Source organism: Cupressus sempervirens, chromosome 7, assembly GCF_028749045.1.
Source record: "Cupressus sempervirens isolate cs-2001-9-10 chromosome 7, ASM2874904v1, whole genome shotgun sequence".
Taxonomy (NCBI): Eukaryota; Viridiplantae; Streptophyta; class Pinopsida; order Cupressales; family Cupressaceae; genus Cupressus; species Cupressus sempervirens.
Window position 1 is genome coordinate 474,668,540 of NC_143124.1, and position 144,179 is coordinate 474,812,718.

Genomic DNA, 144,179 nt, shown 5'->3' on the forward strand with positions numbered 1-144,179 from the left:
ACTTAATCCTTTTAGGTGTTTGGCTTTCCTTCATTCCTTATTCATATATTTCTTACTCAAACTTTTTCTAAAGCTTGAATTCCTTATCCTAAACCCTATCCTTCTATTATGCACTTTCATGGCCTCAAAATGATGATCCCAGAGTGACGTAGGTCTTTCCTTGTAGATTTTGACTATGTGGAACACAATTCTGTGGTCCTCGATCATAATCTTTTCTATCACATCCTAACCATACATTGACTTGTCTATGTGTCATTCCCATGTGATGAGTCAAAATTGAGTTTTTGACTTTTTCCTATTTTCTATAATATTTTTGTTATATCTTGTCTCTATGAAATCTCTTGTTCACTCTCTATGCAACCTAATTTTTGGGTCTGATATTTCTTCCTACTCTGTGTTAAATCCATTCTCTATCCAAGAGCCATCAACAATATCTTCCTATCTAAATCGACAAAATTATATTCTTATATCATTTATACTACCTCTCACATTCCTCCAAATGTCTTCCAAATGGTTATGGGCTTCTTGAAGTTTTATGATTCAAAATTTTGTTTTATAAGTAGGAGATAATTTCCATAGCAAGTCAAATTGTGATATTGCTATCAGGATTTAACTATATGATTTTGAGTCAAACTCATTGACCCATGTTTCATGAGTAGTGAGAATTGCCTACTTCCAATGAGTGCTAAGTGTTCCATTTATTCTCATGAGAGATGGATTCATGTTGAATCACTACTCATGAAACATGGGTCAATGAGTTTGACTTGAAATCACATAGTTAAATCCTGAGAGCAATATCACAATGTTATTTTATATCATTATTTCAAGTAGATTCTATGACTTTATGTGATACCTATGCAATGAAAATTCTATAGGTTTGCAATTCATTCTCTCTGCCCCCCTTTACCCCCTTCAAGTGTTGAAGTTTTTCTCTAACATATGCATGAAGTTGAAAAGTTGCATGAATTTCTATTTACTCACTTGAATAAGGTTTAATAAAACAATTTGATTAGTATATATTTATTTATATAATGCATAGTATTTATATTATTGTCTTTAGATAGGCAATATAAATATACTATTATGTGTTTGTGTGTGTGTATGTGTACAGACATGCACGCATGTACACACACACATATTAATAGATTTGGTATATTTGTTTGTATTTGAATTATGATGTATTAATTTATTCGTAATTTTATATTTACTATTATTATATTTTTAATAACTTTTAATATTTTATTATTACTAAAATCTTATCTAAAAATGGGGATATGCCAAATTTTCATATTATTCAATGAAATAGAGTACTAGAAAGTTACCATTTAAGATTGTTATAGACATGAATCCTAAGTCACTAATAGAATTGAGGGATATTAATCATTAGATCAATATGAAGAGGAACTTATCGAGCTAATGAAGTCATTACATGAGGAGGATGAACACCATTTAGAAAGGGAGAAGGTGTTGCAAGCTAGAGTTGTCGTTGCACCAAAGGATCAATCTCTTAATGCCCGATACAACCACTAGACACAAGAGGTGGTTAAGCCATGTCACAAATCCTAAAGGAGAAGGCTAACAGTTAGTCCAATAATTCCCCCCTCAATGTTACTTGAGGGGATTTGAACCTGTGATCAAGCTCTGATACCACTTGTTACAAGCTAGAGTTGTTGTTGCACCAAAAGATCGACCTGTTAATGCCCAATACAACCAATAGACTTATAGAACATAGGAGACACTTAAGCCATGTCATGAATCCCGAAGGGGAAGGCTGGCAATTAGTCCAACAAAAGGGAGATAGGAAAGCGAGACATAAGGATTATCAATTAAGAGATAAAGTTATGATTTATTTGAAGAAGAGATTTCCTATTGGTACTTGTAGTAATCATCAATGAGGGAGTCTGGACCTTGTGGGATCTTGAGAAAACTTGATTAAGGGAATGCTTATGCAATGGAGTTATTGGAGGATATGGATATATCAACTATCTTTAATTTTGTAAAATTTTATGAGTATCATCAATCTGATTTGAGTTTAGAATGGTTCAACTGTGGAGAAAATTTATCCTAAGAATAAGTTGGATGAAATATAGAGGATTTTTTGGATAGAAGAGTTTGTAGGAGTACAAGAGGTAAACAAGATAAGGAGTATTTGGTAAAGTTAAAACATAGAACAATTGAAGAGTCTTCAAGGACTTCTTAAGGTGTGGTGAATCATCTTGATTCTTCTCTAGTATCAAAGTGAAAGACTTTCCTTTTAAATAACCTTTGGTTTCTTATGTAGGAGCATCTTGGGTGTTCCATAATCTTACATCAACCAAAAAAAAAAATCTATGGTTTCTTGTTTTATTTTAGCAATTCTAGAGTCAATCCATTAGTGTTCTTGGATCACATGTGTAATTATATCTTGGATCAAAATATTTATCATGACTTATTTGAAGATTTCTATGTAATTTGGGTCTTGCCCTATATTTGTAATATATTTTCCTATTCTTGGAGAATGTAGTCCTTTCTTGCCCAACCTACAAGTTGCTAAGTCTTTATAAAGAATTATAAAGGATCTATCTAAGAAGTTAGTAAGCTAGAAGTACTTTGAATTTAGAAGTTGTATAGCTTATAGTAGGCCTTTGACTGAAAGTTTCCTAATGTAATCAGGTCTATATCATGGTGTGTATGGTTGTAGTTTGCAAACTGATTGCAATTGATTTCCAAATAGTCAAATGTTGATCTTTCTTAGGTCTCTCAATTTCCTTGTTTCTTTCATTATGTAACTCTAGCTACACATTTGGAGGAATCTCCTTGAGGTCTCTTTGACTCTTATTGCATCAATCAACCCCACTTAATTAGTATTAGAAAATGTGCAAACTATCAGGGGGTTATGTGAAAAGTTTGAGTATGTAGCATGTGAGAGGAACTAAGTAAATGTATATTATTTATTCATTGAATATGTGGGATAGAAAGTGTAAGGTAGGATACAGGGGGTTAATAACTAAATCAATTAATTACCTTATAACCCAAAAGAAATAGAAGAAATAGGTAATATTATTAAATAATAACATATTATACAATTAAATAATAACATATTATAAGAAGGGGGTTTTTTTCCCTACATGCAGTCGATGGAAGGGTTTGACGAGAATTGTGCCTTCCAATTTGTTAATGGGTGGAATGACCGCAAGGTCACCATTAATGGAATCACCTTCCAAGTGATAGAGGAAGTGATTTCCATGGCGACTGGCCTTTCAATGAAAGGAAAAAAATGGAGAAAGGTCACTAAAATTGCAAACGAGGCCAACATGAATAATTTCTTTGTGAAAGGTGAGGAGCTGGTCTGATATAGAGGAGGGTTTAAAAGGGACAAAATGCCATCCCCATGGGACGATGTGTGCTTGGTTCTCATGAGGTATCTAATGCTAGAGGGAAAGTTTGGTATCTATTACTACTACCATTTCCCTTTGTTAAATAATTTTAGACATAGGGATTTCATTTCTATCCCGTTTTATCTTTTGCGTTCTCTTGAGGATATGGTAGTGGATATTAGGGAAAAGAGAAAGAAAGGGCAAAACTATACTATAATACATCAAGGCCTAATTTTCTGCCTCTACCAATTTTACCTTACCCTGTGTCCCCTGAGGGTGGTGGTAGTTGACAACTAGCACCGCTACTAGAAATCACCCCTAAGCACTAGTATTGGTACTAAAATTCACACCCCCCGCCCCTCACCTTGCCAAAAAAATAAGAAAAAGAAAAAAATTGATACAGTTGTAGAACAAAAGGTTAATAAAAAGCTAAAAGTTGAAAAACCCTTTGAGGTGGATGAAGAGGATTCAGAGGAGGAGGCTAGTGGTAAGGCAAGGAGGAGATTTGGTAGACTTGCCCAATCCCAGGCAAGGCATAAGCAAAAATCCAACAGATACATGGTGGAGGAGGTTGAGGAGGAAAGCTTAGAAAATAAGAAAGAAGAAGGAAAGGAGGGGATGGAAAGAAGTATGAATTCAAAAGATAATTCTATTGATAATGTGCAGACTAAGGTTTCTACTAGTAATGCTGATACCACAGAGATCACACATGTGTCTACAAGCTTCTCCCTCTAGCCCATAACCTTCTATGTAGAAAGCAGTAAAATGGATACCTCCCCCATAACTATCTCATCCCCAATCAAGGATAATTCTAAGGTTTTTACTAATCAAAAGGTTTTGCATGAAGAAATCCAAGTCCAAAAAACCAAGGAGGAAGCAAAGGAGGTGGAAATCAAAACCAAGGAAGAGACAGATGAGAAGGTGGAGCAGTATGCCAACTTGGAGAAGAGGGTTAAAGTTTTAGAGGAAAGGTTCTTTACCTTCTCTAAATTTAATCTCAAAGTCACCCATGCCACGGCCACCACCCTCCAGCTCCTAGCACAAGAAAATGAGGATACCAGAATGGATATGGAGGACCATAAGCTGCTCTTCAAATTCTATACTGATGACTGGTCTCGGATTCTGCTGGCTGCAAAGGGGAAGGAGAAAAAAGAAAATTGAATTTTTTAGTTTAATGGGATCCTCGGATCCAAGACTTTTATGTTTATCTGTTGTTACTAGTTTTGCTGGTATCTAGCTATATTTAAGACTTGGGGTTGGTTTGTTATGCCAACAGTTATCTTGTTGAACTTCCATAGTATTAGATCTTCTAGACTTTTTAGTTTAGTTGTTCATAGTATTATGATGTTTAATTACTAGTTGAAAGAACTTGTTTGAGACTTTAGTTAGTTTTTTGTTTGTTGTTGGACATTGCTAGTAATGTGCTAGTTAACAACTTTTTGCTTGTAAGGGTCGACCCCTAGTTTTGGTTTCTTTTTTATTTCAAAAACAAATTATACAATTAACATAAATGAAGGGTCATAATAAAAGGGAGATAAACTAACCAAATGAGGCCACAGATGGAGGACCTCATCCCTAATGGGATTTGAACCTTGATGGCGAGAACAAAAACAAAAAAAACTTAACTATTACAACATGCCACTTTTGAGAAGATGAAATAATCATGAAACATATGATATACTAGCCTTTTTTTACTCCCCAATGACAAAAACATTATTGTTAAAATTTTAAAGATTCATAACTTCAAATTTACGCTACAATGTAGAGTTTTACTATAAATTATAAAAAGAAATTCCATCCTTATAATTTGAAGCACTTAGATACTATTTAGAATTATTTTTTAACATTCTTTGATCATTAACCACCTACTTACAATCCAATTACCTTGATTCAAACATTTCTCCTCATGTACATAAGTATAAATCCTTTGACAATAGTTATCATTGAAAAATTATAGTAATAAATCATATTATAAGGATCAACAATCAAATTAGAAATAACCTATCAAAAGGAATAATCCACATTATTATACTATAAATATATTAAAATAGTTTATATGATTTGCATTTTAAAAGTATTTTTCTTTAATTCTTCTAAAACTTATCAAAGGTTAACTAGGCCCAAAGATCTTCCATATTTACTCTTGTTTATAGTCAATTCTAAATATATTATTTAACACTCCATCTTTTTTAAAATACAACTAGAAATAAAGGTTAAAAATATATATTAAATAGTTTTGTCAAAAGACAAAAGTATACATAGACAAGTTATCTAAAAGATGTATTTGTAAAATAGACAAATTAATAGTAAAGCATCAATAATTACTCTTCATTCATTTAAATTTGAAAATAATATATAATTTTATTTTTTACTTAATCACCTATAGAAAAACAACATAATAATTCCATCATTTTTAAAAATATACATGGATGTAAGCATCGTGTTATTCTCCCTCTCATTCACCACCTAAACTCTTCTTTTGGATGTGCTTATTCTCATTATTATTATTTCATATTGTAATAGATTATAAAATAATCATAGCTTTCCTTTATTTTCCCTTTAATAATCATATGAAAAAAACTGCATCAAATATATTGAATATAACATTTATATGTAATAGTTTTCATCTTTAATTGTTTTAATAAAAATTCCCCAAAACGTTAGAATCATGGATGTTCATGTAGAAATAAATATATTCCATCTGAACAATGAGCAATCATTGCTGAATTGTATTAAGATTCATAACAACAGCAAACTATTTGCAAAGTGGAGCATGCCAAAGGACTATAAAACATAAATTGAAATCTTGCACATAACTCGTGAAAGCTCCAATTGTTTTCCTCAAGTGCTATTGGGATGTCTTAACCTGAAATAAAGCATGAAAATTGTTTCAAATGCCTAACATAGTATAACTGAATATTAACCAGTTTTATAACTATTGATATATGCATACCTCAAATGTAGAGAAGTATCATGTTCAAGATAATGCAAAAAGTTTCTGTTTTGCAAAGGTTGATTTGCAAGAATACACGCACTCTCATGAGACTGTGCTTTATGATTTGGTTGTTCAATCCCAGGAAAATAATAGTTAGGATTCCATTGATGGACGAAATCCTGATTAGCTATTGAATTCCTCTGTTATGAAATAAAGGAAAGTTAGTGTATTTATTTAAATATTTAAACAATTGATTTCTAATTATATAAAAAATAATGCTATGTCAAAACGTTTAGGTTAATAAATCATAAGGTACAACATGCCTCTTGTAGAAGTTTGTTGTTTTCTTCTTGTAGTTGCAATATCTGTTCATGGTAAAAAAATACATAAATTTTTGTTATAAAGAAATAAAAAATTAATTGAGAAAAAATAAAGAATATATAAAATTTCATTAGCATACAATTTATAAAATTATTTTGGAATTGCAATTTGACAATTTTCATTATCATTTTAACAAAAATAAAATTTATAAATATATATGTATGTATGTATGTATGTATCTGTTTGCATTATGATGTTCATATTTTGGAACCTAATTCATGTAGTTATACCTATATTCAAAATTGTTTTATATTAATAAGCAACAAGTCAAGGGTGTTTCCTTTACAGTATAGGCTTAGAGGCCAAACAACTCCTTAAGGTAGTACATGATCAACAAACATACACCAAAATGCTATAAGATAGCTATATATTTCATTCAAGATTATTTTTTATTAATAAGTAGCAAGTCACAGGTATTGTCCTTTACAATCTAGGCTTGGAGGTCAAATAACTACCTAAGGTAGTATAAGATTAAAAAACATACACCAAAACATTATAAAACAATTGATAGAAGAATGGAAAGTAAAAGAAAGAAAGATAAAAGACCAAAGGAATAGAAACACCAAATCCACAGGGAAACATGAACGTGAAACAAACCTTAGTTGGAACCTTGAGAGGTGTGATGGCTAATCATATCCCAATCCTATCTAAGGAAGTTTAACAACATTGAATCTATTGTGACTCCAAATATTTCTGCAAAAGAACTAATGTAGCAACATTGGTTCTCATTACCCACTGACAATAATAGATTACTAAGGCCATGCTCCTTGACTATTCACCTCCTTGAGCCATTAAACTACTAACTTTTACATTTTATGCTCCCAAATTCTCCTCTAAACCTTTGATCTTATAGTTAAGATTTGTAAATCCATTAAAAAAATGGATCCATTAGACACCCCTCTACCTCCTCATCTATTTGGTTATTCAACAAGATCTCAAATATGTGGGTATCAAAGTATGAATCCTCACCCTTGTCAGAGTGTTACAAGAGCTCAAAAAAAATTGGTTCTAACAACTTGACTAGAATGGGATCCCAAGAAACCCCTTTACCATTTGACTTTTCATTGTCAATCTATTTCACATCCTTAACCCTATCAAATATATCCTATCAACTCTAATTGGGGTCTCATTTAGGACCTCTCTTATCCTCATGTTTTAGGTTAATGGAAAATGAAACCCCATCATTTTCTTCATAATTTTATTAACCATTCTTCACATGTTGGATATTGAAAAAGAATGCTAATATGCCAAGTAATAATTTGACTCTTAAAAAAGGGATGCACACCCCTCCCCAAATGTCAAGAGAATTTTAAAACTAGGCGTAAAAGGAGTACATGCCCCTGAAGTTCGCAATAATCTTCATATCAGCAATAAAGAAATAAATATATTCACAATATATTGGAATGTAAATTTTCAAACTACCAATCTAAGGAGGAGTGGGAGTGGGGTATGAACCCATACAATATGGAAAGATTCCTCTCAATTAGGCTATTGAGGAACTATCTATATCAATAGCTAACTAAGTGAGAATCCTACTTCATAAAACATATAACCATCAAGGGGATATTCTTGAATCCCCATAACCATTTAATACTAATGCAGGAGCATCCTAGCCATTGCATTATCCCATTGATTTTGTTGGTTGCTATCGAGTTATAGACATTGTCGAGTGCCAGTAATTATGCAGTCATTATCAAGTTGAAGTGATGTAGCACACCGATCTGAACTCACAAAGAACTTAATAAACTCATGACAAAACTCAATATAGATTCGAACTCTGAATTTTTCATTACCAAAAAAACCCCTTCTACGTGGATCTCTAACTCCATTAAATATCAACTGAATCCAAAATTTTAAAAAAAAAATTAAAAATAAAAAGAAAATTTCCAAATTTGGCAAATTTTGACAACTGGAAAAATATGCCATTTTTGGTAACTTCTAAAAAAGCTCCGAAAGTGATTTTAAAATTTCCTATATCTACCCTTTAAACCATAAAGGCGAACTGCCAACTAACCTCCAAAATTTAGAAATAAATTTTGAAGTTATTACAAAGAAGAAAAAACAAAAAAGAACACCTAACATATTTTAAAACTGATATTCAAAGGTCAAGATGAAATTTATGGCTCTTGAAAATAAATTAAAATGAACCACAATAGAACTAGTTGAGATGGAATCCACCTCCTCTATAGATTTTGAAAAATACCTAGAAAAATCTAAGAAAACTCAGATTTGAGTCAAAAGTTACGACTCTCTAAACTCCCTGCATCATGAACTTTTCTGACATCGTGTTAACCCTCGAGTTAGCATGTTATCCCATTTCACTTTGCAATGTGTGTCAAGTTCTGCAATGTGTGCCAAGTTCTGTTGTATGTGCCGAGTTATCCAGTATTTGTTGACTGTTCCTTCATGTGCCGAGTCAACTTATTGATGCCAAGCATTAGCATTTTTGTTCATTCTTTTGCCAATTTTCTGTCTGGTTCTAGTTTGGGCTAACCTTGCGCATATTTAATTTTGTGATGGGTATTAAATATTTGTTAAGATATGACTTCTGGCTTGGTTATGCATTTAATTTAAGGGTTTATTTAGTTGGTAAATTATAACAGGCCAACTTGTGGCCATGTAAGTATTTAAGAGGATCTTGGGAAGAGTCTTAGTCAACATTGTTCAAGCATGGAGATGTAGATGATAATTTTGAGATTCATGAAGAAGTCATTTTAGTTGAGGAGTCTTAGGGTGGAGTATCTTGGAGGTAGAAGTTCACATTTGAGTCTAGAGATCTATTATTCTTTAGTTGTATTCTTCTTTGTAATGGTTGTAACACAAAAAGCCATATAGTCAAGCATGTTGGATGTAAACTTCTTGATTCGAATATATGAAATATTGTCTCTCTAGATTTGAATCTCACTCCCCTTGTTCATTTTATGCTATGTTTAATTTGCTAGTTTCTGGATCACCTTATTTTGGGGTACATCCAAATTTTTGCTACATTAGCTGGTATTAGAGCCTAGTTGTTTATGAGTGTGCAAGCAGATTGCCGAAGTGTGAGGCAATTTATACTAGGACCTTGGTTGGGAAAATTTTATCAAAGAAGGGTTTAATTTCAGAAGTCCTAGCTAGTTGGTGAATTTGGTGTAGGGTGGAGATCTGTGGATTTGGCAACACTTGCAGAGGACTCATTGTTCAATCATTGTTTATGAAAAGATGATTCGAGGAAGGAGAGATGTTGATCCATAATTATTCAACATGTTGAGGAAACTTGTAGCTGGTGTAGAAGATATTGAGTTAGCACAAGACTGTGTGTTGAGTTCTACAGTGTGTGTCAAGTTCTACAGTGTGTGTTGAGTTCTTCTATGTGTGTTGCGTTATCCAATATTTGTCGAGTGTTCCTTCATGTGCCGATTGAACCTATTGATGCTAAGCATCATCATTTTTGTTCCTTCTTTTGCTAAGTTTTCTGTATTTGGTTCTAGTTTGGGCTAACCTTGTGCATATTTAATTTTGTGATGGGTATTTAATATTTGTTGAGAGTTGACTTGTGGCTTGGTTATGCATTTAATGTAAGGGTTTAATTAGTTGGTAATTTGCAATAGGCTTACGTGTGTTTGTGCAAGTATTTAAGAGGATCTTGGGTAGATTCCTAGTCATCATTGTTGAAGCATGGAGATGTAGATGATAATTTTGGGAGTCATGAAGGAGTCTTAAGGTGGAGTATCTTGGAGGTAGAAATTCGCATTTGAGTGTAGAAATTTTTTCTTCTTTAGATGTATTTTTCTTTGTAATACTTGTAACCTAGAAGGTCATACAACTGGACATGTTGGATGTACACTTCTTGAGTCAAATATATGAAATATTGTCTTTCTAGATCTGAATCTCGCTCTTCTTGTTCATTTTCTGTTGTGTATTAATTTGCTAGTTTCTGGATCACCTCATTTTGGGGTACATCTAGATTTTTGTTGCATCAAGTACCTTCCACCTCTAGGCTAAGAGAAGCAAAAGCATCATCAACCCTATTCCCCTCATTAAAAATATGTTTAGTCACAAATAATTTTAGACCAATGAGAAGTTTACTAATGTATTCAACAATGTGACCACACAAAAACTAGTGGGACTAAATTTCCCCTTAACAACATTGATCAATAGAATTGAGTATTCCTCAAAAGTGAATACCATGATTCCAATAGAGAGAGAAAAAAATCCATACCCCACATTGAATCCATATCTTATACTTTATTTATGGCTCCATCAACATTACCAATATAGGCAACACCCAACTTACCAAAACTAGATTTATTTATGCCTCTCAAAGAAGCACTATCCCCTGAGCTACATCATCAAAATTTAATATGAGCCAAAAATTATCTAGAGCCTTCCAAATCACATTCCCCCTCATCAAAAGCTTCAAGTTATTAAATTTAGAATACATATCTGGAAGTTCCCAATCTTCGGAAATCATATCCTCATACATAGAAGGTTAGGTATGTGGGCATTTGGCAACACTAACTAGAATGTTCTCTTTAACCCTACTAAAAAAGGAACTAAGGATCTCTACAATATGCCTATGTTCTTCCAAAAAAAAAAGCTTGGTCCTTTTATTCCATATACTTGGAGAAAGATGTGGAGAAATTAACCTCCACAATTGATAAATTAATGGATAATGAATATGATCTTTCTATTTTAATGACAAATTTTCTATGTCACTATGGAATATCCAAGACAAATTCATATTTCTAATGATTATTCGTCATACATGTTTAGCAAAAGCACAATGAATCAAGATTAAGGGTTAATTTTCTAAAGTATAATGCTTGTTATGTACACTTTCTAGAAAATGACCAAAATGTATATTTTATGTCAAAAAAGGATATGATAATGTTAGGAACCAAAGGATATCTTTCAAATTTAGATTTCATGAATTTTAGTTTTTGGTGAATTATGAATTTATCTTAAATATTTTATATAAAAATGATTTTTTTAATGTATTTTTGGAATATATAAAAATGATTTTTTTAATGTATTTTTGGAATATATAAAAATATTAAATTGTGAAAAATAATGATGGATTATATTGTAGGAATAAGGTTATATCTTTAATAAAGTGAAGATTTATTCATTAATATCATATTTTTAAAATGTCATTTAGAAATAAAATAATGATTTTTTTAATGTGAAAAGTTTGTTACAAACATGGTTGTCATTGTAACATAAGATCAACATATGAATGCTCACTACAAACTAAGAGAGCTATGGAATCCATAGGAGGTGATTAAGCCACGTCACAAACCCAATCACTATATTAAACACAAAAATCATAGGAGCACACCTTGCAATGATTCCTCTAGTACAAGAAAGGAATTTAAACCTATGACTAGGCTTCGATACCACTTGTTACAAGTGTGGTTGTTGTTATACAAAAAACAAATTTGACCTATCAATTCCTTAAAAAAACACTAGACTTATAGAATCCATTTTAGGAAGATAAAACAAGTCACAAACTTAAATGTTGTGCTAAACAAGAAGACAAAACATAAACAACGTACAAAAAAAATGTGAAGCTACTATATTATATTGTTTGGTTTTATTACACATTTAATAGAAACTGTTTCAAGATTAGGAATTAGGTATTAAAGATGGTTGAAGAAGTAGCTCCCATCATTCCCTCAACATAAAGTGGCTTGTTGCCTTGATCATTGGTTGGAATTTTTTAAGCTAAGTAGAAATTAATGAATGTGAGTAAGTAAATAACTATGATAATTAATGTTTCCCATTAACCATGTTTTCTTGTATATTTTTACATGTGTGGTTGAGTACAAGAATTTCTATGAGATGATACTGAGTTCCTTGTTCTATCATCCCTTTGTAAGAAAATGACTAAACTCCCCAACTATCCTTTTAGCATCTAATCCTAGTATATCTCAAGTAGAAAGAGAAAGATGTATGATGTCTTTATATGTTGGTATCAAACTCATTATATTTGATATTGCATATTCTTCATAATTCTTTTGATTTTATTGCATAATTACACTGAAGACATACCTATACTGAAGTTTTCAAACTTCAAATTTGCATTGTCAATGTACATTTCCCTGCTAGTGTACAAGATGATGGAGATAACATTGACCATCTAGTCCTTTTACTTCAGCAGAAAGTGTCCACTTCATGTTGGGAAAAAATTAGGGTTCACACTATCAAGAAATGTGGTTAGGTATGTTTTGTATCTGGTTCATATGGAGAAAGAGTAAGAGGCACGTCACCGCCTTGCTACGCATCTCTATCAGGAGCATATCACACCAAAATTGAGAACATGCATAAGACACATGGCTCCTGGTTTAGCTATATATACTCATATTGCTAAATTTATAGTTTCTATAGATTTTATTGACTTTCTTTGCAAAGTCTCTCCTAAAATTATTCTAGTTATTTTCATTGTAAGACTTACTAATTGAATTTACATAATATGCAATTCATAGTTTCTACCTATTTGTTAAATTAGTTTGAGGCTTAAAGACAATTTTCATAGTTTAGTTGGAAATGGCCATATCTTTCATATTGTGGTTGAATCATATGCGAACTAAAAGTTTAGAAAGAAATGAAATGGAGCACAAGATTGGTTATGTCAAATGCACACATTATTCTCTTTGACATTGCAATTTTTTTATATGGGTTATTCAATGTTGGCGGTTCATAATAAGAACCTATTGTTTCACCAGTAAATTAAGATTTTTCCCCATTTTCTTTAGTATCAGTGTTTAGTTCTTGTTAGGTTACATTTATGGATTTCAAGAAGTTAATGTTTTCACTCAGAAATAAGCCCCAAAATGGTTCAATTCAATTGGTTGATGTGTATTTTATGCTTCAACTTGTGAGAATAATTGGGAGTTAACCATTCACCCATAAACAATTTGTAGATTTTTTTATAAACTTATCATCAATGACATGTATGTTGTGGTTCAGTTTAAAAAATTCTGGTTGATGATTTATTTTCTACAGTCAATGTAGGATCAAACACCGTAGCCTCAAGCAACAACATCTTGAATACAAAGAAAGTTGATGTTGAGACATAAGTTCTCTCTCTTATTTTTCTTCTCATATCGGAATGGAGTTTTTTATTGTTTCTTATTGCTTGATAGAAGTGAAATCATATAATATCTAATTATCTTTCGAATCCACTATTTTACTACTGAACTTTCAATTGAAGTAGCACTATTATATTACTTTTTTTTTTTTACTTCGTAAATGAAGTTTAATGTAAATTAAATTTAGATCCAACATAGGACTTATTCCCAAATGATTTTAGGAATCTATATCCTTTTTGAATGATTGGAAATATTATATGATGTTTTAAATAGAATAGATGGTACTATGATGGTAATGCAATTTTTTTTTCTTCCAAATTATATGTCCATATTATTATGTTATAGTTCTACAATTAAATTATAATATGTAGTATATTAGACTTGAATGAGATTGACATGTATAGTAAGTAAATAAATAAATCTTTTACTTTTTGTTAATTAAAGTTTTAAAGATAGTGGACAAAATTTGACCCAAAAAATAGCTTCGTTTTTCTTTTGCGAAACACTTTTGATGTACATGTTTGTTGCCTATATTTTTTTAGTATAACATGGGGATGTCCCTGGGATCCCCACCAGTGCCTTCCCAAATTATCTTTCTGCCCAAATGTGTGGATGCCTAGGCATCCCGGGGGCATATAATTTTGATATAAAAAGCATTCTTATAGAATTTGAGAAAAACCACCAGCAACATGTCACTCGGTTTCACTCTTTCAAAGTGAACTCTGTTAGGAGCCAACCCTATTAAAGGTTTACAATAGACACTGTTAAATGTGACCTAGTTAGATGATTAATCACCCTATTAGGAGTGGCCTTATAAGAGGACTTTGATCATTCCATTTAGAATATCACCTAGTTAAAGGATTTACACAGATTGTTAATTCTTCCAATGACTTTTAGGTTTTCCTCTGTTAAAAGGATTTCAATACAAACTATTTACAATGATAAGAAAGAAAATAGTAGGTGTTGATCTATGTGATTACAGCTCACATTTGTTGGTTCAGATCTCTATTTAGTCATTGTGTTGGTTCACTTATAAGCCTTTTATTGTCATTTCTGATCTTGATCTTCTTGGACACCCCTCAAGTAATCAATCTACTCTTATCATCAATACTTAATCCTTCTACTCAAAATCACTTATCAATAACATCATCACATCTGCAAGCTTTCTCCTTTAGCTTTGCATTCACACTCTTGTATGCTTCTGATCAACCTTGTTGTGTATATGAACTTTCTCATACACATTGGTTGGGCTTGGCTAGGCTTGATTGGACACAACACCAAAAGTTTGGTTTATTATCCCTTTAAATAGGCAATTTGTGCTTTACCATTTTCTACATTCACCATAGATCTTAGGGTTTATGATCAACTTCAACTCAATTTAATGTATCTTTACAACTTCTTAATCATCCTCTAGAAACTTATCTAGAATCCTTCTATTAGGTCTTTACTTAATCAACATCTTGAATTTAATGATTCATCTCATTAATCTAATCTTAAACACATTTTACGTCTTCCAAGAAATCAACTAAGTCGGCTTGATCTTATGATTCCTTTGAATTTGATCTTTTATTGTCACTCGAAAATCATTGAATTCTGACACTCGGTCAATATTGAAATACTCGATCAATTTTTAAGCTTTCTGGCTCGACATCAACTAGCTTTCTCGGTCGATGCTAATGCTTGATCGATACTTGATTTTATTAGAACTAACTATGGCTCAGTTGACATTAGCATTACTCAGAACTCGTTAGTAATTTACTCTTTTACTTGGCTTGGTTTAGCTTTCTTAACATAAATAATTACTTTTCTTTATCAAAGTCTATCTAATCAAATATCCATTGTAACTTCTTTTTCATAACTTCAACTTTACTCTAGGTGGTATAGTTATGAGTAACTCTCAAATCCTCTTCATCAATAAAATAGATATGATATTAAGATTAGGTAGCAATATGTCCCATCCATAGATCTTACATCAATGACAAAAAAAAATTGTTCCAATTGTAAGTTTCCAACAATTCACACTTATTAAAATGAATCTTATATCTGTATTTTCTCCATATATTATGTCCATAAGTTGAATTCGTATACCTTTATTTGACCTAAATATCTCATCGGCATATACCCGTTGCACCCTAATGTGTGATTACTAGTTATCTATATTTTGTCCATGTGAGTATATCCTAGAATACTTAGGTGAAACTATAGGCTTTAAATGTTCAATAATGTAGAGAGTAGTATTGGAGATAAAAGGAATAGAGAATGGATGAAAAATTGGCCCTCTATACTCTCTAATTATATTATACAACTTGTGTGGTCCTTTTAAATCAAATTATATATTCAAATAAATTTAATTCCTCCTAATGTGATTATAATATTGATTATTGGACCTATCTTATAAAGGGTATGTAACTAAAATATATTAGAAATAAATATTATAAATAGTTACATGATTTGTGTTAATCTCATTTTGGTTTTAACAAGTGGGTTTCTATACACTTGAGTCATTTACTTAGTTCATGCCGAACAAGTAACATATGTTGAGCACAACATGTGAGTTAGATCATGCCAAGTAAATAGTGAGTGATGAGTCACTCATATGCCGAGTCACTCAAGTGTTAAGAAAATAGTATGTGCCAAGTGATTTAGGAGCTAAGCAAGCAAAGCATACTGAGTCCTTCAAATGCCGAGTGACAACATTGAAGTCATAGTTAGTGCTGAGCACCAAGGCCTTCAGATGTTGAGTAACAAAATTTTTTCATAGTTGTTTTTATTGGCACAAACTACTATGTAAACCATTTTTGGGCCAACTTAAGGATTGAATTGCAATATTTTGTTGATAAAGATGAATCTTAAGTGAGAATCCTTATGTGTTACATGCATCTAATTAGGTAAAGGGAAGGTTTAAGTAGCAATATGGATGAATCACCATTGTTGATTCATACCTAACCTTAAGTCACCTAGGTCTTCTTAAGGAGGAAAAACTCTAAACTACTTATGAGGGAATGAATGAATGATCAAGGAGTGAGAAGGAGAGTTTGTATGCACAAACAGGGCATTAATGGTGACCAAGGTATTATCATCTGAATTGCATTGCAAAATTAGTTAAAAGGAGAACAAAGGAAGGAAATAGTGAACAACATAGAGACCTCTGATTAAGAAAGATCAAGTACACATCAGTATAGAGGTGATCTGACAACAAGCAATAGATTGCTAATCGCAGGATCATTGCTGAGACATTCTAATAGGTGAATCGGTTAAATCTCTTAACAAAGTAGTCCTAACAGGCTATATTGAAATCCTCTAGCAAGATGCTTACTTAATTTTGAGTTGAAGTTCTTTAGCCAAGCACACTTCGAACAAGGTGTTGAAATTCTTTAACAGGGTGAGACCTAATAGTCTTTGTAAGCCTTTAATAGGGAAAACCTTTCATTGGATAGATCATGTTTCATGATCAAACATTGTAACCTTCATTGGATACACTTTATTACTATAGTAGTAAAGATTTGTGGTTGTCATCCCCACCCCAATTTTACCTTCTCATTAGAGGGTTTTTGGGTAATCATATCTTGTGCCATATATGTGTGAATGCTTACTTATTTACATACTTTAGATGGATATGCTTTACATGGTATTTTAGTTTACTTGTTAAATTTTGAGATGGATGTATAGTGAATATTTTTATATGTTAAATTTTAAAGTACCAATTTACACAACCCTCCCCCCCCCCTGCTTAGATTTTACCTTTCCTATTGTAATTCCAACAATTGGTATCAGAGCCTTGTTCTCCAAAAGTGAAGCCTAATAGCTTTGAGGAAAGATATTGGAAATGGAAGTCTACAAGTTGGGAAAAGTTATTGAGAATTAGGAGATTGAAATACAACTTATTCTAGATTAGTTGAATGAAGCAAGAGAAGATCTAAAGAAATCATTGAGAAGAAGGAAGGAAATTGCTATTGAGGAGAATGACACACAATACCAAGAGATGGACACTACTAAGTTATTTGCAAATGTAAACTCCAATGAATTTGATGCAGTAGTTGCAAATATAATGGAAAAGAACAAAACCTTAGTTGAAGAGATCGGAAATGTTAAAATAGAGAAAGAATCACAAGCCATATTACTATGCAAGGTGGCCAAATAGACAAAGAAATCTATCGAAGAAAAAGTCATGAAAGAAGATTACATAAGAGTTTTCACAAGCAGACTAGAAGAGAAATCATCAAAAGTAAACAAGATTTCTCACATGCAATTGGAAACAATGAATCAAGTCATGATTGCTAATCATGAAATAAATAGTAAAGACATTGAGATAACAACACTAAAGTTGCAAATTGAACAATTGAGCAATGATCTGAAAATGGAAAATGAGTTTGCTAAAAGTTTTAATAAACCTAGTGAAGCCATCAAGTACTTTGAACAATTGATGAGATCTCCTAGATCTAACAATGATACATCTAGACTGGGATACACCAATATTGAAGAAGGAGAATCATCCAAAAGTATTGAAGAAAAAAGTAAAAAAGGTAAGAACTCCAAACCTACTTGTCATAATTGTGGTAAGATAGGACATACTACTAATGTGTGTAGGAGAAAGACTATAAATCATAATATTAAGCAAAGGAGCATGGGCCACTTCCATAACTGCAACAAACAAGGTCACCAAGTACATGAATTTAGAACCAAGACCATGCACACTCAAAGATTTGAAGGATACTGTTATAACTGTCAGAGGTATGTACATAGAGCTTTTGAGTGCAAATCCAAACCCAAGTGGTCATCAAACAAGTAAAAAAAGGTAAAGAACAATGGAAACTCTTATAATGGAGATTATAATACAAGGTATAGTCATCACTAGTGTCAAGAGTATGGACATGTTCCTAAGAAATGTATTAGAACACACTTCAGAAGTGATTACAAAAGGTGGTTAAGTCAAACCACATGTTTTAGCTATTTGAAAACTGGTCACATCAGCAAATATTGTCCAACAAGTCAAAGGAACCAAGTTGTGAGTTCAACAAAGGAAAAGACAAGGAAGATATTGAAAATGTCAGAGATGAGATGAACAAGACATGGAAGAGAAAGGAGGATTGCAGCACATCAAGTGTAGAGGGGATCACTTCAGCCAATGGGTTAGGTGATCACACCTCATCAAACTAAGCAATCAAGAGGTATGTGGGACTAATATTTAAAAAATACACCATACATCAGTTCCAATGATTTCGTTTAAAGATGCAAAATTTTATTATAAATCAAGGATAAATCTTTAAGTTTTGTCAGTTTTTCATGTTACTATTGGGCATGAAAAAGTTTATTATGGTTGCCGAGTAAAATATTAGTGTATGTTGAGCTAACAAAATTGGTTAGTTGAGGTCAAGCTCATAGTGGTTTCTGAGCATATGGAAATATATGTGGATATTGAGTGATCCAGAAATCAATTGATGTCGAGCTTACAGTTGTGTAAGTACTTAGCATTAATTATAGTGTTTTAAGGGTTATTTGATTGATTTATACTTGTTTAACATCATTTGAATTTGAGAAAGAACACGAAGAGCTAAAGGTGATCTGGAGAATTTCATCTGAGCATTTGCCAGAGATTTGAATGGTTGTTTGACACCATTTCAATAGGATTTATAAGTTATTTACCATGTGCCAAGCTATGCAGTTTCAAATTTTGTAAACCCTAGATATATGTAATGGTGTCTAGTTCTTCTAAAGTGAAAGGTGTAGAGTGAAAAGAGGTTTTGAATGTTTAGTTAATTAGCAATGAGATCAAACAACCTATTTTCAAGGCTATCCTAGATATAGCTTATAAGCAGGATCCCTCTGGTGCATTGTCTATGCTACCACCACAAGTCTTGATGGTTCAAGATGTCACGAATTGTTACAATTGCAAGATTGGAAGCATAGGAGACATGGAAATAAGAGAAGAATATGGGAGACTATGTGAAAATGGAGTGTTGAAGGAAGAATACAAGATTTTCAAGAAAAAGGGCTAACTCATGCCCTAGATTTTTCCAACATCTTCAAAATTGAATGGATTAAGATTGTCTTAGGAAGAATTCATGATAACTCTGTATAGTTAGAGAATGGGGTAGTTAAAATCACAAAGAAGATTGTTCATAGGGTAATAGGACATCCAACCCTAGATTGGCCAAAGACTACAAGAAGTGAGTCAAAGCAAGTTATTGAAATGGACATAGGGGTTGTATGGAATAAAAGGGGAATGACCATTGACACTATCACAAGTCCCCTAATAGCTTTTACAATGAGGGTAATAGCACACAAGTTTTATCAATCTAGTAGATTAAACAATGTACCTTGCATTGTAGTGGATATGGGCCACAAAATTGTGAAGAAGGATCATACCTATGATCTTGCCATGTTGCAGCTGCAACAATTGGTTAGAAATTTGGGAGCCATAAGGAAAATCAAGAGTGCTTACTGTAAATTTGGAGATATTCTAGCATGTATTTTCTTCTATGTGTAGAATACATCTCCTACATTTGGTAAGGTTGTATGGAAGATGAATAGATCAATTGTAGTTCAATAGGAGAATTTATTGAACAATTAGGTGATAACTTTTTGAAGATTTTAAATAATCTATGAAGAAGAGATTAAGGATAAGAGTCTCGCTAGAAGAGAAAGATTATGATGATGTTTCCTTCCTAGTTGACACTGATCACACATATGTTCAAGCAAAATTTCCTAGGGTGAGATTGCTAAGGCCATTAGGTTATGAGATCAATATTGATGAGGCCTCTGCAAAAATTACCACATTACTTGTAGAAGAAGTGGACAAAGAAGCCAAAGCATTTGGCAATTATGAATTGGCTAAATCAAAGATCACTATGGATTTGAAGATTGCTTCTATGATTAGGAAGAAGAAAAAATTGGTAAAGAAACTAAAAGAAACATTTGGTGAAGGAGTCAAGGAAGAAGAAGAAGATACATAGGCTCAAGCACCATTGGTATTGACACAAGGTTAGGTGGAAGATCAAAAAGAGGAGGAAGTAGAAACTACAAAAGGTGTCGAGGAAGAAAAAGCCGAGGAAGCACCTATTACTACTAACAAAAAGAAAAGAAAGGAAAAGACTCAAGAAATGACAAAATGAAAGAAGGTTGCAAAACCTAATCAGCCCAAAACAATAACACCTACCACAAGGGCTAGTACAAGAGTCACTGTACAAAAGGCTAAAGAGGTAGCCAAGCCTAAAGAGCATGAAGGTGGAGCATTGAAGAGACCAAGAAGAAATTATGTTTCTCAAGCTAAATTTGATGAGGAGAAGACTGAATTAGATGACAACATCCAACTCGAAGTGGTGAGTCACAGTCCCTCCTCAGACCTAGATAATTTATGTGAGAACATTAGAAACAATGCTGATTTTTCAGGTTTCTCTCACATTGAGCTTGATAATCTTGGAAAGATTGAGAAGAATCAAGTAGAGGAGGTAGTATATGCCATGATGGCTACATTCAAGAAGGCTCCTCTAGAAACTACCAACTTCATACCTAAAAGTTTATATGATAGAGTTTAGAAAAAATGGCATTATTGTTTGAACACTGAAAGAAAAATTAGGGAGACATCCCTTGCTCAAGTTATGCTAGAACATAGTAAGGATGAAATTTCTAAAGCCATAAAAAAATATGTTGTAAGATTTGTACCTAAGTATAGGGTATTTAGCATATTATAGAACAATATAGAGGATGTTGTAAAGAAGACCAAACAAATGTGGAAATTAACATAAGGATTGACAACAATAAAAGAAGATGATCAGACACCTATTGATGTAGGAGAAGATGAAGAAGACAATAATGAACAAGGCATAGTTGAGGGAGGCATTGATATGAAAGTTGATAATTAGGCACCAGCTAAGGAATAGAAGCTAACAAAATAGAGTGTACAAGATACAAAAATGTTGAATGCCATCCCTCCACCAATGACAAGTATAAACATTGAAACTATCAAAGTAAAGGATGTTTCTGATACAAGTGATCAAAACACCAGTCCCCTAATAGAGGAAGATTTGAAAAATATACTTGTCCAATCTACTTTACATGCCAAATTATGTGACAACCTTGTATTGGTAAGTGTTAATAAAATATAGAAGATAGAATGTATATTGCAGGGGAGGAAGTGAAAACACAAGAAACACCTACAATCACTCCTCAAGTCATAAGTGTGCAACCTTCACAACCCATGGTTGTATATCAAAGGAATGAGATAATAGGTTGCATTGTTAGTACACTCATGGAAGACACTCTAGTCTCATATGATATACAAGAACCTAAAAAAGATAAGATTGAGATAGTTGGAGAAGATAAGGTGGAAACACCAATAAATGATAGGACACAAAGCCAAATAGGTTAGGTAGATACACCTGCACCTCTAGCACAAGATCAAGGTGCAATTAAAATCAACGAGGAAGAAAAGAACAAGTCTAAAGACACAAGTTTGACACCCAAGCTGAAGGGGCTAGTAGCAATCCAAGCACTGGTGACATTACCAGAATTTGGTACTCCTTCCAATCAAACTCTTCACAAGTTGAGCATAGATGCTACTCCATTACAATTCTCAATGTTGATTCCTAGCTACTTATGGAGATGTTAGCCTAGATGAAGATATTGTATTGCCCAAATTTGATTATGCAACAATAACAATTGAGCAGATGGGTATACTACAAGAGGCCCTAACAATGAAGAAAGATCAAGAACTGCTCATAAAGGAGTGTAGGCAGAAGCAAGCTTTGATTGATATCAAAGAAATTTTCTTGTATGTATTCAGTCTACCTACTCTAGATGAAACAAAGTCTATCATTGAAAAATTGACCAATATAGTGGAAAGAGTAAGTGACACATAGCTAGTTACTAATGTCAAACTATTAGAATGGTCTAAAAAGAAGTTTCAAAATCAGGTGAATGAGAAAATATCTATTGATATTGCACTAACATAGGATGTGTTGGCAACTAAGATAGACGGTGTAAAGAAGGTACTAGAGAACATTCTCTCTTTGTACACCAAATTGTGTAATTCTACACTCTTCACACAAGAGATAAGGAATCACATCCTGATTTTGGAAAGCCAAATGCAATCATCTAGTGCAAAATTTCTCATGTCTCCAGCTCAAAGTGAGAAACATTTTAGGACCCTTTTGCAATCCCAAAGTCAGTTAGCAACATTACAAGAAGATGAAGCTGATATAAGGGCTAAATTGATCAACATCTAGTCGACATTGACTCCTCACATGGAGATTTCACACAAGGAACTAGGCTATGCAGAAACACTTATGAAGAAAGACCCCAATCTTTCTACATTAGATGGCTTAATACACCTTGTTGTTGAGCTAGCCATCCAAATTAAGTCTTTGGAGGTAGCTTATGATAATTGGGATGCAACTCTTAAAATTATACTTGAAATCCATAAAAAAAATTTTGGACAAATACAATATAGGTGTATAACCCATTGACACCAGTGTCAAAAAGGGGGAGTGAGAGAAATAGGAGTAAGAGTAAGAGGGAGAAAAAGCAAGAAGAACAAAGAGAGAAAGAGTATTAGTTGATGCAAATCTACTCAGCAAGAGAAAGATTTTGATACAAAGTACAATATAGAACATCAAACAACTCAGGGGGAGTTATAAGATTTTGAGGTATAAGTCATGTTGCAAAATTTTGATATTTTGAAAATTTGTATAGAAGCCAAATAGACATATATGTTATTCTTGTAAAAATAAGATTATTAATGTATGACCAAGTGTTTTTGACACTCATGTCAAAGGGGGAGATTTTTAATCTCAGATTGGTTTTGACAAGTGAGTGTTTATACACTTAAGTTATTTACTTAGTTCATGTCAAACAAGTAACATATGTCAAGCACAACATGTAAGTTAGAGCATGTCGAGTATATGGTGAGTGAAAAGTCACTCATATGCTAAGTCACTCAATTGTCAAGCAGACAGTATGTGCTGAGTGATTCAGGAGCCAAAAAAAAGTGCATGCCAAGTAATTTAGATGCTGAGTGACAGCATTGAATTCATAGTTAGTATCGAGCACCAGGGACTTCAAATGTTGAGTAACACAATTTTTTCATAATTGTTTGTACTAGCACAAACTACTATGTAAACCATTTTTGGGCCGAATTAAGTATTGAAATGTGATATTTTACTGACAAGGATGAATCTGAAGTGGGAATCCCTATGTATTACATGCATCCAATCAGATAAAGGGAAGGTTTTAGTTGAAATATTGATGACTCATAATCATTGATTCATACCTAACCCTAAGTCACCTAGGCCTTCTTAACGAGGAAAAACCCTAAACTTCTAATGAGGGAATGAGTGAATGATCAAGGAGTGAGAAGGATATTTTGCATGTGCAAACATGACATTCATGGTGAGCAAGGTATTATGATCTGAATTACATTACAGAATCAATTAAAGGGGAACAAAGGAAGGAAACAGTGAACAATAAAGAGACATCTAATCAAGAAGGATCAAGTACACATCAGTATAGAGGTGATCTAACATCAAGCAATAGAGTGTTAATCGCAGGATTATTACTGAGATATTCTAATAGGTGAATTAGTTAAATCTCTTAATAGAGTAGTCCTAACAGGCTATATTGAAATCCTCTAACAAGGTGCTTACTTAATTGTGAGTTGAAGTCCTTTAACCAGGCACACTCCTAATAGGGTTTTGAAATCCTTTAACAAGGTGAGACCTAACAGTCTTTGTAAGCCTTATAGGGTAGATCATGTTTCATGATCAAATATTGTAACTTTCATTGGATACACTTTATTATTGCAGTAGTGAAGATTTGTGGGTGTCATCCACACCCCAGTTTTACCTTCTCATTGGAGGGTTTTTGGGTTATCATATCTTGTGTCATATATGTGTGAATGCTTGCTTGTTTACATACTTTAGATGTATATGCTTTACATGGTATTTCAGTTGACTAGTTAAATTGTGAGATGGATGTATGGTGAATATTTTTATGGGTTAAAGTTTAAAGTATTGATTAACACCCTCCCTCTCATATTTTACCTTTCCTATTGTAATTTCAACAAATTTGGTCTTTCTATTAGGAACTATGGTAGTATACTTTAATTCTTATTATTTCAAGCATAAATTAAACTTAATATATTTCTTTTGGTTTAAAGAGGTCATATTTTTTATAGTATATGAGTCATTCTTGAACCTTGTCATAACATTAAGAACTCTAGAGAATTTCTACATGTTCAAAATTTCATAGATAGGGACATTGGTTAGTTATTTTTGATAAGTTTATGAAATGGGCGAGGTTTATTTTTGAACCTTGATTATAAATTATATCTTTTGGAATACAAAATTTATTTGAGATTGTTGGGAATTAGATGTTGGAATTTTTTTCTATTGTTATTATTTTCTTGTGGTAAAAGTAAAGGCTTTCTCTAAATCCCTACCCTTCCCTCCCCACCCAAAAAAAACCTTAAGGACTTGTTTACCACATTTCTCTGCTAACAATGCTAGAGAATAAACTCATTTCATGACACTCAATGTTGAAAATAATATTGTTAACACTAAATGTTGTGTGCGGAATATTATTCCTAAAAACTCTAATCCTACTAAGATGCCTTACACTCTAGAAGTTGGTTATGATACTATAGACACTTAAAATTATCCTTTAACTCTCAAATTTAATTAATAAATATTAAAAAAACTATAGTTAATGTTAATTAATTAAATAGTAATAAAACTATTTTTAATTTTAATTAATTAATTGTATTCATTATTTTCTTCTCCTTATTTAATTAAATAGGTTAATTACCTTTAGTATTTAAATTTAATAAAAATACCTACCATAAAATGTTAAATTTAATTTAATCCATGATTCTCTATTATGCTCTTTTAAATAAAGATCTAATTCACTTATTCCTCAAATATCCTACTTGCTAATAATCCTAATTTAAACTAATTGAATTTGACTTAAATCCTAATCTAAACATAGATCCTACCCTACACCTAGATCTTTTATCCTAATAGACCTACCCACTAATTAGGATAATTTTACAATTCCAAATTTATTGGCAGTAATTATTTTCTTACACATGTGTGGTAGCTTTTACAAGGAATGATCTTTCCAATAATTTCTTTATTTACCCCCAAACACGGAGCTCATACACCCATTATGACACCTCTTACACTTTGTAAAAGTATTTTATTGACATTTTCCCTCTTACATCTCTTACAGTTTCTTACAAAAGTACCCTTGAAGCACTATTCACCCAACACATCCCAAGTTTCTCACACATGTATGAGTAACTTTGATTTTTATATGGCTTGTCCAAGCCAATGTGTCTCCTTTATAGATGCCACATAGGAGACCCCTTACCCAGTCCCTCTTCTTCCATCCAAAAATCTATAAATAGGAGGCTTCACTCCTTAGATTTTATCCATATTTTATTTATAGAATAATAATGATAGTTTTACATTCAAATATTTTAGAGCATTTTAGAAATATCATTGTTTGATTTCTTATCTTTGAATCTTCATAGAATATTAGCTTAATATTTAATCCATGTTTATTTTATATTTGGATTCTCATGCTAGCTACATACTCTCATTATCTAGCATCATTCTTTGCAACTAGTTCCTCATACTAGTTTGAAGTTTTCTTGATCCCCATTAGTTTTGCATTTAGGCTTCACAATTCATATTTCAAAGCTTGCATCATTTGTGGATCCTATTATTGTGTTTAGGATAGCACACCCACATTTCCCAAAAGACAAAATCAAACAATCCTTGGTTGTGCTTATTTTGGCTCTATCAGAGTTTGTGCTTAGTCTTTTGTGTTTGTTTAGTTTTGATATGCATGTCTTAATTTCTTCATTGCTAACCCTATAACATTTCACATGTTTGAGCTTGAAATAATAGGTTATATTTTCACACATACATTTCAATATGTCCAATGAGATCCACATCCCTAATTTTTTATGATAATTTATTGTATTTTGCAAGCCCAATCATGCACCGACATCTCTAATTTATGAAGAGTTGTATATGATCTTCAGCTATCATCTACACAAGTTTTGATTTGTATAAACTAGTATTTAAAACATATATCTATCATATACTCTATGCTAAAAGATTGGAATTTTTGCTCTTTGACTCTCGCCTATGCATATTTTCATCTATATAGATAGCTATCTATGCATATCATCATCTACAAAAATCATCGCTTCTTTCCTGCTATGAGAAAATTTTAGTTTTTGTAGGTTCCTTGTGTTACTAATCTTTGGTCTCTTTTGCATCATTTCAGTTCATAACATGCCAATTTCAGAATCATGACCATGCATAATGTGTAGCATTTAAGCATAAGTTATGTACTCTTTCATTGTTATACTTAAATTATACTTCATCTTTACCTCTTTAGAAATAACACTTCATATATATTTCATACATGTTATCCTATTTATCTCTATTTGTCCCTTCATATATAATATTTGTCTCTATTAGCTAATTACTAACCTTATTGTTGGTGTCTAATGTTTTTTTTTTTTTTTTTTGAGTTCAAGTACCTATACACATACGTTAGAATATCTATTTAATATGAATATGAATAAGAAGGAATTTCTTATTATATTATAAAATCTTCATTGGATTAGTTGTGTTTCTTTGTTAAATTGTTACAAACTTCACTCGTTTTGTTTCAAGTACTAAACTAAATTTTTAGAATCCATAATATGCTATATGATGACATTCTAAACAGTTCTCTTTATCTAATATACCAATATCTTAATAAGTTATCAATCTTAAATTTATACTGTATTCAAGTAATAGTTATACGAGTATGCAATATGTCAAATGATCTATCTATTTTTTTCTAACAAATATAATTTAACAAATTTTATGTAATTAAAGTTATTTTATATATAAATAATTTATTTGATATATGCACATAATTTTAACATTTTTATTAAATAATATACATCTAAATAACTATTCATCTTTTATTAATAAATGTGTACATAATTAACATGTTATTTAGATTATAAAAATTCAAAAACTAAATAAGTGAAAATACTTACCTTTGTGTGTGTCTTCTCCATTTCTCTTGTCTTTATTTCATTCTAGAAAAAATAAACATCAATCCACAATCAATTGAGATTTTATTGGAAAAAAAATTAGTCAATAAAATCTTATATAGAAAAAATTGACTAAATCCAACATTTAGTACTTACATTTCTTGCCATCTCCTCATATAGTTTTTCCTAAAATAATAAAATATTAATGTATTAATATACATTCAATTTCAAGTGGAAAAATTTAAGTGTTCATTTTTTGTACTAATGAGTTATTGTGTTTACCCTTCTTGAACGAACTCGTAATCGTCCTATTTCAAGCTTATCTTCCAATTGTTTTAGACTTTCTAGACTTTCTCCATCAAGGTCATTACCATTCATCTTCCTAAAAGTAATATAAATAAATTATAAGTGTATTTCATCGATCATTTAAAATGACGTTAGTCCATATAAGCATATAAATAATTTCTTACCTGAATAATTGACTCAAATGGGAGTATTCTTGCTTTAGCTCTTCATATGTATTATAGTCAATCTGAAATATTTAAAATATTTTTCAAAAATATTAGTCGAATTTGAATTGAATAAAAAAAATAACAATAGAAAAAGTATCTTCTTAAATGTTTTAAATTTAAAAATAATAATAATTTAAATATTCTAAATTAAAAATATTATTATTATTATTATTTAATATTAATAATTGAAATACTTCATTTATGAGTATTTTTATTTAATATGCATTATTTCATGAAAAAATAAATTGGATTCAAAGATTAATGTTTGTACATATAATTTTCTAAAATATTTATTTTCAATTTTGTATAATTAATATCATTAATGTGAAAATGAAAATTGTTGAACATGATATACACATTAATTGCTAAATTAAATAAGTGAAATTTTATTTTAGTAATTAAAGAAATTTAAAAATATTTAACAAAGAACAAATGTTTATAAAAGCTATCTGTTTAGGAGGTACACACACACACACACACACACACACATATATATATATATGTACGTATATATGTACATATACATATACATATATAGATACATATATACATATATATGTATATGTATGTATATGTACATACATATACATACATACATGTATATATACACACATATATATTTGTATGTATGTATGAATGTATGTATATGTGTGTGTGTGTGCACGCGCGCGTGCGTGTGTATTGTTAATGCTAGACGACATTGAGGTGGGCATGGGGTGAATCAATCAAACTACAAACTCAAATCCTTTAAAGTTGTTATATTCTACAATATCAAACATGAAAAAAAAGTAGTGCTTAGAATTAAAGTAATTCAATAATTCATATAGGAAACATAATAATACCAATATTTTCCACATGGAAACCCTTGGGCAGGGGAAAAAAAACTACAATGGGAATTAGTACACATAAATATGACTATTGTAGTAATAATTCTTCACTATTACAAACAAATGCATCCATCTAGTTAAGAGAATCTTAGCTCAATTAAGTGATGATTACAAAGACCTATTAGGATCTAGTGATTTAAGGTATTTCAAACTCCTTCTAAGAGAAACCTTGTTAGAGGATTTGTACTTTAGATCTATTAGAATCCTTCTCACCATATTAGGAGTGACCTAGTTGAGGGATTTATCTTGCCCATTTCTTAGACTCAACAAGTGAAGAGTGATCTATTAATTACACTCAATGCATGGCATATCCAATGTACTCCTGACTAATTATCTCCTTTCAAATGCTTCTAACCTTTTGTACTATCACAACAATAAAAATTATTATATTAATATTACCGCACATCAATATTTCATCTCCTTTTATACTTGTTATAAGGTGGTTGAAAAAACCCTAAATGTATTATGATTCGGTCATCTTTAAATGCAATTCATTTTTTATGAGTGAGTGTCATTACATAGAAATCAGTTCCATGGTATCATCCCATCATAATTCACTAGGTAACTAATCCATATTTTAACTTTATCATTATTGGATAACCAATTAATCACAACTAACATTGTCAATTGCTTTGTTCTTCACACTGTAACCCATTGATTGCCTCAAATCTTGACCTATACTTGTCTCTCATAGATGAAACTATGAAAATGGTTAAATTTTCCTCTAAGAATTCATCCTTATCAACCACACACACTGAAAAATAAAATAGACTACCACCCACCCAAAGTACTTCAAGTGGCTTTCTATTCACTAATACACTACATATGTAATACTTCTACCAATTTGATCACTTCTTTTGTTGGTACAGTTGGTCTATCACTTTTAGATCATTTTGTCACTAGAAATGACAACATTAAATGACAACTTAACCATTCTACTATCTCTAACCTTTTCTCAAATCATCATCATGCTAGCAATACCTCCCTTCAGTATTGATGGAAACACTTAGAGAAAATCAAGACTAAATATTTAAAACTAATAAAATGGTGTTACTTCACAATTGAAATCCATCTTCCCTTCAGTTGTGCCACTCCCTTATATATACATGACTTATTCATACCATTTTTGGTACAATTTTTTCTCTAACATACTACTCCCCATTTGAAAAAAGTGTACAAAATAAAACAATTTGCAAAAGTGTTTATTTGCATAGGCTTATAGCCTTTTGACTACATTTTCAAAATTTATCTTCAAAACCTACAAGTTAGTCTTTGATGTCCTCTTGAGATTTTCAAGGATCACTATTTGGCCATGTATATGAGAGACTAGCTCCTCCAAGGCATACATGATGCTCACATCTGATAGGGTTAATATTACCTCTACATCCTTAACTCTATTTTGTAAAATGTATAGTTTAGGAATTATCTCTCTCTATGACACCATTAATTTACTAATCTTTTGTCTTTTTCATTACTATAATGTTTGGTCTTGTGATTTACAATATTAACCGATGCTCGAAAACTTGTAGAAGAGTGGTTGGACCAAACTTTTCAATTCACAACCTTAGCTCCTATTGAGCTTGACACGTAATTTTATCAATATTTTTTTTTAAAAATTGAATATTGAGAAATTGAGGTAAGTATATTGAGCTTGACACGTATTTTTATCAATATTTTTTTAAAAAAATTGAATATTGAGAAATTGAGGTAAGTATCTCAAAAACTTTTTTTAATGTATTCTTTATTGTATTAACTCAAACAATCAATGATCATATATCAAGTGTAATACATTGTGTCAATTTTTCAAAAATAATCATTTCATAATCCCTCTGCGTGCACTCTTCTTAGTTTCATCCCAAAGGATTGCCATTTTCTCTCCTGTTGCTAGAACCAAGTGACCTAATTGTCTTATTTGTGTATCCTTTTCATTATATGTTTCCTCACACACTAACTTTGATTGTATATCCCTTATAGAAAAGAATATATGGTCCTCCTTCCTCTTCTAGTCTCTTTTGGCTTTAGACTTAATAGTCATAGCCACATTCATCACTTTTATGGGGCTCATTGTGATTAGATTTGTTGGCCCTTGTAGAGGTGATATATCATTTTCATCATCATCAAAACCTTTCTTTAAAAAATAAAAAATAAAATTCTATGACTTCTTACTCTTTCCTTTTGTGTAAGGCTTCTTTCTAACCTTCTTGCTTCTCCTTATCACCTTTAATATGTATATTCTTTTATTCATGTGTTCATCCTCCTTCTTGTAATTTATCGTTAAATCTTTTATTAGTTCCTGCGATTGAACAATCCTCAACACTAAAGGCATCCTTCATATTATCATGAACTAATAAATCATCCATCAACTTAATCTATTTCATTCATTTTCAATACCTTGATAGGTTCCTCAATATAATTAGAAACATCTATGTCTTTGTTGGTAAATAGATTTTTCACTATGAAGTTACTTCTGAAAATGACCCTATTTTCCTTGTGAATAGTGACAAGTGTGTCAAAATTTGGAGGGATCACATCTAATCACTATTGGATTACAATCTTCCTCTGCATTTGAGGGGTGTAGCTCCCTTGTAAGATATGGGTATTTGGGATTTTCAATAAAATTTATTGAAAATTGAAGATTAAAGAGAAAACTACTGACAATGAATGCACCAAATAACTTCACAACTTTCTTGAATTAACATAAATTGATAATAAAGATAACCAAGAACTATGCTTGAAGATAATCATTATTACCATGTTGATTCATGATTCATAAACATTTGCACAATACCGTGAAAACATTCAATACAAGAAGAATCAATAGATTTATGCCCTGACAATCCAAATTTTAGAAAAAGAACCCAAACACATTTCCCATTTTATTTTCTTACACCAAGAACATAAGAGAGATTTCTAATTTCAAAGATAAAGCATGTGCATAATTTCCAAAAAAAATCTTCTCATCAAAATTTACCATAAGTGTTCCCTCATTCCAAAGTCCCAAAGAATCCCCTATTACAATGAGATCCATAATTTTATAATCTATTCTAGCATAACCAACTTTTGGATTTGTAACCACTCAAAAAGTTAGAGTTTGAACTACCCTAAATATAGTTTGTATCCAACTCAAACTTTTACAATTCTAACTCTCACTCTCTAACTTTCTAGCCTTAACTCTTAAACTCTAACTTTCTAACCTTAACTCTCAAACTCTAACTTTCTACCCTTAACTCTTAAATTCTAACTTTCTAACCGTAACTCTCAAACTCTAACATTCTAATTGTAACTCTCAAACTCTAATTTTCTAACTATAACTCTGAAACTCTAACTTCCTAACTATAACTTTCTAACCTTAACTCTCAAAAAGTTAAGGTTGATAGAAAGAGAGTAAATTTAAGTACGTAGAGAGATAAAAAAATTAGTATGTAGAGAGAGATGGTTTGAGTAAGTGGTGAGAGAAAAAATTTAGTACATAGAGAGAGAAGGTTTTAGTATGGGGAGAAAGAAGTTTTTAGTATGGGGAGACAAGGTCTTTGCATTTTAAATTTACTCTCATTCCTGAACTAAGTTTTTTTTAACTTCTTGGGTAAATTATTAGGGTAACAGTTGGCTCTAACAAGGGACAAGGACTATGTAGGGTACAAAATGAACCCATACTTAAACAAGAGAAATGCTTTATCACAAGGTCCATAGAGTCACCTAAAAAAGGAGATAATTACATGAAAAGGGACTTAGCATGCCAAAATTGGGAACACAAGCCAAACCAAAGGGAGGGAAAGGCACAACAAAAACTCCTAAATAATACATGTACATGGTAGGAAAACCCTACCTCTAATAGCTTTAGCTCTAGATGAATCATGCAAATCCATTCATAGGATGAGGAAAATAAATGCCATGGTGACTTAATAGGTGGCAACTCCTAAGCTCTGGCAAACTCAAATGTAGGATTACTTCTTGAATTACAAATTTTGGATTCCTAATAAGATCCATTGCTTTGGACAAGGGAATATATCCAAATAACCATGCCTCATTAAAAATCTCTGACTTTGGGATCCAACCTTCTTCCCATTGCATGTCATCAATGATTTCATCTTGAGAGAATTGTAGAATTAGATTCTCAAGTTTCTGAATGCATCTTTGATCTTCTCTTCTACTTGGCAAGTCCTCTCCTTGAATTTATAGTGATTGGTCATCATGAAGTCCTGAACTCATTTCTAACATAAGGCACTCTCCCTTTTCCATGGGCACGATTATGGTTGAATCTTTTGTAAAATTATTCCATTCTATATGCACATCTGTGTTAGATTAGATCTTCCTATGATCCATTTCTTCTTCCTCATCTTCCAAAAGATCATCTTGAATCTTTAATCCTTTTGAGTTACATTGATACCATCTTCAAAATTGTAGGCCATAACTTCAAGTTTCATTCCTTTAATATTAAAATTCTCTATCTAAAGGGCCTTCTGATGGTTAAGGCTAGGAGGCAACAAACTTCATATGGATTGCCTTCATACAATCTATAACATGAAACAACTTGTGGAGCTATAGCCATTGAACCTTTTCTTTGAATACCTACTTGAGAAGCATCGATAGAAATGTTTTCATCTAGAAACAAAGGATTAAAGTAAATATTTTTTCTCGATGGAGGAAATTACCATCCAAAGCTTCTGAGCACAAACTTGGGATAAAAGCATCATAAGAGTTTCCTTCATCAAATTCCTCCATCAGATCCCCTATTAACTCGTTACTTCTTTTATCATGGTTATTCTGCTCATAGAAGCTCTTTGACATAGGATTTCCTATTTGATGAGAAGTCTCAAAAAGAGGATTTCTTTGACCTTTGAATGATCTATAGGATTTTAATTGTACTTCCATTGGATCAAATGAACTTATCATCATATCCATATAGCTTTCATTTTGAATATGTTCAATGATATCTATGTCTTTTTGAATCATTGATTCTTCTCCAAGACGTCTTTCATGAAAAGTGAAAGGTTTATATTCTCGTTGCATGCATGATAAAGAATGAAGGATAGATGATTCATCTTCTTCTCCTTGAAGCTGGTTTTTAGATTTTTCATCAACTGATCTTTTAATCACAAGTTCATCAATGTCATCAAATGTAAAGGTCTCCATTTCAATAGGGAAAGTAGATATTTGTAGAGGTTCATTGGTGTTTTATCTCTATCAATGGTAGTGGTTTCAGATTGTACCATAACATTTGAAGTATTAATGATGTCAATAGTTTCATCACCTTGAATGATCATGGTGTTGGTGTTTGAAACTATTGAGCAAAAAAATGCTCAATATCACAGTGAAATTACTCACACAATCTAAGGATTAGCCAATTCCTAGTACCAATTACATGAATAAACCACTTTGACCCAACTTCAACAAAACCAAAATGGTTTTCTACTCTTTAGGCTCTGCTAAACCAAGGTGGGTATACCTAGGGATGATTCTAATGCAAACTATGGTATGAAATTATATTAGTTTCATTTTGATTCTCATCTTTTACCCTCATACACATACACAGTTTATCAATTTTCTCTAAAAGCTTCTCAAATCTATATGCATCCCCTAGAAGAAGATCTAGTTATAAATCTCCTATTAGTTTACAAGTATTACTAGAATTAATAGCTATCTAAGACTTAGAAAACTATAGGCAAATGAGTGGTAACCAACATTTGTAACTTTAAACAAAATGGAATGAAATAATTTTGATTTTTTTAAAATTATTTGATATGTAGCAATAGAATTCACCCTTGCTCACTTCTAACTTATGTGACCAATGCCTTATCCATTGGGCAAAAAATTAACTATTGGCAGGAGATCTAATTCAAATAACTTGTAAATGAATTAATCAATTGTAATCACCCATTTCCCTTCTTATGAAGTATCCTTTCTATAAACTCATAAACCCTACCGATTCATTGAAGCATTTCTATAATTCCTCGAATTAAAAGAAATAGTGATATCAGCATACAACCCATCTAGATTGCATTTAGCCAAGTTAAACCTTATTTAAAATGACTTCAGAGTAGAAAAACCCATAAAATCGAGACAAAAATTGATGACACAAATATAGTGTAAATACCCCTTTGTATTATCCTTTTAGATGACTAATACAATGACCAATAGAAATCAATCGAAAGCCTAGAACAGACATTTTTTTCTATCACTTCAATATGTTATCAGAGAGTACAATTGGAAGCAAACTCAAAACAACTACATACTATTGGAACGACTGAATGTACTTTTCTTGAGAGAAAACAAAAATTATATAAGTTTCAGACCATCTCATTGCCTTGAAAAATCATTTATATAAACATGAGTTGCAACAAGAAAAGGGCAAATGTGATTGATAGGTGTCCTTTTACAAAGAGATACTTTCATACACCTATCACAAAAAGACAAAACTGCGAAATAAGAGAAAGACATATACATCAAACATTCCTTTGTGCGTCCCTTTCTGTTATTCCACTTGAATAGACAAAAGTGTTACCATCTAATTCTTTGATTACTCTAATTCCTCGAAGTAAGTGACCATGAGGCTTGAAAGTGATGTGTCCTCTTTAGTTACCTTCAAGTTTACTTTAACTTGGGGATTTTCTCTGTCTTCATCATCAATTGTTAAAGTAATAGTTACACTTACATCATCTTCTGCCTCATAATCTTCTAACATCTTCTCTATAGACATGAATTTATCTTTCCACTCATTATAGGTAGCATTATTAGGCCAATCAAAATTTAGAACCTCCCTTTGTACAGTTATTAAAGAATTTGAAACTGCCTCTATATCAACAAGGTTTTTCCTGATATCTTTATAAAATAATTGTACTTTTACCAACTCCTCATTTGTCCTTGCCCATAACAAATGACCAGTTTCATTAATAATTTTATTCATCCTTTCAAAAAGAATTTCATCTAATTCTCTTTTTCACTCCTCTTTTTCTTTCACTTGATCAACACTTTTTAGAGCACAGGGAAATAAATCAAACTTTTCTGCAATATACTTGGAAAAACAAATAATTAATCTTTTTTGAAAATAATTTTTCTTATCATCAAATCCTTGCAACTTATTCAACAAATCAAAGATTTTTTTCTATTTGATGACAGGGCAGCTGGATAACAGATATACACATAATAGTGATATCTTCATTTCTTTCTCTCCACTTCTGCACAAGGGGTCTGAATACAACTTCATCTCTTTTCAATTCATCCCTGATGATTGCAATCCCTGATAATAAATCAAAAAATGATGGCCATTCTATCATGTCCACTAAATACATAACACCCTGCCTCAATTTTTCCTGATACCAATCATTTAGTTCTACATGTAGTGCATATAATTTGTTCTTTTCTTCCTCAAATTCCTCTGTAGTGTAGAACTATGGCCTTTCTGGGGTGTTTGGTATCTCAACAATTGGAGTTGATTTAAAAGGTTCAACATGTGGCCTTGGGGGATATGTAATTCTAGATCTACTAGATTCTTGTACTTTTCTCTTCCCAAGTTGCTTTTCCATTTGAGATACTTTGTTTTCCAATGACTGTATCTGCATACCCCTCTCCTCACATGCTTTCAAAACTTCTTCAAACCTAGCATTGAGTTGGGAAAATCTTTCTTCTTCCTGACTAGATATAACACTATCAAATTTCAACATTTCTGAAGTCATTCCAATTATCTGTTTACTACCAACCTCACCAACCCTGAATATTGTCAATACACTAGTATGCTCTGCAGTAAAAATTTCTTACATCCTAGTCTTATCTCTTTTCTCAATAGAAAAAATTACAAGAGCTTGGTGGTCATCACTAAACTTGACTCCTCTATGAGCCTGTAGTACCTCTTCCTCGGTCTTAAATTGGACATCCTTTTTTTTTTCTTACCGAATCAAAAACAATGGCATTCACTATATCCCATTCTAGAAAAACAAGGACTCCTAATTGTCTAATTATCCACCTTCTAGCCTCAGGGGTAAATTGAGAAAAATCATTCAAAAATTTAGATTTTACCTCTTCCTTAATAGAAAAATCTGATTTATCACATTGTTCTACCTTTAGCTTTTCACATGTCTTTTCAAAATTGCCTATGTTTAACCTCCACAAAAATTGTGCAAAGGCTCTAGACTTCACAAAATTTTCATCATTAATAAACCTCTTAGAGGCTTGAGAAACTATAGGATCTATTTCCTTACATTGGTAATCAGCAATAGTGGGATCCAAGTAAGGTGCAGGGGGTTCTTGTGGTTCCCCAATCTCCAAATCTATGGAAGTAACAATTACATCCCTTTCTCCACCAATTTGTCTAAGTTGTTTCCTTAAAGATGCTTCATCATAGATCCAGATTGGGGATTGGCTTGGGGAGTATTGTTCTACTTGAGAAGAAGAAGACCCCTACTCCAATTTTTGCCTTTTTGGAGCACTAACTGCTGATGGGCTTTCTGGTCTTGGCCTCTAATGAAGAGGAGTCTGTTGCACACCTTGAATCATCACATAACCTACCCTTTTTTGCAAGGTATACTAGCCAGGAGCCACCACATTTCTACTGCTAATCCTTCTTTGTACCTCTGCTGCCTTGTCTGGATATGCTTCAACATATCTGGCTTTCTTCTCATTCATGGTTTGGATTATTATAGCAAAATTATTCATTAATGCTTGCATTTTGGCTCCCCAATATTTCTTATCTTTCAATAGGTCATAACTGGAGTCAAAAGCATTAATGAATTCTAAAGTCTTACTGAATACTATCCATTTTTCTTTTCTCAATTCCTACTCTTGTAAAGAAAAAACATTCCTAATAACATCCTCAGGATAGTATACCTAGTGTACCATACGAGTAGCCTTTGTCCTTTCTCTTAAGAGATCATAGAAACCTTCAAGATCAATAAATCTAGCATGAGACTCTACCATGTTGTATCTATCCAAGAATAAGTTAAGATGTTTCCATCCCTTCTTCACAAAAACAAAATCATGCACTACAGTAACAATTGGAAAGAATGTACCCTTCTTTGGCATATCTCTTTCATCAATAGTGCCTATCTACCATAACAATTCTGCTATCCCTATTTTTAAAGGCACGTGGAAAGGTAGAACATGAGGCTTTCCCAAGAAGCCATATACTCTTATTACTTTTGAAACATTGTAAGCAATTATATCCCCCCAGTTATGACTAACAAGTAGCTCTTTTGCATGGTCCTTGGGTCTGACCAATTCTACTAGTCCTTGTGGAATCCTAGGGTTGTCTACTCTCAAGAGTAACCTAAGCTTTGATGCAAAATATCTATCAAACCTAACAAAACTAGCATCTCTAGCTTCAGATGTCATATCCACACTCCACAGCTAAACTAGATTCCTCTCTCCATCCTTGGTTGTTTCCAATTCCATACCCTTGGAGAAGAAGGTAAATCCCTTATGTAAACAAACATACATAAGCAATGAATACCAGCAGAATGGTTTCCTTACTTTCCTTTGTGCTATCTGCACTAATCCATTTTGAATTTATTGTGCAAGGAGAGTAGCAAAATCAAGGATAGTTCTCATCCCAAATTGAAGAGTCTGAGCCATGATGAGAACAATGGAACCTAGGAAATGCTCTGCTTCATCCATTCCAAAAATCTTGCAAAGAGAAAAATGTAATGCTTGAGCCCCTTGGTTAAAATGTCTTCTCATTAGTGGCTCAGGTGTGCTAGTAGTAATTACAGATAGTGTACCAACCTTGGTAGCATGCTCTTGCAATGGCCTTGTTCTCAAGTATATTCTTCGGGCATCATACCTTGCTTGCAAATCATCCATGTCAATTTTTTTGTGCATAGCATGGTTAGGGTTTAAATTGAAAACCTCTCTAATTTATTCAAGGAAAACTCTAAAAAGATTTACCCCAACATGGTTCTTGACCCATCTAGTGATAGGCTCATACTTATTAGCTAGGTCATTTAGCAAATCACTATCAAAGAAAACTGTGGGGACTGTCAACTTTCCAATGTCAAAATCCCAAAAATTGCTCATGGGGGTGTCCAATTTTTGCTTTGAGAACCATTTTCTAAAAAGCTCTAGGCCTCCCATGGATACTTGGGCATCTCATACCCAATTAGCCTTGTCATAGAAACCCTTTGCTACAACTACCCTAGGGTGTTTAGGGATCAACTCCCTCCCCTTTGTTATTTCATGTACAAATAAAGGAAATTGTTCCAGAAAGTCATCATGCACAAAGCGCTCTAGATAATTAGTCTATCCAGTAAATTCTTTATGTGGAGGCATTTTGAGATTTTAAAATTTCTATCTCACCAAAATATTACTACTTAGAACCTTTGAAAGTACTTACCTGCAAAATTCTGCTTTGCTCTATGAAATTTTGTGCTGCAATTCACCAGATTTCTCTGTGAAATTTTGTGCCCTAGCTCTAGAAATTTTATGTATTCTGATAGCCTTTTGCAATTTGGTGGTTCAATAAATAGCAAGATCATGAATTATATTTGAGCATTGAAATCAGAGAAATGAGCTCTGAACCAAATTAACTTCGACTAGTCATTTTTTCTCAAGTTGCATTAAAATTTCAAATCTCATTCATTGATTTCACTGGATCAGACAGCTTTAATTCAAAATAGTAACAAACTTTATGTCCTTAGGAGCAAGGCCATGTGTTGCATTACTGCTTAACCACATTGCTTAAATTTTTTGCATCTTAAAATAGTGAATAAGCGCCAATTGTTGATCTTCGAAAGATCAATAGTGACACTGATTTACAATTGACTAATGCCCAGTCAGCCATTTTAACCAATAGGAAGTCTCCATGTGAGTCTGTGCCTTTTGAAAACCTCCACGCAAGTGGGTCCCATATCACCTTCTGAGTGAATGAGTACTTGGCATCATTATTTCCATGTGTCAAGCTGGCGCATTCTCGCTTTCCTTATTTGACGAACATCTTTAAATTGCAGGCTTGCGCCAGTCGTCAATCTTTGAAAGATCAATGGTGGCAATGCTAGAATTTTGTAGACCTCATAAGATGGAAAAAGTGACATTACCATGGACACGTGTCTGCATGGCACATTCTCATTTTGTTTAAACTTCACTCAAGTATTTAATGCAGGAAAACATTGTTTGTTGATCAAGACAGGATCAAAAATGTGAAAAAATTTTGCACTTTATGATCACATCATCCACTTGGACCAATGAAATGACTCTGCTCAACCCTCATGCTCTGATCCACCTGACTAATGCATTAATTTTTGAGGTTTTTGTGCCCATAGCATAAGTACTTCCAGCTAAGCTCAAGTGGCAGACCACATGGCGTGACTCGACATGCTTCCATAATTTGGCCCCACTATGACACGCATCGCAAAGGTGCATACCCGCATTCCTTATTTGACTAGCAGCTTCATAATGTAGGATTGCACTAACCCTCGATCTTTGAAAGATCTATGGCTGATAAGGCTTCACTTCGATTTGGCAGACAAACTTCTTCAGTGGCACATCTGGCAGTACATGTTAGCGATCATTTTACAGTGTGGCACACTACAGCATATAGTTAGAGATTCTTGACCCCACCTTTCCATATGTCAAAAAACTACTTGCTTGAATTATTTATCTCTCGTGTAGCTTCAAAATGCGAGCATGCATTGGCCTTTGATCTTTGATAGATCAATGGTTATAGAATCAAGCATTTTAAATACCACGTTGGCTGAAGTGACGAATAAAATATTTCCATCCATTCCAACTCATCTGACACTTGCCACATAAGACATCTCAACATTATCCTTGGGAACAACAGGCCCATGTTGTCAGACTGTGCCACTTGTCCCACTTTCGCTTCCCCACATTATTTAATTCACAAGCATCTCCTTCTTGTAGAAAAGCACTAGCCCTTGATTTAAATGAAATCAATGGTTGATGCTTCTTGGTGAAAAAGGCATATCTCTGTTAGTAACTCAACCAATTTCATTGCAGGAAATCTAGAACGTGCATGAAAAGTATGATGAACCTGCAAAAAATTTTGACAGCTTATGACTCCTTTTATGGTTCACTGAAACTTTAAAAAGGAAAGGGCTACATGTCACCAAGTTGCATGCCTGCATTATTTAAAAACCTTGTATCTTAACATTACAGGAATGTGGTTCCCGTTGATTTGAACAAGATCAATGGTCATAGGAAATATGTGTTATACAGGGTATTCCTCAATAAAATATAGAGCCAAACACAAATAGAGCATGGTCAACAAGACTTAAAACAAGGCTTTTAATAAAGACATGCTCACGTAAGCCTAACCTTAGGATAGGGTGATATGCCTTCAAATTATTATTTTTGAAAAATATTTTCAAAGGTTTTCAAAACTAGGGTAAAATAAGATAAAGCATTAAGGTTTCTTACACACTTAGGATTTTTTGAAAAATTTGCAATGACACACCTTGAGAAAATGATAGAATTAAAATAACATAGATACCAAGACATGACCTAGGGCAACCTAAAATTTTCAAAATATAAGGAATAAAACCCTATTTTGCAAGACTTTAAGATTCAAATGATTTTTCACTAAATTTTTCCAAAATTTTTGCATTGTGAAAAATCAGACCAACACATGGAAGGATGAATAGGAAGATCTTCTCCACATAGGAAGTTACCATCTAAAGCATTGAGGCACCAAGTAGGAATAAAAGAAGTATGAAATTCACATTGATTCACATCTCCCTCATCTTCAATCATATGTTGTGTAGTTTCTTGAGATTTTGATTTTTCTTTTTCTTTCTCATTAGGATCAAGATGATTGAATACTTGCTCCTAGGTTTTGAAAATTTTATAGTGATCCCTTGATACATTAGCAGACCCTTATCCTCCTATAGACTCCATTTCTCAACCATCTCCTTGATTAGACATAGAATTCTCATCTTTTTTCATGCATGAAGATTTAGATGAGTCCTTTATAACATTTGGATCAGGAGATGTCCTGTTACCAACAAGATAATTCTTGCATGAGTCTTCTTTATCAAGTTCTTGTAGTGTTTGAAGTAAAGAAGTATTAGTTTGTGGTGACTGATTGGGGAAGTATTGTACATAATTCATAAATTCTTATGGGTTCGGGGCATCGCCCCCAATTTTGTTTTGCTATTTTTTGCCAACTAACTATTATTTATTTGCCAATTTATGTCCAACATGTTGTAAGTAATTTTAACCCTAAAGAAGAAAAAATACTTGTATAAAAGGGATTAGGGTTAGGGATTTTCATAAGATGTGATGCAAAAATTGCTTCTTGCGGTGGTATTGAGCTATAAGGGATTACAAATTATAATCGGGTTGTAATCATTGAATCATAATAATATTAGACTTGTTGTTTGGTGGACGTACCTTAGGGATTAGGTGAACCATGTCAAATCTTGGTGTCTTGTGTTCTCTTCTATGTGATCTATTATTTTTTGATAATGTTTATATTTGCATGTAATTGTTATTTCTGTCTATGGTTTAATCCTAACAAGTGCTATCAGAGCGAGGTTGTTTTTCACTATCCTTTGTAGGAAAGTCTCACGGTTGAGTGGGAGTATCATAGTTGAGTGGAAGCGATGATCGATGAGGGTAAACCGAGGGTTCACAAGTTAAATTAGTAGAAATTTGAGTTATGGAAAATGCAAATGGAGGACTATCTCTATCAAAAGGATTTATGAAAGCCATTAGAAGGAAAAACTAAGAACTAGAGAACTATGACAAATGAGGACTGGGAGATTTTAGAAAGAAAGTAACTTGGAAGCATTTGATTATGCTTGGCACCATCAGTGACATTTAACATTACAAAAGTTAAGACAATGAAAGAGTTGATGGAAACCCTAGTGAAATTGTATGAAAAGCCCTATGATTAAAATAAGGTATTTCTCATGAAGCATTTACTTAATATGAAAATAGTAGAAGATGGATCTATTGTGGATCATTTAAATGACTTTAATATTGTTACTAGTCAATTATCTTCTATGGGTATTAATTTTGATGAAGAAATTAGGGCTTTCTTTATTTTGTGTTCTTTGTCTAAAAGCTAGAATGACTTGGCAATGGCTATGAGTAATTTTGTTTCTGGATCTAATACCCTAAAACATGATGATGTGATTGGTGTTATTTTGAGTGAGGAAACTCGTAGGAAAACTTGAAATGGATCTCTACAATAGGAAGTTCTTTAAACACACAAAGTAGAGGCAGAATGATTGAAAGAGGAAATAATTCTGGAAATCATGAGAAATCAAGAGGAAAGTCAAAGGGGAAATGGTCTCAATTGAGAGGACCAAATGACTATTGGTACTGTGGGAAACTAGGGTATAAGAAGAAATATTGTTGAACTTGATAAAAAAATGAAGGAGATAAACCAGAAAGAAACAAGGAGGAAAATGTGGTAAGTACCAAATCCAAAGTGGATTCTTTGCTTTTGTCTATAAAAAGTGTTGATAATTCATGGGTTTTAGATTCTGGTGCATCATTTCATGCTACACCTCATAAAAGTTATTTCATTGATTATGTCTAAGGGGATTTTGGACTTGTTTATTTGGGGGATAATGAATCATGTCAGATTGTTAGAAAAGGAAAAGTTAAGATTAAGTTGTAGAATGAGAATCATTGGCTACTACATGAGGTAAGACATGTTCCAAGGCTGAGTAGGAATTTAATTTCAGTAAGGAAACTTAATGATGAGGGTTGTGTAGTTACTTTTAATGATAAAAATTGGAAGGTTTCAAAAGGCTCCCTTGTAGTAGCAAAACTTGTGAATGTAGGCACCTTATATCTTTGTATAGTTCATATTGTTCCTTCTACTTTGAGTATAGTTTGTATTGTTCCTTCTACTTTGATTGTTTCAGAGAAAAATTAATGTTCAGGAATAGTTGTTGTAGTTGAGCAAGAAGAACAAATAACTATTGTAGATTCTGATACAACATTGTGGCACAATAGACTTGGGCACATGAGTGAGAAAGGTATTAAAGTACTTCGTTCAAAGAAATTTTTGCCAGGTCTGAAATGTGTTAATATAGATTTATGTGAAAGTTGTGTGTATGGAAAACAAAAGAGAGTGAGTTTTGTGAAGACTGGGAAGGAACATAAAAGTGAGAAAGTAGAGCTCGTGCATGCAGATGCATGGGGACCAGCTCAAGTATCTTCCCTTGATGGCTCTTATTATGAAAAGTATGGGTTTATTTCCTTAGAAAGAAATCTGATGTATTTCAAAATTTTATGAAATAGAAATGCTTGGTTGAAAATGAGACTGGTAGGAAATTAAAATGTCTTAGATCAGATATTGGTGGTGATTATTGCAGTCATGAATTTGAGGATTATTGCTCCACTAATGGTATTCATAGACAAAAAAACTATTCCAAGGACTCCATAGGAAAATGGAGTGGTTGAACACATGAATAGGACTATAATGGAGCATGCAAGGAGCATGAGGTTGCATCTAGGGTTTCCCTTACACATGTGGGTGGAGGTTGTTAATAATACTATATATTTGATTAATAGAGGTCCCTCTAATCCTTTGGGCTATGGTATTCCAGAGGAAGCATGGACTAGTAAGGAGGTGAGTTATTCTTTTCTGAAAACCTTTGGTTATGAAGCAATTTTTCATATAGATTTTGAAAATAGAACCAAGCTGGAAGCTAAGTCAAAGAAATGTGTATTTTTTGGATATGGCATTGATGAATTTGGTTATAGGCCTTGGTGATTTTGAAAATTGTAAAACTATAAGAAGTAGGGATGTCATATTCAATGATAAAGTGTTCTGCAAAGATCTATTGTAGCAACATGAGAAGAAAGAAGATGATTATGTAGTGTTTGATGATACTCCAAAAGATGATGTTCTAGCAATTTCTCATGATGTGAAACAACCACACAAAAAAATACCACACACACCAGTGAATGTTAGACAGTCAACAAGGCTAAGTAGACCTCTAGAAATATTTTCTCCTTCTTTTTACTCTATTTTAGTAATAGATGTTGGTGAACCTAAATGTTATGATGAAGCTATGAAGGTGGATACTAAGATTCGGTGGGAGTTTGCAATGAATGACGAAATGGACTCTTTGCTAAAAAATAAAACTTGGGATTTATGCAAGTTGTTTGCAGGTAAAAGGGTTTTATAGAATAAATGGGTTTATAGGTTGAAAGAAGAGGATGGAGGTAAGAAAATATTTAAAGCTAGGTTAGTTGTAAAAGAATTTGCATAGAAAAAAGGAATTGATTTTGATGAGATATCTTCTCCTATTGTTAAAATGATTTCTATTTGTATTGTTTTATGTATTGTAGCTATTGAAGATTTGCATTTGGAGCAACTTGATGTTAAAACAACCTTTCTAAATGGTGATTTAGATGAAGAGACATGTATGGTATAGCCATAGGGATTTGATGTCAAAGGTAAGGATAACTTAGTGTATAGATTGAAGAAAAGTTTATATGTCTTGAAGTAAGCACCTTGGCAATGGTATCTAAAATTTGACAGTTTTATGAATGAGTATGGATAAAGTAGGTGTCATTCAGATCATTGTGTTTACTTTAAGAGGTTGGATGATGACAGCAACATTATTTCATGTTTATATCTTGATGATATGCTTGTAGCTGGGTCTAACATAGATCACATTAAGGGGTTGAAATGCTAGTTAGCACATGAATTTGCTATGAAGGATTTGGGGGCAGAAAATCAAATCCTTGGTATGAAGATCTATAGAGATAGAAAGAATAGGAAATTGACATTATCTCAAGCTAATTATATTGCAAAGGTGTTGCAATGTTTCTCTATGGAGAATGCTAAAGCTGTCTGCACACCTTTACCTAGTCATTTGAAGTTCACTAAGGAGATGATGTCCCAAGACACAAGAAGAGGAGGATAATATGTCCAAGGTACCTTATGTTTCAGCTGTAGAAAGCTTGATGTATGCTATGGTATGTACCAAGCCAGATATTGCATATGCATTGGGAGTCATTAGCAGGTATATGAGTCATCCAGGAATTGAGCATTGAAATGCAGTAAAATGGATTCTCAAATATTTGAGAAGTACATCCAGTAAGCGTTTACACTTTGGGAGCTCTACTACTAATTTATAGGGATATACTAGGTCAAACTGGGCAAGGGATATTGATACCAGGTAGAGCACTACAAGTTATGTATTTACTATTGGTGGGGCAGTCATGAGCTGGGTCTCTCATTTGCAAAAGGTTAATTTTTTATCCACTATAGAGGTATAATATGTTGTTGCTACACAGGCAACCAAGGAGATGATATGGATTTAGTTCTTCTTGGAAGAAATGGGACACCCTCAGAGGGATAATTATTTGTTTACAAATAGCTAGAGTGTCATTCATCTTGCAAAGAATTTAGCTCTGCATTCAAAGACAAAACAGATACATTCGTGGTACCATTTCATTCAGACGGTTTTGGATGATGGATAGTTATAGCTAAACAAGATACATACATATAACAATCCAGTGGATATGTTTACAAAGGCAGTGACAAGGGAGAAGCAAAACTCCTCCTTAGCTTTGGTTGGTCTTCTAGACTAAACAAGAATAAAAGAACAATAGAGTCTAGGGTGGCTTGATCCAGTGGGAGCCCCATGTGGTAGAGATATTGTTGCAAGATCATTCTCCAACTGGGAGATTGTTGTCTAGTGTGGAGTTTGATCAGTCCCCAAGTGGGAGATTGTTGGTTTGTGGTGAGTAATTAGGGAAGTACTATACATACTTCATAAATTCTTTGGGGTTAGGGAAGTTTGCTATTATTCACCAATTGGCTATTATTCACCAATTTATGGCCAACAAGTTGTAACTAGTTTTAACCCTAAAGAAGCAAAAAGACTTGTATAAAAGGGCTTAGGGTTAGGGATTTTCATAAGATGTGATGCAAAAATTTCTTCTTGTGGTAGTATTGAGCTATAAGGGTTACAAATTGTAATCAGATTATAATCATTGGATTATAATAATATTGGACTTCTTGTTTGGTGGGCACAGCCCAAGGATTGGGTGAACCGCGTTAAATCTTGGTGTTTTATGTTATCTTTTGCATGATCTTTTATTTTTTGATATTGATAATATTTGCATGTAATTGTTCCTTCTGTCTGTGGTTTAATCCTAACAAGAAGGATGTCATTTTCTAGAATCCAGGTATTCATTGCCATAGAAACTTTTTTAAAATTCAACTTGATTGTGATCAATTAAAGGATGATTTTGATGAGAAATAGGTGCAAGTGTTAGGACACTTTTTTGACCACCATTATCCAATCTCAATTGACATAAATTATTTTTCTAATCAAATTCTTCCTTATAATGGCATGTGGAACTTATTTCAGAAAATGATTTTGATTTGTGAGAGAAAAAATGATTATCTTTACCATCTTCTTCATCAATCTTTTGCAAAGTCTAAAGCAAAGATGGATGAATCTTTTCTAGATCTAGTTTCTGCCCACCATAGAAACCCTTCAAGAAGATAACTTTCTTAGGATTAATGAAAATATGATTTTGTTGAGACATAGGTGCATTAGAGACATTTTTGCTATTCTTCATCACTGATTTAGATGAAATACATCTTTCGAAAAGACCTTCTTTAGCTTTATATGTTGAACCTTTTTCAAATAAAGACTTGTGATCATGAGAAAGAAAACCATAATCTTTTCCATCATCTTCTTCAATCTTTAGAAAAAATTGTAGCAAGCAGGTAAGAACCATTCTAGGATCCAACAACCTACTGCCATAGAAATTCTTCAAGAATTCAACTTGTAGAGGCTCATCAGGAATTTATTTCTTGGGATATGAAAATTACTCATCATCACTGTCACTTTCAACTTTTCCCTTGTACCAAACCATGATTCTAAATTGCCACTTTCAAATAGAGTTGTTGATAATCAATCTTTAAAATAGAGTCACCAACCTTCATTCTAGGGAAGGTACCTTTTATCAACCATGTTACTAATTATTGTTTACTTGATCTTGGATGTTAGCAAGATTTTTCCCATCTCTTCTTGGAATAGCAACTATTCTTTCAACAACCAAAATATTTTGACCAATAGGAGCTCTTGTGAAATGTGAGTGATCAATAAATGCAAAGTCGATATGATCTTGTGAAATGTGAGTAACAAGCGAATGCGATACTTTGCTATATGATGCAAAGATATGATGCAAATTAATATGTGTGCAATCACTCTTGTGTGAAATATCATCAATTAGAAGATTTGTGAAGTACTGTAAACAACTCAGTATTGTATGTATACTTATTTCTTGAAGAACTTATTGTAAAGTTGCATGTTAGGGTAGTGGGCTCTTCTTGCACACATTTCTATATAATCCACCAATGCCTAACAAGGTTGAAGCAACTCCTAACAAGGACTTGAGATAGTATACATGCTTCATAGAATCCTAATAGGGTCAATATCCTTAACCGGATTCTTTATATAGTGAATCATCTAGTGGGCTTCATCCCCACCAAGGTTTCCCTAGTTAACAAAATATGGTGTTATGATCTCTCTTTGTGTATGGTTGTTTACATTGCTCAGCATTATTGGTTTATTTTCTTATGCACATGATATAGTAATTAATAATATTCAGTTGTGGGTAAAAGTATTGAAAATAGTGATTCAACCCCCCCCCCCCCCCCTCAGTATTATCTATTTCTAACAATTGGTATCAGAGCTACATTATTCAAAAGAGGCTTAACAACTTGAATGAGATCCCTATGGATATGGGAAAAGTGAGGAAAAATCTTGAAGAAGCACTTGAACAGATTTATCTTCTTATCAATGAAAGAGATGGCCTCAAAGATAGATACAAGGATGCTAAAGCCTACATTGGTGAATTAAAGGACAAGATAGATGACCTAAAGTAGAAAGGATCTACTAATCATACTAGTGATGATGATATTGAAGATCTAAAGAAAGAAAATGAGATCCTAAAACATGAGTTAAAGATAGTTGAACTTAAGCTGAGTCTTTAAAAAAATGGAGGAAAGGTTGACTCTGAAATAAAAGCTAAAAATGTTGATTTGAAATCCCAGTTAAGCAAGGTAACATCAGAACTAGAATCTATTAAGTTAGAACATGCAAAATTAGAGAAATACAACACCATTTTGAAAGGTGAGTTGGTACAAACCAAGAAGCAACTTGAGAAATTATATACCAACAGTGATAAAATTGAAGAACAAATATATATGCAAAGACCCAATTATGATAAAACTAGACTTGGATTCTTTCTTGTTCAATCCACCAAGAAACCTATTGACACAAAAGAACCTCTTACATCTGAAGTCAATAAGAACCTAAGCAAGATAGATCATACATCTAAAGACAAATTGAATGTTGCTCACTCTAAGATAGTCAAAGAATTTGATCAAGATATGAATAACAAAAGAAAGGAATATTTTGCTCAGTGTGATGAACCTGAAGACACTAAAGTTAATTATGAAGGTAAGTATTTCAAACCTATTTCTAAATTTTATTGTCATAATTGTCATGGATATGGTCATTATGCAGTAGATTGTAAGAAACCTAAATTTGATAATGATAATGCAAATAGTAGGGTGCATAGGAATACTAACCATAAAAGAACTAGAAGAAGATCTCATAGTAATCAAAGTGGAGAAAGAAGACAAATTATTTGCTACAGATGCAACAATCTTGGACACATTGGAAGAAATTTCAGAACACCTGATGAAAAATTGCATGAACAGAAAAGAGATGTACCTGTATGTCAGTTATGTAACAACTTTGGACACACAGCGAGGTTTTGTAGAATGGACAGAAGAGACATAAACAAGAATCGGAATTATAGAAGAAACAATAGAAGAAATGAAGTGAAATAATAGAAAAATGAATTAAAGGAATCATTTATGAAGGAAATGGAACTAGAAAGCTCTCACACAGCTATAGAAAATGCACCTGATAGGACAATGAAGTTATTGTCTGTGACTCCTCTCACCAAAATTGAGTATTCTTAGTGGAATAGAGTATCAGTTGTTGATAATTGATGCTAGAGGAAGTATCAAGGGTTGCGTAGTTGATAGTAGGTAGTAGACATTAAGAGAAGTCTACAGTGAAGTGCGCATTGCTTGATAAGATTAGGATGAGGATATACAAGAAAATTTAACTCTCTATTGCATAGAGACAATATACTAAACTAGTGGCAGATATGCATTTATTGTGCAATATAGATTGCGAAAGATTTAAGGGATGCGAACTGACTTGCATACATCATTTGCTTGTGTGAAGTTTGTGTGTGAGAGTGAAGTGAGATTTGGAGAATTTAAGAGTCCTACAAGCATGTGAAGTTAGCAGAAACCCTACTACACAAAATTGAGGTATTTTCTAAATTATTGAGAATAATCCTTCAAGAAAGGCAAGGCAAGAAGTTTATAATGTAAGCAATAGGCCTAGGTATAATTTCAAGAAACACCCATTTGTTTCTTTACTTGATGACCCCATTGGTATATTTTCATGAGTTTTGGAAAATGTTCTTCAAGTAGAAGATATAAGAGGTTATATTCACTACAAAATTGAAAGTATAGGTGATTCAGAGATTCACAAGGATTTGGAGAAAATGTGCAACAATGATTTATCATTGAAACCTAAACATAGATTTTTGGAACGTCTTAACCTAGTGGAGCATATTTTCTACATGGATTTTGATCACACTGATTAGACAAGAATAATTCTTAGTAGAGTACATGATGATCTTTTATGGCTAGGAGATTTTATCATTTGTATTGACAATGACCTAATTCACAAGGTTACAAGTTTGAGTAATCAGGGTAGCAATCCAATAAACACTAAGAATGTGTGCAAACTTTTTGAGGCAAATCTCAACACTTATTTTGATGGAAGAAACGTGAAAGTCAACTGAATCCAAGATGATGGAGTGAGACTCATTTGCAAGATTTTGGGTTATAAGTATAATCATGGATCAAGAATAGATTCAATCCCTGTAGGATTTCTTCATGTAGCTTACCTAGTAGTAAAAGGTGAAGAAGTGAACATGTATGATATTGTCAAAACACAATTGTTGGATAATATCTCAAGAATCAGGAAATCAAGAAGTGTAGTTTTTAGATTTGAATCCCTTCTAACACACATATTCTTCTGTGATATTAAGAAGTTTCCTAGTATCACAATTTGGAATGAAAATGAGTGCACTATGTAGCATATCACTCAAGCTTATAGGTCAAGACCTGAAGCAGTCAAAGATAGTCACTTGTATAGGATCATGAAATCCTTTCAAACTAAAATGAAGAAAAGGTATATAATACCTCCAACACTAGTGAAAAAATATATGGATGAATTATGCTTCATGGTTGAGACAGATTTCACATGCATGGAGGTAGTAGTTCCTCAGGTGAAATTTATTGAACCTATGGGATATGAGATGAGTGAGAATTTAATTGAAGGTATGTAAAGATAATCCTTCATTCTGAAGTTGATTCTAACTGTCCCAAATGGGGAACATATATAGAGAAAATGAGAGAAGTGAAAACTAGTCAAGTAATGAAGGACTCCAAGAAAAAGGTGGAGAAAGTTATTGATTCTATCTTGAAAGAATCTAGGATGACAAGGAAAGAATTTGATGAGGTAAAGGGAATTTCTATGGAAATGAAGGCCAGTGGCCAAACTGAGCTTTTAACCCCTACACCCATTGCAGTGGCAAGACCTACTAAAGAGGTCATAGTTTCCCAAACAAGTGCACAGATTCCTTATGTGCCTTATGCAGCAGTTACACAGTAGCAAGCACCAAATAAACCAATAAAGATAGAGGAAACATATGCTACAAGAAAATCTACAAGAATCATAACCCCTCCTAAAAGAAGAGTAAAGTAGACTATCACTAGCCCAAGTAAAAGGAAAAAAACTCTACAGATTAGCTCATCTAAGTCTAAGGAAGAGACTGGTGATAGACCAATTGAAGCAGCTGATTAAGAAGCCAAGACATCAGCAAGATGCAAAGCATGGAAGACAAAGGTAGAAAACCTTAACATGGAAATCATTAATGATGACAATTTTGTACAGTTAAATAAATACTATGACTTGTATAATAACATGGATATGAGACAGCTAGAAAATGTTGTAGTTAGAAACATGATTTTGAAAGATAAGTGATTTGATAATATAAAAGGGCAGATACCCAAAGATTTGTATAATAGATTGTTAAATAGAAAGAGTAGAGTTGTAGAAGAGGATAAACAAATAAGAATAAACATGGTGAGAAAGTTATGTTCTGTAAATAGTGAAGATGATATAAAAGAAATTTTGAAAGGTATAGCACCATTACTGAGGCATAAGAAAAGATCTATTCTCCTCATGGAAGGAAAATATGAGGAAATCAATAAACAAACTCAAGAGGCTATAGTTTCATTCATGTCCACTATGCCTAAGGTAAGTGCGCAAACATAGGAGCCAAGCAAGATGCCTAGAGATAGTGCATATATGCCTAGAGATAGTGTGAAAATGCCTAGAGATAGTGCATAGACAGAAGAGGCAAGCCAGATGCCTGAAGTATGTGCACAGCTAGAAGAAGCCAGCCAGACACTTAAGGAGAGTGCACAGACAAAGGAAGATAGTCTTACAGCCTACAATCCTCCTCACAGTTTTGAAGAAGTAGCTACACCAAGCACCTCACCACACATCACTATTGGCAGTGACTTTATGCAAGTAGAAAACACCAAAGTGACTATTGACAAAATAGAGGATCCATTCAAGGATTTTGGTGCGAGCATTGTTGGCAATATTGTGGATTATAGTAGCTCTGAGGAAGAAGAGGATCAAGAGACTACTAAAGAAGTTACACAGAAGATGGAGACCAGCACTGAAGTAGGTACCTCAAGTGTGCCTTTGATAGTAGAAGTAGCAGTAGGAACTTCCACTCCTACCCAAATAGCAACAGCAGTAGCTCTAGCTCAATTTGATGAAGAAGATGAAGTGAAGAACCTTATATCTTCTCTGCAAAAATTTCTTGAAAATAAGAAATCAGTCAAGTCAATTGAGAAGACTTTGACCATAGTTTTGAATAAGATGGATAAGGTAGTAAGCCCCGTTGACACCCCAGTAGATATTCAACAACACGCAACAACTTTGTGCAAGGTTTTTGATGATCAGTTCTCTACACTCATGAATGTGGCTACCATTCAAGCATAGATTGAGCATGATGGTAAAATTCTAAACACCATGTCCACTAATATGAGAAATGATATAGAAACTCTGAACATATGTATTAAAGTACTAAGGTAGTGCATAGAGGAAGGAACAAAAGCATATGCTAAGTGCAACTTAGCATACATTCATCTAAAAGAATATGATGATCAAATCAAGGAGAAAGTGACTGAGTTTCAAAAATTCACTGACAACTTTTTGAAGCAGAATCAGAAAGTAGACACCATTGAGAATACAATACAGCTACTTCATGACAATATAAGGCAAATACAAGCAGAGAGGGAGAAAATTCTAAAGAGGTTCACTCTTCTGAGAGTACACTTATTCCCTCAAATAACTTTGCTAGAAAATCAATTGCAAGAATGCTTGTCTGCAAAATCTTCATATGACAAGTTTGTGGCTACAGACTTGAATGTGACAGAATCGGCAGCATATGCTTTATGTGTGCTTATCAGTGTATCTGATGCATTGAAGGACAGTTGGAAGAAACAATTTGAGTAGTTGAAGACCAATTTCAGCGATTGTTTTTCCAAGTTTTTATATGCGGCTACCAGATTTTGACAGTCTTTTGATACCTTTGTCATTGATGTCAAAGTGGGAGATATAAGGAAAATTGTATTATAAGAAATTGTAATGTGTCTAATATGTAAGGGGGGGGCAATACGTTGTAATAGGAAGTTATAAGGGATGTAATCTTTCATAACATGAATACAAATGTGCTTATGTTATGGCTATTTGTTTTAATTGGCATGACAACATGTTTGGGACTTAGCCAATTTTCCCAAAATATTGTCATCAATGCCAAAGGGGGAGATTGTTGGCAATATTTCCAATCAATTAGATAAGGTAAATTATGGTTGTCATTTATGGCAACATATTTGTTTCGCAGATTAGCCTCATTCAGTTGTAGAAGAAAATTTTCTAAGTATCAGATAGTGTTACAGCAGTAGGATAGTTTTGATGATAACAAAATATTCCCTTGGAATATTCTCTTGCATAGTTGATCAGAGATGCATGATGTCATAATGATGACGTATACCAATGCGCATGTTTGTATAGTCAACTGAGTTCAAGTTATGAAGGAATTAGTGATGTAGTGATGACACAGTGCATAATAGAGCATATTAGTAGAATATGTTTAACAATTTGATTTATTGTTTTGAGTTATAATTTCTTATTGAGCCAACTCTAATGATGATATATGAGCTGACTAAGGAAGAATTTACTAAAGTTTTTTGTATAAGAGCTTTATTTGCGAGGTTAAAGTGTGAAAAGATATAGTGAGAGTGAATGATGATTCAGTGATCAGTAAAGCGAAGTTGATATGATCTTGTGAAATGTGAGTAACAAGTGAATGTGATACTTTGATATATGATGTGAAGATATGATGTAGATTAATATGTGTGTAGTCACTCTTGTGTGAAGAATCATTAATCAAAAGATTTACGAAGTACAACAAACAACTTAGTATTGTATGTATACTTATTTCTTGAAGAACTTATTGTGAAGTTGCATGTTAGGGTAGTGGGTTCTTCTTGCACATATGTGTATATGATCCACCAACTCCTAATAGGGTTGAAGCAACTCCTAATTGGGTTGAGGCTTCTAACAAGGATTAGTATCCTAATAGGGACTCGAGACACTCTACATGCTTCAGAGACTCCTAACAGGGTCAATATCCTTAACCAGATTCTTTATATAGTGAATCATCTAGTGGGTTTCATCCCCATTGGGATTTTCCCTTGGCCGGGGTTTCCCTAGTTAACAAATATGGTGTTATGATCTCTCTTTGTGTATGGTTGTTTACATTGCTTAGCATTATTGGTTTATTTTCTTATGCACATGATATAGTAATTAATAATATCCAGTTGTGGGTAAAAGGATTGAAAATACTAATTCACCAACCCCCCCCTCCCCTCTTATTATTATCTATTTCTAATAAAACATAAGAGAGATTTTTGATTTCAAAGACAAAACCTATACATACTTTCCAAAAATTGTCTTCTTATCAAAATTTAGCATAAGTGTTCCCTTATTCCAAAGTCCCAAAAAGTCCCCTATTACAATGAGATTCAAAAATTTATAATCTATTCTAGCATGCCCAACTTTTCGGGCTCATAACCACTAAAAAAATTAGAGTTTGGACTACCCTGAGGATAGTTCATAACCAACTCAAACTCTCAATCTCTAACTTTCTAACCTTAACTCTCAATCTCTAACTTTCTAACCTTATCTCTCAAACTCTAATTTTCTAACTGTAACTCTAAAACTCTAACTTTCTAACTATAACTCTCAAACTCTAACTTTCTAACCATAACTCTCAAACTCTAACTTTCTAACCGTAACTCTCAAACTCTAAATTTCTAACTGTAACTCTCAAACTCTAATTTTATAACCTTAACTTTCAAAATGTTAAGGTTGATAGAAAGAGAGTAAATTTTAGTATGTAGAGAGATAAAAAAATTTAGTATGTAGAGAGAGATGATTTGAGTACGTGGTGAGAGAAAACATTTAGTACATAGAGAGAGAAGGTTTTAGTATGGGGAGAGAGAAGGTTTTAGTATGAGGATAGAGAAGGTTTTAGTAGGGGGAGAGAGAAGGTTTTTGCATTTTAAATTTACTCTCATTCCCAAACTAAAATTTCTTTTAACTTCTTGAGTAAATTATTAGGGTAACAAACATCAACTCTAGCATTTAGTCCTCCAAAATCCTATTCAATATCAATATATGTGTTACTTTTGAATCTTCTGATTCTAGTAGAACTTCAACTTCCACATTAGTCTTTGATATAATCGCAGTTGCATCTTGAACTATCTGGGACTATCCATTCAACAAACTAGTCAATCTTTCCTTTTCCTTGAAAAGCAGTCTTTTCTTATGAAGAATTGATTTGATCTCTTCTTATGACAGCTCATGTTGGAGCTATACTAAGACAGACGCTATCAATTATTTATTATGTTTCAATGAACATCTTCATACGATTTCCATTTTATCATACATAGATGTTATTTTTTCTTTTGATCTATATCAAAGCTTTTCTTAGCTTATTCATGCTAAAGATGTTTTCCTATTATTTTATTTTTCATTTATCATCTTTAAAGACAATGAAATAAAAAGTAAATTTGAGATTTCCATGACATGTGAGATCAAATTCTTCCATTTCTATAAATTAAACAATCAAAAAAATGATTATCTATATCACAACCAAAATTTGTAAAATACTTTTTCATTAAATTTAGTATGGAAGAATCCAAATTAGTTGGGACCCCTATAGTGAGAAGTTGCAAGTTGGAAAAATATGATCACTATATAAAATTCAAATAAGATATGTATAAACTATTAGTGGCTTACTTTACTTAAGAAAAAGAAGGATAAATTTCATGAGTGGATTGTGTATGGCCACTAGATTTCAAGCAAAATTGAAGGAATGTCTTGAGGTTGAAGTAAAAAGGATATTCAAGTATTGGAAGAGGACAATTGATTATGGCCTATGTATGCTAGGGATAATGAAATTTATATTGTGTTAGACTAATATTTATTGGATAGAAAATATGGATGACCAAAATAGTATAACTGGTGGTGCATTCATCTTGATTTAGAGATTGAATGTTGGAGAGAATAATTTAAAAAAATATGTATCTTAATCTACTATTGGGGAAAAATATGTTTCTGCTGCTACAAATTGTTCAGGAGTGGTATGAAAAAATAAAATATTTGAAGATATAAGAGTGATAGTTAATGATCCTATAATTGTTTAATATGATATCTCAAGTGCTATTAATATTTACAAGAATCCAAAAATACACTAAAAAATAAATTTTATATCTATCAAGTATCTTTTATTGAAGGACAAGGTAGACAAGAAGCAAGTCAAGTCTAAATATATGTCTAATAAAGATCATAATGTAGATATTTTTAATAATCATTTTCCTAAGGATATTGTTTAGTATATGTTTTGGTTACACAACACACACCCTATTTTTTACTTCAAAAATAAGAAGCCCTTTTTTTTTGACTGACAGAAGCTCATTCATCAGAATAGGGTATCTTCCAAGGTGCCTCAAGGAGTGGAAATTTTGTAGTTTGGGTTTAGGAGTCTAGTCAGTTAGCATCTTTTTAACCTCTAACACTAGTATATTGATGTTTATCTTTTATGTAGTTCATCATGGCATCCTCATTATCCCTAGCACAAAAAATTACCATGGTATTGCATGTGCATTTTCAAAATAGGTGCCTTGGGATTTTAATAGAAGAAGTAGAAGGAGTTCAAGTCTATAACAATTTTGGGCTATGAAGATGGTATAAATCATCAAAAATGGGGAAAAAGTACACTATAGTGCTCCTAGACCCTGTCAAAGGAAAACCCATAAACCATTTTCAAAACTGAGAACTTTGATTTTTTGGTGAATTGAGGACCTTGAGCACTTCCCTAAAGGTGCGCAGATGTGAAGGTGTGCAAATGGATAGGTGCACAAGTGTGAAGGTGCACAAGTGTGTGATTTGAAGATTTAGAGAATAAATTGACTCTGGAAGGTGTGCAGGTGCATAGGTGAAAATGTATGCAATTCTAAAAAGTCTTGAAGATGCCCAAAGTTCTAAAGATGCTAAGGAGCCCAAGTGCACCATTTTAAAAAGTTTTGAAGAGCAAAGTACATAGGTGCACAAGGTATGCAAATGAGCCTAAATCATAAAGAAGATCAAAATAATGCACAAGAGTGTTCTAAAACCTCATTTGAGCAAAACCAACATGAAATTATTTTCAAAACTGACAACTATGATTTTTTGGTAATTTGAGCACTTTGCACATCCCTAAAGGTGTGCATGTATGCAAGTGCAAAGGTGCACAGGTGCACAATTTGAAGATTTGGTGAATGAATTGTCTCTAAGGTGCACAGGTATGCATATCTAAAATATTCAGAGGCCCCCAAGGTCTTGAACATTATCATGGCTTCCTTGTCCTCTACACTATATAAGATTGCACTCAAACCCATTACTTTCAACTCCTCAAGAAATCACCTCTTCCATCCAAAAGTTCAAAGGGAAACATCCAAACATGATTTTGGTATGAAGGGGAAGATAACCTCGATGCTAGAAATTCAATTTTGGCACTAAGAAGAATTTTTGGATTTTTGGGTCTTGTCACCAAGGTGCATAGGTGCACTTTATTTTCAAGGTGTGCATTTCTCAGATGTGTGCCAATAGTTTTGAAGAAGCAGTGCACCAACAGTTAACTAATAGTTGCTATTTTAGAGAATTCCATGCATCAAAAATGCATTTTGATGATAGTTCAGCTCCCAGAGACACCTACAGAAGAACGAGCTTCCACTTTTAGAGCTCTCACTGACTCTGAGACCATTTCATGGCTTCTATCTTCCTATCTCCTTCGTTTATTGTTTTAAGTCTTGTAAAAGCTCATGCACCCATTAATTGATATAAACAAGGGTGGAGATCTATTCAACACCATTTAAAGAGTTATTTTGTATGTAAATAGCTTTATTTTATTAGTTTTTTTAGCATGCATTTTGATTAGAAGAGCTCTCACTCCTAACACAAAGGGAGGAGAGGATTTCTTTTAAATAAATGGATGTAATATGTACTCTAGGATGTTATTTTGATGCAATAATATATTTTATTGGTGCTCACATTTTGATGCAATAATATATTTTATTGGTGCTCACATTTTGATTGTAGTTATTCTTGTCAAAGTGTGTTATTTGTGTGAATGCATGTTCATGAATAATAATGGAGCTAGTGGTTTTATTGTGTTGTTATGATTTTGTGATCTTTTAGTCTTCATGTTTTGCTTGTGTTAACAAATTTTCTTGTTGTGACAAATTGGAGAAAGGATCATCTTTTTTCTTGCATAAATTTTTCTTTCGGGTGAGCGCACTTTCCATGGGCTCACGATTTGATGAAATGTGAAACATCTTTTGGTTATTATTGAAGTTCCCATTGACAATTGCATAAGTGGAGTTGAGGAAGTACTGCTCCTAATTTTATTTGTTTCATACTAGATCCTTTTGATAATTTAATTTTTAGACATGTTGTTACTTTGGCTTATGTCCATTAGGAATTTCCCTTTCAACAATTTTCTTAAAATATCTTGCTACTCTATTTTTTTATTTTCTTTTCAAACACTAGGTTAAAATCAGAATTATATAGTCGCATTGATAAACTACATTCATCATAAAATAGAAAATACAAAAATATATCTCTTTTTGGTTACATTTCAATAGCAAGCGTGCAGATTGATTTGAACCAATGAAAGCCTCCTCATGAACATACACATTTATCTTCAATTGAGCTACCCAATAGGTTGAAAAATAACCATCTAGAACCTTGGAGTTAGTCATTGATAAGCTTTTCAAAAGAGAGATTCAAAACGATCTTTGTCATTCAGCATCATGCAAAATGACAGCTCAATAGAAGTGGTGCTAGAAGGAAGGCCCAAAATCATTCTACCCAAAAGCCCAAGTTGTTGTTTGAAAATTATGCAATTTTTGGAAGTTCAAAAATATTCCAAGTTTGTCACTACCAGGTCTTCAAAAGAAAATTTGGAAGATCAAAAATGATCATTGAGATCTTCACTTGATAAGAAAAAGTTACTGGGACTTAGTCATTTTTGTAAGCCTCACAATGATAAAGGGATACCTAGGCTCCACCCTTTCACATTGCAAATTCCATCATCATCATCCACTCTACATTCTACTTCACACATTCCCATCATTATGCACCAGGGCTTTCTTCAATACCCAAAGTTCACCTTTGAACCTAACTGGTCCATTACAAGACTTACCCAAAAATCCTATAAACAAATTCCCACAGTTCATCTATTGAGGATGACAAACACCAGAAGATCATATTAAAATTTTCAAGGAAATCTATAATCAAAACCAGATTCAACATATGGACATGGTCTGTCACCTTTTCCCTTACACTTTGGGGGAAATGAAATTCAATTGGTACCTTAATCGGGCACCAACATCAATAAGGGATTGGAACTCTTTTGAGAGAAAGTTTCTAGTATGATTCAAGGTCTATATGGATCCAGCTATCCTACATCATCAGTTCATCTCAATTAAGATGGATCCCCATGAGACTATTTCATAGTTTAATCATTGCTTCTATAGGATGTATCAAGCAATGGATTTTCCTTGCACTGTATCAAAAAAGTTTGTCATTCAAATCTATTTGGGAATAATGGATTCATTAACTTCTATTTTTCTAAGAAGTTTCCCACCTAGAGATAATGATAGCATTGAAAAGGTCTTCAAAGAGGCTATTTCATTCATGGAGTAGGTAGATACCTATGGTGGAGGGAACTTTGTGTCTTCCTTCACTTTGAATAATATAGTAGGCATATCACCATTTCTAGTAGGAACATCTACTATGCCTAATAAAATACCCCTATTAAATCTAGTACCTTTATTGCAACAAGTTATTGCTGCTCCAATGCCAACAATTATATATTCAAGGTATGAGCCCCAAAAGACTATATTCTTTGAGCAAAAGACTTTTACACCTTCTAAACTCGAGAAAAATATGGCTAGTGAGTTTAAGGCCATGAAGAAGATGATGTCTCCTTTATCCAATGAACTCATCAACATAAAGTTTAATTCCTTAAGAAATCAAGGTAATTATCCAAGACAACTTGCTATCCAAAATAATTATTCTCAAAATTAGAGTAGAAATTATGGCCCCTACTATAACATCAACAATGAGAATAATGGTATTAGAGGTATGAGTCCAAGTGAAAATAGATATGGTTACAATGATGTTTCAAATCAGCCTCCCCAAATCATGGAGCAACAACGTTTATTGTTTACTACAATGGTGTTTGAATCATATGATAAATGATCAAGAGGATTTTGTGTTCCCACTCAATGAAGAGAAAGAGCATGGACACTCTAGGATACATGTGTATTGTAACAATAATATGAACACACAAAGTTTGAAAAGTAGAGAAGAGTCTTTAATGGATGGTACCTCTTTATGATTGAATCCCACTCCTCTAGACATGTGGGTCTGTAACACTCCAATGCATTATGAGGCTCCAACCAACATTACCTAGATAGTTCATAAGGATTTACATGTAAAGGATGAGATTTTGAAAGGTTTTATGGATAACATAACAAGATACTTGAGGCATCTAAGAGAAGATTAGAATCCAAAAATCCTTTTCCTTCCAAATTATTGTTGCCTCCATCAAAGGATTCATTCAGAGTTGGAATGTGCTAGTTGCCAAGATGTAGCATCTAATGTGTTAGTGCATAATTGTTTCAAGTTTTGATGTTGCAATAAGCGTGGATATCCCAAGAAAATTTGAGGGTACAAAAAATTTTGAAGTACCAAAACTCCATGGAGATACAAAAATTCTCAAAGTTGCAAAAGATGATGGAACTGCAAAGGATTATAAGGTGGTTGAGATTTTTGAATTAGGAAATCATCAAGATGAAGACACCAATGTTTTCTTCTATGATATTGATTCCCCACTGGATAATGATAAGACATCTTGCTCAAAACAAGATATATTATTAGACAAGATAGCTAGAGTGCCTAATTTGGTGTCAAGCTTGACTAAGGAAATGTCTATTTATGGGTATTCTACACATATATTAGACCATGCAATAACTATATCATGTAGAATCCATCCATTTGGGTTCCATTCATAAGTAAGTTGTCCTGATTTCTTGTTATCTTGGGACATCACAATGGAGGGTAAGTATGATTTTGAACATGCTTCTTTGGGATATGATGGAGAAAACACCTTGATTAATGATATTAATGAATCTTGTAATTCGACAGGAAGGCGTATGATTGAGTTTTCTAGTCCCAAGGATCCTAAAGGTGACAATTCATGGTTTAAGGCTAACGATGGTGATAATAAGGACCATAACACAATATTTTACCTTTTGTGTCTTGTTTTGATAGCTATATCACATCATCAATGCTAATGTTTCCATGTGTGCATCGAGTTTTGTACCTTGAGATAAGACCACTAGAAAGAGAAATTACAATGTGTGAGTGTACCCCTATGGTGGGGGACTCGCTAGATCAAGTGATATAATTTCCATGATCCCTCTCAATTTAACAATTTTCAATTTGAATATGATGCTAAAGTAAGAAAATTTGTTTGTGGATTAATCATGGTCATGGAGAGTTACCACAACTTTTGATTTAGTGTGATTTGTACCTAGAATTTGAACCAAGATTGCCTAAATTTATTTTTTCTGAGTATAAAGACAAGTTAGAATTTTTTAGAACTATATGTTGGGTTATTACTATTACACATAATGAGAAATCTACTAACAACCACCCCATGTTCTTATTAAACAAGATTTTTTGTAGACAAGTTTTTTTTTTTTTTTTTTTGTGGTGTGTGTGTGTGTAAGTCTTTTTACTTATCTATTATGTCGAGTCTATTTTGTTTGGGTTTTTGCATCTTTTTGCTTCTTTTTCTTTTTTAGTCTTTGAGTCAGGGAGTCACTATGTTTTATCATGGTTGTTCCCAACATGTGGTCCATCCCAAGTGGTCTCAATTTCTGGAAGAGGTATTTCTTTGTCAAAGCATTTGGATAACTTTGTTTCTTGTACATACTAAATACAGATGTTGCTCATATGTAAAGAGGAATTTCAGCCTTAAAATCAGATTCTAGATTGATCTCTCTCAACACTTTACAAATTTAAAGAATTGGTCATCAAGGCTGCTTTCAACCTAGGTGGATAGTGGCTAAGGGATATTCTAAAACTTTTCAGTTTGAATAGAAGATTTCCCTAGCAGCTTATCAAAATCACTTGTTGGCATGTGAGTTTCCAAAAGTTCATTAAAAGAGGAATGCATGATTCATTAGATTGGAAAAGGTCCATAAGAAAGGAACACCAACACCTTAACCACACTGTCTAATCATTATCAAGAGAAAATTTACAAAAATTAAAATTAAAAAAATGGTGTCATCGGATAGGGTTCCAAAACTTGGTATGAACCAAAATAAGGTGATCAAGAGGAGCTAGCACAATATAATCATTGGCTCACTTCAAACAAATAAAAGTTTCAAGGAAGAATCAAGTGGAAATGCACGAGCTCCATGAAGTTGACAAATGGATCACCAGAAATACAAAAGACAAGTAATTGATGACTCATTAAGAGTCTTCTGAATGGTTTCTCACATCTAGTCATATAGTGATTAGAAATTTGTCAATGGGGATTTCTCAAACTCTACCGATCAATGAAAGATTGTTTCAATGTTGTTGCACACTCATGGTGGTCGATACTTACAAGCGTCAAGGGAATTAAGAAATTGAACACACACTAAGCATGAAAATTGAAAAGTTTGAGTTTCTTGTTTGAAGTTCTCAAAAATCACTAGTGGCATCTAGAATCATGTTGCAAACTTGATATGGGTTTCAAAATTGCTCCTTGATAAAGAAATTCATTTTTCATTTCTTCCTTTTGTCAGGGCTATTTGTTGTGGTTCCACAATACACAGAGCATTTTTTACTTCGAAAATTAGGACCCCCCTTTTTTGGCTCATAGAAGCTCATTCATTAAAATAGGGTATCTTCCAAGGTGCCTCAAAGAGTGGAAATTTTATAGTTTGGGTATAAGAGTTTGATCAATTAGCATCTTTTTAACCCCTAACACTAGTATACTGATATTTATCTTTAGTTTAGTTCATCATGGCATCCTCATCATCCATAGCACACAAAATTACCATGGTATTGCATGTGCATTTTCAAAATAGGTACCTTGGAAGTTCAGATAGAAGAAGTAGAAGGAGTTCAAGTTATGAAAACGGTGGGCTATAAAGAGAGTATAAATCATCAAAAAGGGAAAATAAGTACACTAGAGTGCTCCTAGACCCTATCTAAGAAAAACCCAGAAACTATTTTCAAAATTAAGAACTTTGATTTTTTGGTGAATTGAGCACCTTGTGCACTTCCCTAAAGGTACATAGGTGCATAGGTGCACAAGTATGAAGGTGTGTAAGTGCACAATTTTAAGATTTGGTGAAGAAATTGGCTCTAGAAGATGCATAAGTGTACATGTACGAATGTGTGCAATTCTAAAAAATCTTGGAGATGCCCAAAGTCCCAAAGATGCTAAGGTGTGCAAGTGCACAATTTTACAAAGTTTTGAAGAGAAAATTGCATAGGTGTGCAAGGTGTACAAATATGCCTAAATCGTTAAAAAGATCAAAATAAGTACACAAGAATCTAAAACCTCATTTGAGCAAAACATATAGACTATTTTCAAAACTAAGAATGTTGATTTTTTTGTGAATTGAGCACCTTGCACACTTCCTTGAAGGTGTGCATGTGCATAGGTGTACAATTTGAAGATTTGGTGAATGAATTGTCTATAAAGCTTCATAGGTGTGCATATCTAAAACATTCAAAGGCCCACGAGGTCCCAAACATTATCATGGCTTCCTTGTCATTTTCAGCATCTAAGATCACACTCATACCCATAACTTTCAAGTTCTATGGAATTCCCAAGAAGTCACACTTCATGATTTCCATAGGGAAGTGAGGGTAAAGTATGAAGCTTTAGACTTATTAACTCCTTAAGAAATCACCTCTACTATCAAAAAGTTCAAAGGGAAACATCCAGACATCAATTTGGAATGAAGAGGAAGAAAAACTAAATGCTAGAAATTCAGTTTTGATACTTAGAAGAATTTTTGGATTTTTTAATCCTGTCACCAAGGTGCGTAGGTGTGCAAGTGCACTTTGTTCCAAGATGCACTTTTCTCAAAGGTGCGTTGACAATTTTGAAGAAGAAGTAGTTCACTAACAATTAATTGTTAGTTGTTATTTTAGAGCATTCCATGCATCAAAAATGCATTTTGATAGCAATTCAACTCCCAATGACACCTAGAGAAGGTTGAGCTTCCATTTTTAGATCTCTTAGTGACTCCCATATTGTCTCATGGATTCTATCTTCTTAACTCCTTCTTTTATTGTTTTAAGTCATGTAAAGGCTCATGCACCCATTAATTGATATAAACAATAGTGGAGACCTACTTAGCACCATTTTAAGAGTTAATTTGTATATAAATAGCTTTATCATATTAGTTTTTTAGCATGAGATTGCATTAGAAGAGATCTCACTCCTAACACAAAGGGAGGAGAGGATTTCTTTTAAATGCATGGATGTAATATGTATTCCAAGTCATTATTTTAACGGACTAATATTTATATTGGTGCTCTCATTCTAAGTTTAGTTATTCTCGTCACAGTGTGTTATTTTTGTGAATATGTGTTATGAATAATAATGGAGCCAGTGGTTTTATTATGTTGTTATGATTGTGTGATATTTTAGTTCTAGTGTTTTCCTTGTGTTACTCAATTTTATTGTTGTGACAAACTGGAGAAAGGATCATCTTTGTTCTTGCATAGTGTTTTGTCTCGTGTGAGCGCACTTTTCGTGAGCTCGCAATTTGATAAAATGTGAAACATCTTTCGGTTGTTATTGAAGTTCCCATCGACAATTGCATCAGTGGAGTTGAGTAAGAATTACTCCTAATTTCATTGGTTTCCTACTAGATCCTTTTGATAATTTAATTTACAAATGTATTGTTACTTTAGCTTATGTTTGTTAGGAATTTTTCTTTAAACAATGTTCTTAAAATCTCTTTTTACTCTATCTTTGTTATTTGATTTTAAAACACTTGGTTAAAATAGGAATTCATATAGTCACATTGATAAATTGTATTCATCATAAAATAGAATATATATATATATATATATATATATATCTTTGTGGTTACATCTCATATATCTTTGTGGTTACATCTCAACAGCAAGTGTGCAGATTGGTTGGAACTAGAAAAGGCCTCCTCATAAGCATACACATTTATCTTCAATTGAGCTATCTAGCAAGTTGAAAAATAGCCATCCAGAACCTTGGATTTGGTCATTGATAAGCTTTTCAAGATAGATATTCAAAAGGATATTTGTTGTTCAACATCATGCAAAATGATAGCTCAATAGTATCTAAGAGAAAATCTAGCAACTGTTATTCCTCCTAAGTAGATCTAAAGATGAATAGATATGCATCAATCCAAAAATTTTAACACAAATACTTTTTATCCTTGGATTTATATGATGAGGCTTATCCTACAGGTGATTGGTGTAAAAGAGACTATTAGATGAAGAGTATGCTAATTAGATATCTACATTTGGGCATGAGAATGGCTTTTGAGTTTCATTGTTGGATATTTGTGTTGTAAATATATTCCTTTGTCATTGATGTCAAATAGGTGAGAAGTCATGTGAAAACAATTATAAGGAAAGATAGTAAGAAACCATAATCTGAATGATGGTATATAATAAAGAGAAGAGTATTTAATAAGCATGAAACAAAGACAGAGATATTGTTCTTCTAGGAAGGAAGATTATTAGAGAGGCTTTGTAAAATAATATCTTTTGAGATGTACTATTGGAACTAGTTTAAACTTTGAAATTGATATAGATTTTCATAATGTATGCATTTCAATCAATGTCAAAGAGGGATATTGTTGTAATATTGGAAAATATGTTCTTTCACATATTCAAGAGATATGTTGTCATTAATGTCAACATATTTCTTTGTTCAAAGAGTGTTCTACTAGAGTTGTTGTGGGAATGTTCAATGGAATGATTGTATCAATGAGACTTCTATGTTGACAATCAAAAGGTGTGGAAGAATAGAAATATTAAGGAATGTCTATAGTTAACCTATATCAAGTTGCAAAGTTTTTTAGTAAGAGTAAAGTGAGTTATGGGTGATTTATTAGACATTGGTATTTTAGTGTTAAAAAATAATTCAAAAAGAGATAAAGTGACAATAAATTCTTGAGTATGCATTGGTGTGACCAAATTTTAGGATGCAATGACCATTTTTATATCTCATATATCATAATCTTATCAAATAAATATGGTTAGTACATTTATTTCATGATGAAATTTAGGGATAAATATACATGGATAATTGACATAGGTTTGTTCATAGTCCTTCATGTATTTTCCATCTTGGGGAGTTTCTCTGTGACCTTAAATAGGACACTCAGGAATTATATGCCAAGATTGGCTGCCTCCTTTTATATTTTGGTTCATTGGTATCTATTCTAATTTGAATGCCTATATTTTATAGAAGGATGATACTCTTTCTTTTTGGTTCTTTGTGTTGATGACTTGTTGATCACCGGTAGTCACATATAAACCATTCAAATAGTGAAATATCTCCTCCATGATTGGTTATTAATATGAACCTTAGATCTTTTGTAATACTTCGTATGGGTTGATATACCTCACTCTTCTTCAAGAATATTTTTTAAACAAACCAAATATGCTCTTGATGTTTTCTCTAGATTTTGCATGGCTAACTCTAAATGCACAAAGTCTTCATTTTTTTCAGCGTGAAACTTGGCATTAAGTTTTTTGTACCTTTAGTGGATAGTAGTTTATATTAACAATTTTTTTGTAGTCTCATGTATTTGACTCATGTCATACCTAACCTTTTATGTTTTGTAGGCATGGTATCTTCATTCATGTAGGACCTTTATGATATTCATTATAAATAAGGTAAGAAGATTACTCACTACATTTAGGGTCCTCATGTGATTCACTATTTAATTTGACTTGGTTGAGTAGATAGATTTAGAATGCGTCTAGGAGACTATCACAATTGTAGGCTACTTTAGGATATATTTTTATCTTCCTTCTATTCCAATTTGAGAAAGAATTAATATACAACTATACATTCATCTAAAGAGACTTAGTATTGGAGAACTTAATATTGATAATAAGGTTTTTTGGCTTCAAACTTACTCACTAATTTTGGCATTTATTATGAAAAGTTATACTCATACTTCATGAAAATTATAATGCAATATAGATCTCCCATATTTGTTCCATTTTTATAGGAAAAAATTCAAGGAGATCCACATGAACTATATGGAGGCATTGATTCATGAGAAGATCATTAGTGTCAAATGTCCACTTTGGAGGGTCCTTCTTAGTCATCTTTACTTTCTCTTTCTCTCACCTTTGGGGGTGTTCTCTCTATTTATGGGAGGGGGGGTAGTTTTATCTTTATTCCTCAAGGGCTTCTTCTCTTTGTGAGAGAATTATTGTACAAGGTTACCTAATATGTACTCATTTTCTAGGGCCCATCATCTTGTTTGCAACCTAAGTTGTGTTTTAGGATGAGTATCAGTGTAGGATTTTATTTTGGAGTTTTTTTTTTTTTTTTTTTTTTTTGTATTCCTCGATTCTTTTCCTATACTTTTAACTAACCTTTCTTAAGATAATAAATTGAGTAATTAGTAATATAGATGTAAGGTTTTGGCATCTTACATGATAGCTGCACTTGCAGTTTTTAGGCTATTGTGGTGGTCTTTTCCTATTGGTTTTTTTTTCCACCTCTCATCTCTCATTTTCTATATATACTCACTCCAAGCTAGTTTTATTACATCCAATTATTATTTATGTGTTTTTCGTATTTTACTCTTGTATTCTCATAATATTAATTTTCATCTTTAGCAATTTCAATTCTCACTTTGGGGATAACTCTATGTTATTATTTTGATCTTGTATCATTTACATTCACAATTTTATTTATATTCATTTGCTATGGTTTTCCTAGGTTATTCATATTTTTAGATTCTAAAATGTATTTTGTACATTTATTATTGTATTTAAATTAATTTTATTAAATGAAATATATTTTATGCACATTGTTTTTTATACTCCATGACACAAGAGGACAAAAATACCCAACAAATGTATCAACCTATTAAGACTAGAATATCTATATTATGATGTAGGGTTTCAACACTTATCAGGGATACAATTATACCACATATCTCAAACAAAAATTAAGATATAATATGTGAACATAAAAAAAAATCTTTCATTTTGTGTTCATTTAATGGAATTAAAAGAAGGAATAATTATGAAATTTACTAAAATATGTATATCTAAAAACTAGACACTTTATCCTAGGACAAAGCACATTGATGTACACCCAATTTTTTTGAAGATATGGTCAATAATGAAGAGGTGAAGTTTTTTGAGGTAGATACTTTGATAAATGTTGTATCTAGATTATTCATTATTAGGTATTAGATTTTTGGTAGAGGTTATGCCGGATTCCTTTTTTCTAAAAGGAAAGTCTTTTTTTTTTTTGTCAATCTATTATGGTCATTCAATGTGATATACTATGAGAGTCTAACAATCCATCAAAACATTTCTAGTTCGTGATACTACTATGATTAGGATTGCTCTATTAAGTAATTTTTTTTTTCTAATAATATATATGGCTTCATTGAAGTGTGGGTTTTTTTCTTAAATTTGTATCCCCATGTTAATTTTTATACTACTATACGAATAAAATTATGTTAATTTCTAATTATTATTTACTTGAGTATTGTAAAAATTATACTATTTTTGTGTGTTACCCCCTGTTAAGATAACATGAGAAATTATTTAAGAGATTTATTATAGATAATTATATATAGGAAAAAAAAAGATTTACTTGCTTAAGTCCTCTAATTGATTATTATAAAGTTCAAATGAACCCTATAAAATATCAAATGGGGGAAACAAGTATAAATAAAAAGGATGGTTAAGTATCAAATAAGGCCTAGTTCATCCAATAAGCAAGGGGGGGATAAAAAGAAAGTGAGGTACACTATTGAGACACCAAAGTTGAAAAATAAACAAGTAAAGGAATATTTCCCTATGATATTAGGGAGGATGAATGAAATGAATATATCATGAATTAAAGTGGAAATAAAAAAAACTCACATAGAATTTGGTAATCATATGCTAGACCTTGTTTATACAGAAGGGGAGAGTTGTGCAAGGAAAATTAACATCATTTTTTAAAAAAATAAGTTGGACCTCAAGGTACAAGTATCCTAATAGAAATAAATGTAAAAGATCTCAATAATTGATGTAGGATCCAAAAAAAGTATTTTACCAAGGATAATATTAAACACTTTCTAATAATTTCAATTAATAACTATAGAGTTTTACTTTATTGGAGATGACATCGCTCATATTTATTTATTTTATTTCATTTTGATTATCAATTCGTGCAACTACTTAAGATCATATTTTTAATGTAAAACAAATAAATTTACATTATTTTTAGAAGCTTTTAGAAAAAAACAATAATATTTCAAATTATGTAGGAAAGATATTTGTACTTACATTATTCGAGAGATTTATTGTAGATTCTTCATTAAAGCTTTCTCCTATCTCATGAAATCTTTCAATTGACATATGTTCATTGTCATCTGCATTGACTTGTCTGGAAAAAAAATTATGAAAATACAATCATAAAATGCATCTAAAAATAAAATTGATTAAATAAAAAAATTAAGTACTTATAAAAGGAACTTTTCATTTATCTTACCTGAATACATGATTGAGATCTATATATGGTTGTTTTTCCTCTCTGACTTTAGTTTTATTGATCTGAAAAATAAATAGCATTTTTTATATTACAGATTACTAATAAAAATAATATATTCTTGATAAATATATTTTACTCATACTTTAATTAACTCAATGTAATAACATATTACAATGTAATTCCATAGATTTTATTACCATCTTTTAAATTAAATAGAAATTAACTCAATGTAATAGCATATTAGAAATTGAATAGTCCTAATTATACTTTACTTCAATTTACTTAGAATAATAAATTGCATAGTATTTTTTCATTGAGATAAATAGGAGTTTGCACCTCTAAATTAGTATGGTGTAGGAGAATTCAACTTTAGATGGTGATAGTTGTTATCCACATTCACTTTATGTGTGAGATCCATCTTTAGTACATATATATAATGTTGTCATCCTCATCTTATGGAACCATATTTCATTGCATAATGGAGGATGATTGATTTAGTAGCATCCTAGGTGTGAGGGCAATCTTGCATCACCCAAAAAAAAAAAATCCAGTCTTTTCTATTTTCATCAGGACTAGTAGACTGGGGGGTTACTATTTCTGGAAGCTTACTATTTTTAGTAAGTTTTCATAAGATCTTAGAATGTTCTAATTTTCTACATGAAGGTTCATTTCAGAATTATAAGCCTACCATAAAAATCTCATTGCTCCAGCTTAAGTATCAGAGAAGTTATTGCGGATTTTCAGTGGAAAATTTTGGAGAAAAATATTTGAACTCACTTTTGAAGGCCTTAGAGACCCCGGATGAGGTCCAAAAACTTGATGGGAGAGTGATTGTGCTATTCCAAGCCGATAGATCAGGAGCTGGCATTTCTAAAAAGTGGTTATAATAGCCAATCAGAGAAACGATTCGAGAGTTATGGCCTTCCAAAGTTGGGTTAACCAAAATTTCTGAAATAAATGTCAAAGATGTATTTGGCCAACTCTATATGTATCTTTAGGGTCTGTCAGCCCTAGGTACTAAGTTTGAATGTCTACAACCTTCCCGGGTGGCATAAAATTGCCTATTTAAGAATGACTCAAACATTGTCTACGACAATTCTAGGTGATAGTTCGCAGCATTGTCTTGCAAATTACTGTAATGAAGGTGCCCATGTGGGTTAGCATATTGTAATTGTGAATTTTTAATTCTGCATGGGCGGCGATAATAAGAAGCCCCTATTTTGTTCTTGCAATTATTGTTGGTTCTTTGTTTCTATCATGTGTTTATGGTAATAAGGAGAGCACCTTTCATCAATGATCCACCTTTGGTGGACATATGATTCCATCTTTCATAGGCAATACCTTATTATCTTCTTATCATTATCTCTTATTGCCTTTCCTCTATATGTAGGCCTATTATTTACATATAATGTCAACATCTATGTCCATTATCAATAATATCATTCTTGCATCTTAATGAAATTTTCTTGTCATTCTCTTGTAGAAGTTATCCGAGAGATACTATAGAGTCACCTAAAACTCTAGCAAAATAATTTAGAAGTGATCAAATAATGTTTAAAAATTATCAAATATTTATCATGTTAATATAAAAAATCAACTTTAAAACTTTTATTTTTAAAAAAATTGAAATGGTAATATATTTATAAAATAGTCTCAATAACTATATTTATAAACATGTCATAAAAATTATAACTATTATTAGTACAAATCTTAATAAATAACAAGTTTGATAAGTATTACTTATTTTAAGAAATAAGATTAATAAGTTAGACAATAGTCTCAATAATCGATAATAATCAATATAGTACTATAAAGCCTATTTCTTCTATTATGACCTTTACAAAAAAACTTATACATGGTTCTACTATCAAAATGATTATGTTTTCCTAAGAGATAGAGAAAATTAATAAAAAAAGCAATCAACCCCTTCTAATAGTATCAAAGATAAAACAATTTTGTGTTTGCAATGTCAAATTATGGATAATGTTTAAAATTTTCCTATATCAAAGAAGGTGGTCTTGATGATGGAAGAGTTGAAGGTGATAATTATGCTCAAGGATCTCAACTCTCCACATAGTGGTAACTAATGTCTCTAACTCAAAAGGCATTTGTATTGTAAGTATGTTCTCTAGATTTTTTTTCCCTTTTGTCAACCTATTTTCTTTATAAAAATAATTGAATTATACACGTTGATTGTTGTTACATATTTTAAAAATATCATTCAGTACTCTCTACCAAATTATTGCACTATCCTCTCATATGAGTATGATTTGTGTGCATCATTATATTCAGTAGCTTAATTAATATGAATTTAAAATATATAACTATAAAGATATTGTTGGTCTAATTTTTGTAAGATATTTTTTCCTCATTTTCTAAAAAAATCAGAATTCAATTTGTCAAGTGGAGACTAGGGTTTTTGTTTTAATCTTACAAAATCTTGGTAGCATTTGAATTTTCTTGTTAAAGCCCTAGGTCTCGTTTCTTTTTAAATTTTTTGGGCACGAAACCTTTTTTAAAATATGTGAATATTCTCCATCCTTTCCAAACTTTCTATGCCCTGAGTCTCCCCATTTCTTTCCTATTTCTCACCACCTGATCCCTAAAAGATCTACAGCAATCGCTATCTTGCTATGAAAAGATGCAAGTGTTTTACCCTTAGCGACATAGGGACTGCCGCTAAGTTGAAGAGTGGTGTTGGCAAATGGAGGTATGGTGATCAAAGATTGTATTGCTTCAGAAATATTTGATCACATTTTTATGATAGACCTGTCAGAACCTGAAAAGGGGTTAGAACATTGAAGTACAAAAGACGTCAACAAAAATCTCAACTTTTTTGATTAGTCACTTTGTCGCTATCAAAAAAATTGAGCACTTCGCCATTAGCAACATGGTGCCTTCACCAAAAGTAATGGCCAGTAGTCACTTTTAAGTTTTTCGGTGACCATAAGTTTTCCAAGTTACGTGATGGATGTGCGATTTTATTGTTACGTCAGAAGCATTAATGAGGGTGGTTATGACTTCACTTGCCTTTATCTTTCTAACCCCAAATTTTGATAAGTCCTCGAAAGTCACTATGTCGCTATCAAAAAATTTGTATTTCTCACCATTAGCGACATAGCGCCCAAACAAAAAGTAGTACTACGACAACATTTTAGAGAAAGTGGGTCCCAAACAATGCTCCATCAGATATTAGTTATAAGGTTTTGGCACATGATGGCATCTAGTGGGATACACATATACATTGGGAAAAGTGATAGCACTAAAGGTCGCTATATCGCTATCGAGAAACTTGTTCTTCTCGCCGTTAGCAACATAGTGCCTAGCCAGGAAATAAACACACGGTGGGATGCAAGCAGCGTGGTAATATGGCCAAGTTTTTAAAATATGAATTTATATGCCAGTGGTGCAAGGTTTTCTCACGTCATCAATAACTAGACCCACACCCTAATTCATGAAACATATGAAAGATTATGATCATTAGATCGATCTCAAATCTACGATCGTCACTATCTCACTATGGTGAGTTACATGAAGGTTATGAGCAATGACATAGTGACAAGGGACCCACAATATTTCTCTTAAGCAATGCATCAAATGTCTCCCAAACAATCAATGCAGAATCAACAATGGTCGCTATCTTGCTATGGCAAGATGCTCACTTTTTATGTATAGCGAGATAGTGATTCAGTGACAGTGTCCTCAAAATTTGTGGGTCCAGTTCAAAAGTGCCAACAATGAAGGAAAGGTACACATGGAAAATTTTCATTGGGTTGACCGCCAACTTGTCAAGAGGAACATGAGTCATCTTTGCTTGCATCCCTAGATCGTAGGATTTTTCAAAAATCTACGGTGTAAATTTGAATGTAGAAGGTGATGCCACCCTGTGCATTTATGAGAAATGAAAGCTTCGCGTGTAAAAAAAAATAAAGTATAACATAGAATATTTTCTTGATTCCACCTTACGCAAACAAAGATTCCAAGCGTTTCTAAGCAAAATAGTTATTGAGAAGACCATGCTGAATTTGGTAAGACTATGAAGTAGTTTGTTCATAGAAAGATTGTAGGAATACTGAGAAGAACTAGAGCAGAATTCAAAGTAAGTATTTCCACTATAATCCTTGCACTATTTTAGTTTCTTCGAGAGTTAATCAAATATGGCTTCAAAGCAAAAGGTGTTTTCTAGTCAAGAGAACTATTTGGATAGGAATGTCCACGATGATTTTCTTGAACTGCTCCCTCATTCCACCGTTGAAACTATAGAAGTTAAAAAGCTAACTTCATTAAACCCTAGGTTGAGAATAGTAGATGGGTTGTGTGACAAGGGAAACTGGGTTAGGGATTCAATAACTTCACAGACTGATCTTGTTTTGTTCAAAAAATGGTTTTCAGAGAGGAACCTTTTTGCCCCACATGCCAACATCTAGAATTTTGATCTAGGGAAACTGGTGGTTCCCAGTGTTTGCATGGACTATGATCTTTTGGAAGCTATAGCTAAGAACTACAACCAAGCCCTTAGAGTAGTGAGGAGAGCTGATGGTGCGATCTTGATTACAATCAGCCTAGAGGAAATTAGGGAGGTTTTCAATTTAGGTCATGTCACTGATTATCATGTGCCCACTGATTTGAAAGGGATAGAGAATGAATATATGTCTAAGAAAGATGTAGTTAGGCAAGGTGCGCTGAGGGCACACATAGGTAAAATTGGAACCCTGCTAGCAATAACAGCATCCTCCAGGGAACCTTTCAAAAGGGCATATTTCAATTCCAGGGCTATAGAAATATATAGGTCCTTGTGCAAAGTTTTTGGGAGAGATGAAGAGGAGTTTATGCATGTGGATTTTATGTATATGATTACTCAAATTTCCTCTTTTGGTGTGGATATAATTTTTTATTTTGCTTCCTACTTAGTTGAGAAAATTCACATTGGACTGATTGGAATTGGTAAGGGTGAGGTGGAACAAACGTGTTGGCCATTATTCTCTATTGATGCACATGTTCTTGTTCAAGAGAGTTACATATTTTGGTAAAGAAATGGAATTAAACATAGAAGAGAATGGGGAAGCACTACTAGTTCAATTGCGGAGTGTAGATATGACTTGGGATGCAAAGAATGCTAGTTTTGTCAGGTTTGATAGGTATTTTGCTTCAAAGTTGAGATACCTCTTATTAAGGGATAATCCCAAAATCCCAAAAGCACTAATGGATCTCATTAGGCCTATGGACAATCCAAGTGGTTTGAAACTTTCACATAATTGGGAAGATGTTATTCCATACTCTGTTTCTACTATATTTAGAGTATATGGTTTTAAAACAAGCCCTCACGTACTACCTTACCAAGTGCCTTTGAAGGTAGGGGTAGTTGAAATATTATGGCAGCTAGGAGGAGTGGAGGAAACCCTTCTATTGAAGAGACAAAAGGGGTCAATTTTTCCTACTTGCATAGTGGCTCATCAATTTCTAATCACAAAAGGGGGTTGGCTTTCTCTACACAAGATTTTGAATCCTTATAAGATGGCTACTTCTCACCCTCGTTTTTATGATTCTAAAGGTTTTTATCATTTGACTCTGAGGTACAGAATTAAGCTTGGTAAAATCAAGCATGAATTTTATTTTTTTGAAGACTTAATAAGGAATGAGTACTCCTTGCAAAAGCAAGAGACCAGAAAAGAAAAGTGGAGTCTTTTCTAAAATTTTGGATTTCATTCATTGTTTTGATCCAGATTAGAGTCCTTTGGACGATGCAGTTACAAATGTAGATAAGATGAGAAAACTTATGAATACTTTTCCTGAAATAATAGAGGCAATGAATGAGAAGAAGCAATTCTTTATTAGGTTTTACCTGGATAAGGCTAGGGAAGTAATGGGAAGATTGGGTTTTACTCCAAATATAGGGGCAGGTCAATTAACTATCCAAAAAAGGTCAGGGTATAATGTTATTCAAAATAAAAGGAATACTGTGGACAAAGGAAAACAAATAATTGAGTCCTCTAGTAATGTTTTGGAAGAGAGGCCTTCTGAGCCCTCCCCTAAGAGGAGAAAAATAATAAGGGAGGAGGATCCTCATGTTGAGGAGTATTCACCTTCACAGACCCCTTTGAGAATTGAGGAGGAGTAGCTCACTTATGAGAAAATTGAACAAATTGGGTTACAAGGGAGGGTTTTTGTTACCCAAGCAGAGATTGATGAAGGGAATCCCTAGGAGCTTCCTGTGCCAAGCTTTGAGCTGACTGTAGAAAATTTCAGGGGAAGGGAATTGGATCATGTTTTGGAACAAGCCAGTCAACATTTTTTGTCAGATGATAGTTTTGTAAAGTCTAGGGCTTTCCATCAGTTTTCTTGGAGGGAAAACATGCACATTTTTTAGGAAAGATGTAAGAATATGAAAATAGAGCATCTAGAAATGGATGAAGCCTCCATCCAAAACCAAATAAAAGAAAAAATGATGCAACAGTTCCAGAACATTACCCCTGAAGAGGGAAGGCAAATGGTAAAGACTTCTAACGTACTATTTTTTCCTAATTGGGATATTGCAGATGCATTGATTTTCAATTCTATTTCTAATAAATTGGAGTTACAAGACCCAAATAAAAAGGAGTTTGCAGGGACTACTTTTAGTAATGACCAAGCTGCTCTTGTCATGGGGTCACTGAGAAGAGGATCTAGGATTGTATTAGCATAGCGTGATGATTCAGGGCTGATAGGGAATATCATTGTAAGGAGAGTTGCTGATACCTCACATGTATAGGTAGCCCACATGAATGTAGATTATTCTCAATTTGCCTTGGCTACTGCGGAAAGGGAAGAAAAGGAAATGATTGAATTATAGAGCAAATATGAGGCAGTTGTGGATGCCTACAATAAAAAGGTAAAAAAGAGAATTGAGCTTCAGAAAAAGCTATTGGGAAGATCCACTAGTCCTAGAATAACATACCCTTGTCCCCCAATTGAACCCTTCAAATCCACCTTCCTTGTAGAAATACTAGATACAACCCAAAGGCCATAGTAGTACACTGTTGAGGATTTTGAAGAAGAAAAGAGTAAATTGTGGGCCCTACATGTAGAATTGGAGGCAAAATATGAAGATAAATTAAGAAAAGCTCTCACATATTTGGGGGACAAAGTTGAATGGCCGCTAATTCATAATCAGTTGGCCAGGGTGATCAATATCTGGGAGGAGTTGAAGGCCAGTGATGAGGCTTTAGAGCCCATCATGAATAAATGGGTGAGAAGGGAGAAAGAAATGACATTTTTGTGTTTCTCTGTCACAAAGAATTCTTATGATCAAATTGAAAAAAACCTTTGATATTGTTTCTAATCTTGCTGATTTTGACAATAAAAGGATTCATTTACAAAAAATAATAGTAGGCTACTTGAACAAGTACAAGAGCCAAAAATTCAGTTTGTTTCCTCGTGCCCTAGATAAAAGATATAATTTGAAAAACAAAGATGAATGGGCGAAGGGACTTGATGATACTTTTTGTTTAAGGATGAATAGAATTGTAAATGAAATAGGGCATGCATGGTGGGCTACCACAACAGAAGAAATGGTGAAGGCCCAAATATTTTTTGATTCTTTAAAATAGGAATTGTTGCTATTGATAATGAGGCTGAGTATGTGTTAAAAAGACAGAAGGATATTTTTCAATTCAATTAGCCAGATGATATATTGTTTGACAAGTGGGTGGTAGAAATAGCTCCTGGTGAACAGTTTGATGAAGATAAAACTGACAATGATAAGGTGCAAAGTGAGGAGATCCAAATTATTGACACCATCACTACACAAGGCCAATGGGAAGAAGAAGACAAGAATAATCAGTCACTTTCAGTTGTAGGCCCAAGCCCACAGGATGCTGATACAATCAAAGAAGAGAAAAAAGTAGAAGTTACTCCCATCATATAGGATAAAGATGGTGAAAACCCACAGATGGAGATTGATGTGCAATCATCAGAACAAACTTCAGCATTGGCTAGCTTGGCAGTTGCATACACGAAGGATTCAGAATAGTGGCCAAATCAACAACACTAGAGGATGTAACAGAAGCAGACCCACCAAAAGGAATGTTTGATGTATAAGTCTTTCTGTTACCCACATTTTTGTCATTTTATGATAGGTGTATGTAATTATCTCTTGTAAAGAACACCTATCATTTTCTCTTAGCCTGAAGCTTGTTGCATCTCACACTATATAATTGAGATTCCAAGGCTAGAGAAGGGTCTGTTTTCTAATGCTTAAGTGATATACTTAGTTTTTGTTCAGTCCAATGTTTGGAGCAAGTTTTATGGTGTATTATATATGTTAGCTCCTGAGAATACATTAATATAGAATCATCTCTGTGTTTTTCCTAAAGTCATTCTGAGTTTAGTGCAAGTGTATACAATTTTCAAAGAAAATGAATACAAATTATGAGCTGTCCCCATATTAGTTCTTTCTAAATTTCATCTCCTTTTAGTTACTTGGTCATCTTGATATTGTATGAGTAAAGGCTTGTGCAATTGAATGCAATCCAGTTAGGTTGTATATCTGTTCACCACTGCTATTAGTTCAATGGATTAAGTAAAAGCTTTGATGAATTTGATAAGGTTGCTACAATAGTAGGAAGGATTTTTGAATGATGAATTCTGATAATATTTGTTGTAAGGCAACAAATTAGATCAATGGATTTGTGGTAGACTCTAAACCCCAATGGATTAGGAACTGGTCAAATTTATTCAGCTGGAAGAGAAATATGTCATAAATGGTTTTCAAATGCAAAATTATAATCAATTTTACTTTTATTACCTAAAGATCTTCAAAGTTGGCCGGTACTTGTTTTCTTGGAATGTTTTAGCTTCAGTTAGCCACTATTGCTGAGAACACGTGCAGATCTATAGAAGAATTTTGGCCAGATCTATTATATGGGATGTTTTTATCAAATTGTCAAGAATTATGCATGTATTTGAGGATTTGAGATGAGAATCAGAATGAAACTAAAATAATTCTCATACAGTGTTTCCCAGTCTTGAATCATCCCTGGGTATACCCACCCTAGTTTTGCAGAGCCTAAACAGTAGAAAACCACCCATGGTTTTGTTGAAGTTGGGTCCAAATGAGTTACACATATAATTGTTAATAGGAATTGGCTAATCCTTAGATTGTGTGAGTGATATCATTTTGGTATCGAGCATTTTTTTGCTTAGTAGTTTTAAAACACCAATGGATATCATATGACTCTAGGGATTTTTACACATAAGTCGTAGTAAAAATAACTCTAAAAATTAACTAGCTCTAATACTTATGCTTAAAAATCTGTCAAGGAATACTACACAGTATATAATAATATGTTCTTTAGTCATATTTGTTTCTTGACTTTAGTCACTTTTATTATTAAAAAAATTATATATATATATTAGGTTACCTTGAAATTTATTAAATATAATCATAAATCATTCAACTAATTCAAACTGTAGTATTTCTTGATATCCATTGATTCTCTTATGATTTAAAATTTGAGAATTCATAAGAGATAGGGTATATGGACATACATTGAGGTCTGATATGAAAGAGGCACCACCTTCAACTTCATTTTGATGTTTTATATATCTGTCAAAAATATCTATAAGTTCCCTAAAAAAGAAAGAGAAACCAAATTAGTTTGAATAACAATCATCTTAATATCAATAAGCATGACTTTAGCCAAATAAAACTATCTAAGATGAACATATAATTTAAAATAAAGGACATATCAAATATTAACCTAACTTTTGAGCACAACTATTAGCAATTATATAATAAAGTTCATTCCACCCTCTTAATATATGTTATTATATTTTTCTTAAATATTTAAAATGAGAAAGATATAAAATACTCTCCTAATTTTATAATATGCATATTTATCTTATATTGATTTATGGTAGGGTGTAATTTCAAATTATAAATTAGATTTTTTACTCAATAGATACTCATTTTAAGCTTTAAAATAAAACTTTATACTTAATTTGTATATGTACTACTCGTAATTCTAAAAAGTAATATTTATCTTACACACGTTGTGTGTGTGTTTTTTTTTTCAAATATTTATCTTGTATAAGTTCAATAAAAGGTATAATATATATATTTGGGTTTTCTAATAGGGTGGAGTATTAGAGATCTTGAAACATTTTGGTATATTGATGAAGTATTATGATATACATATTTAAATAAGGGTGTTACTTTGGTTATTATTTTTTACTTTTCGAATAACATATTGTACTATAAGGGAGGATGCTACTTGTAAGATGAATATTTGAAATGTTCAAATTAGCCTTGCAAATTGGTGTAATCTATAGTTTTTATAGATGAGTGTGAATGAAAAATACATTTATATATGTTCTAGAGAACAACGTGATGCATCTAGTGTTTTACTAGAGGATGGGATCTAACATGGTGGAGTGACTTAATTTTAACCATAAAGATACAATTTTTTATATTTTGGTGTCACAAGTTAAAGAGATGAAAATATAACTTGTTCAATAATTTAGTAAAGGATAATTAGATCCTAAGAAGTTTTTTAATTGGTTAAAGAGAGTAATCACTTTATTTTCTAAAGGGTGAAAGAATATAGAGTAAATTTTCGTTATTATATTTAAGGTAAAGGAAGTGTGTTTAAAATTGTAAGAGTTATTTTCCTATCTAGCTATTCATGTTTATATTTTTTTAGATTTTATAGGATGGATATATTGCTTCCTAAGAAGATCAAATGAATTATGGATTCTAAGTGACTAATCTCCTTCTAGTCTTGTTCAACCTATATTGAAGGAATCAATATAGACATGAGTCATATAAAATATAGAGTATTTAAAACAAGTAATGTCTGAAAATGCCTATGTTGGTAGTGAAAGTATGATTAATAATATAATCTAGATTAGGTAGTCATTTTTCTATCATTAATTTAGTCTCTACAACTAGAAGAGATGTGGGCCAAATATTATGATGTTTAATAGTTAAATTTATACAATCAAAAGGATAACCACCATTAAAAAATACTCTTAAGACCATTTATTATATATTTTATAGACTCCTTGTCAAAGTTAGGTTATCCAACTAAAGATGGAGAATAACATGAAAACATTCAATACAAATTTTGATATACGCTAGCATTAAAAATACATTTAAAAAAAATAGTATTACCTTTAAATTACCTAGGAGAATGTTAAAGAGTGAGTTGAATTAGAAGTTAGAGATATCATGATGTTGGTATGAAGTGGTAATGGAGAGTGAATTAACACATCAAGTAAACAAAAACTTCAAACTAGCAATCTAATCATCTCAAAATTTACTTCCAAAACACATATCAAATAACATTGAAATGAAATAAAGTAAGTGCATCAGTGAAGCACATAAGAAACAAAAATAAAATACTTATTTTGGTATCGTGGAAACCCTTGTCAGAGGGTAAAAAAAAAGGTGGGCATGATACCAACAAGCCTCTCTCTGTAGTTAAAATGTTTTCCCTCTTAGGAGCTACAAGTATGTTTGCTATGGTTCACCCTATTAGGAGAAACTTGTACACTATTAGGAGTACAATAAAGATATGTTAGGATCTACCTCATTAGAGGACTCAGAATTCCTTCAAAGGGTCCACATTGATAAAATATTTACAAAAAGAGATTAGTTAACGTATTGTTCGCATTACAACTATTAGTAAATAAAAAATTGAATGATTTTCTTGTAGAACTACTTTTCTATAAGATCATTTCTTATCTATTCACTGTGTATCTTCTCTCTAACCAATCTCTACTTGGAAAAATGATTGTATTATCTTTAATCACATGAATGCTCGCCAGCGCAATTTGTTCTTTCACATGCATTTTTGTTAGAAAAACATCACACAAATATTTTGTCTTTTTTTTGCTTAATATTTACCATCTATTCAAAGCACAAACTTGTCACACTTACACCATATGTAATTCATGTATCTCTATGTACCTAACATAGTTTTCATCACCTCCTTGATCAATTTTGTCCAATTACCTAAAACAATTTTTAAAAAATTGACCTCAATAAGCTTATCTTTGAACCCTTGATCTCATAATTGCCAACTCATCACTTCTCCAACTAATTGAGACACATCATCATTACTTCTACTTTGACCATATGGATCATACTAATACAAAATCTACCATCGAGTATCTCAAGCACTGCTCTATGATTATATTTTTAAACATAGAGCTCCACTCACCTATCAAGGTTTAGCGTTGCTATCATACACTTAGTTTGTATAGGAATTAAAGATTCTTTTCTTATGATTGATCCACTTGATGTGTATTGTATCATGATTACCATCTAAGTATTCATCTTTTTATGACTCCTCCTTTACACTGGTTATCTCACTTAGACATTATCTTCTTACCTATCACCTATTGTGTTGTCCCACTGATTAGTCTTCATTTATACTATGATTATGTTTTCAATAATGACAACAAAATACATCTCTTCACCTGATTTTTCCTCCAAGTTCGCTAATATCTACATGAAAATGCCCAAAATCCCCCCATTTGGCATTGATGGAAAAACTCTATATCCTGATGTGAAAATGTCACTTCCCTTTTTGGTTGCATCCTTCTTTAGGTTCACTACTCTCTCTTAGGTATTCTCCCCCTTTTTTTAGCAATTATAAAGGTAGTATGTACTTTTCTATCATGTACAAGTACTCAAAACATATCAAATACTTCCTTGAAATTATTTTGAGTTGATTACATTGATTCCTCCAATGATTTATTCAAGTATGATGTTGTGACTATCTATCCATGTAGGTTTGTTAGAATTTCATCCATTTCATCCGAAATAATCCTATCACGTAGACTAAATAACCTTTCTTCATTCTTTACACATATTTGCATTATTCAGCACTATAAGACAAAGATAGCATTATATCTTCAATAAGGTAGGTATCCTCTTTTCATGTTGTATTTGTATTTTCCTTACCTTGGGAGTGATTATTTCTTGACTACAAAATCCACTATGGGATCTTTGTCCTTTCCAATCTCCTTAGATACCTCTTATTCTTCTCTAATTTGGTTTCTTCTATATCTTCTTCATTTATTTTTTCTTTCTTAAACCTTTATCTTCAAAACCAATAACAAAAATCCACACTTAATTCATCTCATAGATCTACCATTAAAACTGAGATGCTAAAACATAAATGAAATATATCACATCCATAAATAGTTCAACATGTAACACAATGATTTGGTTACCCAGAAAAACTTCAAGATGAAGGTAAAATTGGGGTAGGGATCAAACCCACAAATCTTCATTGTTGCAACAATAAGGTTAGCCTATTAAGGTTACACTGTTTGATCATAAAATATGATCTACCCTACAAGGGATCTTCCCTGTTAAAATCTTAAGAGACTATTAAGTCTCACCTTGTTAAAATATTTTACACTCACAATGAAGTAAGAGCTTTGTTAGGAGGTTTACATAGGTCTATTTGGACCACTCTATTAAGAGATTTACCCTATCTCAATTAGCAATAATTGATTGAGTACCTAACCCTCGATTTTCTCTATAAGATGATCTTGGGTCTTCTCATTACTATATTTTTTATTTGATCTTTTGATCTAATAACGTTGTTCAGTCCTCCACTGCTCTTATTGCACTCTGTCTTCTCTAACTTCTAGACTCGATCTTCACTCATTTACATGCACACAAGGATATGTATCCTTCTCTCTTCCTTCTTCTTCAGACACATGCATGCACATACAACCTCTCTAATTCTAGGGTTAGAATCCTTTTGAAATAGATGTCATGTAAAGCTTCTAGATCTTGATCGACAACTTATACTTCATCATATTTTATCATTTCAATCCCATTTTTTGATTGGATGAATTGCACACCTTGGGATCATTACCTTCTATAATTACATGTAATCAATTCGTTAACTGGCTCTTCAAATATTAAATATTGTAGAGAAGTCGGCCAAAATGGTTTACACATGTGTTTGTGTCATTACAAACTCGTATGTCAAAACTAAACTACTCGACACTTGAATGCTCTAATGCTTGGTCATATAAACATTTTCATGATGTTAATTGGCTTCTATATACCTATTTACTCAACACTTAGTAACTTCTCAACATGCTCAGTCTCTACTATATTGCTAGGCTCATTCATCTTCTCGGTCACTACTGAACACTCAACAATCACTATCCTGCTCAATATAAGCATTGTATGCTCAACCTTTACTAGATACCTTGGTTACAATGATGATATTGTAGTATTTCCTAGTAAATGACTAAGTGTTTGGACACTAATCAACAACATAGGCTTAGAGATCAACAATCTCCTCCTTTGACATTAGTGGCAAAAACAATTTGTCATGAAATCATTTCATTCAAAAAAAAAAGTATACTCCCCTGAGACCAATAAGATATGATATCTAATCTTTCATCTGCACATTGAATCTCCTTTTCTTATTCGTTCATGTCCCCTTTTATTTCATGCATCTCCCTTTGTCATCTTAAATCTTCCTTGTTTTTGTCACTGATGGAACTTGGGGCTAACTGATACTTACCAAAGAATTTCTAATGACTTGCCACAATATTGGTATAATCTTTATTTCATCGTTCTTGTACTTGCTCCAAAATCTGAAATTGAATCTCTAGCTCAATAGCTAGATCAATGAATCCTACAATATGTAACAAGTGTGTCTCTTTCTTCAAAATGTCTTTAGCAATAGAGACTACGTTCTATATAATTGCTATATGGGGCATAACTGAAGTTGAATCAGCGTCAACTTGTGCCTGATCTTTGTATCTCTAGTCGTCATCTTGGGTAATCTCTTTTGACTAAATGTCAGTTCACTATAATAGGATGATCTTGAACTTGTGTTCTTGCCCAATGTAATAACATTAGCTCTTATGTTTGCATGCAATAGCTATAATGAGTGTGTAGTATCTGTTGTAAAGAAATTTATATCACACAATTTCAAATATAAAGAATTGATGGTTGTCAAAAATTGTTTCCACCTATGTGATAGAAGTAGAAAGTTCAGCTTATCTCTGTACAAATTCATGTGAAACTTTTTGTAATACTTATGCTTCATCCTTCTCTCGGACCATTGTAATAAATATTCATTTGTCTCTATCTCATATGTCTCAATATTATCAACTAAATATACTAGATGGTCCACAATTGTATGTTGATTGTTCACATCTTTGATTCCAAATGTATCTGTAAAAATATCTTTGACAGCATGAAGTACATGTCTTCTCTTCTGCTCTCTTCCTAGTTGTTCTTGTTTTTCCTTACGGCTCAACAAGATTTGCAATCCTTGCATCTTCTCAAGTGTAAGATTATTCAAATCATACTTAGGTAATGTAATTACCTCATCAAGGCTCTCTGACTCATCATCTTCCCCACCTACATGAGTCGCATCCTGAAGTCGTGAGGGTGTATCACTTGGTAGTGATAGTTGCAATTGTTCCCCTTATCATTTGATTTTGGATTTGGTTGCTACACTTGTGTAGAAATCACCTATTGCAAAGGTGTCACATTTGTTGGCTCTACAACCTTTGCACTTGGTAATTGAGTAAGAGCTTGAGTAGCCTCTTGCTCTTTCTGTGTAACTTCATCCTCTACCAATTTAGTGCAAGAATATTTCCCAAAATTTTCTTCCTTTTTCAAAATTGCATAAAGGTTGGTGGACTATATACAATTAATGCCTTACCAAGTTTCTCAACACCTATATCCTCTATAGCTAATGTGACATTAACATCACTAGTCTTCTTGACTTCAAGCTTTGGATATTCAACTATCTATAACAAAATTGGGTTAGTATAGAGTTTTCTTGAACCATTTATTAAGCCTTGAATTTCCTCTTTTGTTAGTATATTTAGATTAGGTGGAGGGGTGCTAGTGCCATATTCATTTGTGGTTGTCTTTTTCTATTTACACCTATTGACAAGTTGTTGAATATCCTCGATCAACTTGGCCATTTCTTGTTAGTATTCATCTTCAAATTCTATGGTGTCTCGACCTTCCCTCAATTCCACAGATGGTGTAAGTACTCCAAATACTTCCTTCCATGTCCTAAAACTATCTTGCTCAACTTCATGAGCTTTATTTTTTTAAAAATTATATGCCTTGTCCCTCAACATAAACCTTTTAACAAAATATTTAAGGGCTATAGACATATTAGTCTTCACTAAATCTAGCATAGTGTGTGCCAATGTTGTCTCTCTTATTTGTTTCTCAGTGGACAATGCCCATTTCCTCTTAGCATCCACTCTTTTGTATAATCCCATCAGATATCCAGCTCCTAGTTCCAAGGGTGTGCACCTGAACTTGATCATCATGTTAATCACTGTGCCTTCAAACTTAACTTGATCATCAATATTCAAATAATCATACTGAATATCTTTGAATCCTATTATAATTTCTTATTCTACCAGTTTTGCACATACCTAATCTATAGTCATTAGAGGGAGTCTATTCACAATTTTTTATTTTCTCATTAAAACTAAAATGCTAAAACTTAAATGAAATACATTACATCCATAAATAGTTCAACACATAACACAATGACTTGGTTATCTAGAAACACTTCAAGATGAAGGTAAAAGTGTGGTGGGAATGAAACCCACAAGTCTTCACTGTTGCAACAATAAATTTAACCTATTAGGATTACAATGTTTGATAATAAAATATGATCTACCCTATGAGGGGTCTACCCTATTAAAATCTTAAGAGACTATTACATCTCACCTTGTTAAAGGATTTTACACTCATAATGAAGGACTCTATTAGGAGGTTTACATAGGTCTGTTATGACCACTTTGTTAAGAGATTTACCCTATCTCAATTAGAAATAACTAATTTAGTACCTGACCCAAGTTAGTTTTCTCTGCAACCTAATCTTGGGTCTCCTCTTTAATGTATTTCTGATTTGATCTTATGATCTAATAATTCTGTTCAGTCCTTGATTTCTCTAATTACACTTTGTCTACTCTGACTTCTAGACATTGTCTTCACTCCTTTACATGTGCATAATGATACTTTTCCTTCTCTCTTCCTTCTTCTTCATTTACACGCACACACATACAACCTCTCTCATTATAGGGTTAGAATCCTCCTAAAATAGATATCATGTGAAGATTCTAGATCTTGATCGACAACTTATACTTCATCATCTTTTACCATTTCAATCCTATTTTCTAATTGGATCAATTGCACACCTTGGGATCATTACCTTCTGTAACAACATGTAATCAACTCCTTAGTTGGCTCTTCAAATATTGAATATCATAAAAAAGTTGGCCAAAATGGTTTATATATATTTTTGTATCATTCCAAACTTATATGTCAAAATTGAACTACTTAGTACTTGAATGCTCTAGCACTCGATCATATAAACATCTTCATTTTGTTAATCAACTTCTATATACATGTTTAGTTTACACTTAGTAACTTGTCAAGATGCTCAACTCATTCATTTGCTTAGTTGCTACTAACTACTCAACAATCACTATCCTGCTCGGTATAAGCATTGTATGCTCGATCTTAACTAGATAACTCATTCGCAGTGATCACCTTGTAATTTTGCCTAGTAAATCACTAAGTGTTTGGACACTAATTGGAAACATAGGCTTAGAGATAAACACATTCTTCTTGACTTCCTTTGAATCACAGATTTCTTTGATTTCATCTTAATCTTTGAGAATACCTCTTCATAAGTTCCAAACCTTAGCGTTGTAATATCTATAGGTCTAGAGAGTAATTCATTTGCATATGGTCTTACTATGTTCTCATCTACTTTGTATCCCATAGAAGGTAGACAAAATGTTTTTGGTTGAACTGCTTGTATGATACAGACATCATTGTCAACTAGAAAACATATATCTTCTTATGTTCCTCAACCACTTTAGCAAGGATTATCTCTCATTTGTGCATCCTGGACTACAAATATATAAAATATCCTCACATGAAAGTACAAAAGTTATTGCCTAACTCTCTAATGAGCTCATTTATTTCAATCATGACTAGTTTATCATTTGACCACTGAACCATACCTTTTCCTAGAAAGAAATTTTGCAAGTAGAAATAGAAGCATACCAAGATTTGTATATACTTGAATAATTGCTTCTTGTCTCTTTTTACCTTGTCTTTCTTCACCAACAATTGACTCCTTGGCATCTTACAAAAATCATATGATGCATCTTCATTCACCATTATGTAAGTCGTGTGAATGTCTCAACTAGGAACACTAATCAACCAACTAAATTGACAAACTCTATAACCTATTGTTATGGTTGCATATCTCACCTCTTTGTCTTCAATACTATTAACTCTTGCAGCTCATGAATCAGATTTTTATCTTGTTAGGCATGTAACCAAACTTCATTCCTAGGGTAGGTAACTCACCATTTACACTCAATCCAATTACTATGGGAATAATCTCCTTAGTAATCTTGTAGGTTTTGTCCATCCATATAAGTTCATGGAATCTTCTTAGCACATATTAAACCTATTAATGATGAAAGTTTTCTGGTATGTCAACCACATACACAAAACCTTTTGCTTCCAATTGCTTCTTCTTGATTCTCAATCTCTTGTTCACACATTATTCTCCAAACTTCTTGCTTATACCTTCCACTAAAAATTCTTTAATCTTTTAGTGGATAAACAACCAAAAATCTTCTATGAATAATACAATAAGAGGTATCAAGGATAAGACTCATGTCATATCAAATTTTGCTCACCTTTATTGGATGTACCTTGAATACTAGATGAGGCATCTCAAACACATCACTTAGAATAGGGGTATCCACTATGTTTGTCATAATTCATACTGAGCATAAAATTTGTGTCCTTATTACTATGCACAAAGATGCTTCATGTTCCATTAGTTACCATCTTCATAGATTAGTTCACTTTTTCAATTTTCAATTCACACTTTTCTCAATATAAATAACAATGTTTGCAAGTGATAGCTTCAAAAGGGTATTTCAAGATAGATATATGAAAAATGAACTAAAATTTTCCCTTATTTATTATCAAAAGTAGTCATTACACCTCTTGTAATGGTAAAAAATACTTTTCATTGGTTACTATTGTCTGTCATTATATCTTTTTCTTCCACTGGTTAAACTAAAAACCTGTGAATGCTATCATTTTATAATTTCTCACCACTTTGACAAATCATCTCACTATAATCTAGTTGTCACACTAAATCTTATTATGCATATTCATATGAGAATGCATACCTTTAGGGGATTGATAAATCATATGTTAGAATATTCAGAATAACTGATAGAGGGGGTGAATCAGCTATCCTCGGATCCAGATGTATAAAATCAACTTTTAACAACTCCAACAAACTTAATCAAACTCATGAACATCATATCGAATAAAATTGTTCATCATCATTCAACTTATTCATTCTATTTTAGCTCTCTGTTCAATAAGTTCCAACTAGCAAAATAAAATCACAATTAACAATACACTTCAAACTTAAAACAATAAGTAGCATAAACACATTAAAAACATCTACACAAATGTTTGACACTATTATTTAACATGGAAACCTAATTCAAGAAAAACCACCAAGTGACATGCTACCACATTTCACTCTACTAAAGTGAACTCTATAGGAGTCAACCCTATTAAGGGTTACAAAACACATGGTTAGGTGTAACCATGTTAAATAATTTAATCACCCTATTAGGAGTGGCCTTGTTAAAGGACTTTAAAATATTCCCTTATAATCTCACCTTGTTAAAGGATTTACAAATGACTATTAGGTCAACCTTAATCAAAAGGATCTTACTACTGCCCTAATTATTAGAAAAGTAAAAGCTAGGTTTGATCTGATAACATACAACTCACTTTGCAAATTTAGATCTCCATTCAGCTCAATTCTGGTTCATTGACTAGACTCCATCTTTCTCAACAACTTAGATCTACTTGGAAACTCTTCAAGCAATCTCCCACATCACAAACTTTGCACTTCTCCTTTGCAAGTCTATTCTCCACTTGTCTTTATAAATTCTAGTCCAACAACAACCCTCTAAAACATCACATATGCCTCTGTAAATAGGTAGCTTAGATATTTTTCTTCTTCAACATAACCATAGATCTTACGGTTATGATTAGAATCAACATATTCAATGAATCTATCTATCTTTTGTCCTTATTCCTCCTTGAAATTTCTAGAATTTTCCTCAAATCTTAGCCTTTGATTGCTTCAACTAATCTTTTCCATGCATAAAATAATCCAGCTTGTCAATCCTTATTGTCAGCACACTTTGATTATTTTGAGAATTCAAATGTATCGGCCACAAATCTTGATTCTTTCTCAAACTAGTAATTTGTTGACACTCAATCATTATTATGTTCTATTGCTCAGTCATCATTGGATCACTCGGTCATCACTAAACTATTTTTCTCAGTTTACACTATACAACTCAGTTGTTACTATCACTTAGCAATCTCTATCACTTAGCATTCTCTGTCACTTGGCCAATACTAATACTCAGGCAATGTTGTTCTTCTCAACAATGATTAAGTTCCTTAATCTTTTTCTTTAGATACTTGGTTGCTTGACAACTCTTTTAGTTCTCAACTGATCTTTCTCCCTTTCCTATTGTAATGAATAAACAACATATTATCTTGTCACGTACTAACTTATCAAGTGCTTAATGAATTTCATCACACTTCCACATCTCAACTCAACCTTTCACTAGGTCATCTCATGATCTCTTCTTTTCAAATCATCTTCATCAATCAAATGATATGTCACTCTATACTGTTAGTAAATGGCTTACCATGAAGGTTTAAAATCAATGAAAACACAACATTTTTTTCCCAATTATAGTTCCAACATGAAATGTCTCTGATTTCTCCACCCTAGGTCAAGTTTTGACTTAGTTTGATGAAGAATCCATCAGACCTAAGGTTGATGGCTCTTGATATTTTATCTTGACCTCCTCCTTGTTGCCTTATTTCTTTATCCATATATTATTCATTTCACCTCTTATAGCCTCCACATTAAGAGTTCTATTTCCTTTATTATATTTTGACCAGTTGGGTGATTAGTTATTGAACCTATAATCTCTTGCATGATGTCCAATTTTGTGATAAATGAAAGACATCATACCAATTGACCTCGAAGGGCCAGTATTGCCTCTTAGTTTTGTCATTCTACAATTGATATCCATATGTGCATAAAGTCCATATATTTAATAGGTGACATCAAACTATCACTCTCTAGAAAGCTTAATCATCGGTTTGACTAGGGACCAAGGAATCAGTAAATTTAACCTACAGCCTTTATCTTTATGACCATAGTTGTATGTATAACAGGTGACCGTTAATTCTACTTCCACTAGATCTTCTTCTTACACAAGATTTGCATTCATATGTCTTGTGAAAAAAATTCCCCCAATTACAGAAATGATCATTGAATATTTGAGGTTTAGTAGTCATCGATTTACTTACACAAGTAATAAAAGTATGACGAACTTTACCATAATTGAAACATGTAGGGTTATTTGGTATCTCACTAGTAAGAATTTCATGTACCTTCAAATCTTGTTGATTCTCCTTTCACTGTGATGATTCTCAACCTTCAAATGTGCTTTGTGAAGTGTATCAAAGACTTAATGCATCCTTTGATTTTTAGTTGTTCATCAAGATTTTGTGAACCCTTTTATACATTATTAGTCTTTAAATGATTTCTTTCCCATTCTCTAAATCCTTCTTCAACTTGTCAACTTCTTCCCTAAAGTTTGTAATTTCATTCACAATTACCAATTTTCATTAACAATATCTAGCATTTGTCTTTGAAATAGTGCTAGCTCTTTCTTTATCTTAGTGATCCCTTCCTCTTTTTCCTTTATTGCATCTTCATTGTGTTCCCTTGCATCTTCAACGTATTTCCTCACATATTGAGAAACACTTATTTATTCAATGCCTTCACACACATTTATTGCTTGTCCTTCAAGCTCTCTCTTTAGGTTTTCATATTTTCTTTCAACTTCTCATTTTTCTCTATTAGTTCTACAATGTCATCCTCAAATTCTTTAGACATGTTTCCTTAAGACAACTTCTCTATGTAATCATTTCTTTCATTTAGCTTATTAGTAAACTGTCTTCTAGTAGAAATTGGTATTCTTGGCTTCTTTTATAATTCATGTATCCTGATGACATATTTTTCAAGTTGATTTTCATACCTAAACATCTCCATACTTACTTCAGGGATCTTTTCCTATAGTGGTTAAGCTTGTCTTCTTGAGGATCTAGGCTCTTATAACAATGTTTGGTATGAAGTGGTACTGAGAGGGGGGTGAATCAGTGTAACAAGTAAACCACAAATTCAAACTAATGATCTGATAATCTCAAACTTTTCTCACAGTAGAATTCAAAACATCCTTGTTTATGTGTAACTATGATATCAATCTATCAATCCTCATTTGGAATACATCTAGGAAGGAACATTCATATGTTTATATATATGTATTCCTTACTAAATGGTGTTATTATATTTCAATTGAATGATATATTTTAGAAGTCACTATATATAAATCTATAAAAACTAATAATATATTCATTTTTACTTCTTGAGACACTAATTTGTTAAAGAGATGGTCATTTCTTAAGTCAACATCTTTATACGGATCTATTATATATTCTCATAACATGAATAAAAGTAAAAATGCTAAGTAGATTTATCCATTGTTGAACAAATAGAATTTAAATTTTTATAGTTTTCTAGAAAATACTAGAAAAAATGAAGTTATCTCAGAAGGTAAAGTTGTGAAGGTTACTTGTAAAATAGTGAATGATGTTTCCAATAATAGAGTAGAATTGAAAGCCCTAAGATTTGTTCTTGAGGGTGCTTTCAAAATTATCAATAAGGACATTTTAATAAAAGGTGATTCAATGTTGGTGATAATATAATTTATAATAGGTCAACACCTAATTGGGGTTTTGAATTATCTTTTGGAAAATACTTTGGTCTAGTTTTAATGTTTTGCCACTTTTGAGATTTTGCATTGTTACATGGAGGCTAATACCCTTGTAGATCAGGTGGTCAACATGGCCATTAATGATCTAATATATATTATCAATGATTTATTGAGTGCAACCTCTTGATTCCCATAATTAATTGAGATCTTTAGTTATGCATTTCTTAGGTCTATATTTTATTATTGGCCCAGTGGTTTTTAGTTTTATTAAAAGTTTGTTATGTCATGATTAATTAATTTTTGGGAGATATCATTTCCTATAAATTCTTTGAGGATATTCAATTCATTGTAGTGGCTCCATTATTTAATTAACTAGCCTCAAATTACTTGGAGTTTATACATTCTTCACATCTATTTGCCACTCTAGGAGTTTATTTGATTTGGACATTATGTTTTAATGTGATGTGAACTAGTTCTTCATGCTAACCACATATTATTATTAGTATGGGCTTTTACATAGGTCTAACATTTGTATTGCATGTCTACAAGAAATTATACTATTATGGATAGTGGGCACTTTTTATTTTTATTAATTATATGTTACATGTTGTACTCAATTCATTACTTGATCATCTATTTCATGTCGGCCTTTAAGTTGGGTGTTTTATTATGATAATCTATATGTAAATGGGCCTTGGAATATTGTTTCTAATTTTTAAATTAATCATACCTTCTAGATCGGTCAATGATATTAATTATCTATTAATGTGTCTACTTTGGTGAATCAATCTCATATTTTTAAGGTGCTCTATTACTGTCTATTTTTATTATTGCCATTTATTCCTATTCCAATGGACCTTCAAATTAACCTCCCTATCTACTTTTTTGAGTTCCATTATCCTAGCCCTTGTAATTATAAAAATATTGGGTAGAGTATTTGACATGCATTTTTCTCATATTGAAAATGCTACTAGGTTTATAATTGGCAAGGAATGTTGAGAAATAATCACATGGATCTTTATACAAAAGTGTTTTCTCACTTCTTAGCCATATGAAAAAATGTACTTTTAGATTTCTAGATGGTTAGGGTAATTGTAAATGCATATATTCAACCATATCTATTTTATTAATTTTCTCTTTGATCATGCATTCTGTTATTATTATTTTGATCAACAAGAGGCCTAAGTCAATAGATGATAGATTAATAATAACAAAAATACTTAAATTCAGAGTTTCAATCAAGTCCATCAAAACTATGAAGAGACCTAGAAGTATTGTACGTCTACTACCAAAAAGAACCAAAGCTTAATCCATGTATAGGTAAAAGAGTATAATATATCCCAAAAAAGATGCTAAGAAAGCTTCATTGCAATATCAATCATCGAACGTTATAGCTTATCTAAATCTCACCCAAGGAAAAAAGTAGTATCTATACAACCAAAGAATAGTAACATCTATGGATCTATTTATGATCAGTACATGCAAAATGGTTTCTTATCACAAAAAATGTTCCTCTCTATTTTAAATATGTTAAATATCTAATTGATGGTGTTTTTTATCTAACTTATTTTATCATAACTATTATTCTCAATTATTGCTCTTTATTAATGTAGGTATCATATGCAATGTGTTTAACAATACAATGTTGTATTTTCATATTTTATTGGATTATGTAAATGCATTCACTTGTTGGATTCCCTTGATCAATTATCAAGGATATACTAGCTTTTTAGTCATCATGTACTTTAGTAAAACATACACCAACTAGTTGCTCCACTTTAGCACGTCCCTCCAAAGATTTGCAAAAATGATTAGGAGATCAAATCTCCTTAATGAAACATTAGTTTAACGCGAGTTTCTATTATGTAAATTATGTTGTTTTTATCATGTTCAATTGTGATTATGTAAAAGAGTTTCTTAATGCATCCATCATTGGTTTAATGTCTCTATTAATTTTGGGTGGTATCCCTATCACAAGGTATCAATATTGACATCTTGTTCAAATTCGTGATCATTCCATTTTACCAAAACACTGAATTTATATGTCTTACAATATAATAGATTTAATGGCTTATACCATTTTGATAAATTTTTTTAAAAAATCATAAAGCACTTCAAGAAATAAAAGATGCCATCTTTATTTATCTTATTGATATTATAGAAGAAGATCTAAATAAAATATTATTAATAGATTAAATACAAGCTATTATAAAACATAGAATTATTTTATTAATTTTCTTCAATTTTTATATATTAGAGTTGACTCATAAGGTGACATATAAGTTACTACAATGATTGGTTTCAAACATTTGAAGCCAAAAAATCTAACGAGAAACTAGATTAAATTTAGAGTCAATCTATATGTGAAGTAAGATAAATTAAGAGTAAGTGTATTAAGAAATAATAATATCAAAGTAATGGTAAAATAATAATGTGAAAAGGCAATTATTTATTTATTTTCATTTTGTTTTGCATATAAGATACATGATTATGCATTATAAAGTAAGTAAAAAGCAACATTAATTAAGATATTGATCTGGATGATGATTTTTCATTTGTTCATGATTTTTTAGAGTTACTTAGGTCAATACTAACTGATAAGTTTATATTTATCTTAATAGAATATTGGTATTTTTTTTTTTAGTTTTTTTATATTGGTAGTTCATACTCATAATAGGGAAAATATTTTGACTACAGAAATATAGTTATATTTATGTGATTTATTTGTTATTAGGAAATTATATAAGATGTTAGAAAACAAATGATAATATATAAACTTTTTGTAGATTTGAAAGAGTTGTAACACTACGATCTCTACAACAATGAGTTAAATAAATGTAAACAAAAATTGTAGGGTTGTTTTGGAGATTAAGTTAATGTCTGAACCATAATCTACATAAGAATGAAACTAGATTGCATAGGGTTATCGCGAAGTTAGTTCTAATATAATTCCCACGATCAAATTGTTCAATAAATAATGTAATAACTTAAAATGTATTGTAATATTCCTCTTAAAATATGTTCATGTTCATCATTAAATAATTAATAGGTGAAGAGAAAAAGATGTAACAACTACATATAATATATATTGGTCATCAAGTGTGTTATAGATTAAATTATATTTTATCCATATTGTGAAGAAAATAATTAATAAATGGTGAGGATACCCAATAGGAAAATATATTAATATAAGTGTAATTAACAAGTTATATAAATGTAAATATAAGTACTTAATAATCACCTCATCATAGGCGTGTAATATAATATCATTAACATATTACAATATAGAATGCATGTTTAATAATAATAAAGCATTTTATGAATAATTGTGTTATAACCACCAAGAAGTTAATTGCATGATCTACTTGGTTCAAATATGATAGTGGAAAAGTTGTGTAATATAGTGTGTGCAAGAGGAAGACTTCATATATAGTGAAAGGTTAAAATTTTGAGAATGAAATGGTACAAATACAAAAGGTAATATAGTGCAAATAAATTACAAGTTCAATCATGAAAACAAAGAAGATCAAAGGGAGATGTGAAAAAAAAAAACTTATATTGAAAGACGTATATTCATTTCTACCATCCATTTTCATAATGAGAAATGTAAAAATAAAAAAGAGAAAGGTGCAAAAATAATCAATGAAAAGGAATTGATGATGGCATTGGTAGCATGTCATTAAATGTTACTTTTTATCAATAACCAACAATTTTAAGTATAAACTTTATTAAATTGTACTTTCAATATCGAAAAATAAAAGAAGTAAAATTTGTAGAATACATCAAAGATAAAAATGAATAAAGGGATGGTCAACTTGAATAAAGTCAATTTGTAGAATACATCAAAGATAAAAATGAATAAAAGGATGGTCAACTTGAATAAACTAATTGTTGTTATAATTATATAACAAGTCATCATATTTTCATTTCTCAACCATAAAATCTCCAAAACTACCATATTATTCAAGTATTGTGGACCCAAATCATCATGTAGCTATGTTAAGTGATATGATAGTTTTTATATGAATAGGACATCTCTTCTATGCGCTACTATTTTATTAATTTTTTAACCATAGTACTTATTTTATCTTTGTTTTTATTTTTTATTCTTTTTTGGGTTTAGGTGGAAAACTCTTGATTTTTAAAGTTGTATATTTTTACATTTTGTACATGCTTTAAACATTATACAACACATTAAATTATGGAATATGTTTTCAACTATCTTTCGCTTTCCAAGAGGCAATATAATTGTTTGAAATGGGAAGAGGAACTTGGGGTTCCATAAAAGTATAGATACAAAGTGGAGAATGCAATATATAGCTTGCAAGAATGGGATAGATAATTGAATGTGTTGAGTTTGTCCATAAGTATATAGGTGCTAATCAATTGGAGGAAAATGAGGAATGGATGAATTGTGTTGTATTGTATTCTTTTTTTGAAGATAATACATAGTTTACTTCCCTTTTGGAAAATTTCTTTTATTTGTGTTTGGCTCATAAAAATATGACAATTAAAATTAACATTTTCTCACCAAATATATTATTTCTAATACATTTAACAACTAAATTGTTAAAAATCTAAACACAGCATGAAGTATTGACTTTTTATATTTTTCTATAGATTGTAGATATATTTTCTCATAAAATTTAAAAATCATTTTGAATTTTTTTAAACAAGTTTTCATATATTTTTATTTTTAAGGTTAATGGTATTTTTAAAAAGTGTCTTTTATTCTATATAGTTCTACTTTAATAGTAGAAAGGGTATAATTATAATTTGTTATACATAGATGTGCAACAAAAATGTGTATTAGGGCACATATATTTCTCATATTTTTTATTGCATAACTTTTTTTTAGACTTTTAGAAGTGTGATTAATTATTTGATTTAATCATAGGTACATTTGATATTACATCCCTTTTTTTTGTTTCTACATTAATTTCTTCATTTTTATTGAAACCAAAACTTTAAGGCATCAAAAAATATATATTTTTTAATATTTTTTATTTCCCTTCTTTTTCATGTGTGTGAAACAAAATTGTAACTTAACTGAATAATCAAATAAATAATTTAAAATCGAACTTTTTAGAAATATTATAATTAGGGTTGTATGCTTACAAAATGTGATTTCTCAATCACTTAATTTGACCCTACACGAAGTGAGTAGAACATGGTTTATTGTTATGATTTTGATTGGCGAAGATGAAACTTCATTGTGAAACTATGAGGTAAAAGTAGACATGTTTATATTCATAGGGTTTAATCTAACTCTCTTTAATTAAAATCTTTTATATAACCTCTCAAAGGCTTAAATTGTTGAATTTCTAAAAATATATTGTTTGTAGAAAAAAAGTTAATGATCTTAAAAGTAGGACACAATTGATATATAAAAGGTTTGTAAAATACCATGCAATGTACTACTCTCATATTTAATAGTTGAAATATTATTTTTTCATACACTTAATTTACTAATCACAGATATCCAATTTTTTTATTCAAGAATAAAATATTAATTTCAAATTTAGATACAAGATTCATTTGTTCATATTGTATGAATTTACTATTTTCATCCCAAGAGGTGGCTAAAATGAAATGATTGGTTTCATTAAAAACTTTCCATCATAAATGAACTTTGCACATTGGTGTAATATGAAAATGATAACTATTAATGTTGTATCCATGATGACCAAAGATGGGGCTAGATCTATCAAAATTTGAAATTTATATGGAAACTAAAGGCTCCTCTCTTTGTCCATATTAAATGCTAAGACAATCATGCAACCATTAATAGAAAATGTTTGTGATTTGGTACAATACTTTAACAAATCTACATATTGATCTTATCAAAGATGAATTATTTATAAACAAAATTATATAGATATTTAAATATAATCTAGGATGTACCATATTACTTTAAAGTGCCAACACGATATATCACCCACTATAAAAGAACCTATCTTGTAGAAGATAAATCATTTATAAACTATTTTATATAAATATTTCAACATAATCTAGGATGGGTGATATGACTTTAAAGTGCCAAGACTATATATATCACCCAATATAAAAGGACCCATATATATTAATAATTATTTTGTGGTGATAAGATATAATATAGACTTAAAAGAAAATGTCATAGTTTACTCATCCATAATTCTAACGAACTCCTCATAAGATAATAATATTATTCATCACACATTCTTTAATTTGCTTTTCTATCTTTCAAAATGAATTTTCATATAAATATGATATTTTTGAAGAAATCATTATGTAATTATTCTAAAATGTAAAATCAATAAGCATATTTTATTTTTTCAAAATAAATTAACTTTTGCAAAACAATTATTTTATCATATTTTATTCTCTCCAAATAAATTTACTTTAATAAAAAATTATCATATTTTATTTTTTAAATGGAAAAATTTATATATTATCACTATCTTTTTACTTCCTCTGAAGCTAGGTATTTATATGGACAATACTTGTCCTTTATGGCAAGAGATGCATTGGGCTTAAAATCCTCTTGTTGGAACAAAGAGTACCACCCTTATTTTTCAAAATATTTTCTATTGATATTTACAACATGATGAAGAAGACAAAATATCATATGAGCCATATTTGAAGACGTCTCTAAAAATGTAGAATGATAATGAAATTTGATGTTATCTCAAATTACTTGAAATAATTTATCAATGAGTCATTATCTTCTTCTTTTTTTTATTAAAGCAACCAAAATGAGGGGTTTCTCCCTTAAGTACAAGAATCAAAAGTGGCTAAACCACAAAGTAGAATCTACATCACATACACAAAAAAGAATATAACATCAATTTATCAACACTCCAGCAAAATAACATCATTTCCCCTCCCCTAAATATCAAAAATCTCTCCCAAGAGCTAATGGAAGACAAATTTGACAAAATCCCATCCAACTTCCTAACCCCATCCAAATAGTAAAACATTGATTAAAAATAGTTCAAAATGCACATTAGTCTTAGAAGAGTTCAACATAAACTAGTAGTTCGAGGGCCAATCATAATGATATTTGTCCAGTAACTAAACTATAAAAAGTGCCACATGGGGAAAAGTATTTAAAGAGATCCTTAGGAATCCACCAAAATCTACTAAAATTAATAGAGAAAATCCAAAAACTAAACAAGGCCTGAAACCCAAGAGCACCACACCACAAAATGCCTTGCACAAAAATGGGCCACTACATTGTCAATTGTTCTTCCTACTCTCATTTAGCTTCAACAAAATTATATGTGTCCAATCATCTCTAAGGAGTTTTAACCCCTTGGTGGCATCCCCACCAATATCCTCATTTTTCTGTTTGTCTTGCTACAAAGGAACAAGGTGTCAATCGAAGAGTGCATGTTTATTATAGCAATATGGGCCATCCTAGAGAAAATGCTATCCATAATATCCAACTCCTTGATTTTACTAATTTCCTTCTCATTAGCAACACAACCCCCACAACAACCATTTTCAACCTTCTTCTCACCAACCTCCTTATTACCCTTACCACCAAAAGAAACATATTTACTTACCTCCAAAGCATGAGGCAAGGAGGTAGCAATCATGGGAGAAGTATTATTATACTTGAAATGATAGCAGATCGCAAACCCAAAAGTTGGTGCATCATCAACCTGCATGCAAAGTGAGATCAATTTGAGGTTTTTTCTTTAGTCCCACCCCCTTTACCCGAACCCAATAGCAGTTATATCTCCTCGATTGCACCTAAGCATCGAGTGCTTATCTCCTTACCCTCGTCTGCTCTCCTCCCACTACTAGAATTATGCTCTCCCACTGCTAGGTGATAATATAATTGGTTCAGTAAGCAGGTTCGTTCAAGAGATTGTTTCAACCCTCATTCATCTCGGGTCACATTCTAGATTTTGAAGTGCCGCCCCTAATGAACTATCTATAATTGATACAGAACATGGACTCAACTCTCTCTCTCTCTCTCTCTCTCTCTCAAGAGTCTCACCAACCTCTATTTCTAACTCCAAGATACAAACTCTCTCTCGCTCTCTCTCTCTCTCTCAAGAGTCTCACCAACCTCTATTTCTAACTCCAGGATACAAACTTTACGCTCATATTATAGGTTTCTTCAAGCTCTTCAACTTAGAGGTGCACACATGAGCTTTTTAATTCCTTCTGTTTTGAGGAGAATCAAAAGCATGAAAATAACATGGGTTATAGTGAGGGGTTTTGGCATTTTTAAGGACCTCTTCCCAAGATGGTGTGTAGTAGAATCCTGGGAGGGGATGAAGAGGCACCTTGAACCGAGATGGTTTTTTCATGATACAAAGCCCGATGGAAGTTATATAAGAAAACCAAAAGGCTATGATGAAAAATAAAAAATATTTTGCCTTGCTTCTTACATTCCCTTACATCTTTAATTAGTGAACTCTAAAGAGGAAGAAGATAAAATAGAAAAGAGATTAAATCATGGTGGAAGAAGTGATTTAGTAGGGGAAAGCGATAATAGTAATAAACACCAAAATACCCTTCCAAAAATTGAAATGTTTCATACACCTTGTGCTAAGGTTTCAAGAGCTCGTCCCTATCAAAACCACAACATAGATTAACAAGTTCCTCCCCCTTCGAGAACAAGTGGTTAAAGTTGGTTTGTCAGTGATTCTAGTAGACTTTTTCCATTTATGCCATTCCATAGATAATCCAATGGTCTAGGCAATAACTTCCCCATTGACTTCAAACATAATATCGCCCACGGTCACCTTTCTTTCATTTCAACTACTCACAAATTAAAACGAAAAACCTCTTGAAAAGAGATATGACAATAACTCACCATTACCATCTTTTTTCTAAGGATATCTTCTTTCATACCAACTATTCACAAAATTATTATTTTTCAAAGGTATGACAATAACTCATAAGTTAACATTGGATTGTTTGTTATTTAACTAGTCAAACAATTATCTTTAGTGGCTAAAAGATAGTCAAATTTAATATTAGATAAGGAGAACGCCGTGTATTAGGAAGAAGAGTGAGGGCAAGGACAAGAGGTATAAGAAAAAAATGATGTTAATTGGGTATTAACAAATTCGCATAGGTTGCAATTAAGGAAGAAATTTGAGTTGGATGAGAATTGTGGTTGATTGGACTTGAGAAGAGCTCAACTAGAAGAATTTTTAAAATATGAGGATAAGATCTTCATTAGAAGAGTTGGATGTTTAACTATTTGACCAAGTTTGATAAACACTTGTACCCTATATGAAATCGCAAGTAAACTAGCAACTATGTTCGCTAAAGTAAAGAGGATTATAATCCTCATAAAATTTAACAAAAGCCTACTTAAGATATATACAGCTATTTATCTATATATGTTTTATTATGATAGCTTTTTGGAGATCAACAACATGAACAAAGGACTCTTCCTTATTAAGGTAAATGATGTAATCTAGGTTTACAATAATTGGAACCTCAATGCAATCTATGGATATAGATGGGATGACTCAAACAATTCTTAATAAGAAAATGGTAGATCATTGATGTTGTTAACAAGGAACTCTAATATATGATTAATAAAAAGGATCAAGATAATTAACGTACACAAATTTTACATCTAATTGGAATAAAAATATTGATCAAATTTAGAAAATAGAAAGTAGGTTAACCCTAGGATAAAGCACTACGTTTGTTTGAGAAACAATGCAGGTTCAACCAAATGTGGGTAAATTGAGACTTGTTGACCTCAATACAAATGGTAAATAGAAATTGGATCGAAATAAAAGTTGATATTAATAAGTAAAGGGGATTTCGATGTGGTCATATTAATGCATTGCATCTGTAGTTGATAATTAATCTTTAATGTAGATTGTGACTTTAATCTACAACTTTAGAATTTATATAACCTACACTGCATACACTATCAAGAATCCATTAGTACGTGTAAGTCTCTCTTAAATAAGTTACATACCTGCCCTAGTCTTCCTACCATGATTTGGTCCTTGTGTCATGGTTCTTTTAGTTTGCACTCTGGTACCAATTGTGACCTAAAGAGAATCACGTCTTACAACTTTTGACTAAATCACACCTTCTAGCTTGAGGATTTTTTATCAACTCATCCATCTTAAGAGTGAATGCAGTGAAGAAGAAAGTATCTTATAAATCTTCATCTACCCTATTATATTTTCATTTCTTTAAACATATATTAAATGAACTTCATAACTCTTACAAGAAAACTCCACCAGCATAAGCTTAAATAATTTTGAGAAATCAATAAAAAGACATTTGGATCGAAACTAAGAAACCAAATTCAAAATATGTGAGAGACTGAATATATATAGTACAAAATAATGGTTTCGATAAATCCACCAAATATACAAACCTATACAATTTTATAAGTCATCAAAATCAATTTCACTAGAAACCAAATTCAAAATATGTGAGAGAACGAATATATATAGTACAAAAGAATGATTTCAATAAATCCACCAAATATACAAACCTGTACAATTTTATAAGTCATCAAAATCAATTCACTATGGATGGAACCACCTACGACTTCAACAAATAGATGAGTTGCTGTAAAATAAATCTTAGTGTACACAATCTTCCGAACATTCCAGCATGCATATCTCAAAACATTATTTTGATTATAGATCACATGATATGATCTAAAATATTATTTAAGAAAAGAAGCAGGGATGCTCAAACTCAAAAATATTATTTAAGAAAAGAAGCAGGGACGCTCAAACCCAAAACCAAAGCGGCAACATTGGACACAGCTCTTTTGGGTGTAGGGACAGAGTTTTAACGGCACAAATCCCAATTAAATGCAGTGGCAACAAGTTTGATCGGTTACTGCATTTTAGTAAGCAGGGCAGTTGGCCATAACCCTGCAGCCCTCGCTTCCCCATTGTTGCTATTTAAGAAGAGCAGTTGTTAATTCAATTTAGCTTTGTATAAACGTGGTAATCTATTTGTTCAACCCCAACTTGTTAACAGTCACAACATTAGTAGATTTCTGACCTGGCCAACGAACAACAATTGACTTATGGTCTGGTTCGATCTCAATTTCTGACGGCCGGGGATCAGAACAGCTACTACATCCAACGATCCATCTTTGCATTGAGTAGATGTTGAGCTCAGCAAAGGAACCTATCAATTGTATAGCATAAGGAAGATTAGCTGATCCCACCACCATACATGAAGGGATCTCCACTTCTCAAAACATAGAAACATTGTAGATAGATAGATAGATAAAATTTTAACGTCCACGAGGTCAAAAATAGCCTATGGGACAGCAAGACAACTCAAGCAGACTTAAGTAGCGCTGTTCGCCTCTTGTGTAGACTAATGATGAGCCCCCCCAATTGCTCAATGTACTCTTCGTTGAACAGGTTATGCCAAGAACTGTCACATATAGTATCCGCAAACTTATCCCTGCTATCCTTGTAGGCCTCACATTCTAGAATAAAGTGCTGTTCAGTTTCCACTTTCCCAGAATTGCAAAATCTGCAAATTCTCTCTTCCCAAGCTTCCTTTGGCCTCTTCCAACGCCCGGTCTCACAACGAAGTTGGTGAGAGTTGGTTCTCAGCTGAGCAATAAGAATTTTAGCTCTCCAAGAAATGTTGGCTCCTATGTACACTTTTTCGAGTTGATCACAAGTGGGGTTGAACTCATTTATATAATATAGTTTCTTCCTCCCAATCTCGCTTCCCCAATTTCTCTTGTAGAATTTCTCCATAACAAAAACCTTTATTTCTTTATTATTTGTGGGGCACATATTGAAATGAATATTCCATTTACTCATCCACTTGATGTTTTGTTGCATGCATGTATGTCGTATTATAAAGCTTATCCACCAACAATGAGTTCTATGTTCTCCCAGACTGGATATGATCAATACCATGGTTTTCCAAGTACCACGCAACCTTGTTTCTATCTTGGATATTATGTACCAGAGTGAACACCCCAAAGTTGCCCATCTCCAAATGTTGAATTTACCTATTTTTCAATTTTCTAGTTTTTAATAGCATTTACATATCAATCGACTCTCTGAACCCAATCACATACGTATCCACGAGTCACACCCTGTATCCACTACTCACACTTTATAGCCACCACTTCCTTTTTTTTTTTTTTAAACGAAAGGTAAATAGTCTATATATATATATAATAAGATGATTACATCATAAAAGAGGTCTAGAAGACCAATGACACAGAAAACAAGAGAACTGGAATGAAGCATGTAAAACTTTAACTTAAAACTTAACAAAAGCCACCTAAATAAAATGGAGAACAGCATTAAACTGCATAGTAGCAATGATTCACAAACCCACCCAACTAAGACAAAACACAAACCAAGACTCCAAACCAAAAAAGTGACAGAATCTGACACCTCTCAAACAACCCAGGTATAGCATTCCTACTATTATTAGTTCTCGATAGCATAGTATATATATATATATATCAATTCAGTTATTGGCTAAATTCCAAACTAAAACGTAAATACTACCAAGAAAAGACTCCCAGTTTTGAAAGAAAAACAAAGTGTCCCCTTGATAAAACTTAAGTTTCACTTTAGAATTTAACCTTAACCATTCAACTCACTCTCTCAGTCCAACATATACATATCTACTAGTCACAAACTATATCCACCGTCTTATATGTACTTTTATTTTATAATTTTTAATAACATTTATATATACCAACTCACTCTTTATTCATCATATCATATCTATTAGCCACAACTCTATATTCACCATTTTATGTACTTTTAGTTTGTAATTTTGAATAGCATTTATACAAATCAACTCACTCTCTCGACTCGTCATATGCATATGGAGTCGCACTCTATATCTACAGCCTTAATATACTTTTGTACACAAATTCTTAGGCCTGCGTAGAAGGGCTTTTATCTCCAGGGCTTCTTCGATGGAGCCCAATCAAGGATTCTGACTTGATCTCTAGCACGTAAGGCCATGGGATTGCCCCTGCCTACAATTTAGTTTTTATGTTTCCTCTTTGCAAGCACAAGCACTCCTTCTTCATTGTTAAAAACACAATGAATCCTGACCCAGATCCATTATTTCTTATTTTATTTTTTAATTTTTTTTCCAGGTGTTAATGGTAATCTTCAATTATCCTAAGTACTTTGGAACAAATTTTAAGTGGTAAGTTATATTAAAGGAGAACAATCTTGCAGATTGAAATATAGTATCCACTCCTATATGTAAATTTTGCTTTATCTAAGCCTCAGTTTGGGTCTGCCTCTTTAGAAATAATATAGCAAAATTCCTCGGAGAGGAATAAAAAGAGAAGCGCAAAGAAAAGTCCATGTCTGAGAAACCCGATTTTCACTTATCATTGAACAGAGTCCACAGTTATTGCAATAACAATATCAACAATTACTTGAGATTTGAGAAGCATAATATTTTATGATAATATATAGTTTAAATTAAAAATCGGAAGCAAGTATGAAAGACAATCCCAAGAGCTATTAACGGATGAAATTCAACTTTTGACATCATACGTCGTCTAATTGTGGGGACATTTTTACTCGTTTTTACAGAGCTTTCAAAAATTAACATGAGGTTTTCACAATCAATATGTCATTGATAAGATAGTTTCTGGACTTCTTAAAATAATAATAAGCTATTAACTCTGATCTTCTCTAATTTTCCCCATAAATATGAATGATTCGAGGCTCTGCTCTAAAATTTCTGAAGACTGAACATTCAATGATAAATGAATTGAAAAAATATATTGATCCACAGATGTGGGTAAATGAGAAAAAAGTATTGTCATTAAAAAAGATATACAGCAGTTACGAGTGGTTGACCACATATCCAGGGACTTTCGGTATGAAAAAGAAAGAGCTGTCAGAGCAGCAAGGGTAAGGGCAGTAATGATACTGAACAATACATACTTGTTACCGGGATATTCTACTTTTTTTCCAGAGGAGGAAAAGACAACAAGCGCGACCTTTGCATCACATAAAACAGCTAACTCACGAGCCTTCTTCAACAATCCTTTGCTTCTCTTGTTAAAAGTGACCTGCCTGCTTGCTGTACTCTCTATTCTCTTCATCTCTCGTTTCCCTCTACCCATCTACCAACAAATCACCATCTCTTTATTAGAAAAACCTTATGCACTTTTTTTTTTCAAGTATTGCCAAATATACCCATTTTCTTTTAGTTCCTTCAAAACACAGAAATGGTTGAATTAAAACCTAAACTTTAGCTTAGATCAGGTCAAGAATATTATTGACAGTATCTGGCTTGAAAACATCACTGTAAAACAAAGAAGTCGTCAATGTTTCAGATAAAACAAGAAAAGAAAAAACTTGAACCGAAAAAAAACCCAAATTTCTACCTTAGACTTGTAGCTCCTGGAGAATCTACTACTGCTTTAATACTCTTCCACCTGCACTGAAGAAACTATTACTCAATCTTCGTGTTTCCAAGGCCAAGAATTTCAAAAAATCTATCAAACACGCAACTAAAAGACTCCACAAACCTTTTCTCTTTGTTCCCCAGTGGCAGAAAATTGTATGAAAACCCACTTGAATCCTGATTTATAAATTTGATGAAGCAGAGTCATATAACTGGAAAACCTTGAGATTATGTAGGTCCAAACTTGGGTAAAGTGAAAATGAAGGCAGAGGGCCAATGTGACAACGTTATGAATGTGGGAAGAACGGTACTATTTACTATTCACGCTTCATCACATTAGCGTCAGTTCAAAACATAACAGTTAGGTGGGTATCAAATGCAAATGTTACTTGTCCAGATAAAGTCACTACATCTTCCTTTTTGGCTGTCTGCTCTATAATTGTACTAGTCTGCATCATAAACTGCAGCGCTCCTTTAATTGGGAGAAGTAATTATAGTATTGTTTATACAAAAGCATGGTTAAATCGTGCTAGGTTGTGAAATATCGTGAGTAAACACCAACAATAGTTAGTGGTGCCTTTTCTTCTTGTATAGGATATGGCAGATTTTTTATTTTGGAATAGACACCCATTAATAGGATGTCTTTTACTAGGTTGTTTGTGGATGCCAAACTTATGGGGAGGGTTATCATTGTGACCTTTGACAACCATTGAACTACAACGCTCTGGTTATTTGAGATCATTTGGAATGGTTCAAATATTTTATTCTAAGAGATAGAAGATGTGTACTTCCCTTTCAGCTGACAAATATTGTTATATACTACATATGATATAGAACTAATAATAAATGATCGGTCAAGAAAAGTTTTCATATATTAAGAAATATTAAATGTATGTGTTTGATTTTTGATATAAAAGCAGTCAAAACTAGGGGGTTGGCTCTTTACAATAGTGGTGGCACAACCGGTAAAAAACAAGCCAACAATCAGTAGACAACCACACACACACCCCTAACAAGTTACATCAAAAATATAAGTAACAATATAATAGTAATTAAAAGTACTAGAGATCCTACACTTAAAACCAGCAGAGTTTAATAATTTAACAAAATGCATATATATGTGGTCATCGCATCGTACCATCTACAACCCAGAACCAAGTTCAACATAAAAAAACAAAGCCATCATCAAAGGATGGATAGTAATAACCAACAAAGTACCAAAAAACACCAGGCACCAAGGGGGCACTAACTGACATCTTTTTTCTTTCCTTTCCCAACCAGGAGCACCTTGGCCTAGTCTTCAGCAAGGAAGCTATAAAGAAGCTTCGAGTCCTCCTTTTCAAGGCTCTTCTCCAACTTTGATGCATTAGCCAACAGTTGGAAAGTGGTGGCAGCTGCATGAGTCACCTTAAGAGTGAACTTTGAGAAGAGGGTGAAGCCCTCCTCCATTGCATTGCACCTATCTTTCAGCTCTTGGAGATCCTTGTGAGTGACAATCCCTTTCTCCTCAATTCTCAACTCTAGAGCCCTGTTGTTTGTCAAAGAATTCCTAGTGTCCTGCACCACAAGATTGTTAGTGGGGGCCTCTAGGTTTTCCAAACCATCTTTCCTAACTGGGGAGGATATAATGTCAAGGGAGTCATTAACAACTTTGGAGTTTTCTTGGTTATCAACAGAAGGCATGGTGATGGTGACAAAGACATGGGTGGGGTCAAGGGAGGTGTCATTGGTAGGATTGTCCACCTCAAAACCCAAGTGTCATCTAGAGTATCATCCCATTTCTCCACATCTTTGTTTATCTATTCTTTCCCCTTCTCCTGGCCATCCCCTGAGATCTTGTCACTCTTCTGAGAGTTAGTATCTTCCTCCTCCTCCTTCTCCTAAGAGCGACTGGCCATTTTTTTATATCTACCATGGGTTTTAGCAATTCTTCTCGACCTTCTTCTGCTCCCACCAATTTCCTCATCTGAATCCCAAATTTCCACCTCCACCCTCATATCCATTTGAATTATTTTATTGGCGACCGACTCTGGGGCCAAAGTTTTGTTCTTCCTACCCTTGACAGGGGTTTAGCTAGGAGAGGGTTGAGGGGTGGGGGCATAGCTGCTGTAATCACCTAAAAATGGTCATCTAGACTATTAGCCCCCTTCTCAGCATTTTGGCTAAATTAATTTAATCATTTACCTAGACCAAATTGCTAATAATCAATTTATTTGATTATAACCTATAGTTTGACTATGCTATCCTAAATTCATTATTTGATTAAAAGAACATGTCCCCTTTTAATTAAATAAAAGACCCCATTCTTCTAACCCACTTAAAGTGCACACATAAAGTCCTTTTTCTATTTTGCAATTAAAAGAAAAGGCTTTGTGACTTGTGTCTTATATGATAAGTCAGCTTATATTCTATTGGTTGATTTGTGTGTGCACATGGATCACTCCTCTTTTCAAATTCCACCGTTGATCATCCACCATCTTCATCTTGATCTCTACCATCCATACATCTTTAAAAGGGAGAGAGCTTTCCCCCTCAATCCATCCATTTTTTGAATATTGTTATGCTGCAGGTTTTCTAATAGGTTTCTTTGGAGCTTTGTGGAGAACTTCTATTTCTTGTCTACATTCTCTCATACCATAGCATTTTAGCTTAGATTCATGTTGCATGTTAGTTTAGCTTCTGTTTTGCAATAATCTATCTCACATAGCTTAATATTTGGATTGTAACACTCTCATACATGTTTTAGCATAGCTGCATTTTGCATTCTCATCTTAGCTTAATCTTCATTTGCATTGCATTCTTGAGGAACTCCTTGGCACATTTGCATTCTTGCATCTTGTCTTTGGAACCTCCCATTGCATGGTTTACTAGCAAGAAGAGTATCTCTAAGGCTCATCTGAGAGCCCTTGAACTTGAAATACACTCTCTTGCACTCCATAGATAGGGAGCTCTAAACCGGCATCCAAGCATTCCAACTCATGGAATCGTTTGGATAGAAGGGTTTAGAGTGTGACACAAATCAAGTGTACAGCTGCCACCCACAAACTCCAAATGCAAGGGGGGCCAGAGGGGAGGACATTATCAATGGTTGTCACACAAGGAGGGCAAAGGGTTAGGTGAAACTGAAAAAGACAAAACATGAGCCCTTGGTGTAGGATAGTGAAATCGGCCCCTTTCTTCCTTTTCTCTCTAACATTCATTACAGTCTCTTCAATGGTGTGCATTAGAAAGAATGAATGCAAACTAACTCCCTATTATGAAAATAGTTAAGTACAGAGAAATGGTAAAAGCAATACACATCGTGTTTGCCTTCTAGCGTCAGATATTTTATAATCATCAAACACACATCATCCTAGGGCTTTGAAAGCTTATCCCTCCTAAGACCATCGTGGTACCGGTCTGGGGCCTCATTGCCTCTGAAGAAACTAGAAAGGCTAGCTTCATCCACCCCCTTCATTTCCATGGCAATGGACTCTTCATTCACTTGAAACGTACTGCCATAGATAGTCACCCACCTGTCCTTCTAGCTAGCAAAAAATTGTTGCGAATAATTCTCATCGTAGCTAGCCATGGCCTGCATGTAAGAGACAAACCCTTCTTCCTCTAACAATATCCATGTGTCCTTCTTTTTGGAAAAATCCTTCATCTTCGTTGGCTCTAATCTGTTAAGGTCCCCACCAATGGAATCTATCTCCTTAATGATATCTCTTTCCTCAATCTCAGCAATTCTCAGTTGTATCCATAAAATCACCAAGGCAGGGCTAAAAATGAAGTAATTGGCGATTAAAATGATTTCTCTCTCATGCTTCATGAGACTATGAATTCCAGAATGTACTAACCAATTTAAAATATCATTACAGGGAGTGCAAAAAATCCACACGTAACACCTTAATGATCTAGCCTTAGTAATAATGTGGATTTTTTTCATAACACTGAACAATGATGGCACTAATTTATTTATTAGATCCCCTTTTTCGTACTCTTTCGTGAAGTGATCCACATAGTTGATCCTTGTGAAACATCTTGTCAAAATCAAGGCGATCTTAATTATTGTAAGAATAGCAATGCCACCAAATTGACCCCTTCTCCAAAATTGGAAGGTCATCAAACCTGATTTAGAGTAGTCTTTTCCCTACTAATGAGGGAATTTATATAGTTAGGTAACATTTCAACCCTCTTCCATCTTTTTTATGTTCTCGAAATCAAACCTCGATACTGCAAGATGTCTACCACTGCATCGCCTTCCCTAAAAATGTGTTTTAATTCATAATGATCAAGGGTCATAAGGTAATGCCATATGTCACCCAAGATGTGGAACAAGGCCCAACCTAGTTGAGTACACCCTTGAACGGAGTAAATGATGACTTTATAGAGTCCCCTTCTATGGTTAGTCGTCTAACCTTTGATTCCACAACAAATTTTAGCCCCCAAAGTAAAGTAGTGGCCTTCGCCACATTATTGGGTCCATGGCCCAAATGTCCCGAGTAGGCAACCAACACATCACTCTTTTTATTTCGTAGCACACCTCCAGCTGTGCCCCCCCCCCACCACACAACACCATCAAAGTCGAGTTTGACAATGGACCGAGCGGGGGGGATCCAATAGGTATTTTTTCTAACTACCATTTTTGAATTGTCAAATTTCTAGAAGTCAAGGAAAATATTCCATCTCCCAGCAATATCCTCCTCCTTCCTACTTAAGGGTTCTTGTGGCACATTGAGCTTAGCCACCATAACATTCTTTGTGATGAGCTTTCCCAAGATCTCTCCCACCACCTCCTCCCAAAAGACCCAGTTATTGTTAATCTCAGATTTGTTTTGACATATGCATGACAATATACTTAAGTCATTTACTTAGTTCATGTCGAAAAAGTAATACATGTCGAGCATAAGTTGTCAAATAGTATATGTCAAGTGACAAATATTTAGTGTGAGCCGAGTAACTAGTAAGTGCCAAGTCACTCAAGTGTCAAGTAGATGGTATGTGTCGAGCTATTCACATGTTGAGTGATTAGTGGATACCAAGTCATCCAGAGGTCGAGTTACAGCATTGAAGGTATAGTTGATGTCAAGCATCAGGGACTTCAAATGTTGAGTTACACAGTTTTGACATAGTTGTTTGTAATGGCACAAACTTCTATGTAAACATTTTTTGGGCCAACTAAAGGATTATTTTACAATTTTTGTTGATAAGAACGAATCTTAAATGTGAATCCCTATGTATTACATGCATCCAATTAGAAAAAGAGAAGGTTTAAGTGGCAATATGGAAGAATCACAACTGTTGATTCATACCTAACCCTAAGTCACCTAGGTCTTCTTAAGGAAGACAAACCCTAAACCTTGTATGACTGCTTAAGGAGATTTGAAGAGAGTTTGCATGCATAAGTTGAGCATTCATGGTGACTAAGATGTTATGAATTGAGTTATATTGTAGAATTAGTTAAAGGAGAATAGAGGAAAGGAATCCAAGAGCACAACATACATATATTAGATAAAAAAAGGATCAAGTACACATCAGTATAGATGTGATCTGACATCAAGCAACAGATTGCTAACCAAATTATCATTGTTGAGACATTTTAACAGGTGAATCAATTAAATGCCTTAATATTGTAGTCTTAATAGGTTGTTGTAAATCCTTTAATAGGGTGCTTGCTTCACTGTAAGTTAAAGTCCTCTAATCAAGCACACTTTTTGTATGGTCTTTAAATCCTTTAACAGGGTAAAATCTAACAATCTTGTAAGCCTTTAACATGACAGACCTTTCACAAGGTAGATCATGTTTCATGATCAAACATTGTAACCTTCATTGGATATACTTTATTACTATAGTAGTGAAGATTTGTGGGTATCATCCCCACCCCAGTTTTACATTCTTCTTAGAAGGTTTATGGGTAACCAAGTATCTTGTGTCATACATGTGTTGAATATTTTACTTTCATGCTATAGATGTATATGTTTAATTTGGTATTTTCGTTTATATGCATAGATTGTGAGATGTATGTGTGGTGAACAGTTTTTGGGGTTGAAAGTTTTAAGTGTTGATTCACCCTCCCCCCCCCCATATCACAGCACATTTATCTAAAAGTGAAGCTTTGCAAATTTGAGGAGAGATCTTGAAGATGGAAGTCTACAAGTTGGGAAAGACTACTAAGAACCAGACAATTAGAATACAATTTGCCCTACATTAGCTAAATGAAGCAAGAGATGAGTTAAAGAGATCATTGAAAAGAAGGAAGGAAATTGCTATTGAAGAGAATGACACACAATACCAAGAGATTGACACTACTAAATTATTTGCAAATGGAAACTCCAATCAATTTGATGCAATGGTTGTAGATCTGATGAAAAAGAATGGAATCCTAACTGAAGAAGTAAAAAATCTAAAGAACGAACAAGAAGCCCAATCAATATTGCTATGTGAGGTGACCGAGTAGAAAAAGAAGAGGACAACGTCATGATTGAAGATGTCGAAAGGATTTTGACCAATAGAATTGAAGAGAAAACATTAGAGGTAACTAGGATTGCTAACATGCAATTGGAAACTTTGGGTCAAATGATGATTGCAAACTGTGAACTAAATGCAAAGGATACAAAGATCACAACACTAAAATTGTAGAATGAACAAATGAGAAATGATCATAAAAGAGAAAAAGAGTTTGCTAATAGTTTCAAGAAACCTAATGAAGCCATCAAGTACTTTGAACAATTGATGAGAGCCCCTAGATCCAACAGTGATACTTATGGATCGGGATACACTAGTACTAAAGAAGGAGAATCATCCAAAAGTGGTGAACAAAGAAGTAACAAAGGTAGGAACTCCAAACCTACTTGTCATAATTGTGGTAAGATAGGTTATATTGCTAACATTTGTAGGAGAAATACTGCAAATCAAAATTTTAAGTAGAAGTTCATGGGTCATTTTCATAAATGCAACAAACAAGGACATCAGGCACATGAATGCAAAACCAAGACTATAAGCACACAAAGGTTTTAAGGATACTACTATAACTATCATAAGTATGGACATAGAGCATATGAGTGCATATCCAAGCCTAAATAGTCATCAAACAAGCAGACAAAGGTAAAGCACAATGACAACTCTTATAATTGGGATTATAATACAAGGTATAGTTGTCACTATTATCAAAAGTATGGACATGTTGAAAATTGCATAAAAACACATTTCAAAAGTGACTACAAAAGGTGGTTGAGTCAAACCACATGTTTTAGTTGTTTGAAGACTGGTCACATAAGTAGAAATTGTTCAACAAGGTCAAAGGCACCAAGCAATGAGTTCAACAAAAGTAAAGGAAGGGCAGATGTTGAGAATGTTAGAGATGAGATGAACAAGACATAGAAGAGAAAGGAAGATTATAACACATCAAGTTTAGAAGAGATCACTTCACCCAATGGGTCCGGTGATCACACTTCCTCAAATTAAGAAATCAAGAGGTAAGTGGGACTGATATTTAAAAGGATATACTACACATCAATTCCAAGGATTGAGTTTTGAAAATATTACATATGCATGAAGAAAGATGCAAAGTGTTGATTATAATCTAGAATAAATCTTTAAGTTGTGGTAGTTTTCATGTTACTGTCGAGCATGAAAAGTTTCACTATGGTTGCCGAGTGAAATGTTAGTAGATGTCAAGCTATCAAAGGTGATAGTGTTGATCGAGCTTATAGTGGTTGTCAAATGAAAAGGAAACTTCATGGAAGCTAAGTGAAGAGGAAACTTCATGGAAGCCGAGTGAGTCAAAATCTTTATTGAAGCCAAGCTTACAACTGTGTAAGAACTAAGCATTAAATGTAAGGCTATGATTGATTTCTACTCATTTCACATCATTCAAATTTGAAGGAGAGCACAAAGAGAGAAAGGGGAATTGAAAGAGATCATATCAACATTTGCAAGAAGAATTCAACAATCACTCGACACAATAAAAACTAATTTATAAAGGTATTTATCATGTGTCGAGCTATGCAGTTTGGATTTTTGCAAACCCTAGTTTACATAATGGCGTCTAGTTCTTCAACTCCTAAGGTTAAAAAGGGTAAAGAAGTTTTGAATGTGCAATTGGTAATAAATGAGACCAGACAACTAAACTTTAGAGTCATTCTTGATATTGCTTACAAGCAAGATCCATCTGGTGCATTGTCGATGATACCACCTCGAGTTTTGATGAGTCAAGACATAAGATGTTTCTACACATGTAAGCTAGGTATTATAGGAGACATGGAGATTAGGGAGATCTGTGGGAAATTATGTGAAAATGGAGCATTGAAGGATGAATTCAAAATAGTTGAGAGAAAAGGGTTGACCCGTGCCCTAGATTTTCCAAATATTTTCAAGATTGGATGGATTAAGATAGTCCTAAGTAGGATTCATGATAATTCTATACAATTGGATAATGGACTAGTGAAAATCACAAAGAAAATTGTACATAGAGTAATAGGGTATCCAACACTTGACTGACCTAAAACCATGAGAAGTGAATCTAAAGAGGTCATTAGAAGTATACAGGGGTAGTGTGGAATAAACAAGGCATGACAATTGATACTATCTCTGATCCTCTAATTGCATTTGTAGTAAGGATAATAGCACATCAATTCTACCAATCAAACAAGCTCAACAGTGTACTATGTATTGTTGTTGATATGGGCTATAAGATAGTAAAGAAGGATCATACCTATGACCTTGTCGAGTTACATGTGCAATAGTTGTTAGAAAAATTGGGAGCTATAACGAAGATCAAAAATGCACAATGTAAATTTGGTTCGATTCGTGTATGTATGTTCTTTTATGTATAGAATACATTCCCCACATTTGGTAAAGTTTCTTGGAAAACAAATAGATCTATTGCAGTGTAGATAGGTGAGTTGAATGAGCAATTAGGAAACAATTTTTAGTCAGTTATGACCAGCTATTTTAAGGACTTCAAGCAATCAATGAAGAAAAGACTGAGGATACCAGTTTCACTAGTTGAGAAACATTTCAATGATGTTTGCTTTCTAGTTGACACTAATTTTACATATGTTCAATTTGTTGTTCCAAGGGTAAGGTGGCCAAGGCCAGTAGGCTATAAAATCAATGTTGATGAAGCCTTTGCAGCAATAACAACACTACTTGTAGAAGATATAGATGCTAAGGCTACTACCTTTGGAAACTATTATGTGGCCAAATCTAAGATAACAATGGATTTGAAAATTGCCTCAATCATTAGGAAGAAGAACAAAATTATCAAGAAATTAAAAGAGAAATTTGGTGAAGGAGCAGATGATGGTGAAGAAGAAGACAATGAAGAAGAAGAGGATATACTAGCTCAAGCACCATTGGCCTTAACTCAAGGTCAAGGAGAAGATGAAGTAGAAGAAGGAAAAATTGAAGAAGGTGTCTAGGGAGAAGAAGCCAATGAAGCACCTGAGCAAAAGAAGATGAAAGCTAAGATCCCAATTGCTAGCAAACCAAGGAAGGTTGCAAAACCTAAGTTGACAGTTCCCTCTACAAGAGAAAACACAAGAGCTACTACAAAGAAGGCTCAAGAAGAAGACAAGCCAAAAGCAAAGAAGGCTAGACCAGCTAGCAATGAAGAGGAGCCTAAGAAGAGATCAAGGAGAAAATACATAGTTGTAGTTGAATCTGATGAAGAGAAGACATAATCTGATGATAACAACCAATTTCAAATAGTAGGTCACTATCCTTCTTCAGATTTAGACAATATATATGTAAGAACATAAGGGATAATGTTGATTTATCTTGTCTCACACATATTAAATTTGATAAACTTGGGAAATTTGAGATGAACCAAGTAGAGGAGTCAATATATGCTATAATGGCAACATTTAAACAAACTCCAATTGAAATTGCCAACGCTCTACCAAAGGAATTATCTAATAGAGTTGAGCAGAAGTGGCAATACATTCTAAACACAGAAAGACAAATTAGAGAGACTACACTTGCACAAGTAATGCCATAATTGGATAGGGAAACAATGGCCAAGGCATTAAAGAGCCATGCTAGAAAATTTGCACTGAAATATAGGGCATTCAACATATTGCATAACAAGGTTGAGGATATTGTAAAAAAGACCACTTTGATTTGGAAATTTTTATATGGTTTGACAACACCCAAGGAAATTATGCAGGCACCTATTGAGGTAGGTGAGGAAAAATTTGAGAAGCAATAGGTAATTGAGGTAATCACAATTGACACTGAGATAGTTACACTAGAGGAAGGCACTGAAACAAATGAAGAAACACAAGCACTAGCTCAGGAAGAGCCACAAATAGAATAGAGTGTACAAGATGCACTAGTGTCGAGTGCTAGTCCTCAACATGAGGTAAATATAGAATGTTATAATGTAAAGATTAAGGATGTTTCTAATACTGTCACTTAGAAAATCAATCCCCTCATAGAGGATGACTTGAAGAAGATAATGGTTGAATCCACTACCTAGGCCAAACTTTATGAAAATCATGTACTAGTGAGTGTTGATGAAATTGAGAAGGCAAAAAAAGTATCCACAGGGGAGGAAGTACAAACTAAAGAGACATCTACAACCCCTCCTCATTTCACATTAATGTGATCTACATTAACTGTTGTGATCTATCAAAGGAAGGAGAAAGTAACTTCCACTATCAGTGCATTGATGCAAGGTACTCAAATCTCAATTAATATATAGGAAAATGAAAATGATGAGGGTGAGATAGTTGGAGAACACAAAGATGAGACAGAAAAGAATGAAGGAACCCAAGTTCTAACAAGTCAGGTAGATACTCCTGCACCTACAACACAAGATCAAGGTGCATTTGTGAATATAGAGAAGGTAAAGGACAAGGATGAAGAGATAGGTATGACTATAAAATATGAGGAGAAAATTGCAATACAAACACTAGTAACTTTACCAGAAATAGCTACTCCTTCTAATCAAGCTCTTCATATGCTGAGTATAGAAGCTATACCCCTACAATCATCATGGCCGAGTCCAAGCACATCTAAGGAATCCAAAGTTACATCATTTGTTGATGTGAACTTGGATGAAGTGATTGAGTTTCCAAAGTTTGTTTTTGCAACTATCACTATAGAACATATGATCATACTTCAGGATGATCTTGCAAAGAATAAGAATCAAGAATTGCTTAGACAGGAGCATAGGTAGAAGCAAACCTTGATATATATCGAGGACATTTTTATTGATGCATTTAGTCTACTAGCACCAGAAGCAACAAAGTAGATCATATAATAGCTAACAAGCTTAGTAGAGAAGCTAAATGATATAGACCTAGATTCAAATGTTAAACTACTTGAATGGCCTGAAAGGAAGTTTTAGCATAAGCTTGATGAAAATATATCAAGTGCTATTGCACTATCACATGTTGAGTTAGCAACCAAAATTGACAGTGTGAAGAAGGTACTACAGAACATTTTATCTTTGTACACCAAATTATGTAATCCCACACTCTTCACACAAGAAATAAGGAGTACATATTGAGTTTGGAGAGTCATATACAGTCATCTAGTATTACTCTACCTAGGTCTCCAACCTAGAGTGAGAAACATTAAAAAAATCTCCTCAACTCCTAGAGTCAGTTAACAGTATTACACATAGATGAAGCTAACATCAACGCTAAACTAATCAACATCCAGTCTATTCTAACTCCACTATGGAGATATTGCACAAGGAACTGTCCTTTGCACAAATACTCATGAAGAAAGATCTATATCTTTCTACTCATGAAGGCTTAGTTCATCTTGCAGCCGAGTTGGCCATCCAGATCAAATCATTAGAGGTAATTTGTGATAATTGGGATGCATCTTTGAAAAATAATGCTAGAGGTCCACAAATCATTTTTGGACAAATACACTCTCAATGTATAACCCTTCGACCTAAGTATCAAAATGGGGGAGAATAAGAAATGAGGAAATGAGAAATAGGGAGAAATAAGAAATACGGGGGAGATAATATTTTTAAGACAAGAGATGTCAATGACAGAAATAGAGTACATCTACTTAGCAGGAGGAATAATTTTGATTCAGATACAAAATGACGAACAATAAACTTGGGGGGGGTTATTGTATTTTGAGGTATGACTGATGAGTCATAAGCTTTTGCAAAATTTTGAAGTTTTTGAAATTTTGTATTTATATGGATATTATCCGAGTTATGCTTGAAAGGCCAAAGGTTATTCATACATGATAAAGTATTTTCCCATTCATGTCAAAGGGAGAGATTGATAATCTCATATTGGTTTTGACATATGAGTGACAATATACTTAAGTCATTTACTTAGTTCATGTTGAACAAGTAATACATTCTAAGCATAACTATTAGATAGTATATGTCGAGTGACAAATATTTAGTGTGAGCCAAGTAACTAGTAAGTGTTGAGTCACTCAAGTGCCGAGAAAATGGTATGTGCTAAACTATTTGGATGTCGAGAGATCAGTGGATGTCGATTCATTCAGAGGCTAAGTTATAGCATTAAAGGTATATTTGATGCCGAGCATCAAGGACTTCAAGTGCCAAGTTACATAGTTTTGACATAGTTGTTTGTAATGGTACAACTTCTATGTAAACTATTTTTGGGCTGACTGAAGGATTTTTTTACGATCTTTTTTGATAAGGATGAATATTAAATTTGCATCCCAATGTATTACATGAATCCAATTAGAAAAAGTGAAGGTTTAAGCAACAATATGGGTGAATCACAACCATTGATTCATACCTAACCCTAAGTCACCTAGGTCTTCTTAAAGAAGATAAACCCTAAACCTTTTATGAATGCTTAAGGAGAATTGAAGAGAGTTTGCATGCGTAAACTAAGCATTCATGGTGATTAAGGTGTTATAAATTGAGTTACATTGCAGAATTAGTTAAAGGAGAACATATGAAAGGAATTAGAAAATGGCAGTTATACATTTGATCAGAAAGGATCAAGTGCACATCAGTATATAGGTGATCTAACACCAAGCAATAAAGTGCTAACCGAAGTATCATTGTTGAGACATTTTAATAGGTGAATCTATTAAATCTCTTAATAGAGTAGTCTTAACAGGTTGTTATAAATCCTTTAGCAGAGTGCTTACTTCATTGTAAGTTAAAGTCTTCTTACCAGGCACACTTTTAGGAGGGTGTTTAAATCCTTTAATAGGGTAAGATCTAACAATCTTGTAAGCCTTTAATAGGGTAGAACTTTCACAAGGTAGATCATGTTTCATGATCAAACATTGTAACCTTCATTGGATACAATAGTGAATATTTGTGGGTGTCATCCCCACCCCAGTTTTACTTTCTCCTTGGAGGGTTTCTAGGTAACCAATTATCTTGTGTCATGTACATGTATTGAATAGTTTACTTTCATGCTATGGATGTATTTGTTTAATTTGGTATTTTAGTTTACATGCATAGATTGTGAGATGGATGTGTGGTGAATAGTTTTTGAGATTGAAAGTTTTAAGTGTCGATTCACCTCCCCCCCCTCCCCTTCCAAACACCCTCGCAAACATGTGGAGGGAGGAGATTCCAAAGGAATTTGAGATGTGGGTGGTAGCTCTAGTTCTCCATGAATTATTCCCTATCTCTGTTCATGACCTGAAGTAGTGTGAATTTATTTCGGATGTAGGACCAGAGCTTTAAGGTATAGGGGCATTACAAGAAGAGGTGAACAATACTTTCATCTTCCTCCTTGCAGAGGTAGCATCTATTGGTAATCAGTATACCTCTCCTTCAGAGGTTGCTAGTAGTATGGATCTTGTTGTGCATGGTTTTCCACTAGAAGAAATTGATTTTTGGTAGCAATTGATTATCCCAGATCTTACTCTAATTGATTGAGGTATGATCTTTCTCAAAAATAAGCTAGTAGGCAGAATTAACCAAGAACTGACCATTAATCCTCCTATCCCACACCACTTCATCCAACTGGATATGCAGAGGCAATGTATGGTGACTAATCATATCCTCTAGTTCTTTAATTAGAGGGTCCTCTATATTAGGAATATCCAAAGTGGATAAACACTTCCATCTCCTTCGATCATCAATATAGTCCTCCACCTTCATTCCCACCCTTCTTTCCAAAGGTTCTTGGAGGCCACTAAATTTTTTGTAGATGAGTGATTTCCCCCCTATCTAGTTGTCCTCCCAAAATCTTATTCTTTTACCATTCCCAACTAGCCATCTCACACCTTTTCGTACAAGGGACCTATTTTTGAGGATGTTCTACCAAATCTTAGAGCCACTAGGGAGATCATTATTAAGGAGACTATATCTAAAGTGAGTGTTGGCTAGGTATTTAGCCCTCATGATTCTTCCCCAACTGGTCTTATTTTCAACCAATCTCCACCCTACTTTAGTGAGTAGTGCCTTATTCATATCAACAATTCTTCTTATTCCCAACCCCCCTTTATCTTTGAGCTTGCACACAATCTCCCAATTTACAAGGCTCCATTCGTTTCTCTCCTCCGTGCCAGACCAAAAAAACTTCTTTTGCAGTATTTCAACTTTGTCCATCATACTCTGATTAATCTTGAATATCGAGAGGAACTAGATCGGTATTCCCTATAGAGCTGCCACTAGGAGTTTTATTTTTCTTGCATTGCTAAGTAATTTACCCTTCCACCCAGCAATCTTTTTTTGCATTCTCTCTAGGATAGTGTTCCAAAAGGTGGTAGAGGCCTCCTTGATAGTCAAGGGAAGACCAAGGTAGGTTTCTAGGAGGTTCTCTTAATGACATCCAATAATATTTTTAACCTTAACCTGCAAAACCTTGGGTGTAATAAAAAATAGATCTTACTTTTTACAAGGTCAATTTGATGACCTGAACAAAATTCTCATAATTGGTGAGGAGGGTCCTCTAAGCTCTAGCTTCCTGGATGGAGGATTCTCTGAAGAGGAAAGTGTCATCCACGAATTGTTTAATAACTTTAGCTGTCAGTAAAGTAGCTAGTTGGATACCTTTCAAGTCACCCGACACAGCCAATCTGCTAATCGACCTTCTTAACACTTCAACCACCATAATGAAAAGGTAAGGGGATAGAGGGTCACCCTATCTCAAGAATTTGCCTACATCAAAGTTACCCTAGGGGGTCTCATTAAGCTGCACCTCAAATTATGTGGTTTCCACCATATTTTTTATGATATTCATATTGTCCTTACTGAAGCCCACTTGTTCTAGTGCATCATAAAAGAAGGTCCAATTGATTATGTCATGAGCCTTAGATATATCAAGTTTGAGGGCCATACTCGGTCTTCTATTTTTCTCCATGGAGTAAATGATTTCATGAGTAGTAATCATTGTGTCTAGAATTTGATGACCCAAGACAAACCCCTTCCGAGGGCTCCCAATAACCATATCCAAAAAGGGCTTAATCCTATTGACCAACACCTTGGAGAAGACTTTATAAATGGTATTGCAGAGGTTGATCAACCTAAAATCCCTCATAGTTCTCTAAAATCCCTTATAGTTTTGGGTGTCTAGATCTTAGGCACAAGGGCTATAAAGGTTTCCTTGATCCTTCTTAGCATCCTCCTAGTTCTAATCATGTCCCTAGTGGCCGAAATTAGCTCTTTTTTTTATCACTTCCCAAGAGTGTAGGAAGAAGGCTAGCGAGAAGTCTTCACTTCCTCTTTCGAGACTTTCTCCTTTAGCTTATCATTTTCCTCACCCCCCAATACTATTGGGATGTTATTGAGCATACTTCTCTTGATTAAATTATTGCTCCTCTTTGCCTCTTTTTTATAAGCATTCATGAAGAACCCCACTACATGTCTTCCCATTTCCTCCTACTCCTTCAAGGCCATTCCTCCTTCCTCTTCTAGCGAGGTAATGGTATTTCATTTTTTGTGTTTCAAAGAAGATCTATGGAAAAAAGAGGTATTTCTATCACCTTCTGTCAACCAAGAAATACGAAACCTTTGGTTCCAAAAGATCTCCTCCTTGCTAATAGTATCCTTCCATTTCTTCTTGTATTTCTCTTCCTCTAGAATGGTAGCATCAATGTCATCCCCCACTACCATGGTTGTTTGCAATTTTTTGAGCTCATCCTCTATATCCTTTTTCATTTTAAACACATCCCCAAAGGATCTCTTAGCCCAATCCTTAGCATTCCTCCTTACATTATCTAATTTCTAAGTTAGTCAGAACATAGCAGTCCCATTTACTCTAATATTCCACCATTCTTCCACTTTATTCTTGAAGTCTATATGGGATTTCCACATGATTTCATATCTAAAGGGTTTAGGTTCACTCACAAGTTCATTCTCTCAATTGAACAAAATTGAGGAGTGGTCAAACATAGTTCTTGAAAGACTAACTAGGGAGGAGGGGTAATGAGAGGCCAGTCCCCTAAAACCAGGAGTCAGTCCAACCTTTCTTGGATTAAGTCTTGGCCCTTCTTGTTGTTGGACCAAGTAAAGGGGTTACCTTGCAAGTCCACATCTAAGAAATCATAAGTGTTAATGAAATATAAGAGATTTCACATACTTTCTAAGAAGTCATTGATCCCCCCCGAGCTTTTCTAAAGGGTATGGGGGGTGTTAAAGTCCCCCATATGCATAAATCTTTTTTCCTTCATATTTCCCACCTCTTTTCCAACCCTTTTCTAGACTTCACTTCTTCCAACCTTGGTATTCGGGGCGTAAATGTTCACCATATTCCACACCATTCTATCATTGTTGAACTCCGTAGCCATGAAGTTATTTTCTTTATGGACCTCCCTTTCCAAAAAGACACTAGGGCTCCACATAGTTTCTAGGCCCCCTAAAGCCCCTTCAATTTTTGAATGAAAGAAAGAAACACCAAGCCATAACTTATCAACCAACTTAGTAAATTATAGGGGGGTGTTAAAGTCCCCCATACACATAAATCTTTTGTCCTTCATATTTCCCACCTCTTTTCCAACCCTTTCCTAGACTTCACCTCTTCCAACCCTAGTATTCAGGGCGTAAATGTTCACTAGATTCCACACCATTCTATCATTGTTGAACTCCGTAACTATGAAGTTATTTTCTTTATGGACCTTCCTTCCAATAGGACACTAGGGTTCCACACAGTTTCTAGACCCCTCAAAGCCCCTTCAATTTTCAAATGAAAGAAAGAAACACCGGGCCATAACTTATCAGCCAACTTAGTAAATTTTTTTTTGATCATCTTAGTTTCCTAAATGAGGATATAATCAATCCTTTCAGTAAGGGTACATTGTCTAAGAGCATACTATTTCTGGGTGTTGTTCAACCCCCTAATATTCCAGGAGAGGAATTTCATTTCTTACCTTTCTTAATTGTCTCTAGTGCAAGTTGTCTTCTACTAGCCACCTCCCTTGTTACTTACTTCGTTCAAGTCATTCTATTGTTAGGACGACCCACTGTATTAGCTACCCCCACATCTAGTTTTCTGCCACCCCTAGTTTTCCTCTTAGGGAATTCCCACTCTCATGTAACACTCATTTGGGGGGGGGGGGGATGGGACTGAGAGAGCCATCCTTCCCTCAACCTCGTCAATTATTCTCATGACTTTGACCACCACTTCCTTAGGAGGCACCAATTTGAGTCTTTTTGAGGTAAAAATCTTCCAATGACCCGACATATCAGGTTCACCATTATTGGACCACCCCCCACCTCCATTAGTGGTAGGGAGTTCTTAATAGGAGTCACCAACAGTATGGTTTGTTTCCTAGCCAAGGAACTTAGGGTCTCTAAAGGCTTCTTGGCCAAGCTCACTTGGCCCCCAACAGAAGCACTACCTATAATTTCCTCTTCCATGGGGTCACCATCGGGGGTTCCAATTTCACCTTCCTCTAGAGCATGGTTAATAGTAACCTATGCCACCATTGGGGAATTCAATAGATCATCTATCTCCTTCCTAAATGGTTATTCCTCCATACCCATCGCTTTCTTTGCTTCCACACTTGCCACCTTAGTCAGCTTGTCAACTTCCTCAACCTCACCATTCTCTTTGCTCTCCTCTGAAGACTTGGTACTAAGGTTTTCCTCCTTCCTTACAAATTCTACTCCTATAGGAGTGGTTGATGGTTCCCCTAACATAGTAGAGTCTTTAACAATGCCTGTCAAGCCCAACTTTTGTTTGTCCTTCAAAGAAGGGGAATTGCAAGCCGACAACACATAGCCAAAACACCCACATTTTTGGTAATACAGGTTGACATTCTCATAATCTATTAGCTGGACCCTTTTCCCCCACTTAGTGGACAACGTGACCGTGGTTAGAAGAGCCTTATTAATGGTAACATTCACACATAATCTAGCAAAGACAAGTCTAGATTTAAGCAGAGTTACCTGGTTTGTAGCAACAAAATGTCCAAAAATGTTCCCAATGTATCTCAAGATCTTTTCATCCTAGAACTCCAGCAGTAGTCTTGGAAAATAGACCCAAACCGAGGCCAGGCTTTGGAGCTCCAGGCTAGCATCAAAGCCAGGGTGCCATTTCGCCAAGCTAGATAGTGCTTGCCATAGTACAAGGTCCTAGAAAGGATAGCTGCCAGGTCCTCAGTGGCCGTGAAGTGGAAGTAGTAGGGGCCACTGGGCATGACCGAGGCACAAACACTACCCTTCACAGACCATTTCTGTACCACCCATGTCCTGGTCATCTCTATCGATGGCCTAAAGGAAATAAATCGACCCACAACACAATATTTGAGGGAGGCAGCAATGTTGTCCACAACACTACCTAGAAATAAAATTTCTGGTCCAGTAATACAGTGGGTGACTTTGGGATCCTCAAGCTTGGTGTTCCTCTCCTTACCACCCACAAGAACATTTTTCCACACTCCCTTGGGGGTGGGGAGAGAATTAGTTACCCAACCCCATTTCAAGCAAAATCAACTCAGGAAATCAACAAAGGGGGCTCAGAAGTGTTGGTTTGACCCAACACATTAGCTGATAAAGAGGGAGAATCTTCTTTGCATAGATCCAACACCATGTGCAGGTCCGGGCACACCAGAGCCTCTAGCATGCTTGAGCCCTCCAAGGCCATGGCAATTCAAAATTCAAACTGTGGAATGAGTGGGAAAGGTTGCAGAGTGAAAAAACAGGAAGATATGGTTATGGTTATGGTTCCTATTTTCTAATGTATGTGTTTGTTACTCATACAAATATGTTTGTTTATATTATTATATATATGAAAAGAATTAATAGAAGATTAATTCTGATTATTTAAATTGAAACTAATAGTAATAGACAACTTTAAAATTACATCATCTATACAATTGACTCTAAACAAAATATATACAAACAAATTATAAGTGAAGAAGATTTAAAAATATGTTGAAAATAGTGCAAAGGTTTTAAGATGAATGAAAATTATAGTAAAAAATAAGAGAATATATTTCAAACAAGGTTGTCATATTTTTAATATAATTATATGAAGACAAGATTCATATTTTACATAAATATTAAATATATAAAAATATTTATGATAATTTAAGGATAATTGTATTTCAATTTATTAAATGTGGAGAAACATGTGTAATTAATAGAATTTTGAATCTTGATGGAAAATGATTAAAAATACATCAAAATAAATTTCACTATAAAAATTTGAAACAAACCCATATAATATTTTTGTGAATGATTAATTCTAGAAGACTTAGAGGGAACCTAGAATTACTTAAAGCACAATTGAAATTAAAATAATTTAAAATAATAATAATTTATGTGATTAAACTTTTTACTATTCAATTATGACTTTTATTCAAAGAAAGGGGTCCTACCTTCTCTTAAAAACCTTCTAAAGAATATAAAGCTTCAATTCATATAACTTTGTCTTCTAATACTTAATGAAATAACAATAATAAATGAGTTCAATAATTTAATTTAATTTAACTTTTATAAGTGGCAGTTCTATAATTGTCTTGCTACGTACAAAAAGGTAAATGCATCTCTTGACTTAATTGAAATGGATGAAATATATGAAGTACAATTTAGTACTACATAGCTTATTATTTGGCCAAGTGTTGTCATTTTGGACAAGTGTTGTCATGTTATAATTATATTCTAACATAGTAATTATATTGTCCATTACATTCCTCCATTTGGGGGCCTACACTTAATAAAGACTCTTCATATACATTGAACTAGAATGAGAAATTGCATTCCTCCATTTGCGGAAATACACTTATAGGGACATTTGACATGCATTGAACTAAATGTTGAAATGAAATACTAAATGGTTGATTCTTGTGGGGGCCTTCTATATTATAAAACTAAATAAAAATATCAATTTTGATAATCTCTCTAAAATTATGAATTAGATTAAGTAGTATCTTTTGATTTTAGTGTAGGTTATATATTCATAGTCACATTGATAGTTTATATTTGATATTTCTTTAAATAATCTTGAAAGAAAAAATAATATGTTAGAAAGTATTAAGCATAATATTGATATTTGCGATTAATTTATGATCATTGTATGTATGAATAATATTGTAGTATCTTATTATTTTTTACTATTTCAATTAAGAATTATGATTACTTTATATTGATTATGACATATGATGATGTCATTTACATTTACTGCTTTATTAGTTGTACTTTTCCCATACTTGTATTTGTGTGATTAGTGTATGATATTACTTGTCTATTTGACATGTCCTATTTGGTTGACGCATAGAGTCTTAGTCACCTTCTTTGCTGATATATATATATATATATATATATATATATATATATATATATATATATATATATATATATATATATATATATATGAATGTATGTATGTATGTAGACACACACACACACACACACACACACACATCTATGTATGTATATATTATATAAATGTACATATAGATACATACACGCGCACACACATGCATTGTTCCTACATTACTAATTGTAACCTCTTAACTTGTAAACAATATTGTAAACTTAGTTGCATATTATAGGTTAATCTCTTGGGTTATGGTTACTTTATGTTGATTACATCATATGAAGATGTCATTTACATTTGTGGATTTAAATTAGTTGTACTTACCCCATACTTGTATTTGTGTAGTTAGTGTATGATTTTACTTTTATATCTGACATGTCTTATTTGGTTGACACATAGACTTGTAGTCACTTTCTTAAAAATGATCTACATAATTTGTCAATCATTGTCATTGTCTATTGATATATGTGTTTTTTTTTTTTTTTTTTTTGTGTGTGTGTAAATGAATAAATGTATGTATATGTATGCAGGCGCGCATGCGTGCACACACGCATGTGTGTGTGTGTGTGTGTGTGTGTGTGTGTGTCTATATATATATATATATATATATATATATATATATATATATATATATATATATATATATATATGCGTGCACACGTGCACACACATTATAGTTACATTTTTATTGGTAACCTCTTAAGGAAAAATAAAATTATAGGCTTAGTTGAATATTTTAGGTTAATCTCTCTAGGGTTTGCTAGTAGAGCATTACAAGATGCTCTTGATTGTTCAATTTAATTGATATTGCATACATTTTGCTTAAATTTTAATCGTATTGAATCTTCAATTTAGTGTTACACGAATATGCAATTAGTTGTATACAATAAAATGCATCTTCATATTTGATATCAATCCATATTGTTCATGCATTTTATTTGGGTATTTGATTTAATATTTGATTAAGTCTTTTATTTTGACAACTAGATACTTCATTAATGTATACTAAATAAAATAAAATAATACAATTAATTTAATAATAATATATACGAGATTTTATAGTACTAGTAACTGACTTCCCTGAATAGTCTAGATAAGTGTATCATATCACATTATCTCAATATAAGAGAGGGGAGATAGTATTCATGTCCAAATCCCAACCTAAGTCATCATTGTCTTGAATCAGTAGATAAGTATCTGATTGACTACACATTTCGTTTCATCAAGATGACTTGAATTTGTGAACCCTTCCTCTAAACATGATTGTTTGATGTAAACACACAATCACACTCATATTTTACACATGATTAAGTTATTATCATACCTTGCTAATTGCCTCCTTTCCTTCTCCTTGTAGTGGCAAGGAAACTTAAGCTTTGGCTCCTACACAATTGTAGGCTCTTTCATCTACAAACAACATAAGATCAAACATCAGATTTACAGAATTATAATTTTACAAAAGTTGACAAGGACTGTAAGAGAAAGTGAAGTGGCGCAAATACATCCTAAATGTGTTATACAAGAACTTTAAATGCATTGTGAGACAAGAAAAATATGTTGTCGGAACTTGAATTGCAAAAATATGATAGACAAATAGAGAAAGAATATGGAATATTCTACAAATGCACTGGAAGAAATTTTAAATGCATTGTCAATTATGTTGTAAATGTGCCATAAGGATATTTGAAGGTGCTCTAGGATAAATCAGATGCATCACAAGAAAATGAAAAAACACCAAAATACTTTGTGAATATGATGTTAGGCCTAGAACTATCAAATTTCTAGCAACTATCAAATTTGTAAATCCAACCTAAAAATAAAAACCTATCAATTTTGAGGCTAGAGCCCCATGGTGGATATCATTTTCTATATAATTAAATGCATGTTCATAAAAAATTAATTTGAAGACTCAATTTGATTACAGTTTAAGAACAAAGCATGCAATACCAATAAAATTGAATTATCAAGAGCATCTCATGCCATTCTAACTAGATTGCTAAAATACTCTCAGCTAAAACACTTTAGTGACAACCCTCGAATGGAAAATTGAATCAAATAATGATCCTAGAATGCAAATTCTACTATATTTAACCAAATGAAGCTAATTAAATACACAATTGAGCTAACGAATTGAAAGCTATCAAATTTCCTATAGTAATGATCATAAGGTGATAGATAATTTTTTGAAAAATGACTTACTATTAATAATTTTTCAACCATTTTAAATGAGAGATCAAGATTGTAAAGCCAATTTGAGTGGTTGAGATTGTAAAGATTTTGGTGACCTATGTGAGCAATGTCTTCAATTCTCATTGGTTGGTCCAATTTTGTTCCATGTAGTGGGTGAGGGAAATTAAGATTTATTTATTTGTTTAATTGATATATTTTAGCAAGTACACCCATGAAATGTATTGAAATTATTGTTTAATTTGTTAAGAGAAATATGTAATTAATTAAAATTAATTACATAATTACTTAAATTTTTTAATTTATGGGTGACCTCCCGGGAAGTCCCGGTGCTTCACCCCTGTGAGCATCACCTAGATCCAATGAGTGCTAAAGTGTTCCATTTATTCTCATGAGAGATGGATTCATGTTGAATCACTACTCATGAAACATGGGTCATCGAGTTTGACTCAAAAATCACACAGTTAAATCCTGATATTCACATCACAATTTGACTAGCTGTGGAAATCATCTCCTACTTATCAATTGATGAGCTTAAGGGGCTTTCTAATGAATGGTTCATAAGGCACAACACTTGGTGAAGGTTTTGCAAATGGGGTTGCAAGCTTTGGGTTTAACTATGGAGGAAACTTTGTAGTTAAGCGCGCTCAGGCTGGAGTAGTACTGGGATGGGTGACCTCCCGGGAAGTCCCGGTGCTTCACCCCTGTGAGCATCACCTAGATCCAATGAGTGCTAAAGTGTTCCATTTATTCTCATGAGAGATGGATTCATGTTGAATCACTACTCATGAAACATGGGTCATCGAGTTTGACTCAAAAATCACACAGTTAAATCTTGATATTCACATCACAATTAATTATTTTTGCTGTAATATTCAATAAATAAGATATTTCGTCACAATGCTTTGATATTAAATTGATTTAATCACTTAGATTTAATTTGCCTTGATTTGATGACTTTCATCTTAATTTATTTAATTCTTTTTATTTGATTTTAACTTGATCTAATTATTCTACTAGTTTTAGAGCATCTACAATTAAATGGTGCTAAATTTATTAAATTTCACTAAGTTATAACTTTGTTATGTTGTGCTAAATTTCTTAATTATAATATTACATATTATATTGTGCTAAATATATTAATTATAATATATATGCATATTGTATGCACAACTGTTAAATTTATTTACTTATTAATTTCCAATTACAAATTGAACTGAGCCACTTAACTAAATGAAATAACAAGAAACTTATATATAAATCAAATTATAAATTCCAAACCCTAAGCTTGACACCATTTTTGTTTTCTAGTATTTGTTTTGTTTTAAGAAAACAAAAATTATTTAGTAAATTTAATAGCATGTTTAGGTTAATTTCCCTTGGGTACCCTAGTAGGGCAATATAGGTAGTGTGATATTGGGTAGGATTTTAAATCACTAATCTTGGTTAAATTTTTAATCTAACATAATTTTGATGATGTTAATTGGCACCTATCTTTTGTAACTTGGAATATGCTTAGGACAAGTAGTTCTTTGGACTTTGTCACCTACTCCCATATCCCCAAAACTTTGAATGGGTTGGTTGAGTATTTATCTAAATGGTTGATTATTTAGTAGGTTAAAAAACTCCATAAGTGAGGACACATATATCTAATTGATTATTTTTGTCAAGATAGATTATTGCAATCTTCTTTTGATGCTTATTTTGTAGTTGTGATTGGTTTTGTGGCCCTTAACCAGTTTGGTTTATGGTGTCAAAATTGTGCATGAAAAAAACTACAAGAAATTTATTTTGGAAGGAAATGCACTCAATGTAATAAATATACTGAATCAAAAAGCTGATGTGGGTTGGAATAGAAGGAATATCATTAGCAAGATAATGTGGTTACTTGACATGGTAGATGAGGTTATCTATCGACACATCTACCAAGGGGATAATAATGTTGTAGACATACTAGTGTCTCTTGGGAAATACACTGAGTACTTCAAAATATCCAAAGACATGTATTCATTTTCCATGGAGGCTCATGCGGTGATATTGCAAGATATTTCCATTTTGCACAATAATTACAATGTAATCAATCATAGTTAAGGGGATAATTCTTTACATTATTTCTTGGATTTTGTGTTGGCTTACCTTTCACATAACCCCTCTAAATTTCCTCTTTGGGTTTATGGTGGGGCCTTCTTGTGTATAACTTTGTGTTAATTGGGTTACCATCATTTTTTGTTTCTTAGGTCTATTTATTTTCACTATATAATAAGGAGGTGTGTAGGTGATCATGAGATGAATATGTTGACAATTGGCTAATAGTGATATGTAATTATTGTCATTTATGTGAACACATGATGTAAATATGCACAGGAAACCTCAGAAATAAAGATACTTAGTATTTGGTAATCAGAAAATTGTCTAAGTATAGAATTTGGTTTACAACAATGTATTGTTTTGTTTATGGGTAAAAGCATAGATTTGTGTCACCATTTATGATACCAAAACCTATTTTGGTCAAATCTCATTTCTCTACCAAAACTCAATTTTTTTCAAAAACTAAAAATACTCTTTTATAGATCTCAGATTCAATATCATCATTATATAAATTTTTGAGTGTTTTTATTAGTTATAATATGTTATAATCCCAAAATATTATAAGTCGATATTTCAACATTTCAAAAGATGCTCCCTCAAAAAAGGAAAAAAAATAGTAAATCATATGAAAAAAATTTAAAAATTATATTTATCTCTAGAGGAGAGAATCCTCTTTAGGAATATGTAATTTTTTTTCAAGAAGGTATAGATTTGATAGGGAAGTTTTGATGGGAGGAAAAAATTGTTGGATTCTGATAAGGTCAAACTTGAGTACTTATAACAAAGAAAATATACATAAAAAATAATTATCTATTTTTTGGTTCACTAGCTATACATGTCATCTATAAGATATTTTCAAATCAGAAAAAAAAAAAGATGATTTACATATACTTGTTTGACGGGAACTACACCCTATATTTTTTACAGTTAAAAAAGGGACTTCAAAATAAAATAAAATGAATAAGTTCTTACTCGAAAAAATTATAAAAAATTATAGGCATAAAATTCATCCAATTTTACACATTTCATCAGTTTACATCATCTTCATATTTAAAACACAAATACTATTTTTTTTTATCATTAATGTTGAACTGTCACATTTTGATATCTCGTTTCTTTATAAAAGGTGACACAAGTTTGTGCTTTTACCCTTATAACTTGTTGCTAACATCATATTATAACTAGCAAATTTACATGGAGATAGTATACATGTTGGTGATGACGAGTATAACCTTAGAAGTTTTTACAGACTGTACACAACAGAGATAGTCATGCTTTGATGAAGTAGGACAACAAAATTGAAGGGAAGAATTGTTTTGTTTACAAAACAATTAGTTGTCCAATTAGGGGCAACATCCTAAATGTTTACTCTAACTTGGAAAAGTCAATTGTGGTCTTAGCTGACCCAAAAATAATTTTTTTAAAGGTATGGTATTTATGCAAAGGACTTCTTACGATAAGAAGTGTGCTATTGTATAAGACTGTGTAATTGCAAATTGCAAATTGTGATGAGCGGACTTTTGTGAAAGCGATATATGTGAAGTTTTATATGAGCTATTTGATGATCTAAGATCAAGCTAAAGATCAAAGATCAGTCAAGGAAGAAAGATAACAGTAAATTACTTGTTTGAGCAATGAGCTCTTCTTGTAGTTGAAATTCCATGTTTGGGCAGTGGGCTCTTCTTGCATACATTATACCACAACTCCTAACAGAGTTGGAAGCTCCTAACACGGATTCAAAGTCTCCTAATAGGGACTGCTTATACTGAATTTTCTCATTGACTCCTAATAGGGTCCATCCTCTAACAAGGAACTTATATATCAGTATATTATCTAGTAGGTATCATCCCCACCAAGGTTTTCCCTTGGCTAAGGTTTTCCTACTTAACAAAATATGGTGTTATGAGTTATCTTTGTGCATTGTCACTATTACTGTTCATCATTACTTTATTGCTTTGTTATGCATGGATTAAAGTAAGTAATATATCCAATTGGAAACTAAAGTTTTTAGATTACTCCCCCCTCAGTAATCCCTATTTCTAATAGAATATTGTATCAAATAGAACCCAATAGACATGAGGAGTTTAAGAGTAACACTAAGGTTTGACAGATTATTTAAAAATGAAGGGGTTTAACTCAGAGTTATCTTAGAGAATTATGGAATTGTGTGAGGATGGAAAGGTAACCTTTGGGGGTATTTGTTTCTTCTCACCACTGAGGGTATTTCTTTCTTGATCATGCTAGAATCTATTACAGTTGTTATAGAGTTAAGCATGGAGGGTTCTATAATCCCCAAGAAAATGAAAGTTTTCTCCAAAGATGATTTTTGGTTGTTCTTGGACCCAGATGAGAAAACCTTAGAACTATAGAGTGGTTTCAACTATAAGAAGATACTAGGTGAATGGAAAGTGATGACCAAAACTATCATCGAGTTCATCATTTTAGAAGGAAGGTATAGGTGCATCGATTCCCACATTTTTCCTATAGTTAATTATTTTAGGAGGAATATAAAGTTTTATTTACCTTATTGGATTTTCTCATCTATGTCACTTTCTATTGATAAAGATAGGGTTAAGGGAGGATCCCCTCTTCACCAAATTTTGATTTTGAGGCTTTACGAGTTTCATGATGTTTTGACCCCTCAAGTTGGTCCTACCCTACTATATCTATTAAGATCAATAGTTTGGTATTTACCCATGTTTGTTTCTCAATCGATGAGTTACAGGCTCCCCAAGCCTTCCATAACATGCCTTCTATTTTGGGTACTAGGAATAGGGTTAACCCATATTGTAAATCTAAGAACATGAATGCCACTTAGTAGGAGCAACAATAGAACATAGTGGAAATTTTAGATGATTTGATATCTAGCTCTTCTTGGTCTATAGAGTCATCTTGAACCCTGGAAAACTCCACCCCTTATTCTTTTCCCAACATGCCTTACACCTCCTTTTTCCCTCCCTCACTAAAAACTCATCTCAATTATCTCAAGGATCTCCATATCCCTCGATTTGCTTCCCCTAGCTTGCTTCCTAATACTAAAGATTGAGGAATTGATGTTGAAGCCCTACCCCTTAAATCATATGAGTCATGCATTTTCTATAATAGAATCAAATTTTTCTACCAAGTGGCTCCTCTTCTAGTTGCAAATAGTGAAAAAAGAGATAAACAAATTGGAGATTTCTATAGAATCTAAATTCAAGACAAAGGACTGGACCAAGGAAAATAGGGACGAGGTAGCCTAGAAAGTGGGTAGAGATTTTGGGGATAAATTGCATAATTGGGAGAGGTTTGGATGAGTATATTTCAATTGCACACCCTCATGCCATTTGAGGAAGAGAAGAATGAGATATACATTGCTCTAGTGTCTTGGAGGAGTATTAGGTTCTACTAGGGATCAAATCAAGGATTTGACTACCCATCATAAAGATTCCCAAAATAGAGTGAAGAAGGTCATTAATAGGATTAAAGGTGAGATGGAGGAAAGGAAATAAAAAAGAAAAAGGAGGGAGGAAACTTGTGGGAAAGAGGAGGGTCTTTAGTTGATCACTTGGAGAGAGATTGGACAAAAGGAAACAATTAATTCTTATCCTTCTAAGGAGCCTTCCTTCCTAGATAATCTCAAGGGGCTGAGCAAGCAATAATCTTGTGTTGGGGTATTTATAGTATTGGAGTTTGGTTTTGGCCAGTGTCTTTTGGTTTAGTAGTTTTTTTTTTTTTTTTTTTCCTATTTTGTTTGGTGATGGTCATAGTTTAGTTTTTGTTTTGGTTCTAGTTCTAGTTTTTTTTTGTAGGGTCTCACTTCTTATGAACCCCTTCCTTTTTGTCCACTAGACTTGGTGTTATTTTTAGTTATTGGGTTTGTGTCCTCTCTCTCTTTATCTAATTAGATCATATAATAAATCTAAATCCTAATCTTCATTGGTCTTTTTTAATCAAAAGTCATGAGCATATATATAAATATATTAATAAAGGAAGTATCGAATACATATACGACTATAAAAAGTAGGTCTAAACCATCAACCAAGACCAATAGATTTAATTGGTTAACCATCTAAACTAAGAAGAGGCTATCAAATTATGAAACTGAACAACTAACTTTAATTAAATAAACCCAGTTAGACTTCAATTGATATTGTATAACTTTGATATGATTAGTTATTATATCATTATATTTAAATTTTAAAATTAACATTTATAGTTGATTTTGACTCATAAGTATTAGATTTTAATTTAAATTATTACTAAATATAAAATTCTTAATATAGGTCTATGTATGTGAAACATGATAAAAAAATGTAAACTATATCATTATTTGAATTATAAATTTTGATAAATAAGATAAATAAAATAAATGTAAGTTAAGGAATTTATTTAAATTCATTCATTTAAATGAAATAGTATTCTACATTCATTAAACTATTCATGTCTTACTTTATATTATATTGTTATTTCAAAGTTTAAAACAATCTAGAAAGATTACATATTGGAAGTCTAGTTACATTACTTGGTGATTATGGGAAATGAAATTGGAAATGTTAAAGGTGTCCTCAAAATGATCTATTGAGAATTGTCTTCTCTAAATTTAACATGAATTTGTTCATCCCAACCTAGTATTATAAGTTTTATTGAACACAATATTTTATTCAATAGTAGGTAAATTTACATGTTCCTAGGTAGCATACTTAAAATAGTAATAGAGTTCATTAAACTATCTAAGTACTATTGATGAAATTGGGTATGAATTATATTTGAAAGATGGCATTAGTATTTCCAACCACTGGTCAATATTTGCAATTACAAAATGAGAAATGGATGAGATGAGGCATAGTCCTATATCATATTTGTGGGTCATAAATATGCCAAAAGATACATTAGTTAATTCAAATACAACAACTAAACTTATATAACACATAAGGTAGCTAAGCCATGTTACAAATGCAAGTGCCCTATTACACAACATAATAACACCGAGGGTGCACACCTTACAAATTCTCCATTAGTGCAAGTGTGATGTTCAAGCCAATGACTTAGGCTTTGATATCAATCTTTGATAATTATTGCACCAAAAATATTGACATGTTAATATTCAATATGTGAGGCCTCACCCCGGCTCATCTTAGCTTAGTTGATACATTCACTTTTGATACATTTTGATTCGAGATTTTGAGATATTATTTGACTAATTATACATTGAACCATATTATTGATGTCATGTAATGATTACCTTATTATGCTTTACTTATGATGCTTTGATGACATTATATATATATATATATATATATATATATATATATATATATATATATATATATATATATATATATATATATATGCATGCATTTTTTATGGTTCATTTCGATAATATAAATTGAATTAGGATTAGACCTAGTGTGATTAGATGAATTATGATTACAAGTTTAAGAAATGAATTGATGAATATGTCATGTTGTTTCAATTATGCGAGTTCACTTTATTTGAACATTTTTTAAAGATGAAAAAAAAAACTTATTGAAATTAAACTATTAATGTTTAAAGTTGAATTTGATTATGGTCATTAAATTGATTTGTATGGGATTTTATTGAGCTACTAATATTCAAATTGAGTGTGCAGAGAATTAAACATGGTACTAAATTGGAGAACCAAGAGCTAAACCTATGTGCAAATAGTGAACCCAAAGTTTAATGTGTTGAAGAGAGTTAAACCTTATTGTTATGTATTATAATTTGTGAATGAAAATTGAACTTGTGTATTAGCTTAAAATTATTTTGTAATTAGTGACTTGTCACTTGTATTGTATAATGTGGTTTTATGGTGTCACTTGACCCTTGTGATGTATGTGTATAAATGATATGTCAATTAGGGTTGGAATGAGACACTTAGCCTAAAACTAAACTTAATCGAGTGCCTAAGCTAATCACATGTATTAAGAGGCTTTATGTGAACTCTCATCAAATATAATTTTGAAATCAAATTTTAGTTACGCTTTTGAGGGATAAAATGTGGTCCTAGGGGGTCATTTTAGTGGAAATTAAGTGCCATTTGGAAGTACTATGAGCTAGGGACCTATTTTTAACTACTAGAAGGCCCAAGAAACTTTAGTGACCCTCCAAATAACTCATTCTCCAAAACATGTGAAAATGAAGAAGTCTCACGACCTTACCAATCCCCACACACTTTCCCAAGCTTGCATTTATGAGGGGAGACAAGAATGATGACCAAGGAGTAGGAGTCATCTCAAAACTTATTTTTGTTGGGTGGGAAGGAATTTGGATGTCATTTTAGAGGGATTCGGAAACATTAGTGGGTGTTCACCCACTCTCTAGTTTTAGATACATTAGGGTTTTGAAGATTGGAAGAAAAAGGAAAGGGGCTCTTCTCAAATATCCATTTCCATCACTTTTGAGTAAGATTGGTGGCTCTTGCCAAGAGAAAATATTTATTCTTGTTGTAGATTAGTATTTTGATGAACTTGAATAATTTATTGTATGCATTTGATGATATTGTGTTCGTGAAGGAATGGAGATGGTGATTTTGATTTCCTTATTTTGTTGCATTTTTAGTGTATTTTGTTCTTGGGAGTGAAATAAATTACTCACCCTTGGGAGGGAAGAAGTGGCATTGGGTGAAGGGGTTAGTTGGTGCCTCCATTATAGTGTAGAGTCTCTTCTCATGGAGAAGAGAGAAAAGAAGCATGGAGTATGGGCCCCTGCTTGCCATTGATGTTTTGATATTATTTGAGGGCGATAAGGAGATAGATGTGCATGTAAGAAATGTGATTATTATGAGCCTTGTAAAGGCATGGAATTGTGTGCATTATCATTGAAATCTTCTCTTTATTTGGCCCACCTTCACCCTTATTCATGGTTTCTTAGGTGATCCCATTGTGAATCCTTGGTTAAGGATGATTTTGTGTTATTATCATATTTCTTACATGTGATTTGGTTATGTATGTAACTCATTTGGCCTTGGTTCTCCAATATCAATGGGTGTTCTCATAGAAACCTGGGTTGGGAGGTGAGCACTCCATGGTTATGCTTAAGTTTATTTGCATGTTTGTGGATTCAAGTTGGAAAATCTTGGTGGTTTTTGGATCTCCTATTTTTGTCTTATGAAAGACAATTTATTGTTGTATTGTGATCAAAATATTGTATTGGAGAGTTATCCTTCTTCTCATTATTGTTCCTTTGATTTTGATTGTATGTAGAGAGAGAGAGAGAGAGATGAAAATTCTTCTCCATTGTCATACCCTTGTATTTGTAGACACCTAAATTTGATTACACTATTTTAGTAATCCTATTTAGTTATCTAAAAAGGCATCATTAATTAAATTTCTATTTAATTAATCCTTTGTCATCCCCTAGCTGATTAATTTAATTAATCATCTATAGTCCTATTTGATAAATCAAATAACCTATCATTTATCAATTAAATCCTATTCTTCTATCTAATTCCAAAAATTCCCATTTATTAAATAAATCTATTTGACAAATAAAATCCTCAAATCCAAAAACCCCTAACCTATCCCTAATCCTCCATTTAGCCTAATCCACCCCATCCACCCATACTAACCAAGCTTAGCCACTAACTCACCCACCCTCATTAATGTCATCCACTTGCACATCTCTAACATCTCTAATCTAATCCTAAAACCAAGCTTAATCTACCCCCTAATGTTGTCACATTCCCTAAACAAGTTTAAGACTTTCCTAAACCAAATCAAAGTCTCCCCTCAAAAATCCCAACCACCAAGTCATGAGTGCTCTTACAAACCATAAAATACTCTTACAAGCCCACTCATGACTCTTACATCAATCTTCCACACTCTTCCCTCTTCCACACTCATTCCTCTTACATCTCTCTTACATACTCAACCCCACTCATCATGCCTTTAACCAACCCTTTACCTTACCCTCTCACACTCATCCTCCTTGTGACAAGTGTCACCTGCCCATTGGTGCTAAACAAGCACAATCCATGTGCTCCCCTTTGAGTGCATCTTAGCCCTCCTTAACCATCTCCTCATCCTTGCATCTAAGCCCTCCATCCCTCTACCCCTTGGCCTATAAATTGAATCCCATCCCAAGCCATTTCATCAACAATCTTTGAGCTAAAGTTACCATGCTTTTTTGAGAACCAAAGCCATCAATCTTACCCTTATAATGCCAAATTGAGAGCTCACAAAGCTACCAATTTGCCATTACCCACCTCCATTGAAGCAGCTTTTGAGCATCTTGAGCATACATTCACATCAAAAGGACACATCTACAAAATCAAGAAAGCATGGAGTGTTTTCTCTTGTGAGGTTTGCACTTTTTGTTTGTTTTTCTTTGTCTAAACATATATGTGAATTTAATTTTGGTTTGTGAATGTTTACTTTATTTGTTAATGTTCTTTGCATACTAAAATCTTGTTCTACATTTTGGCATGCCCGGTGGGACCCCACTATGGGTCATTTAATCATCTATTTCTATCTATATGTTGTTTTTTCTAACAATATATTGTTTCTTGTTGTTTGAGTGGGTTGTAGGGTGTTTTGTTTATTTTTGTAGGTTAAAGAACACACTTGGGAAGAAGACATACCCTCAAAAATTTGAATATATATATATATATATATATAAATTCTGAAAAAAATCTGCATTTTTCAGCTTTTTTTTTTGCACAGTGTCATCTCTACAATTTGGCGTCTGCGCCTGCAAACTGCCATCTCTGCAACCAAATTGTTGTTTGCGCAGTTTAGCATTTTCGACTTTCATCTACGCATCCTAGATTGTCGTCTCTGCAGATCAGCACCTCCGTCGGCTCCTTTGTCGTCTCTGCAACCTGAACTGTCGTTTTCGCTACCGCCAACTTAATCTATCGTCTCCACCTCTTCCTTTTTCGTCTTGACAAATTAGCGTCTCTGCAGTTTGGCGTCTACGCCTGATGAACTGTCGTCTTCGCCTGTCTTTGTTGCACTTCTGTTTTAAAATCTTTATTTTTGCACTTTGTAGTTCCATAGGATTTAGACCATTTTAAGCATTTTTACGTGTAGGAAAAACAACAAAAAAAGTTAAAAATTTTTTTCCCAGAGTTAAGCTCTCATTTTTGAAGATTTTGGGTAACTAACTAAATTGCTTTTTTTGTCTCATTGTAGGTTGGAGCACATATGGAACCACTAACCATGTTTCTTGCAGGTTCTCATGTTGCTAAAAAATGAACTTGAATGTTTAACCATTTGTCTTTGAATGCATGTTGCTAAAATGAACTTGAATGGTTAAACACATTTTCCATTGAATGAATATTGCTCAAAACACACTCTTGAATGCCATGGATTAAAATCAATTTTCCTTGGAATGCATGCTTAAAACAACAAATCCAATCTTGAATGCCAAGGATCAATTAACCATTGCAATATCAAACACTTCATTTGGAGCTTCAAAAATTGAACAAAACAAATCTCTTTTCCACATGCAATTTAGGTAAAGTTTGATTTTTGGACATTTAAGATACTTTGTTAAGTTAAATACAAATTTGCAAAAATCAATTTGAGTAGTTCCTTGGACTCACCTCTTTTCTAATCACCCATCAACTCAACCATTGGTTGCAATCTCAGCGCCATTTATGGGGATGGGTCTACTTGAAAAAGGTGTTAAATGTTTCACAATCTAACTAACTCACTTGGTCTTTGAACGTTTGCTTTAACTTTATCAAAATTCTTAAATGACCAAAACTCTAGATTAAATCGATCACACTTCAAGTTTGGGCACTAAAATTGAACAACAACTGACGTGGAGAGCCTCTGGGCGTGCGCTTGAAATCGAATCTCACACACTTTTGTTTTGGGCTTAAAACAAATTCACACTCAATCTTGAATGCCTTAAAGAAAATTAATTGATACTTGACGTGGAGGGCCTCCGGGCGCGCAAGTTTGCTTTTGTTGACCCTAACTCTTCTTATTGTTTGCATTCTTCGATCGATTTACTTTTGTTGGCGCTTCAAGTTGGAATTGAGCATTGTCTCTTAAAACATGAGTGATTGCAAAGTCTAGATTAGCACACATAAGAGTTAGTTGGTAAAAGAACAAGCGTGTTTTTTAGCCCAAGGTCATCCAAGTCTTCTCTCCCCTTGCCGTCTTTCGAGGCCATCTTGGGTGCATAAGATTAAGATCCAAAACCTTGTTTCTTTTTAGGAGGCCTGATTGGGGATTTCATCACCCCTTGGACGACCTCAACTCCAGCATTCCAGCAGAGTATAAGAATCGGGAGGTGAATCGAAAGACACCTCTCTTGGGATCAAGATTTTGTCATTCAGGCTAAGCCTCAAGGAACTTTATACCCTTGAGAAGTGAAAGAGGAGAAGTGGGTTACCACTCCTCTCAGCTGTGTGACATCTTTTTGGTCTCATCTACGGATTTGGGCCTCACGTACCTTGCATATATCGAGGACTCCCTAGCTAAACCAACTATCAGCCTTGCAGACAACCATCTAGGATGTTAATGTGTTTGAAGTGACTGATCGAAACATTTGTAGAACATACACACTCCTCGGCGCAAGTATCACATTCTGAGAACCAAAAACTTCTATCTGGGTGTTCCTATCTATTGCTTGATTTTATTTTATTTATTGAATGAATGTTTGCCAAACATGGTCAATCCTAGCTTAGGGCACACTTAGCGTAGTCACTGCCTATTTTAGAAGTTCAACAAGTTGAAGCAAAACAACTAAGATCTCTCAAAGCCAAGAAAATTCAGGAATTTATGTTGGAACAACCCAAACCCAAACAGAAGTTTCACAAGGTCAAACTCAAGCCATCTCTAGCATACCAAGAACTTTCAGCCAAGAGAAAAGAAATAACACCAAGCCCACGAATTGCCAAACTCCACAAAGTAGAGGACAAAGCTGCCGACGAAGTACTTCAAGAGGCCTGGTTAGAGTACACCATCAAATTTAGCCAACATCCGGGAGTTAATCTTGCTTATGCCTTACCAACTAGGCATGATTTCTATGATTAGACACCCTTGTTTCTCCACATCTTCTTGAATAAGCTTCACTTTAGAGTCATCTTTGTAGAAAAGCCAGCCATCTTAGCTTATCCCCTTAAGCATTATTAGCTCATCCATCTCATTTAGAATCATACCATCTAGCTAGTAATCGAAAATCTGCACATCTAAGCTTTCAAAATTGTTGTCACCTTGCTAAAAGTTTGCCATTCCTAAAATCTTCCAAATCCA

The 144,179-nt window shown here is 32.9% G+C and overlaps 1 protein-coding gene across 2 annotated transcripts; it reads right to left on the reverse strand.

The window, feature by feature from the left end:
* Positions 1 to 5,937: 5,937 nt before the first annotated feature.
* On the reverse strand, positions 5,938 to 108,338 carry LOC149547611 (MADS-box transcription factor 55-like). 2 transcript variants are annotated; one of them, XM_089794767.1, is made up of 13 exons: positions 108,153 to 108,338; positions 108,009 to 108,059; positions 107,563 to 107,744; positions 80,258 to 80,339; positions 70,733 to 70,794; positions 70,528 to 70,627; positions 28,272 to 28,333; positions 28,084 to 28,183; positions 27,958 to 27,987; positions 27,805 to 27,846; positions 6,615 to 6,656; positions 6,310 to 6,491; positions 5,938 to 6,222 (listed from the first exon to the last, which is right to left on the reverse strand). In XM_089794767.1, exons 3-13 carry the CDS (start codon positions 107,742 to 107,744, stop codon positions 6,198 to 6,200), a joined length of 909 nt encoding a protein of 302 aa, XP_089650893.1. In that variant the 5' UTR covers positions 108,009 to 108,059; positions 108,153 to 108,338; the 3' UTR covers positions 5,938 to 6,197. The 2 variants fall into 2 exon arrangements, with proteins under 2 accessions (XP_089650893.1, XP_089650894.1); XM_089794768.1 differs by having other exon boundaries at positions 5,949 to 6,222; positions 107,563 to 107,834.
* Between the last annotated feature and the right edge of the window lie 35,841 nt (positions 108,339 to 144,179).

Bases quoted from the DNA above. Each gene is read 5' to 3' on its own strand.
- LOC149547611 (XM_089794767.1), bottom strand. From the start codon at position 107,744: ATGGGTAGAGGGAAACGAGAGATGAAGAGAATAGAGAGTACAGCAAGC. The intron at 80,340-107,562 runs GTATGTATTGTT...TTTCTTTTTTAG, and splicing joins GTAGAATATCCCGGTAACAA to GGAACTTATAGATATTTTTG. The intron at 27,988-28,083 runs GTAAACACAATA...TTATTATTTTAG, and splicing joins TACGAGTTCGTTCAAGAAGG to GAAAAACTATATGAGGAGAT.